The 144,179-nt window shown below is 37.3% G+C and overlaps 1 protein-coding gene across 3 annotated transcripts; it reads right to left on the bottom strand.

The window, feature by feature from the left end:
- Positions 1-49,869: 49,869 nt before the first annotated feature.
- GABRA4 (gamma-aminobutyric acid type A receptor alpha4 subunit) lies at positions 49,870-116,479 on the bottom strand. Of its 3 annotated transcripts, none has more exons than XM_029235403.1 (9): positions 115,406-116,479; positions 114,876-114,994; positions 100,229-100,296; positions 99,044-99,264; positions 98,789-98,871; positions 95,987-96,130; positions 94,158-94,310; positions 86,742-87,001; positions 49,870-52,356 (listed from the first exon to the last, which is right to left on the bottom strand). In XM_029235403.1, exons 1-9 carry the CDS (start codon positions 115,489-115,491, stop codon positions 51,823-51,825), a joined length of 1,668 nt encoding a protein of 555 aa, XP_029091236.1. In that variant the 5' UTR covers positions 115,492-116,479; the 3' UTR covers positions 49,870-51,822. The 3 variants fall into 3 exon arrangements, with proteins under 3 accessions (XP_029091236.1, XP_029091237.1, XP_029091238.1); XM_029235404.1 differs by having other exon boundaries at positions 51,823-52,356; positions 115,474-115,502; XM_029235405.1 differs by lacking the exon at positions 94,158-94,310 and having other exon boundaries at positions 51,823-52,356; positions 115,474-115,502.
- Positions 116,480-144,179: the final 27,700 nt, after the last annotated feature.

The following is a 144,179-nucleotide window of genomic DNA, read 5'->3' as shown; positions in this document are numbered from 1 at the left end:
TATTCATTTATTTCCTTACTCTTTCACCCTATTCAGTTAAATTTATTTTTAGCTATTGTTGGGCATCCTTTAGGAGAGGCAAATATTAAGGACTATTATCGAGTACAACTCAAAGGTTCCAAAGAACAGCCTACTTAATGCATCAATGGAAAGGGAAGAACTCCTTTCCTCCCAAGAGGGTCAAGTACTCCTTCTTGCTAACTCCAGTAGCCTGTGAGTCTTCCTGACTTTGATACTAACTGCAAGGACTACTGGTATTGAGATTATAATATACCCTAAAAGGAAAAGAAAAGCAGTATCACACATGGTATCAGACTTCACTGATACTTTTCATAATGTTAGTAGGACAAGTTTATCAGAAATGTCACATGAGTTAATATAGGCAAACAGCATAGGTGGGCATCTTTTAAGTCACTATCATGTACCTTTATTTCTATAATCCTTTATGGACTTTATGATACATCTTACAAGAGGTGTTTACTGGCTTGGCCATGGTTCAGGAACTGAAGCACACAAAGACATGCATTCCTTGCATAGGAGTTACTTTGGGGACTTGCCACCACTTTATATGAAAGGTAGAGCTTAGTGTACTTGAAGAGATGATTTGTTCAATGGTGCCTGACTCATCCCAAACTTTGCCCTTCTTACCCACATTAATTTCCATGATCAGAAAGAAAAATGACTCATTAGAAGGACAGAAAAATCAAAGTGGCCCCTACATCTTCAGAAAATGAGAATCAGAATAGGTCACTGTATCCCAAGACCACTAGTTATTTTGGTAAGGTATTCTTATTGTTGTGGAAAAATTTTTATGGACAAATATGGTTGGTGAATACCAAGTTAAATTTATTCTTCTGAATTTTGTTTTATTTGTCATTTTCAATGTGTAATTATAAATATTCACTTTCTTACCTAAATATATAGACACAGTTTTGAATTTTTCAAAAAAGAGCCCCCCAAATTGTATAAGCTCAAATTGCACTAAAACCTCATCTCCTTGAGGTAAAAAGTATTCATTAAAATCACATAGCTGGAAAATGATGAAAAGTGGACTTGAAGCTAGGGCTGTTTGGTCTCAAAGAGCCCCTATCATCATTTAAACCTCAGTGTTAATGCATTTCATCTCCTCTTGAGCATAAATAATCTTGGAGGGGAGAGAAAATTAATGAGTCTTCTGGAGAAGGAGATATTGCTAGGCACACAAAGACGAGTCTAAAGGCACCTAAACTATTCCTACTTCAAAATTTTGCCTATACTTGAGCCACTGGCCTCCTGTTACAGGGCTGGCTAAAAAGAATTATTTTGAGTGTATATGAGTATGAACTTTTATTTTGTCCTTTCCCATGCATTTCTATAAATTTGACTATGGTTTCACAATTGGCATGCCCATGAGATTGTCTGATGGCGGAAAAAGAAAAATCTGCAGTACGCCCTTTATTTATGGAAATCTTTCTCTCAGAGGTACCAACCTACTTTTATTTGTGGATGCCTTTTATTATTATGGTGGTTGTATTATTCGTAAACGTACCCAGTGGCAACCTCATGACTTGCATACCCAATAAATGCAATCACTAATTAAAGCTAGCATTAAGCATGCTAATAAATCTACAGAGCTGTTTCCTAAAATAATTACACCAGTAATGTCAAAAGGTTACAGCAAGCAGATAGGCAAGGCAATCTCAAATACTTGAGATTTGATATTTCTAGAAAATTCACAGTAGCTCTGCTCTTAAAGCTAGTGGGAAACACCTTCCTCTAGGGAGTACTTTCGTAGTTCATTTTGCACCATGCTAGCACTGACAAAAAAAAAAAAAAAGGACTAAAAGCACAAGGTTCCATAATAGGAGTAAACCGCAACACACCTAATACAGAGTTTTGGGCAACTGAATACTGTATATCTTGCCAATAGCAAGCAACAGTCCCCTTTTGCTTTTATTAATGCAGTTCAGCTGATATGAGCAGACAACTGAAAGAGAAGGAGAATGTGCTTTATCATCTGTTGCCGAATTTCAATTTTCTCCTTCAAGTACAGTTGAATGCATTTTCTTTGCAACCCAAAGACAGAAGATCTTGATTACTGTTGCAAGAATAATCTCAGCATTTGTGTGAAGAAGATAGGAAAAATAAATAGTCTCTCTGGATGATGTGTCAGCCTGTGAACTTACAAAACAAGATATATTCTTGGAGGTAGGGAAATTAAATTAAGGTGAAATGGTAGACATATTAAAATGACAATTGAAGGCTTATTTTGTGGGCCAAGGCTGGCTTCCCAATTGTCCTTTGTCCTTGGCCTCACCCCAGGGACACAGATAACAAAACCAGAAACAAACAGGGTCAAGACAGGGGCAACTGTCTGGAAATACAGGCCACTCAAGCTGTGGGCTCTGTCATGAACTGCTAGCTTTTTTGTAAAAATTAAGCTTCCAACTCCTTTGTCCCCTGCCTTCCCCTACCACAACTCCTGTTTTGGGTCTTTAAACAGAAGAGGAGGTGATATATCTTCATATTTCTTCTCATTTTTATCCATGTAAAAAAGCTAACAATTCAACATCAGCTCAGTTGGGATTCTTTCTCTCTATAACAGGAAAATGCTAAGGCAGAGAAATATCACTTGGACTTTTGTTAAGAAATAAAGTATTTACCCCCAGTAGTACTAGAAGACACTAGAAACCAGCCCATTACCATCCACTCTCAAGTGATGAGTGCAGGTCAGGCCACCCCAAAATATGCCCCTTTGGCATACTGATTATTTTGAATTAAAGTTACTTAAAAAATAGCTGGTTCAAGGACACTCTGACCCTCTGTCCCCCGAAAAGCAAGAAATAAATTTTCCATAAGAAAGGTATCCTCCCTGAACCAGGAGACAGACATTCTTATCACTAGAGATAGGGAATTCAGAGCCAAGAAGGCCACATAAACAAAACTTGTTTCTTCCTCACTAGTTTACTACCCTAAGCTCAGACTTCTTCACCTTGCCAATTCTTCACAAATCTGTTTTGTAAAGAAAAAAATGTTGCCTGCTGTTCCAGTTCTACGAAGATCAAGCCATTAGCCACCCCAGGTGCTCACTGACAGTACACCCTGAGGGAAATTCAGGATGGAGAAAAGCAGGCAGCAATCCGTGCTTTGGATATGTTGGCCCCTAGATACTCGAGATGCATATCTAAGGAAAAATTTCAATGACCCCATATTCTTGCAACTTCCCATATATATAAAAGCACTAAAATCATTAACTTGAGATGATTAGCAGTAATCTTTTTATGCTTGACTACATGATTTTCCCAGCAAAAAAGTTCATGTGGATCCTGGCTCCTCCCCTACCTCTTGGGGGCAGCTCCTCAGAGCTATCTATGAAGCTATCTTCTGGGCTACAGTCTTCAGTAAGGTCCCTGAATAAAACTTAATTCACAACTTTTATGTTGTATGTTTTTCAGTCAACAGTTTTGGTGACTGTGAAGGGACCCAGAACAGAATTCTCTCCTTTGCCTGAACTCCACCAGGATCTGGAGCCTTGGTACCAGAAAAGGTCACTTGTGCCAGTCCACCTCCTCAGTGAGCCTAGATGACTGGGCAAATATCTCCTAGGTCTTAGATCTCCTGCTATGGGCTGACGATCCCAAGTTTTTTTTTGGTGATGAATAAAAAGATACCTGACTCCTCAGCTGAGAGACACTGAGGAAGATTTACCCAACTGAAAGATACTGGGGGGGGGGGGAGGTGCCCCCCCAGCTGAAAGATACTGGGATTTGCTCAGTTAAAAAACACTAAGCCATCTGGACTGGGTTATTAGGTAGGAAGTTGGCCTAACATCTTTCCTAAATGGGGGGCATCAGAAAGCCAGCCTCCGACCTAACACCCCAGCCAGATTCATGTACAATACATACAAAACATATTTGCAAGTACTTACTTAATTGGGAACTAAGGAAATCTCACCTTAAAAATGGCCAAGATGGGACTCTTTTTGACATTCCTAAACTGGTTTTTGTGTACACAGTTAAAGAAAGCTAGCTTGATAAAACATTTTTCTAGAATTCATCTCAAAGGAAGAAAAACCTTTCTAGGAGGAACTTGCATTTTTCTCCCTATGCCTTTGAGATGCAAATGTTCTACCTGATCTTCTTAGGTGCCCTGTTCTGTGTTTTGAGAGCTTGATCTCTGCTATTTGGAAGGTATACCTAAGGTGAACATTTGGTAGCCAGTTGAATAGACTGGGATTTTGAGCAGTCTCTTTGTGCCAGCTCTCAGGGAAATTTGTCAAAAGGGGTCTCATCTCAACAAAGGCCTCATCCAACCTTTGTTGTATCCACCTGTGCGACAAAGGCCTTTACTTAGACTATTCGGGGGAGTAATCTTTCTGGAACTTGTGGAGGCTGCATCTTTTGCACTCTCTTGTGGGATGCCTCTTGTGCCTTATTGGTTTGAGTCACTATTAATACTACTTGCAAATGGCCAGAGGATGGATCCTTTAAATTGAAAAACACTTCTAAATTGGTAAATTTCTAGAGAGTTCTCATTATAAATAGCTATTTTATTGGTACCTATGAAAAAAGTAAATTAAAAGGTGGGTACAAAAAAATATAATTGGCTAACCTTAAAAACTCCCTTATTTTAAAACAAACTAACCAAAAAAAAAAAAAAAAAAGGTTTGGGAGCCTTTTTTGTGGTCTCAGCTTCCTTTTAATAAGTCTTACAGATGTTAATAAAAATATTAGGTTAATTAATGTTAATTAAGATGATTAACAAGGCAACAAGAAGAAGCTAAGGGGAAAGTCAAGCAATTTCTTCCCAACAAGGCGGAACTCTTAAAGGGACTCATCCCAACAGGATGGAAATCTTTAGATGATTATTTTAAATGAGATAAATAAAATGGACATTGATGGGATAAAAACAGAGGCTGTGGGGCTTCCCTGGTGGCGCAGTGGTTGAGAGTCCGCCTGCCGATGCAGGGGACACGGGTTCGTGCCCCGGTCCGGGAGGATCCCGCATGCCGCGGAGCGGCTGGGCCCATGAGCCATGGCCGCTGAGCCTGCGCGTCCGGAGCCTGTGCTCCGCAACGGGAGAAGCCACAGCAGTGGGAGGCCCGCGTACCGCAAAAAAAAAAAAAAAACAGAGGCTGTGATACAACACTACCTAAGGTTGAATGGTCCAAAGGGACCCCCTATTCATCCAACATTAAAGGGCCCCAAACAAGTCCGCTCTATTTAACCCCAGTTTAGAAAAAATTTAAAAGGCTGAAAGAAAAAATTACACCGAGATACCAGACCAGCAATTGCTTGGTACAACATTTAGACCAATTAATCAAGTTAAAGATTGACAAAAGGGCTTCTCTGGTGGCGCAGTGGTTGAGAGTCCGCCTGCCGATGCAGGGGACACGGGTTCGTGCCCCGGTCCGGGAAGATCCCACATGCCGCAGAGCGGCTGGGCCCGTCAGCCATGGCCTCTGAGCCTGAGCGTCCGGAGCCCTGAGCGTCCGGAGCCTGTGCTCCGCAACGGGAGAGGCCCGCGTACCGCAAAAAAAAAAAGATTGACAAAAGGGTCTGGGTCCCTTGGCTCGACCCCTCACTGAGGACCCCAATGCCTTTTATACAAAATTAGGTTAAATGGCCAGGGGATAAAAGGGAAAGTTTCTGGGACTCCTTGTAGGAATAATACTTGTTGGTGGGGTCCTAATGGAGGTTAAAATTAAGGTATAAGAGTTGAAAGAATTAGATGAAATTTTATAAAACTCAATGCATTTGAACGGGCTTTATATAAGATGGTTAAATCTCTAATAATATTGTGGGACAGACTATTAAGTCTCACTGGGGAATGCTCCCCTGCCTGGTATTATAAGACAGGGCATATAAACCTGCCCCTCTGGCAATATTAATTAAATATACTAAAAGAAACCAATAGGGTTACCTGAACCCATACAATACGAAGTAAAAACTGGGGACTAATATTCGGGGCTAATAAAGGCAATAATAGAGGGGTTTTTGTTGTTGATGTTTTTTGCCTCTGAGGTGAATTGCTCTGGGTTTAATTTGTGCACTCAGAAAGAGGGCCTTTGTTGAATGTCTTGTGCAAACTTTTGAAGGCTTGATAAAATGAACCCTAAAGTTCTAGAACATAGAACTCTTGATTTCCAGTTTAGTTGGAAATATTCTCACTGATATAAAAAAGCAAATTAAAGAAAATGTAGCTGGGCAAATCAATTTTTTGCTATCATTTAGGCGGCAGACCAGTTCTTTGGGGAATTAAAAGCAACTGTGTTTGTCTTGCAAATCTCTACAAATCAGAAATGTAAATACAGCCCACAATGACCTGAGACTGAGCCTAGTTAACTCAATCAGGTAAACCAAAGGAAAAAAAAAGAGGAAAAGAGGCCTTTTTAAAAGTACAAACTACTGGAAAGGCTTCCTTGCTCAAAATCTAATTCACAGCTTACTTAAGGATTTATCAAGGACAAATAAAAATCTTAAAAAGTCTTTTCCACAAATAGTAAAAAGCCTCAGTCATCTGAGCAAATAAATTTAACTTATTCCAACTGTTACTTATAAACTAGTAAGTTTATATTGTAATCCCTGATTCATGTTTAAGTTTTGAAATGAAGCTATGAGATCACTGGTTATGTCTGTTTATATGTCTGTGTGTATGTTATAAATTTGATATTTCTCTACCTTTGGATAACATTATCAGAATCAAAATTAATTTATAAAGAGCTCTATTTAACAGACTTAAGAGTAAGTGCTTATAAATTAAATACTTCTAAATGTAATAGAAACTAACCCAAATGAATTTCAAATTCATGTGATCTGAGAAATATTCAATATTAAATTAATACGTGGTATTAAAGTTTAAGTTTGTTGGTTTAGTTAATACAGACATGTCTTACTTTATTGTAACTATGTTCACTAAAAGTCAAATAAGGTCATATTATCTCTGTTATAAAATTTATCAGCAAAAAAAAAAATAGCTTGGCATGATGGCTGACTTGGTCTACTGTCTCATGAAATTTTCATGGCTAATCTAAACATAATTGCTGAGAACAACTGAATTAAATAGATATAAATGGGGTAAGAACTTTTAGGTGAACTTGTTAAGAATAATTATGTTTTAGGCTATGCCTACTAAAAAATAGTTTCTTCAGATTTTTGGTAAGTAGAGTTTTGCTAAGTTAAGTTAAATGATGGAAATTTATTAAATATCTAGATCATTCCAAAATAAAATATTGGGTTGGCCAAAAAGTTCTTTCAGGTTTTTCCATAACATCTTGCAGGAAAACCCAAGCAAACTTTTTGGCCAATCCAATAATATACCGAAACATTAATTACTGAACATAGGCTTCTGTTTGGAGAAAAACTAAAGATATTTAGGATTATTGATAAAAATATTTGGTGCCACACTGAAAATTTTTCCTTAAAAAAGTACATTTTAGAAATCATAAATATTTCTGTTTGCCAATCTACAGAATGCTACTGTAAAAAACAGTTCATAATTGTTTACTTCTTAGTTTTCACTAGAAATTAAGGTTTTTAAAAACTAAGAATTCTAATATATGTAATTAAAATACTAAAAGTAGTAATAAAAACATCTGTGTATGAAAGGAAAAAATATATAAGGAATGGAAATGCATGTCGTTAAGGGAAAAGAAAGTGATTTTGTCCTGGAGAGAGAAAAAGAAAGGGAAAATGTAGGACAAAATCTGAATGTAAATAAGAAAGTTATAGATGGTTTCTGGGAAAGGAACCCTGAAAAAAGAGTTTTGTGCATGGTCTTGATTGGCTAAGATTAGAAAAGAATTTGAGTAAATAAGTTTTAATAGTAAAAATAAGCTGGTACAAAACTAGAATTTGTTTCCCTCTCTGTGTTAAGAGAACAAAGTTTTCTTGGAATACTGATCTGCTTTTGATAACAAAAGTGTAAAGTTTCTGTACCTTTTAATTCACTGTAACTTTCTGTATTTGTCTTTCAAATCTTTTATTGTCCCTTTGGGTGAGTGAATAAGTACTGTTTCAAATGACCTATGATCCTAGTTGACCAAGTGTTTTTAAGCCTTTTGCTATCTTTGACAAACTTCCTCGAATCAAATTATAAATGTTCTTTTGACATCTAGCTAACTTTGGGATGCTTCAGAGGGCCCCTGATACATTCCAAAGAGAGATATTAAATTAATTAGGTCTATTTAGTATGTTCAATTACCTGGGAAACATCAAATAAACCTTCTTAGGTTATATTGCATGGGTAAATGCCATTAATATAGATATTCTAGAAATTACATGGGATTCCTAAAACTCTGGTATGTGCTGGTATAAAGTTATCAGTCATAATTGTAGTTATCTTAAAATGCTGTATGTCACAGAATTAACCAAATTTCTTTTTCAACTGCACTGTAATCAGATCTTTAACCACGCCATTTTAAGTCTTTCATCATTTATAGACAGTTATTATTTTACTCAGATGCTTTTATAAAAATGAAGATTTTCAAGAAAATTCATAAAAAGGATTTTTGACAAATACAGATTTCTGGTGATTTTTAGATCATACTGCTGAACTCGGTAAGAAATTACAAAACTCTAATGGAAAACCTGATGGCTTCATCCAGTGAAACAAAAATTAATTAAATTGGACTGCATGAGCTGATAAATACGATTTATAATTTTATGACTTTTTGTCTGAAATATTACAGGCTTTTAATCTTTGTTTTCCAGAAAACCCTTCTTTTTATGCTATGACCTACAGCAAGTTAATAAAGTATACCTTTATAAATGAAGATGAAACATTTATCTTTTTCTATGTGAGCCCTCCAGAGTTTGGCTTCTCCAGCTGGCTCCCCTCAGGACCTGATGGCTTACTGTGATCCAGACTGCAACTAGTCATACTAATCATTGTTTGAACTTGTTCACTCCTTGTTGTTTTAAAACTGTTTGTGCTTTTGTCTCACTCTGCTGTACTACGACCTTATTAATGTGTTACTAGCTATATTACTTATATCTTGTCTATTTTATTAGATTGTTGTCTCTTGCATTACTCATTGTGTAACCAGACCTTCAACAAAATTAATGATGGCTAAATGTCTTGAGGCAACTGATCACTTATTTAGCTCTACATAAAATTAATTATAATTATGCAACACTAGATATGGGAAGAAGCAACAAGGGAAAAGCAATTCATGGATCATAATAGACCAGTAAGACAGATGGTCCAGAGAATTTGTTTATTAACAGGGCCTAATCCAGATATAGCACATAAATGGCCTATCACCAAGATCCTCCCCTAACCTAGGAGTTAAGTTATTAGGGCCATGGGACAAATTAGTCATGAAATGCCTCCCAAACCTTGGTCAAATTTATGACCAACAGGGGCCACTGAACAGAAAAAATACTGCCTGCCGTTCCAGTTCTACAAGGACCAAGCCATTGCCACTGCGGTGCCCACTGACAGTGCACTCAGAAGAATTCAGGATGGAGAAAAACAGGAAGCATTCTGTGCTTTGGATATGCTGGTCCCTAGAGAGTTAAGACACACACCTAAGGAAAAATTTCAATGATCCCATATTTTCACATTTTCCCATACATAGAAAAGCACTAAAATCATTAACTTGAGATGTCTATTCCTTGTAATTAGCAGTAATCTATTTTATGCTTGACTACATGTTTTTCCCAGCAAAACAGTTCATATATATCCTGGCCCCTCCCTTACCTCTTCAGAGCTGTTCTTCACAGTTATCTGAGAGGCTGTCTTCCAGGCTATAGTCCTCAGTAAGGTCCCTGAATAAAACTTAACTCACCACTTTTACATTGTGTGTTTTTATTTCAGTCCATTTTCTTTGCCTGAAAGGTATAAAAGCTGCCAGCTTTGGTCACTTCTTTGGGTCTCATATCTTTAGGGCCCATGTATGTACAAAATTAAATTAAATTTGTTTTTCTCCTGTTAATCTCTCTTTTATTATAGAGGGTGTCTCAGCCAAGAACCTAGAAGGGTAAAGGAAATTATTTTTCCTCCGCTACACAAGTATTCTGTTTTCTCAAGCACCCCTCAGGATAACCCCTATGGCTGCCAACTCAGCACTGCCCTCCTATCACCACCCATACTGCTACCCCCAATCCCTCTCCACTGCTCAAACTAAATAGCTCATTCACAATTTATCTGACAAATCATTCTACAATAATGGGTGATGGTGTTTTAATGTGCAAATTTATATGGATATAAGAGTTCAGGCCTCCTCATTTCACACTCACCCCACCTTGGGTAATACTTTAAACTTGAAGATTAATTAGAATTTCTCAGATCTCATTTTCTTTTACTTCACAAGAAAATTTCATATAGCTCACCACTTGTAGTGTAAGCCCTGACAGTTGAGTTTTCTACTTTTTGTAATGCAAGTGCCTGACTTAAGCTTTGATTGCCCTGGCATCCACTTCAAAGGGCATCCCCTTCAAAGACGGCTATCTCAAACACATTGTCAGTCACATAGCTAGATAAAGACCAAGGCCTCACCCAGTCTCCTTTATTTTGAAGATCTTGGCTGATTTGGATAATTGCCCATTTGGGCCCATTGGTTTTTCTCTTCCTGCTAAATTCCTCCTTTTATATTTAAATTCACTAGTAAGGAGTGAGCCTGCAAAACCTTAGGCCCCCACCCTCAACCCCAGTAAAAGCAGAACCCCAAATCCATGCCCTTGAGCAAGCTCTCTCGCCCACCCCGTCTCCCTCTCTCATACTGCACGCTCACTGCATGGCCCCTGGTGTGCCATGTAATTTCCAAGACCAGTAAGTAATAAAGATTTTTTTTTTCAAAGTTTCCTGAGTTATTGCTGAGGACATCTTGCAATCTGAATAAGAACCACAAAGGCCGGTCCAGCCAAGTTAGTTATCAATAGGCTAAGGGCAGCACGTGACACATTAGCTTGACATCACAATTTTTTTCAGCTTCCCTAACTATACTGGCTATATTCTCTGACCTTCACCTCACTGTTTCTTCTAACCTTCTGTGAGCTATTCCTCTAAAATATACTCTTTAGCCTTATAACTTAGAAGGCTTACTCACTCTCATGACTGCTACCACCTTTAGGCTGGTGAATTCCAAACCTTCATCTCTTGCCTAGAATTCCAGTAACATATGTTCATTATTCACATAGAGATTTTTCGCCTGTATATAGCCACTGACCAACATCCACATGTGCATAAAGAAGAATGTGCCTCTTTCTCTTCCAAACTTATATACTTTTTTCCAAGTCTTGAAGCTCTGAATTACCTCTTCCCTTGCACTCATAAATTAAGTCTAAAAGAACTGTTGATTCTTCTTTGAAATTCTCTGTTCATAAAGTCAAAATTAAGTTAGGTGTTCTCATCATTTATTGTTTAGATTATTCAACTATTTCCCTAATTGGTGTTCCTGACTCAAGACTCTCTCCATTCAATTTATCAATGACCAAATTTCCTAAAGTACTGCTGCTCATTCTTTCACTTTCTGGTTTAAAATTTTTGTTGATCCTACATTATGTACACCAGCTATCGTAAATTTTTTGGTCTAACCTGACAGGTTCATTGCTGACAGCATATCTCCTTCTGTTCCCTAAACATAGAAGCAATCAATGAATCACAGTGTACTGTAAAATTACTATACTGTAAAATCATGAAAAAAAAAAGGGGGCTGTTCATCACTTCTTGTTTATCGCTGTGTTTCACTATTCTTAGAGAAAAAATTTACTGTGTGTTCAAGAAATGGCTTTAGTTCATATTATTTTCCATACCTGATATGCTGTCTTCTTTCTTTACTTCTTATAAAAAGCAAGGTCCAAATCCTATACCATCTCCTCCAATAAATATTATCAATCCTCCAACCTATATTGATCCTTCTCCTTTTCACGTTTTTTTAAGAATAATTTGTGTTAGGTTTTTAAAAAAATATTTACTTATTTTTGCCTGGACTGGGTCTTACGTGCAGCACACAGGATCTTTTGTTGTGGCATGTGGGCTTCTCTCTAGTTGTGGCGAGTGGGCTTAGTTGCCTCACAGCATGTGGGATCTTAGTTCCCTCACCAGGGATCGACCCCAAGTCCCCTGCATCGGAAGGTGGATCCTTAACCACTGGAGGACCAGGGAAGTCCCGATCCTTCTCCTTTTTCAACTACTATAGCTTTACAATACCCTATTTTCCACTTCACCAGAAGTAGCTTTGTCTTTCTAGCTAGATATTATTGTACCCTGTCTATTTCAAAAATTGTCACCATATTAAACAGGAAATAAAATGAATTTGAATCCTTATAACTAGAATCTAAAAGATGAGTTAAGAAAGGCAAGTGAATAAGAGATCATCTCCAAACTACTGGGTTTAGGAAATAGTAGGGAATAAGTCTCAATGCCTTAGAAGGCATAAAATCCAGTGTGATAAAGCTGTAGAGAGAAACCTAAGTGCACTTGAAGACACGCACATGTGTGTATGTGTGTATACATGACATCTGTACAGATATATATGTTTGTGGGGGTGGGAGGTACTCTTTCACCAAGGAGGGAGAAAAAGTAGTTGTGAACCAAACAGTGGTCTTCCATGAGAAAAACGTAGATACCTCTCTGAAAATTTCAACACTCAAGATAGACATCCCACCTAAATTTCAACCACAAATTCATTTTAAAAGTGAAATAAATGAACTTAAAAGTAATTTACGATCAGGAAACTTGCACAAGCCTCTTAGAGAGCCTCATCCACCAGAGGGCAGACAGCAGAAGCAAGAAGAACTACAATCCTGCAGCCTGTGGAATAAAACCCACATTCACAGAAAGACAGACAAGTTGAAAAGGCAGAGGGCTATGTACCAGATGAAGGAACAAGATAAAACCCCAGGAAAAAAACTAAATGAAGTGGAGATAGGCGACCTTCCTGAAAAGGAATTCAGAATAATGAGAGTGAAGATAATCCAGGACCTCAGAAAAAGAATGGAGGCAAAGATAGAGAAGATGCAAGAAATGTTTAAAAAAGACCTAGAAGAATTAAAGAACACAGAGATGAACAATACAATAGCTGAATTGAAAAATACACTACAAGGGGGCTTCCCTCGTGGCGCAGTGGTTGAGAGTCCACCTGCCGATGCAGGGGACATGGGTTCATGCGCCAGTCCGGGAAGATCCCACATGCAGCGGGGCGGCTGGGCCCGTGAGCCATGGCTGCTGAGCCTGCGCGTCCGCAGCCTGTGCTCCACAATGAGAGAGGCCACAACAGTGAGAAGCCCGCATACCACACACAAAAAAAATACTACAAGGAATCAATAGCAGAATAACTGAGGCAGAAGAACGGATAAGTGACCTGGAAGACAGAATGGTGGAATTCACTGCTGCAGAAAAGAATAAACAAAAGAATGAAAAAAAATGAAGACAGCCTAACAGACCACTGGGACAACATTAAACACACCAACATTCACATTATAGGGGTCCCAGAAGGAGAAGAGAGAGAGAAAGGACCAGAGAAAATATGTGAAGAGATTATAGTCGAAAACTTCCCTAACATGGGAAAGAAAATAGCCACCCAAGTCCAGGAAGCAAGAGGGTCCCACACAGGATACACCCAAGGAGAAACACGCCGAGACACATAGTAATCAAATTGACGAAAATTAAAGACAAAGAAAAATTATTGAAAGCAGCAAGGGAAAAACAACAAACAACATACAAGGGAACACCCATAAGGTTAACAGGTGATTTCTCAGCAGAAACTCTGCAAGCCAGAAGGGAGTGGCATGACATACTTAAAGTGATGAAAGGGAAGAACCTACAACCAAGATTACTCTACTCGGCAAGGATCTCATTCAGATTCCATGGAGAAATGAAAAGGTTTACAGACAAGCAAAAGCTAAGAGAATTCAGCACCACCAAACCAACTCTACAACAAATGTTAAAGGAACTTCTCTAAGTGGGAAACACAGAGAAGAAAAGGACCTACAAAAACAAACCCAAAACAAATAAGAAAATCGTAATAGGAACATACATATTGATAATTACCTTACACGTGAATGGATTAAATGCTCCAACCAAAAGACACAGGCTTGCTGAATGGATACAAAAACAAGACACGTATATATGCTATCTACAAGAGACCAACTTCAGACCTAGGGACACATTCAGACAGAAAGTGAGGGGATAGAAAAAGATATTCCATGCAAATGGAAATCAAAAGAAAGCTGGAGCAGCAATACTCATATCAGATAAAATAAACTTTAAAATAAAGAATGTTACAAGAGACAAGGAAGGACACTACACAGTGATCAAGGGATCAATCCAAGAGGAAGATATAACAATTATAAATATATATGCACCCAACATAGGAGCACCACAATACATAAGGCAACTGCTAACAGCTATAAAAGAGGAAATTGAGGACTTCCCTGGTGGCGCAGTGGTTGGGAGTCCACCTGCCGATGCGGGGGACACTGGTTCGTGCCCCGGTCCGGGAGGATCCCGCATGCTGCAGGGTGGCTGGGCCCGTGAGCCATGGCCTCTGAGCCTGCGCATCTGGAGCCTGTGCTCTGAAACGGGAGAGGCCACAGCAGTGAGAGGCCCACGTACCACAAAAAAAAAAAAAAAAAAAAAAAAGAGGAAATTGACAGTAACACAGTAATAGTAGGGGACTTCACCACCTCACTTACACCAATGGAAAGATCATCCAAACAGAAAATTAATACGGAAACACAAGCTTTAAATGACACAGTAGACCAGGTAGATTTAATTGATATTTATAGGACATTCCATCCAAAAAAAGCAGATTAAACTTTCTTCTGGAGTGGGCACAGAACATTCTCCAGGATACATCACATCTTGGGTCAGAAATCAAGCCTCAGTAAATTTAAGAAAACTGAAATCATATCAAGCATCTTTTCTGACCACAACACTATAAGATTAGAAATAAATTACAGGGAAAAAAACATAAAAAACACAAACACATGGAGGAGAAACAATACGTTACTAAATAACCAAGAGATCACTGAAGAAATCAAAGAGGAAATCAAAAAATACCTAGAGACAAATTACAATGAAAACACAACGGTCCAAAACCTATGGGATGCAGCACAAGCAGTTCTAAGAGAGAAGTTTATAGCAATACAAGCCTACCTCAAGAAACAAGAAAAATCTCAAATAAACAATCTAACCTTACACCTAAAGGAACTAGAGAAAGAAGAAAAAGCAAAACCCAAAGTTAGTAGAAGGAAAAAAACCATAAAGATCAGAGCAGAAATAAATGAAATAGAAACAAAGAAAACAACAGCAAAGATCAAAAAAACTAAAAACTGGTTCTTTGAGGAGATAAACAAAATTGACAAACCTTTAGCCAGACTCATCAAGAAAAAGAGGGAGAGGACTCAAATCAATAAAATTAGAAATGAAAAAGGAGAAATTACAATGGACACCACAGAAATACAAAGCATCATAAGAGACTACTATAAGCAACTCTATGCCAATAAAATGGACAACCTGGAAGAAATGGACAAATTCTTAGAAAGGTACAACCTTCCAAGACTGAACCAGGAAGAAATAAAAAATATAAACAGACCAATCACAAGTAATGAAATTGAAACTGTGATTAAAAATCTTCCAACAAACAAAAGTCCAGGACCAGATGGCTTCACAGGTGAATTCTATCAAACATTTAGGAAGAGCTTACACCCATCCTTCTCAAACTCTTCCAAAAAATTACAGAGGAAGGAACACTCCTAACTTCATTCTATGAGGCCACCATTACACTGATATCAAAACCAGACAAAGACGCTACAAAAAAAGAGTATTACAGACCAATATCACTGATGAATATAGATGCAAAAATCCTCAACAAACTACTAGCAAACAGAATGCAACAACACATTAAAAGAATCATACACTATGATCAAGTGGGATTTATCCCAGAGCTGCAAGGTTTCTTCAATATACGCAAATCAATCAATGTGATACACCATATTAACAAATTGAAGAATAAAAACCATATGATCATCTCAATAGATGCAGAAAAAGCTTTTGACAAAATTCAACACGCATTTATGATAAAAGTCTCCAGAAAGTGGGCATAGAGAGAATCTACCTTAACATAATAAAGGCCATATATGACAAACCCACAGCAAACATCATTCTCAATGGTGAAAAACTGAAACCATTTCCTCTAAGATCAGGAACAAGACAAGGATGTTCACTCTCACCACTATTATTCAACATACTTTTGGAAGTCCTAGCCACGGCAAACAGAGAAGAAAAAGAAATAAAAAGAATACAAATTGGAAAAGAAGAAGTGAAACTGTCACTGTTTACAGATGACATGATACTATACATAGAGAACCCTAAAGATGCCACGAGAAAGCTACTAGAGCTAATCAATGAATTTGGTAAAGCTGCAGGATACAAAATTAATGCACAGAAATCTCTTGCATTCCTATACACTAATGATGAAAAGTCTGAAAGAGAAATTAAGGAAACACTCCCATTTACCAATGAAACAAAAAGAATAAAAAACCTAGGGAGACAAAAGACCTGTATGCAGAAAACTATAAGACACTGATGAAAGAAATCAAGATGACACAAACAGATGGAGAGATAAACCACGTTCTGGGATTGGAAGAATCAATACTGTGAAAATGATTATACTACACAAAGCAATCTACAGATTCAATGCAATCCCTACCAAATTAGCAATGGCATTTTTTACAGAACTAGAACAAAAAAATCTTAAAATTTGTATGGAGACACAAAAGACCCCGGATAGCCAAAGTAGTCTTGAGGGAAAAAAATGGAGCTGGAGGAATCAGACTCCCTGACTTCAGACTATACTACAAAGCTACAGTAATCAAGACAATATGGTACTGGCACAAAAACAGAAATATAGATCAATGGAACAGGATAGAAAGCCCAGAGATAAACCCACGCACCTAGGGTCAACTAATCTATGACAAAGGAGGCAAGGATATACAGTGGAGAAAAGACAGTCTCTTCAATAAGTGGTGCTGGGAAATCTGGACATCTACATGTAACAGAATGAAATTAGAGCACTCCCTAACACCGTACACAAAAATAAACTCAAAATCGATTAGAGACCTAAATGTAAGACCGGACACTATAAAACTCTTAGAGGAAAATATAGGAGGAATACTCTTCGACATAAATCACAGCAACATCTTTTTTTATCCACCTCCTAGAGTAATGGAAATAAAAACAAAAGTAAAGAAATGGGACCTAATGAAACTTAAAAGCTTTTGCAAAGCAAAGGAAACTACAAACAAGATGAACAGACAGCCCTCACAATGGGAGAAAATATTTGCAAATGTATCAATGGACAAAGGATTAATCTCCAAAATATATAAACAGCTCATGCAGCTCAATATTAAAAAAAATAATAACCCAATCCAAAAATGGACAGAAGACCTAAACAGACATTTCTCCAAAGAAGACACAGAGATGGCCAAGAAGCACATGAAAAGCTGCTCAACGTCACTAATTATTAGAGAAATGCAAATCAAAACTACAATGAGGTTATCACCTCACACCAGTTAGAATGGGCATCATCAGAAAATCGATAAACAACAAATGCTGCAGAGGGTGTGGAGAAAAGGGAACCCTCTTGCACTGTTGGTGGGAATATAAATTGATACAGCTACTTTGGAGAACACTATGGAGGTTCCTTAAAAAACTAAAAATAGAATTACCATATGACCCAGCAATCCCACTACTGGGCATATACCCAGAGAAAACCATAATTCAAAAAGAGTCATGCACCACAATGTTCACTGCAGCACTGTTTACAATAGCCAGGTCATGGATGCAACCTAAATGCCCACCCACAGACGGATGGATAAGGAAGATGTGGTACATATACACAATGGAATATTCCTCAGCCATAAAAAGGAACGAAACTGGGTCATTTGTAGAGACGTGGATGAATCTAGAGACTGTCATACAGAGTGAAGTAAGTCAGAAAGAGAAAAACAAATATCCTATATTAACGCATATATGTGGAACCTAGAAAAATGGTACAGATGAACCGGTTTGCAGGGCAGAAATTGAGACACAGGTGTAGAGAAGAAACGTATGGACACCAAGGGGGGAAAGCGGCGGGGAGGGTGGTGGTGGTGGTGTGATGAACTGGGAGATTGGGATTGACATATATATACTAATATGTATAAAATGGATAACTAATAAGAACCTGCTATATAAAAAAATAAAATTCAAAAAAAGTAATTTAAATTTTAATGATTGTGCAACATGGATATAGGCATTTTTGAGATCTTAAAATAATAAGCATAATAATTATTATAATAGCTATCATTTGTGAATTATTTGCTATGTCCCAAGTATAGTATTAACATCTTTATCCAGCAGAAATGACAGAAAAATCATGTAAGGGATGTGTGGGAAATAAAAGATTTCCTATAAAAAGTCCAATCCTCCTGCCACATGAAAATGAATTCATTATAAAGTTAGGGAATCCTTTCTTTCATTTCTCCTAGAAACATTTTCATACATCATAGGATTAAATCTGTAGCCATTTGTTTCCCTAATGATGGTACTAAATGCTCTGATCCAGAAGGATAATAAAATTTATCTCCTCCAAAGCCAAAGGGTTACATTCTAGCATAGGTCTGTAAGTACTGGATGAAAGCACTGAGGGGAGTATTCCTAGGTATTTACATTTCAAGGAGGAATGAGATCCAGGACTTAGAGACATCTCTCAGTCTGAGACACACAAGGCTCTCTGGCTTCTGGGGAGACTTTACTTACATACAAAAGTATTATAATTATGAATCAGGCCCATCATGTTTCCAAGGAGACTCTTTCAGGAGGGGAGGAAGACAGCTACCTCTTTACCACTTAATAAGCGGAGAAAAAAATATGTTCTTTGCCTACAGACAGTTTGGCTACTTGAGTGGAACAACTGACTTGGCTCTCATTGTGTCACCAGAAGTGTAAGGCAAAGGGCAGAGGTGGGGATGTGCTTTTATTACTAATAAAAATCTGTCACTGATACAAAGTATCCAAGGGCTCATTCAGAATAAAATTAATAAAGATGAATATTAAAAACCCAAAACTCAACATGATGTGACTTTACAGTCTTGGCAGTTCTAAACACTCAGGTGTATAACTTACTTTATTTCTACGTCTCATTATTTCTGCTTCTAAAAACTTAGCCTAACACAAAACTTTTTAAATTTAGACTTTCCTGTAATTTCACACTTTGGTGTCAGAAAAGGTATATATAAAATTAAGGCATCAAGGGTGGTATGCATATGATCCTTGCTCATTTTTCTGGAGATATCTTGTGGAGATATAACTTGCATATATTCCCTCCACACAGCTATTAAACATAGATTGCTACTGAGCATGTATTGAGTGTACTGAATGGTGATGTCCTTGCTGACTTGATTCCCACCTCAGTTATGAGACACAATATAGCATCTGAAATTTCAGTTCAGTCACCCCATTGTCCTTATCATGGGCTTCCCACCTTGATGGAGTTGGAGGTGAGGAAGGTCAATAATTGGCATTCCTACTCAATTTGTGAAGAATTAAGAAATACAAATTAGTTGGCTTATTGGGAGATCCAAATATTACCTTTGTGTCTGATTAAAACAGATGGTGGAGAGTGTGGTTTATCCATTAACACGTTTTCTAGCAGTGAGTCCAAAATTATGCTGTTTCCCTTTTAGTCTCAGTAATACGATATGGAGACAGTCCTTCACCCACCCTTGTAAAATGGAAGAGCAGAGCAGCTTCCTGAGGACAGTTCAATCTCAAGAACAAGCGGAGATAAAGGGGCTCCCAGTTTCTTCTTCTCAATTCAACAATCAAATAACTCCCTGAACTACCTAGGAAGAAGTTAGGTTGAAAGGCCAGACATGTTATGACAATGGATCTTAAGGAAACATCAGAGGTAGGGAGGAAGCATTCTACAATCCCTCCCATACACCAATATTCTCTAGCATTCTGTTCTCTTAAACCACTGAGCTTTATCATTAAGCTTCAGCTCAGCTAGGGGAGTGGCTTCCCCCAAGAGAAAGGAATCAGCAGCCTATCAAGACATTCCTGCTCCCATCACTGAGTCACCCACCCCAACTATGATTCTGGGTATCCTTCTGGAACCACTGTTGGCAGTTTAGATTTTTGAGCCCAGAATACTCCAAAACAGGTCAAAAACCACATTAATTAAATTAAAGCTGTAGTCATTCTAAATCTAGAGCTGAAAATTTATTCCCAATTCTATTTCTTATTTCAAATTTTCACCCTTTCTATCAGAGGTCCTGCAATTATATCAAATGGCTTAAATTCTAAGAATAAAATTCTGACATTATAGACATATCCCAATTTGAAAGTAACCTCTTTAAATTATTAAATTCCCAAGGAGAAATTAAAGTCCAAACATTAGATCACCTTGAAAGTTCAAATACAAAAAACTTTAAGGTTCAAAGGAATTAACGTCTATGGTCAAATTCTCATGCCTTTGTGAGCTGCAGCTTGAAAATGTTAAAATCAGACTGTTAGGAGAAAGTCCAAAACTCATGTTGATGAATTTCTTTTTCTGCTTCCTCTCAGTCAGAGGCATTCCCAGTATCTGAAATGGGTATAGTTCCTTCAGGGATTCATAAATTGTATCATATCAAAGACAGGTTTTTACCAGCCACATTTTAAAGAGCCCAAAGGATAGTCATCTGGAAGAAAATAAAGTTGAATCTATATCATACTCCACGACCACTGATAAACTCAAAAAGAGTCAAAGATTTAAACATATAAAGGAAAAACAATGCAACCACGAAAGTACTAAAGCAGACAAATTCCTTTATAAACTTGGAGAAATACATTTCTAAATGTGACTCAAAACCCATAAAAGAAAATATTGATATATTTTACTATATTAAAAAAATAAGCAGGGTCAAAAGACAAATGACTGGCATGGGAAAAAACATTTGAAACTCACATCAGAGGCAAAAGGTCCATCTCTCTCATATAAAAAGAACAGCTAGATTTCAAACAGAAATAAAACACTAAAAGTTCCCTAGAAAAAGGGCAAATGACAGCCAGTTCACAGAAACAGAAATTCAAGTGACTCTTAAACAAACGGAAAGATATTTAACTCATTCGTATCTTATTATTAAATAATAAATACAAATTAAAACAACATTGAAGTAACACATTTCACCTATCGGATTGGCAAAAATCTCAACATTTCATAACACTCTGTTAATGAGGCTATGATGGAAGCATATTGTAAGCAGAATGCAAAATGGTAAAAGACTTATGGAATTTGGTAATATATAAACAATGCTACATATGCATTTGCCTTTTTTTTTTTTTTTTTGCAGTATGTGGGCCTCTCACTGTTGTGGCCTTTCCCATTGCGGAGCACAGGCTCCGGACGCGCAGGCTCAGCGACCATGGCTCACAGGCCCAGCCGCTCAGCAGCATGTGGGATCTTCCCGGACCAGGGCACAAACCCATGTCCCCTGCATCGGCAGGCGGACTCTCAACCACTGCGCCACCAGGAAAGCCCCACACTACTATTTTTAATTGTAAAAGAGTGGAAATCACCCAAGTGTCCATCCACAGGGGAATATTTAAATAAACTATGATACATTCACATAAAATATTAATACTACAGCTATATTAATATTTTATACAATGAAAAAGAATGAGAAGCTCTGTACATACCGATATGGAAATATTTCCAGAATTCGCAATTAAGAGAAAAAAACAAGGTACAGAACAGTGTATAAAATTTGATTTCCTTTGTAGAGAAAAGTAAAAATTAAGAATATATGTTCATATTTGCATGCATTTGCATTTAAAAAATGACACAGGAGACATACATAATATAGGACCTACTAAAGAGTTTACCTAACTAGTCTGACTCAAACCAGACTGCCTGGGTCTGTCCCCCTTACAAATTAATTAAACTCTTCGAACCTATCTATAAAATAGGAATTATAGGAATTCTTACTGCACAGGATTGATACATAAAATAAATGAGTTAACATTTGCAAAGGACATAGGACAGTATTGGGCATTTACTAAGTATTATAGAAATGTTTAAATAAGTAAAACTTACAGGGGATAAGTAAGAGCAAAAACGGAGAAGTGGGAGCAAAACGCACTTAGCATACCACTGCCTCTCTCAAAGAATGACATTTGAAACATTCCTGCCTTCCAGAAAAGTTTAAAAATTTGCACTCAATATCACCAGATTTTATTTGAAGTACAATTTTTCCCTCTGCGACATATTTTAAAAACCTCTTCATTTCTGTTCCCTCCTTTAACTCCCAGTTTCTGGCTCTCTGGTACTGCTGGAAGTGGAGATTCTAAACAAGCCCTACTATCTCCAGGAAGCAGATATTTTCAATCCTATACCACAGTGACTCTTTCCACTGCCTCTTGTTATAGAATTGCTAAGCTGGTGAAACCTGCCTCTCAGGGAGGGCTTCTTTCTTATCCCATTTGTTTTGGCTGGAAAATCACTCTCAACAGATTCTTGAACTGAAACTGCAATTGATGCTTCTGAAGCCGAGACCCTACCGGCCCAGAGAGAACTAATACCCCTTCCATATGCTCCTGTAGGCAGTGTCTTTCATCACTGAATTGTTCAGACCTTGAATAGCATTTTTTTCTGCTACATATTTTTCTGCAGCAATGAAATATGCCTCTAGTTTTTATTTTCTTCTCTCCTTCTCCTACACCTTTCATAAAGTTTTAATTTTTTAACCATTTAATCTGTTTAGGAAGTTGAGTTTCTAATGGCTTACCCTGCTTATTAATTTGTTCTCCTCTCCAAAATATAAAGGATTATTGCTGTTTGCTGGAAATGAATACTTCCCTTCCTTTTTATCTTTTCTAGACATCAGTTTTTTCCTAATTTTTTCCTCTGTTTCTTAAATTCCAGAATCATTTCTACCATCAATGATGAAATCACTAAATTCTGAGTTTACTGAAAGTATCCACTGTTTAAACAAATCTCTTTTCTTCCACTTCCCTGAGATGGATAATACCACAAAAAAAACTTTTCTCCCAACAGACTGATATCAAGCCCATTCAAGCTTAACCTTAACTCATGTTTTTGCCTTGCCCCTTTCAGTATGCCTTATCTTGCTGAGCTTTGTCTTGAGTCCTAATTCTCGGGCATGTTCCTTTGAGGCACAAACTATACCTCCCTGCAAACCTACAAAAACTATATTACCTGAAAATCACATAATCAAACTTGGTATATTCTACATATCTTCCTAGTTTTCTCACTGTTTACAATTCTGTTCTAATGCATTTTACATCATTTCTTATCTGTGACCTCTCAATGGTTTCCTGTTCCTTGACTCTCTTTGAAGGAGTCATAGCATTTGAGATCTTGCCTCTTTCTCTTTTTGATTAATTTGGGACCTGGGGACCCTATTTCAATCTAGTAACAACTAAACACCTCTCCCTTTTCCAATACTCTGTTGTACAGCATTTAGATCCTCTTGAATCTCCACTTCTCTCTTATAGATGTCTACTGGAACTTCAAAGTGTCATTTCCTATGTCACCTTTGTCAATTCACTCCTTAATTTCTCAGGTTTTCTTCTAAGAAAAGTTTTACTTTCCTCCACCCTATCTTCCTTTTTGTTTCCACTCTTCCATTGTTCTATATTAACTTGAAGCACAAATTTTAAATTACTCTAACATTGCAAACTCCTAAGCAAAATCCATTATTAGAACTAGAGCACCCCAAGAGCAAGCCTTTATGACTTGCTTTCTTAGCCACTGTTTTTGCAATAATTTCATTTAGTTGTTTCTCATTCTGAATTTAAGAAGAAATTATATGCTCTGTAGAGTAAAGGTCCCCATTTTTTTAAAATTTTGATGTCCATCAACCTCCTATGGGTAGAGTCACAGTTTGAATCTCAGCAGTGAAAAGTCATGGTCAGATTGTATAAAATTACCAAATTTAGAGCCACCTGAGATCAAGAGGTAGGAGCAACTTTAAAACTTACCAACAAGTCACATGATTCCTCCAACGTTCCCTCTCTTGACTCTGAAGGAGACTCAAAATAATATAAAACAGGGGGCCTCCCTGGTGGCGCAGTGGTTAAGAATCCACCTGCCAATGCAGGGGACATGGGTTCGAGCCCTGGTCCAGGAAGATCCCACATGCCACGGAGCAACTAAGCCCGTGTGCCACAACTACTGAGCCTGCGCTCTAGAGCCTGCGGGCCATGACAACTGAGCCCACGTGCCACAACTACTGAAGCCCGCACGCCTACAGCCCAAGCTCTGCAACAAGAGAAGTCACTGCAATGAGAAGTCTGTGCACCGCAATGAAGAGTAGCCCCCGCTCACCGCAACTAGAGAAAGCCGCACGCAGCAACAAAGACCCAATGCAGTCAAAAATAAATAAATAAATTTATTAAAAAAAAAAAAAAAAAAAAAGGACTTCCCCGGTGTTCCAGTGGTAAAGAATCCACCTTCCAATGCAGGGGACTTGGGTTTGATCCCTGGTCAGGGAATTAAGATTCCACATGCCACAGGGCAGCTAAGCCCCCGAGCCACAACTACAGAGCCTACGCACCCTGGAGCCAGCGCGCCGCGACTAGAGAAAGAGAAAATCCACACTCCACAACCAGAGAGAAGCCCATGCACAAAAGAGGCCGCGCACCACAGCGAAGATCCCGCATGCCTCAACTAAGACCCGACGTAGCCTAAATAAATAAATAATAAATCTTTAAAAATATATATATATATAAAAGATAATCAGAATTTCAGCAGACTTTCTCTGTCACCAACCTAAGCCTGGCACTAACCACGTCCTGCAGATACCGCTGGATATAGTAGAAACACTTTGAGACCTAAAAAAGGCCACTACATGAAAAGACTCTCTATAATTAAACCCTTGTCTCAGAAAAGGCTTCTTAGAAAAAATCAGGTATGCAGAATTTATGGTCAAGCAGCAGCAACTATTTGGCTAGAATGCATTTAATAAGGACATCTCAGAGGTACTGGTCAGATTTTGCTTGCTGAGCCTATCTAAGCTTACCTGCCTTTGCTTACAGCCCAGAGTCTGCAGACTTGCCTCTACAGAAATCGGTGTTTGCTTATATAAAACTGGCCACTCTCTTGTAAACAAAATCGCCACAAACTGCAACAACCCACTACAGCTGAAAATATGTGGTCAGCGCCTAGTCCAAAACTATCCAAGTTTAACACCTCCCACTCCAGCCATGCCATAAGCATGCCCAAAGTTTTACTCCATAAGCACTCTACAGCACAGAATTCCTCTTTTTTCGTTTTCTCTCTATTCCCACTTTATATCCTAGATGTTGGGGTGTGAAGAGGGTCATGCGAGTAACGTCTCTCTTTTACCCAGGAAGAAATGAAAAAAAAAAAAAGAAATAACGTAGCAGGAAAAGCAAACTATTTCCTTATAAATGCTAGCGAAGATGTTTAAGACTCTGGCTCATAACGGCAGGTTTGCTGATACTAAACTCCAGAATTAGACAGACTTACCAACTACGGCACAGACAGCAGCCAACGGCAAGATGGCGCACAGGCAAATTCCGCACTTGTCAACTTCACTGCCGGCCGGGGGGCGGAGTAAAGTGGGCACTTTATAGAGACCGCTCCTCCCTAAGACGAAAGGAAGGGGCGGGTCATACACGCAGACGTTCTCTTTCAAAACTGACCAATCAGATAGCTGACTGCCGGCTCCACGGGAAGAAGTAAAAAGACGGAGAAGCTTTAGGCGTGTTGTTCTCATATATGTCCCTCCATAGTAAAGGAAACAGCATTGGCAGAGGTGTTCCCGTTCCTCTACATAATGTATAGTCTCGCCGGTGGGAATCTTTTCCTTCCATATCACAGCAATCTTTTGGCAAACTCACTATTTCTTTCTTTCTGTTACATCTTAATGCCCCTGGGCCGCAAGGGAACTTTTCCTGTTACCAGAGAGTGAGCTACAAGTCTAGTAGTGTATCTGACCTCTCCTAAACATGCCAGGTTGTTAATTATGGTAACCATATAATGTTTTCCAACCGATGCCCCTTGAAAGTGAAAGGGGGCAATCAAATTAATTAAAATTATAAATTTTTGAGATTTTATATTGATGGATTTATACAGAGGGCAATTCAAAATTCATTTTGTAAAATAAAATTATTTCTAAAAATTAAAGCAGCTATATTTAAGCAAAACTTTTTTTTTTTTTTTTTTTTTCCGGTACGCGAGCCTCTCACTGCTGTGGCCTCTCCCGTTGCAGAGCACAGGCTCCGGACGCGCAGGCTCAGCGGCCATGGCTCACGGGCCCAGCCGTCCCGCGGCATGTAAGATCCTCCCGGACCGGGGCACGAACCCTTGTCCCCTGCCTCAGCAGGCGGACTCTCAACCACTGCGCCACCAGGGAAGCCCTTAAGCAAAACTTTAAAATGTCTTCATTATAATATGAACATTAAAAATAACAGAATTATAATTATTCGCACATATTAATGTATTTTAATTAGTGTTTCAGCCTTTATCGCCTGTAATAGTGAGTCACTAATATTTTTCTGAAGAATACATTTTTAATACGGTGTTATTGTTTTTAAATTTTTTAAACTGCCTACAGTCTTCTCAAATATGTATTTTATGGTTGATATATAGGAAATTTTGACATCTTTCCTCTTCACTGTGGATGATAATACTTTAAATTAAGAAAAACTCAAAAATTATGCTAAACAAAATCTCATTCCTATTTTTTCTTAAAATATGTAAATTTTTCAGTCCAAATATTTTCCCAAGTGCTGTCTTTCTGCCTCTACTCAAAGTAACAATCTTCAGCAAACATTCGTAGGACACAAGCTTCATAAAATAAGTTTTCCATTATTTATGATACTTTTGAAGGTTTTGCCAAATTTAGAGGCTGCAAATTGGAAAGCCTTTTTTTTTTTTTTTTTTGCCGTACGCGGGCCCCTCACCGCTGCAGCCTCTCCCGTCGCGGAGCGCAGGCTCCGGACGTGCAGGCCCAGCGGGCTCCGCGGCATGTGGGATCCCCCCAGACTGGGGCACAAACCCGTGACCCCTGCATCAGCAGACGCACTCCCAAGCACTGCGCCACCAGGGAAGCCCCTGGAAAGCCTTTTAAAGTTCATTTTATTTCTCTAAGAACGTGAATTTATCCTGTTATAATAGGAGCTCCATCAAAAGATTCTTCACATGGGTTGAAATTATCCCAAGGAACAATTAGAGAATTTCAAAATTAAATTTTATATTGTTAGGGGAACCACTGACTGAAACCGCCAAGCCCTGGCCAGGCACCACAGTAATCACGGCATGAGGTCCTGGTAAGGAATGCAGAACTAACAAGCTATCACCAACCAGAAGAATTCGGGAAAGGTCAAAAGGAGAGAGGAGATGCCAGTCCATATGTCCTACCAACCTCCCAGAATCCTTCTCGCTGGAATCTATCTTGACGGAGCGATGCGCGTGCCACCAGGAAGTACCCTGAGTCAGAAAGATTGAAAGTCAGAGATAACCGGAAACTAATACCATCACCATATAACGTGAGACTGCAAGCCATGTGACAGAGCCGTCGTCCTCCTCCTCCTTACGGTAAGAGAAGCCGACGGTTCTCTTACCGTCCTGCTCTCCGACCGGGTGACCCTTCCCAATAAAGTCTCTTGCTTTGTCAGCATGTGTGTCTCCTGGAACAATTCATTTCTGAGTGTTAGACAAGAGCCCACTCTCAGGCCCTGGAAGGGATTCCCCTTCCTGCAACAATATTATACAAAATTTAAAATCCACTTGAACTTGTTTAGGTTATTCCTTGATTTTGTAGAGGTAAATTTAAATGTCTTTCTTGTGTCACAAGGAAGTTATTTTTTTCAATAACTGCAGTCTACAAATCTTCAAAACCTGAATTTTATTAGCACAATTTTTAATTGTTTAATTAAAATTTCTAAATGATTTTAAAACAATGCAACAAAATTTTGTAAATTTTGTTTATAAAAAATTGAGTAGCTCTGTAGACCACTGAAATTTATTTACAAAATGTATTTGTAAAGAATTAAATATTCATAAAATCCTATTTAGAAGCAACCAAAGAGAAAAAACATATGCTGTTATGTTTGAGTCTTTTTTTTTTTCTTTTTTTTTGTACTCAATTCTGGTTTTATCACAAAGAGTTTTGTAGTTTGGTTCATCAAATCATTATATACAGTAGTACCTTGGTATCAACGGGGAATTGGTTCCAAGGACCCCTCCACCCCCAAAGAATACCAAAATTCATGGATGCTCTAGTTCCTTATATAAAATGCCATCGTATATGCATATAGCCTAACCTATGCACATTCTCCCATATACTTTAAATCATCTCTAGATTACTTATGATATCTAAAACAGTGTAAATGCTATTTAAATAGTTGCCCGTGCACTGCAAATTTAAGTTTTGCTTTTTGGAACTTTCTGGAATTTTTTTTTCAAATATTTTCAGTCTGTGTTTAGTTGAATCTGTGGATGTGGAACCCGCAGATACTGACGGCCAACTATATACAGGCATACCTCGGAGATATTGTGGGTTCAGTTCCAGACCACCGCGGTAAAGCAAATACTGAAATAAATCAAGTTGCACAAAATTTTTGGTTTCCCAGTGCATATAAAAGTTATGTTTACACTATACTGTAGTCTGTTAAAATATGATAGCATTATATTTTTAAAAAACAATGTGTATACCTTAATTTTAAAATATTTTATTGCTAAAAAATGCTAACCATCATCTGAGCCTTCAGCAAGTCATAGAAGTAACATCAAAGATCACTAATCCCAGATCACTATAACAAGTAAAATAAAATGAAAACTTTGAAATATTCCAAGAAGTACCAAAATGTGACAGAGACATGAAGTGATCAGATGCTCTTGGAAAAATGGCTCCACTAGACTTGCCCCAAAGAGAGTTGCCACAAACCTCCAATTTGCCACAAACCTCTACAAAACGCAATGGCGTGAAACACAATAAAACGAGGTATGTCCGTATGCATTATAACAATATTTGTGAAGTTTGACAATTACAGTTTATAAGTCAATTGCAGTTTGGATGCATTTATGAATTATGTACACACCACAGTCGATTTTGCAAATGTAGTCATTGCATACATTTCTCAACAAGAATTTTTATTTTTTACTATGACCTTATGCCCTGCCAAATTTAAATTCATATTACTGCAAGTAACTTTATTTTAAATATAATCCTTTTAACTTAATACAAAATAACATTCACAAAAATAGCAGACATTTTACTCCTGAGGAATGAATTTTCAAGTTGTAATGTGATTCCATGAGCTGAAAGGGGAAAAAAGAAAGCATGGGAAGTTATTTAACTTATTTTCTTCTTGAAGCATCTGATAGCAACAATATAAAACTGGCCTTATTTAACAGCCAATGTCTCAAACTACATGCACTAGAAAATTGGGGATTAAAAATAAGAAAAACTAACTAGATGAATAGGCATTTACTCTAAAGAAAAATGTCTATCTCACAATGTTATATGTAGATGTACCCTCTGCAACCATGTGTGTGTTAATTTCTTATCTTCCAGTACACTCTTCTTAAAATAACCACTAACCTTTGAAGTAGATGCTGAAGATTCTTCTGCAAGTCTATGTCTTCCGGTTTTCATAGTGATATCACTAATGTTCTCATGAGTCACATATTTTGTGTACTTATTATTTATCAACTCACTTAAAAACAGAAATTTAGTATCTAAAATCTCATTAAACATGAACTTTCCTTTTCTTCAATCTCATTGCTCATGAAAAGGCTTATTGCCAAATTTAAGTTTTACTGAACAATAAAATACTTATGTATTTATAGTATGTAGTAAATGACAGAAAAACTATAAGAAAATTCAGCCTACTATGTCTGAGCTCAAGAGTAGTATAAGTTAGCCTCAGCTGTGCAGGCATGTTTTGGGTACCCTTATCTGTAGTGTTTCACTGAGCCCACCTTTTGGTATCTTAGGGACGCCCCCAGCCTCTCAAAGGCCTGTGCATGAACCAGGCCACAGCTGGATGGTACCCCAACTGGACGGTAAGCAGGAGAGCATCAGATGGTTTGCTCACCACAACCAAGCTTTCCTAGCTGTCCTGAACTGCTAGTGTCCCAGACCAGATTGCTTTATTAGTGAATGTCTTCCATGATGTTCTTAAGAGAAAGATCCTGGTTATGTTGGGTCTGGAAAGATCAGAACCAGAGCCAATCTGCTGTTGGGTTGTCTTTGAGGTTTGACCATGTGTTAACATCAGAATTTTGTTTATTATACATGTTTCATACATTTCTAAATGAGATCATGGCAGAAGCCAAAAGAATAAGGTCAAGAGCTAACAAATCCACCCTGACTTATTTTAATGCAAAGGTAAATACTATTTTTCATCAAAAATTAAAAATCTGGGATAAATACTATATTTGACAAGATGCCAAGAAATAGGATATACATTCTTTGGTGTGGCATGCTTCTGTGAGCCTGACACCTTCAGAAGTCTCCAGATAAGGAGTGGAAGTGAGTCCCATTTGAGAAGATCTTCTCTAAACAAACTACATATATTTTGTTTACTTCCCTCCCTTGATAGTTATTTCTAACTACACAGATTTTGTTTTGTTCAGTCATAGAGCTGAATCTCAGAAGTGAGAAGTGGCACACTATGCTTGCCTCTCTTTTCCCATAACTCTCTCTCCTCTATCTCTGAATACCAACCGCCCCTCCCCACTTCTCAGTTTAGATCCCACTCAGAAATCCATGTTGGGGAGAAGGAGTGATTGGAAATCTCTAAGGAAAATCTTGTCAATTGCCAGATTGGTTCTTTTCTTCATAATGGAATATGAGGAAGAATTCAACTAGAGAGCTAGATGGAAAACAGTAAGGGTAAAACAGATGAGAAGTGCATGATATAGGTCTTGGGGAGGCATTTTTGGAGAGTTTTGGAGGCAGGGATAAGGGAATAACTGTGGAATATGGGAAAATGGATGGGACATAAAAGGGAATTTTAAGAAGTGTTCATTTCTATATATGCATACACTTCAAGGTGTTTAAGAAATCCAAGTGAATAAATTACTTGGAAATTGATTTTTAATTGCTGTGCTGTGATTCTACAACCATCATACTGCAATTGTATGATTTCAATAGGATAAAAAAGGAAACAAACAATGGAATTCAGGAGAAAATGTCATAAAATAATGTCTTGGTCAAGAAATGATTCAAGTTTAGAATAATTATCTAACTATATTAGCACTTGTAAGATGTGTTTAGTCTATGATACCAAGCTACACAGCCTTACAGCTTGACTATCCACACACAATTTCTTGAGACATTCTATGCTTCCTGGCAAGTTTTTGTTTTTATTTTCTTTATAACTAATACTTTGCAGGTTATCTGACAGAACTGACATCTCCATTTATCTAGATCATATGAAATGCTTGTCTAAATTTGTGATACTGCACTTCAAAAACTAATTTAAAAATTTCCTTGTTTCAAATTGCCACTTAACTGGCTCAACTGCCTGCTCACTAAGGTCTGGAGTCAATTAGCTAAATAAAGGGATGGTTAAGGGGAATGGTTTAATAGCAGTAGAAGGCTATATCTCCACGTCACAGTCCCAAAGCTTGGAGTCCCTTTCCTTAATTGTACTGCCATTTTTAGCTAAGGTTTAGGAAGAAGCCACTCAGAAGCCCTGGTAATTCTTTTCCCTGGAACCTGAATGACCTCGAATTTTTACACCCTGCTGAGAGAAACATGTATGATTCTCTTCACAAACTTGTTCCATGTGCTATAAGTGTAGAGACATGTATCCTCTATGGATTTTATTGAAGGACAAATGTTTCTTCCTCTATGTCCTGTCCTCTGGACTGATTTTTGGCTATTAGGTAATGGCAGTGCACACAACAGCACACCAGATAACACAGGTCAAAGGGGAATAAGGCTGGGGTTATTTTTTCATAGGCCGAAATTCTGTGCTGATTATAAATATAATTATCCAAATACTGTGTTTTTTAAAATATCTCAGTGTGGTGAATCTAGGGCAAATATACCTAAATTCCACAGAGGTTATCGACTGCCAAGAAGTAATGAAACATTGGTATTCATTAAATAGGCCACTGAATAATGTTAATATGCATGACAGACTAAAGTTGCCTGCAATTGTTTGACACTCCTCCCATTGAGAGGTAAGGTCTGAGTCCCCTCTTGTTGAATCTGAGAGGACTCTCTTTTGACCTACAGAGTATCGCACAAGTGCCATATTTGTGCCAGTTTGTAAGATGGACATTAATAGACTTGCTGCTTCCACTTCCTATCACTGAATGCTTGCTCTGGGGAAAGCTAGCTGCCCTGTATGAAATGTGACTTATGAGACTGCCATGCCATGGGAAGGCACAAGGTAGCCACATACAGAGAGAAATCCTCAAATAGCCACGACTGTAGGCCTCTCAGTCCATGCATCAGGCCTGTGAGTAAAAAAAAGTCCCTATGACTCCATCCTCACCTGCCATTTGACTGCAACTCCATGAGAGACTCCAAGTGAGAACCACTCAGTTGAGCCAAGAGAACAACAAAGAAAAATAACAGATTATGGTTTTAAGCCACCAAATGTGTTGGGGAAGTTCGTTAAGTCTCAATTGATAACTGGGAATAAAACCCATCATTTATTGAGCATTTAACTCTGAGCCAGGTACTTTTCGAAACATATTCATATCAATCAACTCATTTAAACATCAAAATCACTCTTGAGGTAATTATCCTTATTTGACTGACGAGAAAACTAAACAGCAGTGAGATTAAATAATATGCCTAACGTCACACACTACTAAGTGATATATGAACCTAGAGCCCCTAGACCAGCACTATGTTAACCTACCTGTAGGTAGTATATTGTCACCTTACATATCTCAGTTTGTTGTCTCTCATTTACAGTATTATGCGTTTGTGTATGTGTGTGTGCATGCCTGCCTAATAATTTATGCCAGCATGCACTGAACTCATCGAAAATACTTTCAGCTTCAACATATCAGATGGCAAGATGTATATAAACTATGAAGACACTATAAAGATTAAATTTAAAAGTAAAAGCATTACTATTAATACAAAAATATATCTATATCATATACATGTTTCCATTACTTACATAGTACCAGACATGGTTCTTCCCTCAAATGAGAAAAACAAGTGAATAAGAACCACTGCTATATAAGCTGTCATCCATATGTATATCATGTAGTCTTAAGAGCAATACTGAAACATTGAAAGGAAAATAAAATACTAGATCACATGTAGTCTGTTCTTGAAGCATTCATAGCCAGGGACAGTTAGAATTCCCAAAGATGAGGGCATGTTGACACAAGGAATACAACAGATCACTTTTTAAATTAAAAGTGTTAATTTTGCTTTTATGTACCTCATATCCTCAGAGTATTTCTTCCCTTTCTCTGTTTTTACTTCCACAGTTTCTTTTCTATCTTTACATTATTCTTACATAATAACATAAAGATCAATTTGTATTCTAAGAAAGTCATTTCTTGCCATCAGGTAGGAGAAATGACGGATTTATTTTTGCATTTATATCCACAAAACCAACCAACACTAGATCAGCAACAAAAATGGTATCCACAGCACTAAACACCTATGATTGTGTCCACACCACTAAACACCTATGTTTCTGCACAAACAATTCAGAAATAAGAACAGCAGCAAGCTTGAATATGTATCACATTACATTAATTGAAAAAGACTCATCTCATTCTGTCTTCTCCAACTTATTGTGTGGCACAAGGTTAACTTTTAATTGTATAAGATTTGAAAACTGATCTAAAAGTGGTAGAATGGCATCCCTTCTTTGGAAAATATTTCTTTTCACTCTACTCCTGGCCAACTTTAAAAACTATTGTGGAACTTCTTTCAAAATACTTCTTACCACTGTTTCTAATTTTTCTCACTCTCTTATCTCCTTGATACCATTTTTCTCTTCCTACTCTCACTATAGGAAGGAGTTTGGTGCACGCTATGAGCAATGCACTAAAGTAAGGTTTTCATAGAATGACAATGTAATGTCAATGTTCTACTTCTAAAACCAGTGGAATCGATTCTAACCTATAGTTACTTATCAGACAATTTATTGCAAAACAATTTGTATTGTCTGCGTAAGGCATGACTTTAACTCAAAGAATGATTATTGTCAAAGAATCACAAATGAACACTTAAATGGCAAACAAAAGTTCTCAGGGGATATAAAAAGTTTTCAACCATGATATGAGTGTAAAGCTTATCCTTTTTGTTTTCTATAAATATGCTCTTACCAAGTGGCAAGTGGGGAAAAGACAGTCAAGAACAGTAAAGCTATATTTATTATTTAGTAAAAATATACAACCCGACAACAACTTTGAAATACACAGGTCTGAGTCTCTGTCCAATTGCTACCAACTAAATGTCAGAATTATAATTATAGAATCAGGATAATACCTTTAGTTAAGAGCATTTTAAAATGGTTGTTTTGATCTTTTGCATGTAGCTGTCCAAACTGGACTACTCTCTCACATCATGCACAAAAATAAATTTAAACTGGATTAAAGACTTAACTGTAAGACCTGAAACCATAAAACTTGTAGAAGAAAACATAGGCAGTAAGCTCTTTGACATCAGTCTTAGTAATAGCTTTTTGGATTTGTCTCCTCAGGCAAGGGAAACAAAAACAAAAAGAAACAAATGGGACTAAATCAAATTAAAAAGTTTTAGCACAGTGAAAGAAACCACCAACAAAACAAAAAGGCCACCTACTGAATGGGAGAAAATATCTGCAAATACTATATCCAACAAAGGGTTAATCTCCAAAATATACAAAGAACTCATACAACTTAACATCAAAAAAACAACTGAATTAAAAACTGGACAAAGGATTTGAATAGACATTTTTCCAAACAAGACATGCAGATGGCCAACAGGCACATGAAAAGATGCTCAACATCACTAATCATCAGGGACATGCAAATCAAAACCACACTGAGATACCACCTCACACCTGTCAGTATGACTATTATCAAAAAGACAACAGATAATAAGTGTTGGCTAAGATGTGGAAAAAAGGGAACCTTCCTGCACTGTTAGATGGAATGTAAATTGGTACAGCTGCTATGGAAAACAGTATGGAGAGTCCTCAAAAAAATAAAAACAGAATGACCATATGATCCAGCAATTTCACTCCTGGGTATTTATCCAAAGACATGAAAATAATAATTAGAAAAGATATATACACTCCTACGTTCACTGCAGCACTATTTACAATAGCCAAGACATGGAAGCAATCTACATGCCCATCAATAAATAAATGGATTAAGAAGATAGATACACATACACACACACACACACACACACACACACACACACACAAATAGAATATTACTGAGTGATAAATCATAAAAAAGGATAAAATCTTGCCATTGGGGACAACATGGATGGACCTAGAAGGTATTATGCTAAGTGAAATAAGTCAGACAGAGAAAGACAAATACTATATGATTTCATTTATATGTAGATTCTGAATGACAAAACAAACAAACAAACATAACAAAACAGAAAGAGTTATAGATACAGAGAACAAATAGGTGGTTGTCAGAGGGGAGAGACATGTGGGGAGAAAAGAAATAAGTGAGGAACATTAAAAGGTACAAACTTTCCAGCTGCAAAATGAGTCATGGGTATGAAATGTACAGTATGAGAAATATAGTCAATAACTTTGTAATATCTTTGTATGGTGACATAACCAGACTTATCACAGTGACCATTTTGAAATGTATAGAAATATCGAATCACTATGTTGTATAACAGCAACTAACATACATTATAGGTCAATTATACTTCAAAACAAACAAACTCATAGAAAAAGAGATCAAATTTGTGGTTATCAGGAGTGGGGAGCGAGGTAGAGGGAGAACTGGATGAAAGCAGTCAAAAGGTGCAAACTAGGTATAAGATAAATAAGGTGAATAAGTACTGAGGATGTAATGTAGAACATAATAAATAGAATTAACACTGCTATATGTTATTGATGAAAGTTGTTCACAGAGTAAATCCTAAGAGTTTTCATCATAAGGAAAAATACTTTTTTTCTATTTCTTCAGTTTTATATCTATATGAGATGATGGATGTTCACTAAAATTATTGTGATAATGATTTCATGATGTATGTAAGTCATCATTCTGCTGTACACCTTAAACTTAAACAGTGCTGTATGTCAATTATATCTCAATAAAACTGCGGGGGGGGACCTTTCCACATTAAAAAATGGGTGTTTTAATCACAGTACGCAATCTTAAATTGGAATTGTATGAAGGAATTTGTTTATCCTACTTCTTTTAAATAATTATGTATTATTTTATCAAAATGTATAAATAAAGTGAAAGCTATTGTTGGCATACTGTCCTCTTTAGCAGTCAACTAAATTCAAATTATAAAATAAACTAAACCTATAAACAGCCAAGTACTATGCTATGATCCTCAGTTTGTTATAAGGCAATGGGCAAATTAATTTAATCTTGTTAAACTTATAAGATAAAACTGAACTTGTGATCAGGGAGCATAGTCCCTTTAATGATTATCCAAATATAGTCACTTCACAGATAAAAAACAAATGTTATCAAATAATTTCATATGAAAGTTACTACAAAAATAGATGTAGGAAACATGGGGAAATGCCATGAGTTAATTCTACTAATGAGAGTCAGAAATGCACTCAGTGAGTGGGGATATTAGTGCTGTGATTTATAGGAGTTCGTCAACAAGACAAGAGTAGAAGAAAGGCAATCACAGCAAAGGATATAGGTTGAAAAGACACCAATGTACAGTCATGCATATGTTCAGAGAATTTCATGTTGTCCTGGGTTGCTAGATGGTAGAAGAGGTGGAAGGAGGGGATGAAGGTGACGTCAGAGTTGGATTGTGTTCGGCCCTGACTGTAATGGTCAGGATTAATATTTTATTCCAAAGGTGATGGAGAACCAACCAACAGAGACTTAAAGGTAAGTGTTAAATGAACCGAAATATTCTGACATCAGTATGTAGAATGGGTGGGGCTGGAGATGCGAGATCAAGGAGCTTAAATAAGGCCACTACTTGAGCAGAAATGCAAGGAGTAATTGTGTAATGAAAAATGGATTACATATCACTCAACCTACCTTAAATGTGAATGGATTAAATGCTCCAACCTTTATGATGCATGCCAGCATTTTAGATCTGCTCTTTGAAAGATGTATTCGAATAATTCAGTTAGCACAGTCTCTACAGGGCATTTTCAATTCTATGGTTTATTATTAGAGTGGCCAGAAGGTATTATTCTATTCACAATGCTTCCTTTTCCTAAATAAAAAGCAATAGCTTTTCCCCTCACATTTGCTTTTCTGCTAAAAGAAACATTAGACAGAGCCTTACTTATGAGTCAGAGTGTACTGTTCTCATTTATGGGGGAGTATTATATATTATATGATGGATTGGTTAGAAAATTATGCACTTGAAAATACACAAAAATAGAATGATGACTTTACCCTTTCCATTTTGCATTCAGGAGAAGAGAGGATTTTTCATTACTTTCTCTCCATGACACTGGTAGGAACACCATAAACTATGAGGGAAGGAGTTTTGTCACCATAAGTTTACACTAGTGAGTGAGGAGGCAAAATGCAGGAGACTGAAGGAAGAAATGGAAATGTATCAGAGTGCTGGAATAAATGCCAACTGAGATATCTTCCTCTGTTAAGAGTACACATGTACCAGTCTGTTTAGTTTTCAACTGATAAATGCACATGGCACATCTTGACAGTAATATTCTACAAGCAGACATATGGGCCTTACTTAATAAAAGATACCACTGATTAGCATTTATCCTAATGGTAATGATACAGGTTCCTGAATTCGTTTGTCTAGAATACCAGGTTGATGCATGTTACTGTGAGAACACAATCCAAACATTGTTAAATGAATGACATTATTTATATCCTCCAGAATAAAATGAGAGGGATAACATTTAAGAATTCACATGACGGATGAATATTTGACATCAAGAAAACATACTGGAATATAATAGCAAGAATTTCATATAATTTACCTCAGGAGAGTGATTAATTTTCAAAATGCACAGAGGATGATAATACAGATTAGGTAACATTGTAAGCAAGTTCACAATTACTGAACCAGCCCAGGGTTTATTCTCATAACCAAGTGGCCAGCATTGAGCTTCTGCTACAAATTAGAAAGAAAATCAATGTTTAAATATGAGCTATGTAGAAATTATTCATAGAAGTTTAAAACAAATGAAACTAGGATAATTTCAATAATTGATATAATCCAATTTGAAAAGTCAAAATACCTCTATATGTTCCATTAACTTATTTTTCTTACCTCTCTATTCATGCTTGTGTTTGAGAATAGCTTTGTTTGATGTTGACTTCAACTTTCCTCTACTTTAGCTACACCTCTCTATTATCAATACTGACAATAAAAGGCAGGTACTTTCTAACTAGTATTCAGTTTAGTTGGAAATAGGATCTGGTGATCAGTGAGACTTTCAGAAATTAAAAAAAAAAAGCACAAATCACTTCACAATAAAGGGGCTATATACTTTAAATATTGAAAATTTAATAAAAATATTCTCATAAGAGTAGGGAATTGCCATACAATTCTGCAGCCTGTGGAAAGAAACCACATTCACAGAAAGATAGGCAAAATGAAAAGGCAGAGGACTTTGTACCAGATGAAGGAACAAGATAAAACCCCAGAAAAACAACTAAATGAAGTGGAGATAGGCAGCCTTCCAGAAAAAGAATTCAGAATAATGATACTGAAGATGATCCAGGACCTCAGAGAAAGAATGGAGGCAAAGATTGAGAAGATGCAAGAAATGCTTAACAAAGACCTAGAAGAATTAAAGAACAAACACCTAGAAGAATTTAAGAACAAACAAACAGAGATGAACAATATAATAACTGAAATGAAAAATACACTAGAAGGAATCAATAGCAGAATAACTGAGGCAGAAGAACGGATAAGTGACCTGGAAGACAGAATGGTGGAATTCACTGCTGTGGAACAGAATAAAGAAAAAAGAACGAAAAGAAATGAAGACAGCCTAAGAGACCTCTGGGACAACATTAAACGCAACAACTTTTGCACTATTTATAGGGGTCCAGAAGGAGAAGACAGACAGAAAGGACTCGAGAAAATATTTGAAGAGATTATAGCTGAAAAATTCTCTAACATGGGAAAGGAAATAGACACCTAAGTCCAGGAAGCACAGGGAGTCCCAGGCAGGATAAACCCAAGGAGAAACATGCCGAGACACATAGTAATCAAATTGACAAAAATTAAAGACAAAGAAAAATTACTGAAAGCAACAAGGGAAAACAAAAAATAACATACAAGGGAACTCCCATAAGGTTAACAGATGATTTCTCAGCAGAAACTCTACAAGCCAGAAGGAAGTGGCATGTTATACTTAAAGTGATGAAAGGGAAAAACCTACAACAAAGATTACTCTACCCGGCAAGGATCTCATTCAGATTCGACAGAGAAATCAAAAGCTTTACAGACAAGTAAAGCTAACAAAACTCAGCACCACCAAACGAGCTCTACAACAAATGCTAAAGGAACTTCTCTAAGTGGGAAACACAAGACAAGAGAAGGACTTACAAAAACAAACCCATAACAATTAGGAAAATGGTAATAGGAATATACATATCGGTAATTACCTTAAATGTGAATGGATTAAATGCTCCAACCAAAAGACACAGGCTCACTGAATGGATACAAAAACAAGACCCATACATATGCTGTCTACCAGAGACCAACTTCAGATCTAGGGATACATACAGACTGAAAGTGAGAGGATGGAACAAGATATTCCATGCAAATGGAAATCAAAAGAAAGCTGGAGAAGCAATACTCATATCAGATAAAATAGACATTAAAATAAAGAATGTTACAAGAGACAAGGAAGGACACTACATAATGATCAAGGGATCAATCCAAGAAAAAGACATAACAGCTATAAATATATATGCACCCAACATAGGAGCACCGCAATACAAAAGGCAACTGCTAACAGCTATGAAAGAGGAAATTGACAGTAACACAATAATAGTGGGGGACTTTAACACCTCACTTACACCAATGGACAGATCATCCAAAATGAAAACAAACAAGGAAACACAAGCTTTAAATGACACATTAGACCAGGTAGATTTAATTGATATTTATAGGACATTCCATCCATAAACAGCAGATTACACTTTCTTCTCAAGTGCACACAGAACATTCTCCAGGATAGACCACATCTTGGGTCACAAATCAAGGCTCGGTAAATTTAAGAAAATTGAAATTGTATCAAGCATCTTTTCTGACCATAACGCTATGAGATGAGATATCAATTACAGGAAAAAAACTGTAAAAAATACAAACACACTGAAGCTAAACAATACGTTACTAAACAGCTAAATAACCAAGGGATCACTGAAGAAATCAAAGAGGAAATCAAAAAATACCTAGAGACAAATTATAATGAAAACACCATGGTCCAAAACCTATGGGATGCAGCAAAAGCAGTTCTAAGATGGCAGTTTATAGCAATAGAAGCCTACTTCAAGAAACAAGAACAGTCTCAAATAAACACTCTAACCTTACACCTAAAGGAACTAGAGAAAGAAGAACAAACAAAACCCAAAGTTAGTAGAAGGAAAGAAACCATAAAGATCAGAGCAGAAATAAATGAAATAGAAACAAAGAAAACAATAGCAAAGTTCAATACAATAAAAAGCTGGTTCTTTAAGAAGATAAACAAAATTGATAAACCTTTAGCCAGACTCATCAAGAAGGAGAGGATTCAAATCAATACAATTAGAAATGAAAATGGAGAAGTTACAATGGACACCACAGAAATACAAAGCATCCTAAGAGACTACTACAAGCAACTCTATGCCAATAAAATGGACAACCTGGAAGAAATGGACAAATTCTTAGAAAGGTACAACCTTCCAAGACTGAACCAGGAAGAAACAGAAGATATGAACAGACCAATCACAAGCAACGAAATTGAAACTGTGATTAAAAATCTTCCAACAAACAAAAGTCCAGTGCCAGATGGCTTCACAGGTGACTTCTCTCAAACATTTAGAGAGCTCACACCCATCTTTCTCAAACTCTTCCAAAAAATTGCAGAGGAAGGAACATTCCAAGCTCATTCTATGAGGCCACCATCACCCTGATATGAAAACCAGATAGATATTACAAAAAAAGAAAATTACAAAAATACTAGCAAACAGAATGCAACAACACATTAAAAGCATCACAGAGTATGATCAAGTGGGATTTATCCCAGTGCTGCAAGGATTCTTCAATATATGCAAATCAATCAATGTGATACACCATATTAACAAACTGAAGAATAAAAACCATATGATCATCTCAATAGATGCAGAAAAAGCTTTTCACCCATTTATGATAAAAAAAACTCTCCAGAAAGTGAGCATAGAAGGAACGGACACCAACATAGTAAAGGCTGTATACAACAAACCCACAGGAAACATCATTCTCAATGGTGAAAAACTGAAAGCATTTCCTCTAAGATCAGGAACAAGACAAGGATGTCTCCTCTCACCACTATTATTCAACATAGTTTTGGAAGTTCTAGCCATGGCAATCAGAGAAGAAAAAGAAATAAAAAGAATACAAATTGGAAAAGAAGAAGTAAAACCATCGCTGTTTGCAGATGACATGATATTATACATAGAGAATCCTAAAGGTGCCATGAGAAAGCTACAAGAGCTAATCAATGAATTTGGTAAAGTTGCAGGATACAAAATTAATGCACAGAAATCTCTTGCATTCCTATACAATAACAAAGAAAGACCAGAAGGAGAAATTAAGGGAACAATCCCATTCACCACTGCAACAAAAAGAATAAAATACCTAGGAATATACCTACCTAAGGAGGTAAAATACCTGTATTCAGAAAACTATAAGACACTGATGAAAGAAACCAAAGATGACACAAACAGATGGAGAGATATACCATGTTCTTGGATTGGAAGAATCAATACTGTGAAAATGACTGTACTACCCAAAGCAATCTACAGATTCAGTGTAATCCCTATGAAATTATCAGTGGCATTTTTTTACAGAACTAGAAAAAAAAATCTTAAAATTTGTATGGAGATACAAAAGACCCCAAATAACCAAAGCAGTCTTGAGGGGAAAGAATGGAGCTGGAGGAATCAGACTCCCTGACTTCAGACTATACTACAAACCTGCAGTCATCGACAATATGGTACTGGCACAAAAACAGAAATATAGATCAATGGAACAGGATAGAAAGCCCAGAGATAAACCCATGCACCTAGGGTCAACTAATCTATGACAAAGGAGGCAAGGATATACAATGGAGAAAAGACAGTCTCTTCAATAAGTGGTGCTGGGAAAACTGGACAGCTACATGTAAAAGAATGAAATTAGAACACTCCCTAACATGATACACAAAAATAAACTCAAAATCGATTAGAGACCTAAATGTAAGACCAGACACTATAAAACTCTTAGGGGAAAACATAGGAAGAACACTCTTTGACATAAATCACAGCAAGATCTTTTTTGATTCACCTCCTAGAGTAATGGAAATAAAAACAAAACTAAACAAATGGGACCTAATGAAACTTAAAAGCTTTTGCAAAGCAAAGGAAACTACAAACAAGATGAACAGACAGCCCTCACAATGGGAGAAAATATTTGCAAATGTATCAATGGACAAAGGATTAATCTCCAAAATATATAAACAGCTCATGCAGCTCAATATTAAAAAAAAATAATAACCCAGTCCAAAAATGGGCAGAAGACCTAAACAGACATTTCTCCAAAGAAGACACAGAGATGGGCAAGAAGCACATGAAAAGCTGCTCAACATCACTAATTATTAGAGAAATGCAAATCAAAACTACAATGAGGTATCACCTCACACCAGTTAGAATGGGCATCATCAGAAAATCTACAAACAACAAATGCTGGAGAGGGTGTGGAGAAAAGGGAGCCCTCTTGCACTGTTGGTGAGAATGTAAATTGATACAGCCACTATGGAGAACAGTATGGAGGTTCCTTAAAAAACTAAAAATAGAATTACCATACGACCCAGCAATCCCACTACTGGGCATATACCCAGAGAAAACCATAATTCAAAAAGACAAATGCACCCCAATGTTCATTGCAGCACTATTTACAATAGCCAGGTCATGGATGCAACCTAAATGCCCATCGACAGATCAATGGATAAAGAAGATGTGCCACATATATACAATAGAATATTACTCAGCCATAAAAAGGAACGAAATTGGGTCATTTGTGAGACGTGGATGGACCTAGAGACTGTCATACAGAGTGAAGTAAGTCAGAAAGAGAAGAACAAATATCATATATTAACACATATATGTGGAACCTAGAAAAATGGTACAGATGAACCGGTTGGCAGGGCAGAAATAGAGACACAGATGTAGAAAACAAACATATGGACACCACGGGGGGAAAGTGGCAGGGGTGGTGGTGGTGGTGGTATGAATTGGGAGATTGGGATTGACATATATACACTAATATGTATAAAATAGAAGACTGATAAGAACCTGCTGTATAAATAATAAAATAAAATAAAATAATTTAAAAAAAAAAGAGTAGGGAATTACCTTAGTCAGTTCAGGCTGCCATAACAGAATACCATAGACTGGGTGCCTTAAAGGACAGAAATGTATTTCTCACAGTGTGTAGGCTGGAAGTGCATGATCAGGGTGCCAGCATGGTTAGGTTCTTTCAGGTTGCAGACTGCCAGCTTTTTATTGTATCTTTATGTAGCAGAGAGCACAGAGAAGCAAGCTCTCCTGACTCTTATAAGGGTACTAATCACATTCTTGAGGGCTCCACCCTTATGACCTCATCTAATCCTAATTATCTCCTCAAAGCCCCATGTCCTAATACCATCACATGGTGGGGTGGGGTTTCAACATATGCATGTTGGAGGGACACTAACATTCAGTCCATAACAAGAATCATGTTGAACTGAACAAATACAATTAAGTATGAAGGGGACTTAATTATCATAAAAGTGAACAACAAAAAAGGAAACTACTTACACTATGTAATTTATTGGTGTGCATCATACACAAACGTGTGTATGTTGTGGAAAATCTGTGGTCAACTTTTTTTCTCTCAGGTATGTTCTCTTTTTTAAAGATATAAATCAAAAAGCTGAATTTTTCTTCAGAAAACCATTGTTTTAGAACAAGAAAGGTTACATTAAAAATGTTTCATGGTACATTATAAAATATTTTTTAAAAAACACAAAATTTTCATTAAAGACCATCAGAAATGTTCAAAGTGCTTCATCTCATCAAAATAATTACACTAATATTCTGAGCTAGGTATTTTAAAACATAAGCTCACATATTTTTATAAGTTAGCGTTCTTCAGTTTTTCAGAACTTTGGTTTCACAAGTTAGGATTAAGTCATAGATAGCTATACTTTATTCATTTTGACTCATCAGAAAAGAAATTTTGTGTATATATGTATATACATATGTATGTGTATATATATATATATATATATATATATATGTAAAATACACAATTGATACCCTTTTAGTTAATCAAAACCACATAAAGGCTTTTGTTGTGTCACATTAGATCTCATGGGCCTTAGAAATTTTCTTCATCCACGTCACCCACAAAGAAATTTCCCAACCATGAGAATTTTGCAAAACTACAACCTAGATGATGGTATTGGTCATGCAGGGAATTAAAGGTAAGTAAAAACAGAGCTTCAAACGTGAAATATTATGTCAGAAACAATACTGCGACCAATTTAAAGGAAGGATATTTATATGCAGAAAAAAAAGTTCTTAAGCTCCCCAAATATTCCAAAGATATTTATGTTTATTGTTTTAAATAGAAATTGAAAAATTGCATTAGATAGATACAATGTTTGTATTTTAGTGATTCCAGAGTTTAGCTCCAATATATGTATCTTAAAATATAAGTATCTGTGGTAAAATTTTATGGAAATTTTATCCTTATTACCTTAAATACTCCTTCTCCAGCAGAAGTTGAAACCTGAATTATTTCCCATGCTATGCTCAGGTATAAATTTTGTTTCTAAGAAGCAAAGGAAGTTCATTACCACCAGTAATAAGTTTAACTTTGAGAAGCAAGGGAAGTTTGCTTAAAGAGATAGAATTTAAAAAATCACTTTCTGATGAATTATTTAAAAATACTAAACCAACATTTGATAATATCCCTATTTCCAAAATAAATCTGCCAAAACAAAATCATAATGACTATGTGCTCCTCTTTATAATTTACCTCATTATAATTTAAAATACTCTTACATAGAATAAAATCATCAATTTCAGGGAGGCAAACGTGATTGCTATAAGCCCCAGAAATGTGTAATTTGTAGGAAAACTGTATTCCCATGAAATCAAAACACCTGTATCTCTTACCAAATTTTGAACTGTTTAAATATCATACTTTATTATCTGCTTTCTGATTGAGCAAGAATAATGAAGCTCAAAGGATGACAAAATTAGGTTTTATGATATAATAAAATATGTATAATTATTATTCTTTACTTTCATGATAAGGAATATTTTCAATTGTACAATGAAGCAAACAACTTAAAATTATTCAGAGGTGAAGCAGATAAGCTTTTATTCCTTGGTTTGTGAAATATTCCACTTGAAAATCCAAACAGAATACTATATTTCTTCTTCAATTTTCAATATTTTTAGCAGAAAATTGTTAAGGTTTCATCATTAAGGATAAACCAGAGGAAAATTTAACCTCTTATTTACTATGGCCATTCAATGTCTTGTAACATAGAGCATGGCTTTGCATGAAAACTTTGGATTTTGATTCAATTTACAGTGAAACTTGGTAAAATCATAAAGCCTTACCTCATTAACCAACAATAATTTGTATGTATCTTGAAAAATGAAAGCCCTGATTTACTGTATGTTTGAACTAGGAAACAGTATACATAATAGTAAAATGACAACAAGTATGCTCCATTATATCAGCAAACATCTGCAAAGATGGAATGCAGACTACCATTCACAGATACAAATGGCTGAGAAAGAATGTCAGCCAATGGTTAACTGCAATAATATTAAATCTTTATTTTCTATTATTATAGTTTCTTTTCCTTCCCCAATGGGGAGTCCTTTCTATCAACTGTATTATCACAGATTTAATCCAGTTTTAATACCTGATTCCAATGACACCTGATAAGCAGAAGGGAAAAACCACATAGCTCTCGTTGTTAGTGAAAGATATCGGCAAAAGATAATCTGGTCAACCTTGATCTAATGGAAATAAAAATGACAGATGAATTCAATTTAGAAGGGTGAAATAAAAGCATTTATAATTCACTCCTCTGCTATGAAATCCCTCCAAAAATAGCATAATAATAAAAAATTGGGAAGAAAAATGAAAACCATATCTGTAATTACAAGTAATTGACTATAAACTATAATAAATAACTTTCAAATGAAGAGACATTTGCACTAACAGGAGAAAGAATATTGACTGGCATACATATCCTGATAGGATATAGATCTTACTGAGTGTTAGGGTCCTGAGATGTCCTCCAAAGACTGAAGCCACCATGACATGGAGTATGAAAAGGCAAGAGAAAAGCATAGGTTTCCAGTTATTTATTCCCAAATGGTAGAATATGGGGGTAAAGCCATGTGGTAGAGCCAGTGGACTCTACTTGATAGCTGTGAAACAGCCTGCTGGATGATATGGATTACTGGCATTACAGTGGGAAAGTTGGAAGAAGTGGCAATAACCATTAAAGCACTAACAACGCAGAGAAAGTAAAACCGAGAGTTCTACACCGTGAGCCAAATAGACCACCCAGATGTCAACAACAGAGAAATAATATGGTCCCTGGGCAGAAGATAAGACAGATTTGGGGAGGTGGGCTTGACACCTGAAAGTTAAATAACTGCTGTAGGCTGATCTGATTCACTCTCCCATCACTTCCCACACTATAGTTCAGTAAATAGCTGGCTTCATTCAGTGATTAATAGAAAGAAACCAGCCTGGAACATAGGCAAAGGACAAAAACACAATGGAAAAGCAGATGAAGTTCATACCAGGGAAAAAATTTTTTTCAGGAAACCGAGGAAAAATTTTTATAAATAGTTCTCTGTAGTCTCAAATAAATTATAGACATGATCTCATTAAAAGAGTGAGAAGATCATAGAAGAGATATTTGAATGAAGAGATTATAAAAACAAGCAGAAAGAAATGAAAAAATGAAGTGGCACAGACCAAGAAAGAAAGGGAAAAGAAGAAACCCATTATGAAGATGAAAATTATTTTAGAGGTTACAAAACAGAGTAAACACAACTGAAAACTCACTTGGGTTATGGCTGACAAAAGTTGACAACAAGTTTAAAAACATAAAAGTGATTGTAGAGAATACTATAAGGAGATATGGAAACAAAAGAACATTCTGAAAAAAATCATTTAGATACATAATAGGAAAAAAATAATTCCTGAAATAAAGACTGAAATCTGGGATGAAAAGACATGGTGTCCATCAAATCTTCTGCTTTGATTAAACACTATAAAAATTTCAATAATTTCTTAAGTTTTACCCTTATATTTTTATCTTAAATTTAGACAAAGGTAAATTTAATGCTTTAAAATTATTTAACAGCATTCATATATGGCATATTTGGCTCCTAAATTTACAAAATTCTGTCTTTTAATCAATCAGTCTGCTTTTCAAAACAAACATCTGTACAAAAGTATCTGGCATGATACTCACGAAATATTAACAATTTCTCCATGGTGGGATTTTGAGGCTCTTTTTAATTTTCTGCAATACCTATCTTTAACAATCTCATAGCATTTTTACAAATGACAATGAAGTCACTGGGATTAAAAAAAGAATTAGAAGGCAAAGATTAATTGAGAAGGAAAAGAAAAGTTAGACATCTCAATTTTTGTACTACCTCAAGATTCATGGCCCTCCATTCCATAGCTCATACAGCAATCAAATGATTTCTCTAAAACAGAAGCATAGCATGTTCATTTTCATCTTATTACCCTGCAAGATTTTTAATAAATTGCCACTAATCCAGGATCACGTCTAATCTCTTAGGTAATTTACACAAAACTCTCTCTAATCCACCCCAGCAGGTCTTTCCAACATCAGCAACTTCCCACGTTCACCTTCCCTCCCAATACCTTGAACTATTTGTAGTAAGAGTTCCCCTTGAAGTTCCAAATCTATATCTCTTTTCAAGCTTCAGATGGCAGTACAAATGTGCTTTTGTTGCTTGTGGGAGTAGGCAGAGGTGCAAGAACTCCCAGTCATTCTACAAAATTCAGTTAATATCTCTGTGGAGCCTTCCCTGCCATCACTCTTTTTGCTCCACATCAACAGTCATAAAATTACATGCATCCTTTTTTTCCACCATCTATACCAATGCCATGCCAAGTAATATTAGAGCCTGATGCAAAAGGAAAAATTATTAATACTGATCCCATATTTATTTAAAATTTGGGTATTTTGTTTCTCATCAATTTTTGCATAAATTTCGATTTTTTTAAATGATTGAAAAATGACCTTTCAAAGTTCATTCCAGCTCCATGCTTTTATCCTTGTCACTAACTTCTCTATGATTCATGTCCATCTGTGAAAAAGGGTGACTCTACTCTCTGCCGACTTGAATTCAAGATTTGTGAGGTCCAATTTAAAGTACACATTATTCAAATGCTCTGTATATACACAAATGCAAGTCATTTTCAACTGTGGATTAATCATGTAAATATATTATCATCCCTAGTCATGCCTGGAGGAAACTAGAAGTTATTATGTAGCAGTTAGTGGCCAACTTGGAATTGAAAGCTAGAATATAGATCCTGGTACTAAAGAAAACAATTCTGAATTTCATCTTTAAAAGACAGAGACATACATCGGCTTCCCTGGTGGCGCAGTGGTTGAGAGTCCGCCTGGTGATGCAGGGGACACGGGTTCGTGCCCTGTTCTGGGAAGATCCCACAAGCCGCGAAGCGGCCGGCCCGTGAGCCATGGCCGCTGAGCCTGCGCGTCCGGAGCCTGTGTTCCTCAACGGGAGAGGCCACAACAGTAAGAGGCCCGCGTACCGCAAAAAAAAAAAAAAGATAGAGACATACAAAGGTATCATTCTCAGCCATTTTTCTTCACAAATTGCCAGGATTTAGGCTCTAATAATGACCCTTGTGACATTTTCTCATAGTGAAAAGTGACTGGTTCTTCACAAAAGTGTTCCATTTAACGCAGCTCTGAGTTATTGAAAAGATAGAAATGGTGCCCAAAATAAAAAACTTAGTTTTGAATTCATTTGATGGAATTGAGTTAAGGAAAGCAAACTATGCGTTTTTATTACTAACGCTGTGTGCAATTGAAATAATTTCTTTTCATACGAATGAGTAAACATACTGGTCAACTTATTCTTCCAATTAAGAATCTCTGGTTAAGTTTTGTCCTTTCTCTTTGTTTGGCCACCTGATTTATTTTAAAATCTTTTTCTAATACAAAGGTAAGGAAAAAACTGTGAATCCACCTGTATCACTGATCTACAAATCTAAAATCATTTATTTTTATCCCTTTAAAAATCTGTAAAAATTTACAGGAAAAGAATTTCTTTTTAAAAAAGGAAGCCAATGAACTATTTCTTAAGAATAGGCTAACAGACAAGCAAGGAGTATATTCCTTACCAAAGAAATAAGGTCATTTTTTTGGAATAAAGACCAATCACAGCTTCCAACCACAATTTCAAACATTGCCCTCAAGGCTAGAAATCTACTCACATTCATGAAATAATTTATTATCAGCTTTTTTGTATAAGTACTTTTTATTAAATATATACATATATACAAATTTTACTGGGCTTCATATTACTGGCATCAATTTGTAAATGAGGGGTTTGGATTGGATGATTTCTAAAGTATTCTTCAGCCTTAAAATTATTGATGATTCTAAGAAATACCTAGAGACATAGCCAAGAAGGAATTCTCAGATATGACCCACAAGTAATATTTGGCGTTTGCACATTTTACAGGTCTCATATACAACCATTCCAAGGCAATGCAACAACTAAAAAACTAATGCCAATTAATTAATATCATTTCTTTTCTAAAAAATAAGAGATCCTGTTTGCAAGGTGGCCATTTCTACCAAAATGTTCCCCAAACACCCAGAACACATTCATTCACATACCCCAGATCAGGAAGAGAGAAGTACAGAAGAAAAATCTTGGAAGTAACACAGTAAAAAACTAGACCCAGATTTAGTGGCCTAGGACTGCTGCAAGAAATTCAGTTAAGTTGTTAAGCCTACCTAATGAAAAAGAAAAATCAGCTCATGAAAATCCTGATAAATTGCATAACAGAGTCAGCAGTATTCTACGCCCTGGCTATAATTTTTTTTCTTTACTCCAGGCCTTTGCTGTTCTTTTAAAAAACTCACCTTCATTATGAAACTATACAAAAACTCCCCCCTCCAAAATAAACACAGAACTGCCCAGAAATACAGAACTATGGACACAAAAGCTCCCTAGAAGCTTAGCATTTCACCAGTTGATATAGATCTATGTTGGGAAAAGCATCTAAAAAGCCTTGTACTGGATTCCTAATTCTGATGATTCTGTGATTCTGATCAAATTATATTCTGTGATTCTGATCAAATTTGAGACAGGTAATCTATAAGGTCTTACAGTGCCCAGATTTCTACTTTGAGGTACACAGTGCTTTTCACTTAGAGAACAATCTGTACCACATTTTCATTATACTCTGAAATCAACTGCTGAAGTTGTGCTAATGTGTACTAATCTCAGAAGTGGCTATATGAAGAATACACTTGTTATCCTCTATCAATATAGGAGAAACAAATATTTTGAATATGTCATCAGACTCTAAATAAATTTCCTCCATTAAAGAATGCAGTGTCTGCTGCTAGTTGATGGTTCATTAGCATGCATTGACTGTTCTACTATTTGAGTAACATTGCAGGTAAAGGTGAATAAGCTTATCTAGAGAGACAGTGTCTAGCATAGTGCCTGGAACGTGGTAGGCTCTGAATAACTATATGTTGAAAGAATACATAACTGAATGAACTATTATCAAAAGGAATTCATACAATAAGTTAAACTTTGGCTCAAAGCACAAATTTTCAAGTCAACTGTTAAGTCCTGTTTGGCCAACATGCAGGGAACACATTTTCCCTGGTCTCTGTCTTTGTTGCAGCAGAGGTTTCACTCTATTGGTCAGTATTTGTTGTGTTCCATTTTCCTTTTAAAAATGTTTCATTTAACAGGGAAAGTCCTTTTCTTGAAGATACTAAGAGGATCTCCAAAGGTCACCGCATATCATATCCAATAATTCTGATTAAGGGCAGTGCCACTGGGAAATTTAGGGTGGCTGGTTGATATTCATAGTGTGTATTAGAAAATGTCATAGTCTGTTTTCAAATTTCAATGCATAAATATGCACCATGGATCTCTAATAGCCCTATTTTTCTTGTCCCAACTTTCCAGGATGGTCTGTATCCTGTCTAATTTGAATGTTGAATTGATTCTATTTAAATCATCTTTCTGAAATGAAAGATGGCTCACTTTCCCTTCACTGAGGAATTAATTAACTCTCCCAATGACTGGCTTGAATTTTTTAAATGGAAAACTTACATGGAATTTTTATTTTAGTGAAGAGCAACTGTTTATCTTTAAAAACATTTAAAAAGACATTCTGCATGAAGTTCATCATCTTTTAGGAAATTATTATAGCAACAAAATTACATTAGACTTTCTGATTTCTCCATAGTGTCCTTAGATAAGTAAACAACCCAATAGACCATATTAAAAGCCCCAAATGTTACTGGAAAGAGAATGCGGGCATATTTGTCTATTTTACTTGTGCCAGATCCAGAAGGTGGTGGAGCCGAGGGAGCAGTAGTGGCTGACAACTTCCCAGAAGCCCCTATGCTATTAACTGTGGTCTTAATTCGCTCCAGTCTTGATCCAAACACATGCTGGGTAGAAGCAGATCCAACTGGAACTTTTCGGGGCACGTACCCAGTTCTACTAGGTGGAGAAGGAGAAGCAGGTGGAATTGCTCTTGCGGCGGATATAGTTTCAGCTGCATTTGCATGGCTGAATGGGTTTGGACTGGAAGCTAAGTAAGACTGTGGTGTGGCTTCAGAAGATCCTTGAACAACCGTGGAAGACTTGCTCGAATGGTTTCCCACCTCAGTTCTGTTGCCAACATCAGATTCAGAGTGAACCAAGGCATTGGCTCTTTTTCTCATGTTCAGATTGGCATTTGAGTTCTGAAAAGGTATATTAAAAATTATATTGGCTATGTAATTTTATGTAGAGTTATACAAAATTTAAATGGGTCAAAGAGTTACAAATTAGCTGTTTTCATAAAATAAACCTTTATTAATATGCTATAGTCACTCAACTTGATGTAAAAGCTTAAAAATACCTAACTAAAAAAGGACATATATATATATATATATATATGTGAAACTCTGAATCAAACATCTGCTATTTCAAAATATTATCCATTCTTATAAATTATTAGAATTTAAATCTATGGAAAGGTTAGGCTTTTAGGACTATAAGCTAGAGTTATACTTGATTTGACTTTAAGAATTCATGATGATAGCTGTACAACTTCTTTGTTGAGTTTTATTGTAAATAATATTCTCTGATATGCTGTATACATTTCAGTGAGTTTTGTACATGTTTGCTTTATAAACAGGAAGAACTATATCTACTTTGGGCACAGAATAAAAACAATAATAACCATCCACATGTGTATAACATTCCTTTAAAAACGACAGAAGCTCCAAAAGCTTTAATTTCCAAATCCCTGGGAATTATTTTCATAATCTTACATAGACATTATTATATAAAGTCTAGAAATCCTCATGCATTTTAGTTTTTCACCACAATTAGTAATGCAAATACAAAGGAAAATCATTTTTGGGACTTCCCTGGCGGTCCAGTGGTTAAGACCCCATGCTTCCAATGCAGGGGGCGTGGGTTCAATCCCTGGTCAGGAACTAAGACCCCACATGCCGCGTGGCACAGCCGAAAAAAAGGAAAATCATTTTTAAATAAAATGTTGTATCATACATATAAACAGCATCACCATATCATTGCATAAATATCTGAGTTCAAACTATTTACCAATAAAGAGTATTTAAATCAAAATGGAATTCACTATTTTCCATAAAATTATTTTATCTGTAGAACAAGACTGCATTTGAATACAGATGGTCAGTATTAAAATTAATTCTTATATTTTGACAGGCATGATAAATAACCATATACCCAACCATATAGACTGTCCATACTAATAAAGGAAAGTAATTGCTCAAATGATTCCCAAAATAATCATGTCTGTCTTTAGAAGACACTATGATTTTTTGCAACCATTTTTCCGCCTTAATTGTGTTTATTCTGAGTTATATTAAGGGTATATTGTAATTGCTTTTTCTACCCTCTTCCCCCACCATTTTATGAAATAAATGGGTGAGGAGATGGAGAAGTAGAGGAGAGAGAGAGGAAGAACAGCTCACAAGTGGGTGATTAAAAGGAGCTAGTCTGCAAGGAATTTTATGGATAATATTATATACAATTAACTGTAAACTCCCTTACAGAGAAGTGTTTATTCTACAAGTAGAAGCTCTTTTCAATACTACACTTATCAAGCAGGTTGAAAGTGTTCAATCCATATCTTATATACTCGTGAACTATGGCTTCAAGTTCCTTGAGTAGAGAAAGAAGAAAAAGCCTCACAACATGCAGAGCCAAAGCAGGTTCTGAAAGGTTTAGAACGTATTCTTCATGTCAGCCTGAAGTATTCATCTAAACAGTTTGCAGCTGAACTCATGAGAAACTGTAGTCTAAAATACGGCAGCCAATTTAGGTGGAGACAAGTGAAACCAAAATTGACATCCACCTAAAAGTTAAAGGTACCATTATTTACCCTGTACTTTTCCTCTACAAAGCACATTGTAAACACCACCTAATTAATCCTCAGATTTTGAGTCCCTCTTTACAGAAAGGGATAATCAATTAATTAGAATTAATTCTAAAATGTTATACACATGGTGAAAAATATAAAGAAGGATAAGGTATATCCACAACATTTAAAGAGTTTACAATATCACTAGGAAGATAAAATGCACACCCACACACAACACAATCAAAAATATACAAAAAGTAAAACAGAATGATGGGTCAAACTGTGGCAAAATGCTAAATATACCAAGAAGAGAAGGGAAGGGAGTAATAAAGGACCAACTGGATAAGCAGGAGAGAAATATATATTTTCAAATATAGTCTGATACTTGCATATTGCCCTCTTCCACCAAAAGTTGGGTTGCCCATAATCTTTAGAAACTCATATTTTCCCTCAGACTAAATTCTAAGAAGTGGAGATTTCTACTTCTGGCCAAAATGGAGTAACAGGGACTGAATTTACTCTCCTGCATGAAATAACAAAAAAACTAAAAACATTTGTAAAACAACTGTTTTTGAAGACATTGGACATTAGACAACATAGGACACAATCATTGAGAGAGAAGAAAAAAACTTGAGTTTGCATGCTGTAGAGCGGGAAAGGAGAATCCAGGAACAATCTGACAGACTACCTAAATTGAGGAGATGAAGCTGAGAAGGTGAGGAAATCAAGGTGGCTAGAGTTCACAGGAAAAGGTACCAGAGAAGGTGATGCCGAAAAGAAAAGTCCAAAAAATCTGAAGAGTCCCCACTGAGAATTTTGCTAAGCACAGATCCATTTTTGAGTGTAACTACCCAAGGCAAAAAGAACCACCTGAAAGGATTAGAAGAAACGGTACCTAGCACATACCAAGCCAGGAATAGTGCATTTTCCCACCAGACATAATGGAAAATCTCAACATTCATGTAGCATTTGGTAAAGTCCTCAGAAGGGCCTTGCCTCAGTAATATGGAATAATTACCCCCTAAGACTGCTCTAATCCTGCCTACTGAATTTTAAAAGTAAGACCTTAACAGATGAAACTAACTCTAAGTGACTTAACTGCACCCCAGAAGGAAGCACAAGAAGACTTATAGGACCCTGCCTTCCTTCCCTCCAGATCAGAATCCTTCTGGAACATCCTGAAATTCCAACTGTGAATGATGTTCTAATACGGCTGATTGAATACAAATATGGAACCAATTTGTCCTCCCTCTCCATATTAATGCCCCTTGTAAAATGAATTTCCCCTTCTCCTCCCATCAAGAAATGGACTCTATTTCCCCACAGACTTCCTATGACTTTCTTTGGCCAACTGGATGTGGTGGAAGTGGGGGTGAGTTATTTCTGAGTCTTAGCTTTATGAGTCCTTGCTTGCTTCCACTCTTTCTCAAAACACTGCCACCAACACCACAAGAACAAGCTTGGGCTAGCCTGCTGGAGAGATCCTTTGGAGCAGAACCGGTTATCCTAGTTGAGGCTATCCTACATCGCCCAATAGATAGCTGACCACTAGACACCTGTGTTTGTCCCAGCTCAGAAATGATGAACTGCTAAGCCAAGCCTAATTAAGATCAACAGAACTTCCCAGTTGACTCAGACTTGAAAACAAATGTTTTTTTTGTAGTTGTTTTGTTATGCAGCATTAGTGTGGCACTAGACAACGTATATAGACCAATTAAATCAAGGGCCTAACAGGAGCTATTGCCACACCTCTTGTCAGGGGAAGTTTCTCAGACATTCTAGGATAATTAGAGAGCTAGTCTGCCCAGAATTCATCAAAGACCATTAGGGGACCCTATTGTCTATTCCATGTTATTTTAAAGGACCAAGATATTCTGCCCTTTATAATTCCATTTTTAAAGAATAACCATACTGTAAAGCTAGGAGAGATTCTAGCGATCAACTTATTCCAGTTTCTCATTTTACAGTAGAGGAGAATAACAGCAGAAGTGTTATGGTAGATGAAAGTCACAGAGTGAGTGACCTACTGAGTGCTCTGCCATGTTGCACAGCCTTTGGATGCACAAGTGTGGACGAGGCATTAAGGAACTTGATAAACTACACCCTATATAGTTGAGTCAGTCAAGTATTTGTAATAGTCAAGTATAATGTTAAAAAATTATGCAAGACTTGGAAATCAGAAAGGAGTACAGCGTGTCCCTGCAATGTCAGTATGGAGTATTGTTTAAAAAGTCCACCCAAGGATTATTAAGTCTCTAGGGGAAGATACTTGAGTTTGAGTTTGCTGTTTAATATTGGATTTGACCCCAAACACTGTGAAGTTGCATATTAACTTATAGATTCCTGTTCAGTAGAAAAGAGCCCCAAAGGTTATGGTTTTGATGCCCTGAAGGATATTAACTACTTCTGTATCTAATCTGGTAATTGCATTCTAGTATCCTTTTTTGAAAAAAATTTAATGGCTACTTATAGGCATTTCTCAAAAAAGATTTTGAACCGTTTTACTGTTAAATAATTACTCCTTAATTAATGAGTTAGATAAAACTTTGATACAGGTTCATTCCATATTTGCATGACTCACGTTTTTGATGGTTTGAAAATTATATTCTGACAACATCCACTGCTACGCAAGTTACAAGTATCAAAGAAATGTACGCATAGACTTGAAGAATATGTCTGGAGAAAACAGTGATCCCAAGTCAAAGAGAGAGGATCAGTCTAAGGTGGCCAGAAAAAAGAATCCATGAAGCACCAGACTTTACGAAAATGGAGGGAGCAGTATGAAGTGTGCCACTAGGATTAACATCTGAAAACAAAGGTCAAATCTTTTTATTCCCAGTTTTAAAGTATTAGTGAACTTCTAGAGTGTAAAACTATCTTATTAATCATTGCAGGCTAATGCACACAGCAGGCACCTACTTCATTTTTTAATAAATTTCACTGAAATGGATATAATACAGAGTCAAGATTCTTTTTTCAAATTAAAGAGAAAGTGTCAGAAACTTTCTATCTGAACTTCAGATTACTATTTCTTTGTTTATGGGCATATTTCTAGAATATTGCAGGTAGTACCTAAATTATATAAGTTATCCTGACTCAATCCCAAGGCTGACTAAGAATGCCTAAGAAGTCTCAACACTCTAAATATCATAACCTATATATGGAAAAGAGAATTAGACTGATTTGAGGCTTAAATCTTTGTTCTCTGCCAGGCAGCCCAATGATACTCAAGTTATTTTACACTGATGTCTCAAGGTCTACTATGTAAAAAGTAGTTGTCATTTTCCATGATGACAAACTATGAAAGGATTGAAAAATCTGCTGAGCTACCTGGCACAGGACTCACTGGGAATAATATTCACACAGCCTTCAAGTTTTGGAACAACAAATGCGACAGTCAGAGTGATGTTATGTTTCACACAGAGTGTACAGTGGCTCCATCAGTATTCAGCAGACACACAGTGGTTCCAAACAAGAAAAGCACCTAAGCTTAATTTGAATTTTAAAAGATGATTTAGTTTGAAATCATTTTGTCATTAGTCACAATAGTCAGATGCAAGGGAAACTGGTGGGATAGAGATGCGAGGTGATAGATTCAAACATTAACAACAAATTAAAGCAGCAACAGGCAAACAGGAGCAAATCCAAGTAATTCGTCAATCGTGACTGTGATCTGACATGATTTCTAAAGAAGTCTTATCAACTGCAAAGAGAAAACTCAACTCAACTAATTACTCTAGCAGCAGTGAGATAAAGTGACTATGACGAGGTTTGCAGAACGCAAGCTACATTCATATTGCTTGCTTGAGAAGCTAATGAAGTTTAATAAAATGTAATTTCACCCTTCTAAATTAAAAACAAACAAGGCTAATAATGAACAGGTTTATCTTTTAGAATATCAATGATTTACATACCAAAAAAAAATCCAATAATGCAAAGACATTTATTCAAGGCTGTTCTGACAGGGCTTCAGGGGTTAGCCACACATCTTATTTAATAAGGAAATAAACAACTATGGTAGAGCAGCTGGAACTAAACCCCAAGGTAATGATTTACAGAGGACCATCAGTAGTGTTTTTAAAAGATGCTACCACATAGAAATGAAAAACATCCCCTACAAATAAACATGCTAAATATTTCATCAATTGTTACACACTGAACAACAAAGTGTAGAAATGAAAACGCCGAGTTCTCTATTTACTGTATTTCATTTCCTCCCAATGTTAGCTTTTAATTCAACATTTGGATTTCCATAAGCTATAGAAATATTACTTTCAATATCTGGCACTGGGATAAGAAATTTATGTCTTCAGTTTGGAATTACCAGAGAACAATGTCTTACAGAATGCATTCATTTTGTCTTTACATATTTAAAAGTTGAAAGTTTAAAATAGTAGGGTTTCTTGAAGATACGCGATTCTGTAGTTAGTTTTGCTTCATAGTGATTCCTAGGGCTTCTTTTTATTTGCCAAGGCTTTGTATAAATACATGGCTCTAGGAGAGGAAATTTTTTTGTCGGAGACTTCACCAGTCAGAGCAGAAGTTCTCAGCTTGATCAAGCAGACTTGGACTTGACCAGAATGCTACCTGGAAATGCTCTGGGAGCTATGTTCACCAAACGCTACCAACATAACACTGGAGAGGGTAGAGGGCAAAGCACGCTCCACTCACTTTCTCCAAATGCAAACACTGAGCTGGATGAATCTTCTCTCTCTCAAGTAGCATTACAGTCACACCAAGTGTTTATAAGAATAACCTGGAATCAGTCTCAGGGCCTTTTTGGAGGAAGTCTTAATTATTAGTTATGCTATTGTCAGTCATCAGGAATCAGAAGTTGGGAAACATTGGCTAAATAGTTAGGATTGTGGACCATCAAATCAGACAGACTTGGACTCGAATACTGAATTTGCCATTTACTAGTTGTGGGATATCTGACACGTTGGTTGACCTCTTGAAACCTCAAAGTCCTTGTTAAAACAGGAGTAGTAACGGTAGCTCCTCATAAGGAATAAATAAGATAACGCTTGTAAGGCATCAAAAGAACATTATATAGAAATAATCCAGACGGCAGATAACAAGATCCTTCCTCCAAAATAAAAAAGTATGTCACTCATGAACAAATCATTATAGACAAGATTTTAGAATATTTTTTCTATCTTTCTATAAAATAAGGCCACCGTTTTGAATAATCAGAAAGGTAGAGGACCACTGGAGCAAAGGACAGTCTGTGGTGAAGTCAGCCATGAAAAGAACGTTGCTGGCTAAAATAAGAATAAACACAAGGAAGTATAAAATTCAATTAACAAAATTAAAATACATTTTAGACATTGTAAAGGTAAGGATTAACACTAGAGTAAATCCTATAACTGATGGCGTGAGACAAACATAAAAAGCTCATCTAGGAAAAAAGCAACAGCAACAACAATGGTTAATTTTTACTGAGCGGTTCTTCTGCACCCGGCACCCAGCTCACATGCTTTTAACTACCCAGCTGCCACAACCATATGTCAAAGCTACACGGAGGAAATAACCTACAGCCACCGGTATTTCAATGTCCAGAAGAGATGTGGGTTGTCTAAAAAAGGCATCTCATTGTATTAACGTATCACATCACTGATCTCTTTCCGGAACTTTCCACCTATCAGTGAAGTCTAGAAACTGGCATCAGGGAAACAGCAAAGACCGGAGGAACTGTTGTAATCCAACCTACAGGATGATATTCACACCTCAAGATGCTATGAAAAGACATACACAGAACACTGGTTCACAATTAGAACTTCAGCAACTCAGTTTGGCTGGCCCACTTTCTAAATGGAATGGAATGTTAAAAAGAATTGTATCTGTGGATATATTGGTCTGGCATTATCGGTCTGGCACTCTTTTTACTTTATCTCTTAGTTCAATTACAGTAGCCAAAAGGACTTTCTTCCACATTTAAATTGGAAGTAGGAAATGGGACAATGAAGGACACCAGACTGGGGATAGTACAAGGCAACAAATGTCAAAGAAGGTTAAAAAAACATTAAGAGGTTTTCATTATTGCTATGGACTGAATTGTGTCCCCTTTTGAGGGAGGGTACTACACTGGAGATAAGATCTTTAAGGAAGTGTGATTAAATGAGGTCATAAGAACGGAGCCCTGATTAGATAGAACTAGTGTCCTTATAACAGAGGAAGAGACGCCAGAGAGTTTTTTCTCTGTGTCATATGAGGACACAGCAAGAAGGCAGCAGTCTGCAAGCCAGAAAGAGAGCTCTCACCAGAAACCAAACCTGCCAGAACCCTGATCTTGGATTTTCTAGCCCTTAGAACTATGAGAAAATACATTTCTGTTATTTAAGCCACCCAATCTATGTAATTTGACTACGGCAGCCTGAGGAGACTAAGACAATCATCTAACTTTAATAAATTTAAACTTAAGACACAATTATCTTAAGATTTTTAAATAGTGAATGTTAACCCTCTCATAGGAAAAAAATAAAACCTAAACAAACTTGCAGCTTTCTCTTCTCAGATATTTTCTTTGTTTCTAGTCTGTTCTCTCTTCTCCAGTATCCTCTTCTGATAACCCCAAATCCTAGGCAGAGTTAAGATACTAGACACGTAGAGAAATTGAGATGCTTTTGACAGGAATTAAGCATTGATTTCTTTGTAATATTTTTACTTGTCCTTGGTGAATGAAAACACTTCCATATATCCACCAGGGGGCATCTACATCATCTTTCTAAACTGTCCAAGTTGCCTGCATATAAGTTCTCCCAGGATACCTCTTGAGTTCCTTTCAGCTTTTCTTCACCCAAATCAGAGGACTTCAGTTAACTGGGATTTTCATTTAACCTTCTAATTTGGACTTAGCTCCAGATCCTTCTTTAACTACCCAATATTTTTTCCCTAAATATTTTTGCCTCCCTTGCAGATTATGACTTTTATGTCACAGTGTGTGTACATGTGTTGTGGATTTCAGAGCATGCGTTTGTTTAAATATTGGAAAAATGTCATTAATAACAATTTATAACTTCTGTTCACATTTTATATTAAGAATATTTTTTAAATCCTTAAAAGTAGGGGTAATATAAGTAGATATCTGATAAAATATTGCAAAAGAAATCTTACTACGTTTCTGAATTCCTAACTTGGGTGTCCAAATAAATTCATTTTTTAAAGCAATCATCCTATGGAAATGATTTGTTTCAGCCTTAAAATATTCACAAAATTATAGTTGAACTTAGAAAACATTTGGACAATGTTTTGTTTCTTAATATAGACTTGATATGACTTGATCATAATGAAACTGTGCTATAATAAATAGCCCTCCAGAAAAATTCAGATCCCTGCCAACCCTACAGGAGGCTGGCGTAGCAAGTAGTCTGAGTCATAATTTTATCTGCATCAGCAAAGGCAACAGGGGCAATGTCTAAAAAGGAATAATTTATCAAGGCCAAATCTTCATTATACCTCTGCTTGGGGGGAAAATTCCAATGCTCAAGAATTATCATCCAAGTCATTTTGTAAAATCATAGCTGTGCTGTGTAAGGAAGTCTCTGATGAACTACGAATCTTACCTAAAGGGGGCTGAATTTCTTTGAAATATTAGATAACGTTTACCTACTGAATCTAAACATTCGTGATAGCTTTAATAGATTTATTTTTAGGAAAAAAGGCTCAAGTCCCATGCTTCATCTCTTGCTGGAAGTGAGTAATAGAAGATCCACGTTTAAGCTCAAAAGCAATGAAGGACTTATGAAAGGTAATGATTTACCCAATTCATTCATTCAACAATATGTATTGAGTGTCCAATTTTTCAAATTACTTTGTTGAAACTGGGAATACAGAGGTGAAAAAGTATAGGCCTTGCAATTTCTTCCAGGAATTATTAAAAAGTTATAACAAGCGATAAATGCTATCAAGGCAACTTTTTTTAAATTAGGGAGTACGTGGCATAGCCTGATTGCTGGGAGAGCCTCTTTGTGAAAGTGACACATAAGCTGAAATTCAGGGATAAGTAAGGGGGAAGAGGGACTGTGGGGAAAGGGAACAAAGTGCCTGGTGGTAGGGGAACAATTTTCAAAGATTTCCCTCAGTGGTACAAGGATAAAGAAGACCAATTACTTTCCTTGTCAATTAAAATTTGAGATACCTTGAGGATGTTCTAAAATCTTCCTTTTCTTTTACATTTTTTTGAAATAGACTGTTAAGGCAATGCTTCCCATGCAGGGGCTACTCTAAATAATTAACGTCTGATATTAGCACTTGCCAGACAGAAATCTTGAATCTTTATCAATATCTCTACAATGCATTGAGCACTTACTATGGACCAAGCACTACACTACATGGTTTTCACAAATAACCTCACACACCATCTACAACCACCCAGGAAATAGTATTAATATTCTCATTTTTCCAATGAGGACACTGAAGCCTAAGAAAGTTGGGTACTTCTCCTAAGGTCAGACAGTTAAAATGGGTTCGAGTCATGATTTGCATCCCAAACTAACAATTTTAGCTACTCAGGAAGCTCCTTACGACAGCAAATATGTTAATTTGCTATGTTAAAAAGCTACACTAATGGGATTCAAAGAAAGCAAAAAAGAATTTACCTGAAAAATGTCCACACAACCCAAACCAGATTAAGTGACATTTATGAACAGCTTGGTTTTTCAGATTTGGATTTTAGTTACATTTATTTAGTTTCTATTATAAGGTAAATACTGTACTACTGTTTGATCCACGTTATCCCATGAAAAATCTTCCTCTGATTAATCCTTCCTTTCCAGTATCTGTAAAAATTGTAGAGTTTTTATGAATTGTTCTTGCACCTGTTTTTCTTGATATTCGTTCAATTTCTTTGGTGCTTAGCTGTCATAATGTGCTTATGGATATGACTTTGTATCCCATATAACTTCTACATTCAGGCCTAAATAAATATTTATAAATAGGTCCACATTTAGATGATTTATTTTACAGAAAATTTTATCTTAACCACAAATGGAATCTAGCTGTGCAAAGTTTCTTTTTTAATTGGAGAAAACTTCTCTTCAGGTTGTTTGAAAAATGAACCAGCATCACCACTCAAAGTATGCATCTTGGGCTTCCCTGGTAGCGCAGTGGTTGAGAGTCCGCCTGCCGATGCAGGGGACACGGGTTCGTGCCCCGGTCCGAGAAGATCCCACATGCCGCGGAGCGGCTGGGCCCGTGAGCCATGGCCACTGAGCCTGCGCGTCCGGAGCCTGTGCTCCGCAACGGGAGAGGCCACAACAGTGAGATAACCGCGTACCGCAATAAAAAAAAAAAAAGCATCTTCTATACGATAAACACATTTTTATGAAGTTTTTCTACAAGAGGGAAGCTGCGCCCCAACTTCCTTCCGCAGACTTCCCCTTAATTTTGAATATAGAATTTTCAAAAGATGTTTACAAAATTACTGCTCAAATATATGGAAAAACTAAAACACTCCCCCACCATGCATAGGAAACTGCAATTTCAACTTTAATTGTAACCCAGGGAAGATATCAACATAAGCACTAGCTCTAGTTTCTGACTTGAAAATGATTCTTCAAACATTTAAGTATCTACAAATAATTAAAGTTAATGAAGTTCAGCAACGCATGCGCCCAATTATGTATAAAGTTAATGTGTGTACACATGTGTATGTAGCAGAAAAGTACTCATTAAGCACCTATGTGCATGCTCTTATATTTTAAAAATCAATCCCGTTCCCTAGTCTTTACAAGTGGAAGCACAGTCAATTGGTCATAAAGCATATGTTGAATTATCCTGTTAACACAATTCATTACAAATCTCCATCCATAGTAAAACAACATATTAAGTCAGCAGAAGAAATTGATATTCTACCACACCAGTTGTCAAACAGACAACCCCCTAAACAGCTGAAGCCATTTTGATTTTCTCCAGGAAATAATTTGACTTGTCCTGAGGAGTAGGTGTCATGCTGTCAGCTGTAGTTTCCAACGAGGCATTAGCAAAACCATTCGACATTTAATAAGGCTCTCATGCTGAAACAGCTGTTCCTCCAAAGTGAAAATTTTAAAACTCTCTCTGAGCCTAGATAATTTTACTTGAGCTAGAAAATAAGGTATTAGACTCTTTTGCATGTTCTACCACTTTATGACAAGAAAGGAAATTTTGCACTTCAGTAAAGGCAGATTGCAAATTTAGCAGGAATTAAACCAGTAGCTGAGTTGCAATTTATGGCAAATGGCTCATCAGCACATTAATGTATATCACCAATGTAACCACTTCAGCCAAGCAGGCCAGAAACTAAGACACAAGTATCTGGTAGGCAGGAAGAGAAATGTGCCCTCTATAGACACCAATAAAATGAATCCTAAAACCAAAAGCTACCAAATATCTATCTTCATTTTCATCCTTATTGGCAGTATACTGATAGTTAAAAACCAATGTCAGAACCATAGGTTCTAAAATCAGGTAGATTCAAGCCTTGGCCTCTGCTAAATCCTAGCTGTGTGGTCTTGGGGAAGTTATTTAGCCTCTCTGTGCTATGTATTTCTCCTGGGTAAAACGAGGATAATAATGATAACTACTGAGTTATTGATGAATTAGTATTCATAAAGTGCTTAACACCCTACCTGAAGCACAGTAAGTGATCAATACTTGTTCAATATTATTTTGATATTGTTATCCATAGTCTAAGACAAAAATGTAGATAGTCACTGTGAAATAAAATATTATAATAGTTTCCATTATTCCTATACTCAGATATTCATTGTATTTTTTCAACAGAACTAAGTGTTAAATTAATACTGTAACTATATCCACCTCAGAAAATGCTGGGAATGTGTGGGAACCTTACATTTTGTGCTCTCTTCAAAATTCATCTTACTTTCTATTCCTAGGTGAAAATAATTAGCTCCACTCCTTGCAGCAATGCTAAGGACTAGCTAAAACCCAACTTGCCCAAATCTGCCAACTGTAGGAAGAGATAATTGAGGATTCCCATTTAAGAGGCTTCCTTCTAGGCTGATGGATATTTGAAGAGAGCATAAAATCAACAATCCTGTGGATATTGTTCTACTTAATCATATCAGCAATTTAAAAAATATTTGCACTTTCTCCACATATAACATACCAAAACTTTTCTCATATTACAAAGAAGGAAATGAAAATATCAAGTCCCACAACTCCTTAACCTTTGACCCCTTCCAGCTACCACTCTTTCTATCACTGCCAGTTTAGGGGAAAACTGTCTACACTTAATGTTTCCACTTCTTCACCTGTCGTTTACTTTTCAACCCATTGTTATTTTATTTCCCTTCCCATCTTTCCCTTGGAACTCTTTGTGGATTAATCCAGTAGACACTTTTTAAAATCTGCGTCTTATATACTGTCTTGGTAGCATCTAACACTGCTTATCACTTCTTCCTTCTTTAAATTGGTCCTATAAATTCCATAATCTAGGTATGTTCCCCTTACCCTTCTCAGTCTCCAGTATGGAATGCTCTTCCTCTACCCAATCCTAAATTGTCACCTTTCCACAGGGTTCAACTCTCAGACATCTCAGTTTTTTCAGTCTTCAGGTAAATAAATAAACCTGTCCAGTGGCTTAGATTACCATCTTTATATCAATATCATAAAATCAATGTCTGCTTCCCAAATTTTTCTCCAACCTGAAGACCCATCTCTCCAGCAGGACATGTACTAGGGGCATAACAAACTTTTAATTCATTCATTCATTCATTCATTCAATTAGTCAACAAATATTTATTGAGTGCCTATTTGTATGTCAGGCACTGTTCTTGGCTCTGGGGATACAAAAGTAGGGGAAGGCTTCCCTGGTGGCACAGTGGTTAAGAATCCACCTGCCATTGGAGGGGACACGGGTTTGATCCCTGGTCCGGGACGATCCCACATGCTGCAGAGCAACTAAGCCCGTGAGCCACCACCACTTAACCCCATGCGCCTAGAGCCCATGCTCCGCAACAAGAGAAGCCACCGCAATGAGAAGCCTGCACACCGCAAGGCAGAGTAGCCCCTGCTCGCCACAGCTAGAGAAAGCCCTCGTGCAGCAACAAAGACCCAACGCGGCCAAAAATAAATAAATAAATAGATTAATTTTAAAAAAAGGTGGAGGGAAAGCCCCAAATTCTTAACCTTAAGGAACCCTTTTGACCAAAGTCAAATCTACGTACAAATTTATTCATATCCAGTGAACCCAGTACATTTATCCAAACAAACATGCTAGATCTTAGAGACTAGCACATGCTCCAGTTAGCTTTGCAAGCCACAAAACTTCAATGATTCTTGCCTCCTTCTGCCTTATTCTTTTCCATCCAGCTTCGTATTTTTCCAATCTTCCTATTTTTCTTCAAAGCCATGGAAAGGCATTCAACATATCTCACTTAGCTACTCAGAGGCTATTGAAGTTCTCAGACCTCATATCCTTATGAACATTCCCTCTCTCTACTCTCTCTTCTATTATGTGTAAAATAATATTTATACAATGTAACATCAATAATGCCACTTCCTTGTTTAAAGTCTTTCAGCTGGCATGCTACTGTTTTTCTAAACACACACACACCTACATGACGTAACATTCTGCATGACTTGGATCCTGCCTTCCAGTCCAGCTACATCTCCCCTTTACTCCCGAACCCTCCTCTTAACCACTCTGGGTACCCTAGTGTAGCATATGCTATGAGTGTCTGGTCTGTATTCATTTGGTTTACCCAGACATCACTCCAGACAGGCTGTGTCTTACCAGCTTTTTCTCCCCTAAGAGGAGTTCTGTCTACAGGAGCTTGACTGGAATGGGAGAGAGGGTTTGACCAGAAGTAGAAGAAAGTTAACATCTCCTGAATAAACATAATCAACAAGAGATAAGAGTTGATAAATAAGTACCTCAACTTCTCTGCCACCCAACGGGACAATTCTGAGGTGGGTTCCACACGTATTCTGAGAGAGCCTCTGGCGCGATGAGCACACAGTGGTAAATCTGCTCATTAGTAACACTTTTTTGGATTGTCTTCCTTGCCATCTCACCTTCCTCACAGTGATCTTGGGATCAGTTCAAATATAAATTGCTTGCACACAAATCCTTGCAACAAAGTCTGCTTTGGGGGAAACCCAATTAAAACACCTGGGTTCTAGCCAGGATGTCTTCATTTAGTTCTACAAGGATGAGCTGTATTGTCTTGCTTCAGGGTCTTGTCACATCCTCTTCTCACTCACTCCCTTTCCTCTATCACCTTTGCCTCCCTTTTGCGTTTTCTGAGATAGTACTTAGCCATCGCTTCCTCTGAGAAGTTTAACCTGACAGCCCCTCCACCCTCATCAGAATCTCCCACCACAGAGATGCTAATCTGGACTGTGACATCTTCACACAGTATCCTATGCTTCTTCCTAGCCTAGCATCCAGCACGCTGCGTGAGTGCCCCTCCCAACTGTGAGTTTCTTTAGGGCTGCAACACTGCCTTACCAGTTTCCTCTCCCCACTGACCAGCACAGTACCACAAACTAAGAAGCATACAATCAAAGTAAGTCCAATGACTAAATAATATTTAAATAAGTGATGAGTAAACTGTATTGAAATAAATCAACAACAAAATCATTCACTCCTATACACTCAAAACAGCAAAAATGAGTCTCACACAATGTGTCCCTAGAGATAAGTAGTTGGCAAAGCTATAGAGCTAAAAGCAGCCCATTTAAATCCACTTGAAAACCAGATGACAGTCATTTATTCTATCCAGATTATACTTCCTGGGCCACTACAGTAGTTAATGGACTGTTTAATGAGTCAATCCTGGAATATTAACTGATAACCAGAATTAAATGTCTTTCCTCTCCCATTTCATGCATTTGCCTGTTTAAAAGTATGGCTGAGTGATCATTATGGAGCAAAAGAGAGTCACCTCCCGGATCTAGCCCCACCTTATTCGTGCCCTGTTGCCACACAGGAAATGCATGAGGCCCATGGGCACCAACCTGCCTCTCTGGGAGCAAAGTGATGAGGTTGTAAGCCACTCTTCCTTCAAACTGCTTGAAACACGGAGCCAGTGGCTGAAATAGCTTGTTTAACAAGGACTGGATTTTTCCTCTCAATCACAGTTCTAAAGCTATCAGTTATTGAAAAGCTGATTTTCAAAGCACACACTAGAACAGCTTTTCTGTACAGCTGCAATGCTATTTAAATCTTCCATGAATATATCCACAAACCCAAGAAAATTCTAAGCTAAAATATTGCTCTTAGAGAGGACATAGTAAAATAAGACCCTAGGGAGGAAAAATCCAGGAAATGAAATCTGATCGTTAATTTTAATACTGAAATTATAAAAATCAGCCATATGGCTTCGACTCCTCAGAGCTAGAACACCTGAAATCACTATTTAGAATAGTCAGTCTAGAAGGCTTTTTTGTGAGGCTCTTTGGTGGACATTAACTGTCTATTTCACAGTCATTCTTTTGCAGGTCTCAGAAACGTGGATAAATGCCTCAGCTTCTGCTGTGATGAGGTTGGGAGTGGATGTAGGATAAGCAAGAAAGGCCATGCATTGGAGACACTAAACAGATTAATGAAAGGCAAGATCATCCTTGGAAAGAACTGACTCTTGAATCCAGGCTTCTATTCCACAGTGAATCTCAAGTCCTTATCTCCAGCACTACTGTGGAAGAATTCCCAGGAGCCCATTGGTAACACTGGCAACACTGAGGTCATGCTTTAATCTCACCTCACCAGCTGTTTCATTCTCCCACTGTGATCAAGTGGTCCCACCGCAACCATGTGGGCTGCCTTTGTAGCATCCGATAATGTCGATACTTCTTTGAATTTCATCAAGGTGGAAACTTTTAGACTCTAGCCAGCTATATTGCAGTCTGAATTTCCTTCATTTAAGACATTCATTTTCATCAAATTACCTACCAAATGAAATTATATTGAGCATGAGTCGTTATCATAAATGTTTTGGAGCCATTCACTTGGAAGCTGGCGATGAAAACAAGCTGACTGTACCTAGGAAAATTCACCAAAATCACTGACCAAAGAAAAGCCATGATGAGAACTGTTCTATGCCCCATCAAATATCACGCAGCCATGTGGTTCATTTCTGCTATCCCTTGGCTCCAATATAATAGGCTCTCCAGGCCGGGGCTAAATGAATGTTTTCTAAATTATTGATTCACTTCAAATAAAGAACTACCACAATATCCCATGGATGTGACAAGATGATGGTAAGACATAAGGCAAAGGGTCTATGTAGCCTCAATAACCCAGCACAATGTCTGGCACAAATTAGACACTAGACAAATATTTGTTGAATGAGTAAACAAATGAACGTGCATAAGCTGACGTCGTAATGTTTCTGAAAGACCTACTACACCCCAGGGCATTGAAAGTTCCACACAAAATGTCTGGAGTCATCATTTGACCACAAAGCATGAATAAAAAGCTCAGCAGGGCCAAAGCAAATTTGGATCTCATCCATATTCTAAAGCACTGTGGAATTAATAAATGAAAATTTAATACCATTTTGAGTTTTGGTTCTGTTGTGAAAGGCTGCTGGCCCCTCGGTTTTAAAATACTTTCTCAGCATACTAAAATCAGAACTCTTTTTCTCATGTTGTTCTTTCCTTTGTTTCCATAGGAAACAGTGACTTCCAGGCATCCAAGATGACACAACATCGATTGCCAAATTGCATGCCACCCTGCAGTTGCCAAGGAGATAATGTATGTCATTCCTACAAATAACATGTTGCTCATGCCTTCATTTCCTTTATCTAGCTTTTTAAGATATTCTTCGCCTGAACTGAATTCAGATAATGTTCACTGTGAACTGATGGAAACATTTCCTTTTTTAAAAATGTATTTACCCCACTCCCCCAAGGCACTTGATCACACCACACACACTGTCTGTGGAAGGTCTGAGCATACTTTATGGCGATTTTGGAACAAGTGATTCAGCAGTTTTCACCAAAAAAAAAAAATGCCTCCTGAATTCTGTCTGCTTGCATTCTAAGTAAAGGTCCAATTAAATCCACACCTGGTACTAACATATTCCGGTTTAAAATGGCCTACCACAAAAGCAGCTGCACTCCATTGAATTTACATGGGAAGGAAGGGGAGGAAAGGAGTAAGCAAGCAAAAAAGGAAAAGATGGAAGGAAGGAAGGAAGGAAGGAAGGAAGGAAGGAAGGAGGGAGGGAGGGAGGGAGGGAGGAGACTGGGGAAACTCATAGTTGATTGAGCACCTGCAGTATACCAGATTAAACATCTGTAAGATGAACAAAGAGAATTAGAGAAATTTGAGATCTTGGCTGACATCATCTCATTAGCAGCAGGAAGAGTCAGTATTTGACTTGAGTATGTCTGACTTAAAAGATGTGTTTTCCAGCCATCTAGTGATGCATAACAAATCACCCCAAATGATCATGGCCTTAAACAACGGCGATCATTTTAACACCATCTTTCGTGGGTTTGGAGGTTGGCTGGACTCAGCTAGGCAGTTCTCGTTCATTCCGTGTCTCTCATGTGGTTTCAGTCAAAGCAGCTGGTACCGGAGTCACCTCCCTCATACGCCTGGCCATTGATGCTGGGACTGTCAGCCGGAATACCCTACCTGTGGTCTCTGTATGTGGCCTGGGCTTCCTTACAGCATGGTGACTGGATCCAAGAAAGCAGTCCTGAGTCGCCAGCCTCACAGTCATAAAGCACTACTTCTACTGTGGTCATAGGTCCACGCAGGTTCAAGGGTGAGGGAACAAAGAGTCTGCCATACATTGTAAGAAATGCATGTGGGATGGATAGCCTGTGGCAGGGGTGGGGTGGGGGTGGGGTTTCTCATTGAAGCCGTCTTGAAAAATGATTTCTGGCACAACACAATTTTTGCAATATTCATTAATTTCTTAAAAAGCCTGGGAGCCAGGCTTCACAGGCTCTTTCTCTCTGCTTGGTGGAGTAATTAGGGAGGGAACAGTTAAAATGATCAGTCTAAAAAGAGGACTGGAGCAACTTTTAATGTCAGCTTGCTGAATTACTGAAAAAAAAACCCAAAACTGAACACTGAAATTAAACTTTGGAATGAGTTTCTGATTAAATTTTTGTCCTTAACAGAGAGTCCCTTTTTACTCATGCATTGTCAGCTTTCGAAGCATTCGGGTATCATAAAAACTAGCTTTGCACTGAAACTAAATATATTGTGGCATATTCAGGTTGGCACTATACAGTATACCAAAAAGTGCTTTTACCTAATTTAGCTTTTTGGTTCTTTTTGGTACCTGGATAACTGGGATTTTCCGACCTGAATTACAGGTATATCTGCTCAGCATGGGGAGTGCATATGTGGAAATGGTAGCACCGAATGAATTGTTACAAGGGGTAACACGGTACACTTGGACATATGTTCTTGTTATCTTAATCTATCATCTACCATCAGTATATCAGGAGGCTTCTCGCTAATGTCTTTATCATCTCAGCACCCTTTAAAATTGTTCTAGTAGTGAACCTAGCTGGGGCCTAGGCCATGAACACAGCTGGCTGATCTGAAACAGCCATAAGACCGCCACTCAACTTCCAAATTGTACTTGAACCATTAAAAGAATCACACTTGTTTATCCTTTGGAAACCTATCAAACTATTATCATAAATAAAGAGAACCTCAGCCAGAAAAGAGGATATTAATGACATGAAGAAAGAACACCACGGAGTAAACACGATAATCAGACTGCAGAAAGCATTCAAACTGGCGAAGCACATTATGGCGAGCTAGTGAGAAAACAACAACAAATTCTGTCTCATTGCTTGCCTTGCTGAGAGTGTATGATTGTGCTAGCTCTACTGTGCTGGCAGATTGGCCTGGAATAAACATATACAATGTTCATATTTAATGCAGCTATTGCTGAGATGAACAGCTCTATAACGAGTCAGGTTCTACTACTCAGTGCAAAACCAGGTCTATCCGGCAGAATCCCAGAATCCCAAATAACAGCAGTGTTCTATCCAGAATGTGACAATTGGATTTGTACCCTCTCTTTCCAGTACAAGTCCAGCATGTATTCTCATTCAGGCCAACATATATGCTGAAACTTTAGGATTTCCTCGATTAGTGCTTCACAGAAAAAAAATCCTAAAAATTGAAGTGCTTAGGTAATACACAAAACAGAGCCCACCAAGTAACACAGAAGAGATATCTTATTCAGTATTTCTCTTCTAACTTTGATACTTCTGACTTCACCCTACATATTTCTGCCCCAAATTTTACATCTTTCTGTATCTTTTTTTTTTCCAAAATGAGGAAGACACTCCAATAATAAAATCTCTGAGAATAAAACAACAGTATCTAACTGTTTTACATTATAGAATAATTCGCCCCTACTTTGCACAAACAATGAAGATTTGAGATCCTTATTACTTCTCTGTTTTCTTCAAGTTTACGAGTCTTGGAAGTTAGACACTAAGATTTTACATAACTTAGATGCTCTAATTTCTAATACTGTGAGTGGCTAGTTCCACTTAATGGTTACAGAATGACTAGATAGTAACCAGGAAGTTAATTGTAGCAAATAATTATCTCAGATTGCCTCATGAGGTTCTGAAATTCCCTATGGATTGTAATTTTAACCTTTGACTCCATTTTAGCATGCATATTACAGTCATATACATTCAGATTGTTATCTGGAAAACATTTAACTGAAATACTTTAGCAAATTTTCAGTGCTAGAAGAAGACTTCGGCTCCATCATTAGGGTAACCATACACTCCATTGGTCAAGCCAGGATATTTTGTCCAGAACGAATGTTCACTGGTAGGTCAACAGGCAGAAACTTGCGTAGTTACAGGCAAAGAGAGCGTCAACCTATCCATCATACATTAATTGAAAAAAATAACAAAAATTTCCTATTTGCTAGGAACTTGAAGATCACATAGAAAATAATTGCATGTTCCATTTAAAAAATTATTTTTAAATCATCCCAAATTCTACCGCATTTGATGCTTCCATACATGTCTTTAAAGTATATGCAGTAATGAGTTTGATAAAATAAATTTGGCTATGGTACAAACCCGTTGCAAATGTGCAAAAATGAGTGATTTATGGAGTTTTGAAAGATGAATGCAATTCAACAAATAAACACTGTGGAAAAATAAGAGAAAAAGAGCTTAAATATTGAAAGCTACTAAAGGAGAGAGTTTTTTTTAATAAAAAAAAAACAGGATTCACCACATAAAATCTCCTCTTTTTATGAATTGCTTAGGGATACTAATATAACTTTCTGTCAGCAGATCAAGCCTCCATTGACCATAATCTATTTCTGTCCTGAAATGTATTCTTGTTCTGTGGATAATAGGTAACCTCCTTGGTGCCCTTTTTAGATCAGCCCGATGGCAAACATTAAGCAGAAAGCATGTTAACATTTTTCAGGATCAGCTAAGGCTTTAGCAAAGCGGGTTTCTTGCTTGCAGAAGCAGCAAGAATGAGCTCAGCACAGGAGAAAGTGCCTGTTGAAGCTCCTCTGGCTTCAAGTCAAAATTAAATAAACAAACCAACAAAACAATCCTACTGAGAGCATTAAGATGCCCACAGAGGATGTGCCCCCATCAGGCACCAGGAGTACAGCTCCAAAGTTTTGACATTCTCAGCTCCAAAATCAATCTTTGTCTTGAAAACAGATAAACTAACTAATAAAGTCTAAAATGCTAATCACTATAATCACTAGCACAATTTCTTACTAATTACCTGTTTTGCTGTCAAAAAGAGGCAGCTGATAAAGGAAATCACAAGTCAGATCTTGGCCTCATCTTCATTTCAAAAGACCAGTTTTGACTTTCTAAAAATTGTTTTTAACCAGCAAAAATGGTGTTTTTACATGGTTCAACCAAATAAAACCTGGCTTTTCTCAAAACAAATCACAGGCTCATTGCTTCATGGAAGGGGTAGCCAGGGAAGGTCAAGTGCCCAGCTGTCCACTCATGGCTGCTGTCGACATTTCTTCAGTTAAGGATCTGCTCTGACAGTCTAACTAGCAAGTTACTAAATGGTTATCCAGCTCTCTCTCACTTTCCAGGGAAGCACCTTTCAAGCTCCACAGAGGCTTCCTTTTTTTCACCTTCCAAGCAGGATGCCCCTCCCAGAGCGTCTCCATTCAAACCAGTTTTGAGAAGACTATCGATTAGATCCTTTTTCCACATGCAACCAGAGAACATTTTCTTGTTTTCTAGATATAGCCTCAACAGCAGAGTTGAGCATGACTCTCATCTCCCATCTAGTAGCTCATCTATATTAAGACACAGAGATAACCCAAACAACAAAACTAAGAGTCAAATGCACAGACAATGAAAAGGCAGGGATAAGCAGTTCCTTCCTAGGGAAGAGTTCCAAAGAAATCAGGTGGGTTCAGGTTAATAAAAGAGTTATCTAGATTTCCTTCAGTAATCCCACAGCTCTGTGTGGGCCTCAAAAATAAAAACGCAGTGCTGGAATGGGTTTATGGGAGTTTTCTCTGTTACTGTCGTCATCTAGGACTTCTCTTTCCGGTCATTATTATTAGTAGTAATATTTTACAGAGACCACATTGCATTCATTCTTTTATTCATTGACTCAGTCAACAAATATTGGAAGGGCATTTATTGGGTGGCAGGCTCTGTGTTAAGTATTGGTCTCATAGTTTGTATTCTTCAAATTGCTTTCTTTTAAAATAAAAATCTGTTCAACAGACTAATAATCCCAGATATACACAAGTGTTCACAGTTGGATAAGCTGGAGACAATAATACACTCATTTTGTACATGAAAAGTTGACTTTCTGCTCTTTGGATACAGAGTTCTCACCACCTTTTGCCAAGAAATGTTGGAAATGTTAATCCTCAAATGCCAACAACCTGGCCAAAGAAAAAGTGCAGATGTGCTAAATGGTGGGCGTCCTTCTTATTCCCTACCTCCCTCCCTTTATCTAAAATTTTCATGGTACATTTTTTTACTTTCAAGTGACCCCTCGATATCTACATTAAACTGATTGGACTTAGTAAAAACTTTTTAAGGAAGCAAAAAATAGAAAGCATTCACAGGGAAACTAACCCCCAACCTCATCTTCACACCCCCATTGTCCTCTTTGAATTCCCTAAAGACAGACTTTTCTCTGACTATGGAACCTACAATTGTTTTCAATTAGCCAAACAAAAAGTAAGTAAAAGTAAGTAAAAAAGTCTGCTTTAGCCAAACTACTCCCAAAAGACAGAGAGTTTGAGAGAGAAGCTAAATTCACTGGACTACATCATTAGGGAGTCATGACTCTGGAGAGACTAAAGAAATGCCCATGCTAGTTGTCTATATGAAGACAGTAGATTTTAAAAATTAAAGTTCAAGAAAGAGCTAATGAAGGAGAAAGAATAGAATCCTACAGAATAGCTAAGCAAGAGGAATGTGAAAATTCAGGCTCACAAATAAAAGCCGCAAAAGAGACATTGTGAAAGAATATGATGTATTATTCAGAGTTAGGCAGGGTAAGAATCTCCTGGAAGGTGAGATACTAGAAAATATTAAGAAAAACACACCATGCCATACAATCTGAGTAGAAAATGCCCTCTCCTTAAATTGACCAAAACACATAATAATCTCCTTCTGCCAAAGACATTTTTATGCATAATAACCTCTGATTTTATTTAAATTAAATGAAATAAGTAATACCCGAACTGATGCATCTTGAAACTTCTAAATTATCTGAGGCTGAGAGAAAAGCTGGAGATTTAGCGATGTATATTATGTTGTGGGAAAATTAGCCCCTCAAAATAGCAAAAGGGAAATTGGCAGCTTAGCCAAATAAACCAGAAGGAATGAATAATCTTACTCAGTAGCTTAGGGAAGAGAACTTGCTGGAAAATATAGCTAAACATTGAGGGGATTTGTTTCAAGTGTCTGTATATTTTTGAAGCTGACTGAATTTTTTTCCCCTCTAAAAAGGAGTGCTGGCCCACTCACATTGCTAACACAGAAAAAGATCACCAAATTAATAATAATTCGAAACACCATTAAGAAAAAATTTTCATAACAAAAATTTCACCTGGGGAAACGTACAGTTCCTTCATATATTGCTATCCCTGACAACTGAGCATCTATCTCAGTTATAGGAAGAATGAAACCAATCAGCAGGTGTTTCTTGAGCAACTGCTAGATTCTTAGCAAATTTGTGCCAGGTGTGCTGGAGAAGGAACAGAGTAAATGGAGAATAAAAATTCCAACAATGCGGTAAAAGTTTATGAATTGTATAGCAATTCTAGAGTGATCCTCAAGCTAGCCCATAAAAATCACAAACCAAACTAATGATATTTATAGTAATGAGTTGGCTTATTTCCTTGCTACTCTCCTTTGTCTGCTGACCATCAATAAAATACACCTCACTGCCAGACTGAGTTCTCCTACCAGCTCCTCCCAAAGTTCAGCACATTTTTTACATCTCTTGGTCCCTACAGAATACCTATTCCTCTTGATTATTTACATCAATATACTGTCACCTGACACAGTATAAATTCATTTAGGGCAAAAACTATCTTTTGAAATTCTTTAAAATTTTTCTCACCACCTTGACAACAGAATTCTTTTGAACATATGTTGTAAATAAATATTGTTGATTGAATATATTAATGCATGTCAGATCAGTTATTTCAAGACAAAAATAAAAGAAATTCTTTTTAACATTTTTAGATGTTTAAAATGTCAAAAAATTGGGAAAACTATGGATTGGTCTACAGTCAAAATGACCTCAATCAATTGGTGATTTTTAGCCTTGAGAAAATCCACATATATTTTATGCAAAACTAGAAATTTGGAGAGTGTGGCTAATTTTTTGAGATTTTGGCTTCTATGTAAGCTGAACCACCAGCTAAGGGATAGGGCTTGTTTATGAATGGGGTAGAGTTTTATAGTACGTCTTACACTTTCCACAATGTGAACATTAAGACAACCTCCAGAAAAATGATGAATGGGCTGGGGAGTGAGTGTGTGAGGGTAGGCACAGCAGAGGGTCAGCAGTGTAGGATGAGGTTACAATGGAGGGGTGGCAATTTCTAGGGGCTGTAAACCTAGACTTTGGAGCCAGACCATCTGGGTTTAAATCTTGGTTCAGTTACTTAGGAGGTGTGTGATTGGACAAATCACTTAGGCCACTCTGTGCCTCAATTAGTCATCTATAAAACAGGATGAAAATGGGACAGGATTGCTATGCCAATTATATAAGTGAATATATGTAAAATATTTAAAATACTCTCTGGTGCATACTAAACACAGGATCAGTTGATGCTCTTATTGCTGTTGGAACAGTATGGATTTTTGCTGTGTAAGTGAGCATAAAATAATCTGAATATTTAATTTGACCTGTCTCAGTGAACCCCAAAAGAACCATCCTCACTAGAATCCATTCTTATGAAAGTAAGCATATGTTAAAAGAGTATAAAGCAAGATGGCATTAGTTATAGATAATGGATGAGCTTGTAGTAACAGGTTTTTAAATTAGAAGGGAATTTGGATATAATCTTGCTTAACTTTGTCATCTAACAGAGAAATTCAAACTCAAATATTGGGTTGTGTGATCAAAGCTACACTGGAAAACTGAGAGTAGAGACAAAATCCCTCGATGCCTGCCTGTTTTCTCTAGGTGAGAGACAGCACAGTGCATCTGAAAGTGTCCAAAACACTTCACCAAGGCTCAGTGTTCTCAACCATAAAACTATGTGTATAACAACACAACAACTCAGCTCAGGGTGTATTGTGGAGATTAGAGATAACACATGTAAAGCAACTAGCACCATATATATATATATATATATGGCACATAGAAGACGATAAATAAATAACAATGATGGTGATGACAATGATGGTGACAAGCTACCTCCCCCAATCTATGTACTATGTAAATACGCTTCACAGCTTCTTCCTTTGTCATATTTGTAAACACAGAATACATGAAAATAAATGGACAAGTTTACTATTAATCTATATCTATATCACACACCCACACACTCTTAAACTGTGTTATACTAGGTTTACAAGATGCCTTACTACTTCCTTGAACACTAGCAATATATCAAGCCTTCCTGATGCAGCATTGAAATTATGGCATTTCCCCTTCTGGAGGAGAAAATAGCCATTCAATTATGATGCTAATGTTGGCATTTTTCTTCCCGTGTGATGTTATTACCAACAATTACCAAGATATGCACAATATTGCTTCAATAAGCTACTAAAATTGATCGTTTCTCCTCCCTTTGTCATTTTGAATGACATCCCTTACCTTGTCACTTTTTGCATTTCAAAGGCTGATTTGAAGTCTCAAATTAACTCTCTGATATAATTTATCGTGACCCTCTCTACCTCTCCTTCATAGCATTTTTCACATTTATCATTATTTAACTATTTGAAGTTAATTGTTGAATGTCAACTTCCCCACTACCCTCAGAGTATTCCCAGCCTACTGTCACTTGATAGGTATTCCATAAAAGTAGCCATAAATAAAATAGGTTCCCAGTATGTAATTGGATATATAGATCTGTATTTCAGCACATAGGTCTAAGGTAGCAGTGAATATTTGAGAGTAAGATTATACTGCTATAAGCATGCCTGAAGTATTCTAAAACCAATTTTCAGACCATACTTCTATATACTACATATAGTCACTTGCAAGATTAATAACCTGTCTCCTTCACTAGACTAAGTGCCCAGGTTTTGTCTTCTTTGAATCCTCAGTGCCTTGCATGGTGACTAGTACATAGTAGTTGCTCAGTAAACACCTGTTAAATTAACTACCTGAGATTTGCTCTCTTGCCTTAGCAAAATGACGACTTCTCACGAATCAGCATATGACACATAACAAAACTACCATATGAAAAATATGGTTGGAAGTGAAACATAATTCTGAGATTCTTGACACTTAAATCACCCAGTTTAATAATTGTGCAATTAAACAATTACTCATTGCCTAAAGAGCATTACTAACTACAGAACATTCTGTACTGAAAAAGGTATGGCTTCCGGGAGGTACAATTTATATGGTTCAAAGAACGTCATTAAACTTCTGTCACCAGCACACCGAAATGTCAAGTGAACTGACAATACTTCATCATGTCCTTGTTCAAACTGCCAAGGAAAGAGATTTTAAACAAAGTTAAGAAATGAGAGAAATAAGGATAAATGGAAAAATGAAAGTTTTTTGCATGTTAGCTTAAACTATTTAAAGCACAACATTTCTAAGAGGAGTTTTGAGAATGATTGAAATGAAAATCTGAAACTGACCTAGTTTGTAGAGCCTGTTAGAATGGAATGAAGCTTGTGTATTACCATTTACTGGGATATCACTGTATTTAACACTGGTGTCAAAGGCACTGATACCTGTGTAAGTGAGGTGACTAAAATGACCCAAGGACAACAAACTATGCTTTTCTCATAATGCATAGCTGCACTTGTAGATTTACAGAGGCTTTTTGTTTTGCTTTCTTTTGTTTTTCAAAGTGTCGTCCTCTGTTCCGTGTTGTTGTCCACTAGCAAAGTCCAACCACTGACAAGTGTGTCTCAGAATGAGTAGCTGCTGTTCACAATCCTCACAGTGACCCAGCTCTAGCTCACTACTTAACATCCACCTAATGTTCACATTTACAGAAGAATTTTACGTAAAATACAAATGTTTTTGGAAATTGTTGATAAATATATTGGTTTTTAGAGGCCCCACATTTCCTATTGTTCAATTCCTATAGTTGGCCCATTATAATAAACAACTGTGACTATTAAACACTGTGCTATGGGCTGTATGGGAAGACAGAATGAAGCCATAACCAGTTTTATTAAGAAGCTCACCATCTAGGTAGGTAAATAGAGCAATCACATATGAAACAATTTATGCAAAATACTTCAGGTTATTATAAGTGATAAATTATGTGATGCAAACTTTAAATGTTGAAGATGCTTAAGGAAATAAAGGATAATAATAATCACAGCTACAGTAATCATCACGGAAATGCAAATCAAAACCACAATGAGATATCACCTCACACTTGTCAGATGGCTATCATCAAAAAGACCACAAAGGGCTTTCCTGGTGGCGCAGTGGTTGAGAGTCCGCCTGCCAATGTGGGGGACACGGGTTCGTGCCCCAGTCCGGGAGGATCCCACATGCAGCGGAGCGGCTGGGCCCGTGAGCCATGGCCGCTGGGCCTGCGCGTCTGGAGCCTGTGCTCCGCAACGGGAGAGGCCACAACAGTGAGAGGCCTGCATACCGCAAAAAAAAAAAAAGACCACAAATAACAAATGCTGAAGAGGGTGTGGAGGAAAGGGAACCCTGTACACTGTTGGTGGGAATATAAATTGGTGCAGCCAGTATGGAGGTTCCTCAAAAAACTAAAAACAGTTACCATATGATCCAGCAATTCCGCTCCTGAGTATATTTCCAAAGAAAACAAAAACACTAATTTGAAAAGATACACGCACCCCAACATTCATAGCAGCTCTATTTACAGTTGCCACAATAGGGAAGCAACCTATGTGTCCATCAATAGATGAATGGATTAAAAAGATGTGGCATACATATACAATGAAATACTACTTACCCATAGAAAGAATGTTGCCATTTGCAGCAACACGGATGGATCTGGAGGGTATTATGCTTAGTGAAATAAGTCATACAGAGAAAGACAAAGCTTTATGTTATCACTTATATGTGGAATCTAAAATATAAAAAAAATGAATGAGGGACTTCCCTGGTGGTCCAGTGGTAAAGAATCCACCTTCCAATGCAGGGGACGCGGATTCGATCACTGGTCAGGGAACTAAGATCCCACATGCTACGGGGCAACTAAGCCCATGTGCGCCAAAACTATTGAGCTCACACGCCTCAATAAGAGAGCCAGCATGCCGCAAACTACAGAACCCATGCGCCCTGGAGCGTGTGCGCCACAGCTAGAGAGAAACCCGAGCAGACCGTGCGCCTTAATGAAAAGATCCTGCATGCCTCAACAAAGATCCCATGTGCCACAACTAAGACCCAATGCAGCCAAAAAAAATAAGGAAAATAAATAAATAAAATAAATATTAAAAATAAAAACAAATGAATGAATAGAACAAAATAGAAACAGACTCACAGGTATAGAGAACAAACTAGTGGTTACCAGTAGGGAGAGGGAAGCAGCGAGGGGCAAGATGAGGGTAGGGGATTAAGAGATACAAACTACTATGTATAAAATAAGTAAGCTACAAGGATATATTGTACAAAACAGGGAACATAGCCATTATATTATAATAACTTTAAATGGAGTATAATCTATAAAAATATTCAATCACTTTGTTTGTACAAATGAAGCTAATATAATATAGTAAATCAGCTGTACTTTGATAAAATAATAATCACAGCTATTATTTACTGGGTCCTAAGCACTGTACCATGTACTTTACATGCAGGATGTAATTTAATCTTCATTATCAGTCTTTCTGGCAGATTCTATTATTATTTTGTAGATGTGGATATTTGACACCATATCCTTGGCATCCTTAAGTTCTATCAAAATGATCCTCATCTGGGAAATAGGGCTAGAGTTTGACTTTGAAGAATGGATAGTAAAGAAGGAGATTCTCATGAGTACAGTTGAATTACTGAATCCAAGGTGTATCTTGAATTATTTATATATTCTTTTTTGTATCATCTTTTTCTTAAAGACTCTAAGCAGAGCAAATAGCTCCTTAATTTTACAAATACCCTTGTAAGAATCTATGAACGCTTTAATATTGAGAAGTCTATGAAGAATAGTTCAGTAAAATGGAAATAGACAAAGAAATTAGGTAGATGGGAAAGGAAAGGTGCACAGTGGAGAAATACGCACTTGTAGTTCGAAAAAAGTATGTCATCGTTATCATGGGATAGAAGAAAATGTCCCACTCTGGAAATTTCCACGTGTCTAAATGCGAACTAATTAGCTTCTTCATTAAACGTGCTTCACTGCTCTTCTCTATTCTATTTGGTCTACCATTTCTAGTTGTGTTACCTTGATTACATCACTTAACAACTTCAAGACTTAGAGGGGAGGGTGGGAGGGAGACGCAAGAGGGAGGAGATATGGAGATATATGTATATGTATAGCTGATTCACTTTGTTATAAAGCAGAAACTAACACACCATTGTAAAGCAATTATACTCCAATAAAGATATTAAAGAAAAGACTCAGTTTCTTCATCTATAAAATAGTTATTGTGAGCTTGAAATTAAGTAGCACATGTGAAGCATATCACATAGTACCTGACACAATTTAAAAGTCCAAGTAATTTTAGTCATTATATCATTGGATTTTTTCACAACGTACAACATACATACATTAATGTATACTTTCTGACTGAACAAGGGCTACAGAATATATTTTCAAGTAAGTTTTAAGTATGATTTTATTAAGAAATCTCCATGTTTTATTTTATAGTTATTTATTTTCCAAATCATCCCATTAATCCAAATCACCTGAGTCAGTGAGCAAGCAGGTACTCTAAGAAGTAGTAAGGGTTTGGAAGGATAGAACCACGAGAATAGAGCTCAACTTCAATATTGGAAGGACAGAGTCAAAGGCAGAATTATGGTGATGTTGAGCAGAAGCAAAACAGCTGCTTTGCCTCCTGAGATGCCTAAAGACATACCCAAGCTGCCCATAGCTGCTCTTAGAGTCTTCCAGTTGGCCTATTTCTCCTTCCTTCATGAATATTCCATGAACCATAAGCTTTCCAATTCCCAAGAAATAAAAATGGTCACCATGAACCTCTGCCAGGCCATTAACAGTCCATAGGTCACATATGGTGACAATGAATCAAACCACTAGCGAGCTAACCCAAAGGACTATTGAATTATCAAGTATTGTGTAGACTGAAGGCAATTTCAAATGAGGAGTTTAAACACAGTTTAAACAAAGCAGCATCATTCAAATCAGCAAATAGCCATACACGTTGGAACACATATTAGAATAAGCAAATCTTAGCTGTTTGATTAGAATCTCTACTGAAACTCCAAACTTCGTAAGATTACTAGAATATTTCCTTCCAGTAACATGTTTTAAAATTTTGCTCTTAACACACTGTTTCCCGATCTTGATTTCCTTCTCCCTATTTATCTATATATATATATTTTTTTCTCTCTTTCTCTCTCCCTTCCTCAATTTTAATGTGTTCTCAACCTTCAAAGTTGAACTATTCAATGACAACTGACGCTCCAAAGCCAGCTGTGCTCTGGCAGCAAGATGTACTCTGGAGGATTTGTGGGCCAACCCATTAATCACTGTCCTTAGAACATAGATATTCTTCAGGAAGCTGCTGTGGCAATCTGTTATGATACATATATGGTTACATACCACACAGGACATGAAACATATGATGAATATTTTGATGAGATTTATTATAAACTTCTCAACCCTTAAATACTATGACTCTATGCCCTTCACAAACAAATTTCATCTTCTTAATCTTGATTATGCCATTTGCACCCAGCATGTGGCCCATGCTGCCAAGAGTGGACTTAGCCAACTGGATGTACTCAACCTACCACTCACCAGTGATGCTGTAGTAGTCAAGAGATATGTTTCAAGGAACTATTAGTTCTCGTCCCATCTTTGGAAATTCTGCAGAATGGTCTTTCGCTGATTAAGGGGTACTTTCAAGTATTTATACTATTATAACACTAGCGCAAGGAGCCTCATCACCTTGCAAAAATGAAAAGCGAACTACATCAACTCATTATAAACAGAAAAAAAATTTATATATAAAATATTTCCAAATGCAGACTCTTTAGACTTGAGCAATCCTGGGGTTGGAGGGAGTTAACAGCTACATGGAAGAGTCAGTATATGTTATAATTTCAACACTATTAGAAAATCATAAGTTACAATATGTCATTTTAAAGCTTAAAGATAACCACTGGTTATATAATAATATGGTATATAGCCTCCAAAGTACATGAGAAAAGAAAAAATAGGAAAATTTAGCAATAAAAATATACTACAAAAGTTAATATTAAGAAAGAATAAAAAAATAATAATAAAATCAGATCAAATAGAATTCAAGAGGCATTATATGGAACCTCCCCAAAAAGGTTATTTTATGATTAAATTAATAGAGTGATATGAAAATAGAGCTGTTATAAATCTTTACATGTTGAATATCGAAGCATCAAAACACATAAAACAAAAATAGTTAAAACGCACTAACACAATCTCATAATATTTGTGGGAGAATTTTTCATAACTTTCTTGGTATTTGAAAGATCAAGAAGTGACTTATTAAGAGGGTGAAATAAAAATGTTTTAGGTAAAATTAATTTAATAACTAACAGTCAACTCCTTTAAATTTCCATCAAACATTTATAAGCTTTTAGCATAACTCAGGGCACAATGAAAATATCAACAACATTCAAATCTGTACAAGTAACGTTTCTGAACATAAAGTGATACAACGAAAAATACAATGGAGACAAATAAACAAAATCCCATTTGGAAACTTTAACATTATCTTCCAAGTAATTCTGAGCTTGTAGAGAAAAACAGCAGCATAACTGCAGAATACTTAGCAAATAATTACAATAATATAACGTATCAAAAGTCATGAATTGGCTAACGCTATATGCAAAGCAAATCTCATTGCAATAAAGGAAACTTTATTATTATAAGGAACAGTGAAAATAAATTAATAAGAATTAAACTCAAGAAGCTAAAAAAGAGTAACAACATTAACTTGCAGAAAGATGAAATTAAAATAAATCTTGTCAGTAATTAGAAAAAAAAGTAAAGTAAACAAGTAAATACAAGATAATTTTTTTAAAGGGAGAGTAAATAGAATTCTTCTACCAAGGCCTCAACACAACAAAGCAAAGCAAATGAAACAACAGTAAAAGGCAGAAAGGGCATAAAATTACCTATGGGGAACTGGAAAGGGGATAAAACTGTAGATAATCAGGGGGTTTTTTTTGACTGAAAATAGTATACAAAATTCATTCTAATAATTTTGAAAATCTTGTTGAAACTGATTCCTTTAGAGGAAAATGTAAGCTATCCAAACTTACTTAATGGAAGGACAATAATCTTCCCATCTGCTCACATGCCATTCTTAGAGAACCAGTGTCCAGAGCCCTGTGGGAGGAGAGCTATAAACTGTAGGAGCCTTAACAGTTAATCCTTGCCAGGTTAAATCCCTAACCTAATTGTTCTACTGTCATCTTCTATGGCAGGATTTCCCTGCCTGCCTGGTCTCTGAACTGAATCCCACCCCTATCACAAGGCCCCAGCACTTTCTTCCCACTTTGGTGCTTCAGCACTGTCATAGCACTATCACCATCTAACACACCTAAGTGTTTTACTATATATGTTTTTAAATTGTCTGTCTCCCTACACACTGAAAGATAAGTTATATAGAGTAAGATATTTGTCAGGGGGCTTTGTATACCCTTGCTTTTCAGACCAGAAACAGTGTCTGGCTCATAGTTGGTACTAAATGTATGCTTGTTAAATGAGTGAAGAAAAAGAATGAATGCATGTATGAATAATTAAGGGAATGAGTCATCACCTATAGAGAATAAAGTTGATGATTTACATATATTTTGATTTGGGCACATGTAGACAAAAGGAGCTTTAGACTACCATTTGTGGTAACCGCAATAAGGTTGTGCATGTGACCACTGACATTTTGTTGATTCAAGGAGGAAGCCAAGTAGAGTGAGAAAAAGAGACAGAGAGAGAGCAGAGTATCAGAGGAAGAGGAGGAGAGGGAGGAGGGGATGGCTGTTAGCTTTCTCATTTTCATGAGGATCTTGCTAGTTTTGTACAACTGGCCTCCTTGAGGAAAAAGTCACTTTAATTTTTTTAATCACAGAATCACTTATGTGTCCAATGTAAATTACAGTAGCTCTTATTAGGCTTTCATATCCTTTTAGATATGTCTCTTTAGGACAAGAATTCTCAGTCTTGGATGTGCATAACCTACAATTATGTGTGTTTTTTTTTTTTTTTTTTTTTTGTGGTACGCGGGCCTCTCACTGTTGCGGCCTCTCCCGTTGTAGAGCACAGGCTCCGGACGCGCAGGCTCAGCGGCCATGGCTCACGGGCCCAACCGCTCCGTGGCATGCGTGATCCTCCCGGACCGGGGCACGAACCCATGTCCCCTGCATCGGCAGGCGGACTCTCAACCACTGTGCCACCAGGGAAGCCCGGGTGTTTTTATTTATTGGTTTTGTTTTCTTCTTCCATACAAGGGCACAGCCCCATGGGATCGTTCTCATGTGGAGCTATGTTAAGAACTGCTGCTTTACTTTGTTCAATGAACTCTACTGAGATGCCTTTCCAACCCACTTAAGGGTATCCACAGGTTTCTTTTAAGCGCATACATAAGATTTTGCCCCTCTCTATAAAAATTTTTTAATCCTGAAAAGAACTTTCAAACAACTAGCTGTGTACCTCAAGCTCATCCAGAGCTGTTTAACTTTTTTTTTTTCGGTACGCGGGCCTCTCACTGTTGCGGCCTCTCCCGTTGCGGAGCACAGGCTCCGGACGCGCAGGCCCAGTGGCCATGGCTCACGGGCCCAGCCACTCCGCAGAGCTGTTTAACTTTTAAGCCACTAATCACAATTTTAAAGTATAAATGCATGATTATCCTTTAATATTTTTCTGGATTTTTAAATGACTTACAGATTGTCATTGGGATCTTCAACTTCTTAGCTTTTCCCCGGCAATGCAAGTTTGACCGAGATGCTGAAATCTTAAAGCATATTAAGTCAAATACCTGCAGAGGTGCTTCAGGATGCTTTTCTCTCAGCACTGGAGCAGCTGGAATTTCCTGGGGGGCTTTTGATGTCTTCCTTTTGGCTTTTGCCATTTGAACATTGGTAAAGTAGTTGACAGCAGCAAACTCAATAAGGGCCGAAAACACAAAAGCAAAGCAGACAGCTATGAACCAATCCATGGCAGTCGCATAGGACACTTTGGGCAAAGAATGCCGTGCACTGATGCTCAGTGTGGTCATGGTGAGCACGGTGGTTATTCCTTCAAAGCAAAAGAGCAAAGAGACAAAATACTTTATGGTTACTTCAATGCATAAAGACAAACAAAAAGACCTGGAAATTTGGTGGGGTGAGGGTAACAAAGTTTACAATAACTCAAACCAAACCATCTTTGATGTAAGATTCCAGTCATAGTGGTTCAGTGAAATTAGCACAGGCTTTGGAGTGAGAGACAGAGATGGTTCAAATCCTGGCTCTTCTAATCACTGGCTCAGTGTGAGTTGGATTAAGTTAGGAAAACTCACTGGTTTCATTTGATACCCACTTATTGGGTTTACAATGAAGATTAAAAGTATGTAAGGCACCTAACATATACTGGGTTCATGTTAGTACCTGGGCCAATGTACCTGAGAAACTCAACACACCCCTAACAGAAAGTGTGACTCATTGAAGCACTGACTCTCAACCAGGAGTGGGAAGATGGTAGCAATGAAAATTGAAGCATCAGAATTCCTGGGGTAGGCATGGCCCACTGCTGTTGAGAATCTCTATCAGAAAAAGCACAAGTTATATGTATTTATAGTCTTTACCTGAATATTACTTATTGAATTAAAATAATAAATTTACTAGTTGTAAAATAGCTTAATTTATATAAAACAACATAGGTATACTCCTGAGAAATAGACTTCTAGAATAATTTGGCTTTAAAAATATTGGGCATCTACTGCCCATCAGTTTGTGGTTGGCAGGAAAATATTGGCAACAAGAATAGAGGTACTTCTCACGCATCAATAGGCTTCTGAAGCATATCATCTCCAGAAAAGGCTTCTCCTCAGCCTGGGGAAAAAGTCAGTCCCCATTCTCAATGGAAGAATTCCTCTTGCCACTGAAACTGTAGAGAAATGCATTACGTAGGGATGCTAATATTTGCACAATTGTCCCTTTCTGAATCTTTGCCTCTCTGTGTATCTAATCCATGTTATGCAGTTAAGCTTGGAAATTTACACGGAGATTTACCATATCCATTTAAACTCATTCTATGTAATGCCTAGGAAATCTCTTGAATTGACACACCCAGGTGTTTGGGGATGGTGATGATGACAACAATAACAATGATGAAGGCATAAACTATATCCAGTCCATGCCAATCCATAGCTGAAAGCCAAATAACACATGTTAAACTGAAAAAATAGTGAGTCCCATGCAATAATAAAAGAATAATAATATTCTGATGTAGGGAGAAATAATATTGTCCTCTCAACTCAGCACTTAATTATGTTCTGCCTTGTATTGCTCCCTAATTGTTCCATTTGAGTGAGCTTTGTTTCCGCTACTTGATTGAGCATAGACTTCTTAAGGGCAGAATGTCTAACACTGCTTCAGGATTTACCTTATTTCACGTAGTGCCAAGCACATGATAAATGCACTGTAAATAAAAATACATTTTTCAGCTCTTCATCAATCTATTTTCTTTCTAGTCCCTTCTGAATTGTCAATGTTTAGAACATGAAAAACTAGAGAAACTGTGTAGCTTCTGAGCTATGGATCTTTCAAAAACATTCCATAAACTATACAGAGGAAGAAAGTTGAGAATTTGGTTGTATTCCCTTTAAAAAATTTTTCATGCTATTTTTAGCATTTCATTAGTCAAAAACAGATTTTAAAATGTGTTTTTTCAGTCAAATATATAAATACCTAAATGCCTATGAAAATGCAATCTTGTGAATTTAGTAGACTTTGTTTCGAAAAGAGACCTCAGGACTTTTAGGTCTCTACTTTAAATCTCAGGAAAATGGCACCATTCCCATGCTCATTGTGAGATATGTGAATAAACCCTAAATTAATTCTGAAAAATTTTAGCTACAAAATTTAAAGATATATCAAGGTTTTTCTTCTTATTCATAACAACTTAAGTTTAATGGCCTATTAAGAATTCAAAAATGTTCTACAACTTTATTAAGCATGTTTCCTCTAATAGCATAGAAATTGTGCTGAAAGCACTTGAAAATAAAAAATGAACAGTGCAGTGTAAATAAGAATACTGCTCAGAAATCAGAAAATTTCACAGTGACCATACTGTGATAATCAAAAAGGAAACTGAAACTCAAATATAAGCAACTTAAGATTCTCCATGTTGCTGTGAATATTTTTTTGGTAATAGAATGATTTCTCCTGAGGACCAGAAGTAGTGGTCTTCGTCTTCTCCTGCAGTATGAGAAGAAATTCCATTATTAATGCCAAGTAAGCAGAGTATTAATTCAATTATTGAGCCATGAATCCAAAAATTACTTTCTGAATGTTAATGAGGGTGGATCACCAGGTTTATGAATATGTTAAATAACGTATGGACATCTACACAAAAACATTGGATATGTGGCCGCTTTCCATCTCTCTTTCATTGTCTAGGGTAAACTTGATTCTAAAGTTTGTAGAAAGACCCTTCAGATATTATGGCTCCTATTTTATGACTGTTGGCAAAATTAGGAAAGTAACTGGCATAAACAATTGGCTGAGTGTTTGAAGTTGCCATCCCTTTAGACATTAAAATGTTTCTCTGCCTGGAGTTCAAATTTAAGAAAGCACTAGCACAACAGGAATGGGCTTATTACACCTGTTTTTAGGTGGAACATTTGGTTAAATAAACACCAACACAATAGCAAACAGATGCCAACTTTTCAGATAAGAAGCCATGCTTCCTCTGCATCGAGGAAGATAGTACATCCGTTACCACATCTACCGTGAAAGCACTTTAATAACCATGGAATTTTTTTGACACGTTCAAGTATTGACGCCAGTTCCTGTTTTTAGAGTGCTGAATATGCACCATATTGGTTGGCCCAGAAGCTGGAAGAGGACATGTACGAGTAGGCTAAGACTGTACACAAGAGTGCATTTTTGGCTATAGCCACTCCTAGAGAATGAACTAGTAATGATGTACACATGCCAGCTGGCATTTACTCAGATTTCATGTTTTACTATACTGGAATAATCAGAAAACTTAGAGGCACACAACTTTAGAGATAGAAGCCCTTGCCAGAGAATTCAGCACACTCTACTCCTCATATTTACACTGATTTTTTTTTTTGGTTTTGTTTTTGCATGATCTTGAAAGACACCCCTGATCCAGAAAATTCTCTCCTTGGGTGAAGAGGAAAATGAGAATTTGGAAAGATAAATACTAGACCAGAATTAACTTTTTTACCTGAATCTCAAATGAAAGAGTGCTTACGTGCCCGCAAATACTTAAAACTTAACTTCCTTAAAAAATACCATCGAAGGCATCAATAAACAATTTAATAACTACCATTCTGACACATCTTAGGACTTAGAAGACTTAATTATTGGGCATAATTTCCCTGGTCAATCAAAACCAGTATCTTGGTACATGAGCACAATCAGAAAGAAACCAATGGAAAAAGCTACCCACAAAGTATCCTCAGCACACAGCCATACAATTTCACTCAGCTGCTCTGGAATTCTCCACAAGCCCCCATGTCCCCAGACCCCCTGTAAAGAAAGAAAGGCAGAGTAGAAATGGGAGAGTTCTCAAAGTTAGGCAGAAATTGTCTTGGGTCTATCGCTTAAATATATGACTTTATACAAGTTTCTTAATCTCTTTGAGTCTATATCCTTAGCCATATGAAATTAATAATGCCTACCTTGCTGAGTTATCGTGAAGATTAAATGAGATGACCCCTATCAGTACATGGCAAATCTTATCATCATTATTATTAGTGTTACCGGTATCCTTACCACATGCTACTTAATTTCCTTACAGTATCTTATCTGGATAGGAAATGTTGGGTGGGCAATATAATATATAATCAATGCTATCTCTCCCCATACCACTGGAAATTTCTATTATTTGCGGACAAATGGGACAAAACAATGGCTATGAGTTTATAATGAACCAAGAAAGCATTCAAAGCTTATCAACCAACCACAATAACTAGAAAATATGGAGAACATTCACATTATAGTATCAAGTAGTGATTCTCAAATGAGGGAGATGGCAGCGTGAGCTGTCATAGTAATCAATGACACTAAAAATAGTATTTACTGTGTGGTAGGCATTGTTCCAAGGGCTTTATCCAAATTTACTCATTGAGGGCTTCCCTGGTGGCACAGTGGTTAAGAATCCGCCTGCCAATGCAGGGGACACGGATTCAATCCCTGGTCCGGGAAGATCCCACACGCCATGGAGCAACTAAGCCCGTGTGCCACAACTACTGAGCCTGTGCTCTAGAGCCTGCGAGCCACAGCTACTGAAGTCCGCATGCATTAGAGCCCACACGCCACAACTACTGAGCCCATGCACCGCAACTACTGAAGCCCGGGCGCCTAGAGCTCGTGCTCCACAACAAGAGAAGCCAACACATTGAGAAGCCTGAGCACCACAACGAAGAGTAGCCCCAGCTCACCACAACTAGAGAAAGCCCGTGCGCAGCAACAAAGACCCAACACAGCCAAAAATAAATAAAAATTTTTAAAAAAGCAAAAATCCCAAAATAAACAAAAAAAACAAAAACAAATTAATTAATTGAATCCTCCTAGCAACCCTATGTAGTAGCAACAATGTATCCTGTTGTAACACATGAGGAAACAGGCAGAAATAACTCACTGAAGGTTCACAGCTAATAAGTGGTAGACTTTGGGGTTACAACTTTTGTCTCGCTCCAGAGTCTGCATTTTTGACATGACTACCTCTTAATCAAAGGCATCATTAATGGGTCAATATTATCTGTTCTAGAAATTATTTAGGAACATAGAAAAAAGATGGTATATGTGTAAAAGTAATTTTATTTTTATTTTCAATGATGACAGTTCCTGAAATATTACTATTTTTTGTACGAGGAAAAGTTAAGGGACTTTGATCTGGTTCTCAGCCTCAGCAGATACCTCCTGCCCAGTCAGGCTGCCTCTGGACATGATGTGTAGACCCAAGGTTAATCATTCTCTCACTGCACTCAATGAGAGAATGGACATCAAACATTTAGCTGATTAATCCCTTGTCGGCAACATGGATGGACCTAGAGATTATCATACTCAGTGAAGTAAGCCAGACAGAGAAAGAAAAATATCATTGGATATCAGTTACATGTGGAGTAAGCAATGACACAAATGAACTTATTTACAAAACAGAAACAGACTCACAGATATAGAAAAGAAACTTATGGTTACCAAAGAGGAAAGTGGGGGGAGGAATAAATTAGGAGTTTGGGATTAATATATACACGCTACTATATATAAAATAAAAAACAAGGTCCTACTTATAGCACAAGGAACAATACTCAATATTTTGTAATAACCTCGGAGGGAAAAGAATATGAAAAAGAATATACATATATGTGTATATATATATATGACTGAGTCACTTTGCTGTACACCTGAAACTAACACTGCAAATAAACTGTATTTCATTTTAAAAAAAAAGAATTTAGCAGAGTGTCTGGCATTACATAATAATGCATATTTTCTTTTAAAAACAGTTAATAATCAAGGAAATCAGGTCATAACAAAATAAATCTCCCCTACGCAATAGAGCATATGGTAAAGAGTAACTAATATGTGCTAAGTGCTCCATATACCCTGTAATGAGTACTGCACATAATTCTAAATCTTTACTAGTCTGTGAAGGAGAGATGTGTTATCACAGTTTTATGGATGGAGAAAATAAGTGGCAGATGTGGGTTTTAAAACCTGACCTATTGGAGTCCAAAGCTTAGATGTGTTTTTTCCTCTTTCATTTTCACACCTAGCTAAAATTTACTCAACACTTGCAATGAACCCTCGCAACTCTACAAAGTAGGTAGTACCATAACACCTGTTCACTGCCTTCGTGAGGTCACACCCTACCCTCAGCACTGACCCTCCTCTAAGAGTATCCTTGGTAGGATTCCAAAACCTTCTTGAGTGAACCTAAAGGGGTGGGGGAGGGTGTCCATGGCCAACACCCCACATTCAGGTCCACTGGGAACACTAAGATGCCCTTATATCAGAAGTTCTCTAAATGGATCAGGGGTGGGATGAGAAGTTCCCATTCTCTCCAGTTCCTTCTCACCAGCATCCCTTCAGCTATTGTGTGATGAGGGATATTATACCATGGCTTCTATCTGGCTTTCTACCAAGTAGAAAAAGCAAAGGGAAATTGGCATCTCTTGTGAGGATTATACCTCCATTCCAGAGCAATTCTGATCATTTTCATCCCATAACTGAATGCTTTTGCCACTCACAATCAATAGAAAAAGAATAGAGAGATATGTTAAATTAAATAAATATCATTATAACTAATTTTAATATTTAAAAGCAAGCCTGATAAGCAAAAGGCTTATTTTCAGCTACAAAAATTGAAAACTCAGGTGTTCTGGACCTCATATGGTTAAGAATATGATATATAGGAAGCCACTGTAAAAACAAAAAGAATAAAATGTGTAGTATTCTGAAAAAAAAGATGTAGGTAGAATATAACAATAAGCTAATAAACTAAGCATATAATACTTCCAATTCCATGCATTTAAACCATTTGTCTTTTGTTCCTCTTCATTAAAAGGCAAATTATTCTAAGGTTTTCATATTCATTCATCCATGACTTTTGTTTTATTTTAAGCTCCCAATGCATTTCATTTCAACACATAGATATGATTTTTAATTCAATCACACAGTATTAAGCTAGGAACCCAAGAACATCACCCAAAGTGAAATTATATTCAGATTCACACTTGGTCTTCACCTGCCAGTTCTCAATAAAGGAAATCTGGTGGAGCCCCAAAGGAAGGGATGGACTGCCCATATCCTCTCAAGCTTTATTACTTTGTATTGGCTGATAAAAATGAAACCTTAGGGGCTTCCCTGGTGGTGCAGTGGTTGGGAGTCTGCCTGCCGATGCAGGGGACAAGGGTTCATGCCCCGTTCCGGGAGGATCCCACATGCCGTGGAGCGGCTGGGCCCGTGAGCCATGGCCGCTGAGCCTGAGTGTCCGGAGCCTGCACGTCTGGAGCCTGTGCTCCGCAGCGGGAGAGGCCACAGCAGTGAGAGGCCCGCGTACCGCAAAAAAAAAAAAAAGAAACCTTATGTGAGTCTTTACTTAGCACAGCCAGATATATTACTGTTTAATATTTTGTTAGAGATGATATCTAAAGGTTATTCCCATGATCAAAATGTAAGGTGGACAAAAATACCCAAGAAATGATTATAATTACCGAATACAGTCCTAGCTGGAACTGATTCCTTATTTATCCAGAATGAAACTTGAGAAAGAATTACTGTCATAATACATGGAATGTACGTCTGAATCATAAAATAACCCATCTTCCGTCTGAGGTGAAAGTAAACCGTCATAACGATATATTCACCTGCGAATGAAACATGAGGAAAATACGTTATAGGTTCTGCGGGCAATTATTCAATGGCTTTATAATCATATTTCAGACTAACAAACAGTATTCTAGGCAAAGAAAGTATCGGATTGCGTAGCAACACAAGCACTGAGAAATATGTAGTTCCCAACTAGGGGGGGAATGATACTGCCCATCATTACACAGAAAAACATTTCTGTTGCATGTAGTAATTAAGCAATTTAATAAGTTGGGCTATAACTTTATAAAAATTCTTTGCAGTGCTTTCTATTTTAAAGCGATTGGCCTTCATTTTCAGCATTTTCTAGAGCAGAATTTAGACCTAACCTTTATGGAAAATCACTAGAAAAAAATGAAAATACACATACACATGAAAATATAAAGCTTAATTTTAGAAAGAATTGGAATACAAAGGCATACATTATATATACATATATGCTTAGGGAAAGGTTACCTTACTGTCTTAGTTTTAGGAAAGAGCTTTATTTCTAAATGTGGCATATGTGAAGAAAAATACAAAGAAACACATATAACATACAGCCATATGTAACATCCCTGAGTTCAGGCATGTTTTATTGGCATTTTGACAAAAACCTAAAAAAGCTAATAAGTAAATATACCATAAGATTTCTGGTAGCTCTTGATAATATTTTTAATGTTACATCTGAAAGTAACGTATTGAGAAAGTTACTTAGGAAGCAGTAGCTTTATTCTCAGACTGTGAAGCCCAAGATTCAGAAGCCTCAAATCCTCCCAAAATGTATTTTTAATCTCACTTACAGGCTGGAAAAGAAATGTCTTAAAAAAAAATAGTTTTTCCTGGTGATATGTGTATGTAAGGAATAGTTTTAGAACAAGCAATAATTAGCTGTTTTTCCCCATTGAATATGACAAAAACTAAATCCTATGCTTCTTACCATTCACATCCCCAAAGCAAGTACAGACCAAGAATCATCAATAATAATCATCCATCTACTAATGTGACAGCTTTAATATACACCCTTAACATATTTTATAATTAAGCTTTATATTTTGCTTTTACTTTTGAAAAGAGGGTAGCGTAGCACCACAAAAATTGGGCGAGATTTAAAAAAAAAAGATTTGGGGAAATCACCAAAAACAGGGAAATCCAGTGCTCAAAAATCAATGGTCAGGGCTTCCCTGGTGGCGCAGTGGTTGAGAGTCCGCCTGCCGATGCAGGGGACGCGGGTTCGTGCCCCGGTCTGGGAAGATCCCACATGCCGCGGAGCGGCTAGGCCCGTGAGCCATGGCCGCCGAGCCTGCGCGTCCGGAGCCTGTGCTCCGCAATGGGAGAGGCCACAACAGTGAGAGGCCCGCGTACCGCAAAAAAAAAAAAAAAAAAAAAAAATCAATGGTTAGATTTCCTGCCTCAGAATTCTGTTGAAAACAGTTTTGATAGATTTGATTATTGGCTTTTGTTTCTGAATAAGAAAACCAGCTCACTTCTCACATGTCACCAACTCAGAATTTATTTTAAACTAAAACAAGATTTAAATACAAATAAAGTCTGAACTGTGATTTATGCATCAACTCTATTTCTGGAAACTTTTAGTTGTCCCCTGAAAACACGAGATATTTCAATGAAGAAGCCAGGACAAAACTCCATTGCCAATGCTAGGTAGCATATTGACTCAAATTGTTAAACATCTCACCCGTGATGGATTTGATAGTTTCACTTGATACAGTTTGCCCAATCAAGTCATACTGAACTAAGCTGGAAGACTCCTTTGGAACTTCTACTGATTTCTCAGGACCTTTTGTCCACGTATAAATCATCTCACTTTTCGGATAGGCATCTGGATGAGAGCACAGAATGTGGTTAGATTCAGAGCTCCTTTTCCATCAGCATTGATGGTCAACGATTAAGAATATTACACATGTTCAGGAAAGATGTAATAAATGAAAAAAAAGAATCATTATGATTTATTCAAACACGTTTAAGATTGAGAAGACTGTAGAGATTAAATAAACAGCCTTGCAACTGGGCATATTTCTTATTTTTATGCCAAAGGTTTGGAGGGGAGACTACAACTAAGGCAACTAAAATGCTATGTATGCATCAGTGCACTTGGTATGTTTCCATACTAATAGGATAAACAGTTGAAAAGCAGAAATAATAAACCCCCCAAAAGTACTGTCCAACTGCTACTCCCTTTCTAACTCACTGCCAGTATTTGACCAATATCGACTTCTTCCATCCTAATGCAGCTCTGCCAATTAGAAATGTACCAGATGCTGCGTATAATAATACAACAACAAAAACAAAAAGAGCAAATCCTACTGTTGGGAGAGCTCTCCAGGGGTCACCTATTCCAGACTCTGCCTCTGGGCAATACCCATGCTTTTTGGGAACCACTCTGCGGTAACAACTGGCTATGCTGTTTATAAAGCTCTCCAAGGAACGTACTTACACAACCAGTTCCACTACCTTTAAACTCTCACAATCAGAACATTTTCCCTTCTATCTTCAACAAATCCCTCCCAGCGGCAATTCAAGCCCATTTTCTATTATTTGGTGTTCAGTACAAATGGAGACCAGCTGCTTGCTTACCAGTCTACCCAGAACAGATAGCTTGGCTCACACACAAATGAGTTCAGAAGAACAAAGATGAATTGTATGCTACCCTCTGCAAACCTTCCTAAAAGGCCTAGAGCACAGTAGGTCCTCAGTGAAAGTGTTTAATTCTACAAAAGGAATTGATACCTAGGGAGACTATCTTTATAAATGACTTTGCAAAACAAACTATAAGGCTTGTGTTGTCATTTAGCACTACACAATTGTGTGTCAAGGTTTATCTTCTGAAGTATATTTATGCTTAATCATACAGTTAAAGTCCCAGAATGCTATGATCCTGCATGATATTTTAAATCAGGTATCCTACTCTTGGCTATCTTATAACCATTTTTCCCCCTGTTTTTTCTCATGCCTATGAATTGTAAACATAGTTAAATGTTATTTTTCTCCTTCCAAAGTAATTAAGTATCTTTATTTGATAAGTATGATGGGCCTCTCTTTTCAGTTCTCAACCCCAAATCATCAGCTTCCAAGGAATAATTTCTTTATTTTATACAAACCCTGATGGAGGACCAACTATGTTTAAGTCACTCTGAAGAGTGTTCCATGAGATCTGGGGGCGGGGGGCGGGTGGGTGGGTGGGAAAGAACTTTCCCTAGATTAGAGCTATCTTGGGTGAAATTTAAATTATAGCACAAATAGTTTTAAATTCTGGCCCCAGTAAGATCGACCTTTCTGTTCACATATTTTTTTCTGTTTTTATCTTCTCTCATTAAATCACTGGTCAGGGAGCAAAGGACGCTCTCTAGATTCAAGTTAGGCCAACGGAATATTGTGATTACTGGGGGTTATAAAAAGAATGGTGACTGCCGAGTCTCATTAAGTTAAGCAATGAGCAATGATAACAGCAGGCAACAGTTTCACAATCAGTGAGACTAAGAATGTGAAGCAATAGTAAAAGTCAGCATCTATTTTTGGTAGATTCTGATTGAGTCAAATATTTGAGGCAGACGTTAGAAGAGACGATCACATTTTGCTGCCATCTCTGAGAAGGCAGCTTGGGGGAAAGGAATTCCATATTCTGTCCTACCCATTCATTTTATCCTCCTGCCTTCCTGTCCACAAAATATCCCAAATCCATCTGTCTCACATCTCCTCTGGTACCATGCTAGTCTAAGCCACCACCATCTTTGTATCAATATTAACACATACAGCCTCCAACTCTTCTCTGCTTCTCTCTAGCATCTCTATAATCCTTTCTAGGTAGAAAAGCTGAAATGAAATTGTGAAATGTCAATCAAAGAGTGCCACACCCCTTAGTAAATCCTTCCAAAGGTGTTCTAAAGCACTTAGAATAATATCCACACTCCTTAATGTGGTCTGTAAGGCACTATACTGTCTTGCTCTGTCTACATATCAGACCACACCTCCTACTCTGTTTTGGTCATGCTTCGGCTGCTTTTATACTAACAGTGCTGCTTATGCTATTCTAACCTATGTCATGTCAGGAAGCCCCGAACCTTCTTCTGCTTTTTTCAAGTCTGCCATAAAGGATTCTGCTTGTAACAAAAACTATTAAATTACAAAAACAAAAAGATCATTTATACTTTCTATGTTACACCACCATCACATGGAGTTCAGAGGCCCCTAAATTTCACCACGGATCACCAACCTATTAATTATGAGTCAATCTACCTAGGCTATCTAGGTAGGCTAGGTAAGTAGAAATATGTTTTTGCTTTTTGGGGGAAAAGGGGTTGTTTTTACTTCTTTATTTAAATATATTAGATAATAAGCAGTCTCCTGTAAGTCAAACCTTGGACAGTTGTTGTCAGGGACAGTGATTTAAATGTTGGACTATGGAAAATCATGCACATATAAAAATATCAGCTTGCGTGAGATAATCATAAATTCTAACAACATTTTTATTGTAACTTACAACTCCCAAATTTCAAAGGGCATGCATGACCATCCATGGGGAAATCCACCAATCTCATGGGACACTCTGCACTTATGGTGAGTCTATGATGGAAAAAGGCAATTAAACAAAATCAACACTTTCTTTAAAAGTAATTTAAAGATCCCTCAATGAGGAAGCAGGAAGGAAGGAAAAAAAGAAAGACAGGAAGGAAGGAAGGGAAGAAAGGAAAAAAGAGAGTTAAAATGATAAAAAGCAAAAAAGAAAAATGACTACCTCATTGTGTATAAAATAGTGCCATTTCTCATAATTCTAAAAAGCTTATTTGGAGCTGTCATATTATGTGAGACAGATTTCTTTCCATTCCTGAAGAAAGTATCAGGAGTCCATACTTTTGTTACCATCATATTGTTCAATCTCAGAATTTCAATGGGGCCATCATATTTTAGTCTTTTGTCAATCCATGTCTGTCTGAAGAACACATCCATTGTGTATTCCTAGGGAAATTAGTTTGTGACATATTCAATCACAGATGACTACACATAAATATGCAGAAAAATGTATTAAATTCTAGCCTCTTTCCCACTCCAAAAAGACTACCCCAAATAAAAACAAATAGGAGCAACATTTTTTTAAAAAATCAGTGGAGCAAAAAAAAGTGTCAGCAATTAAAGCATGTTATGTCCATCTTTATACCTTAATCTTCTACATTTGTTAGATAATCATACATATTAATCATTCAAGAATAATTACTATAATTTAATAAAACCACCAGCACCAGGTAATTACGGTTGTACTTTGTTTTAAATCAAGTGGCAAAATTAATGTGTAACAAATATCACTGCATAATTCATCATAAAATTGTAGGGATCTCTTTAAGGCAAATTAAAATATGTAAGAGAAATTTTATGACCACAGAATTTATTAACATTTGCCTAGAGTCAAGGAGAAAAGTAAAGTAGTTTCTTTGACCTGGAAACTGAAAATCTTTAATATTAGAGAACAGAACTGAATGGACAAATTTATCTTGACCAGTGCTTGATAGTCTAAGCTCTTTATGCCTGAGAGATGGAAGTGGGGGGAGGGGTAGTGAGCAATTGGGCCAACAAGGAATTCTCAATGCAGTTAGGATTACAATATAGTTTCATACCAAAACTAATTACACTCTCTAATTTTCTCCTCTTCAATAATTTTCTACGGGAAAAAAATACTACATACATGTTGTACTATGGGGACTAGTAATAGAACGTTCTTTTCTGTGTTGAGAATTATTCCGAACCAAAAAATACTCAAATGTTAGAGCTGAAATGCAAGTTCCACGTCTTACTTTTGTAAACTTTTTAGGCTGTTCTTTGACTTTCTAGCTCTGTGTGATCGATTACAAAATAAATGCTAATTGCCCTCTTTTCTGCATGTTTTTTTCAAACCTCAAAAAGTACATTTAATTTCCCAAATACCTACCATTTCAACATCAGAAACAGGTCCAAAGCTAGTGACATATATGTCAGTTTTCACTTCTGTAACAGGACCTAGTAAGTATGAAGTAAATAAGTGTGAAAAAATAATTACCAATCTTATAGGCAAGGTGGGTTTGATAATTAAAAAGTAAAGACAGGTTATATATCATGTTTTCATGAGCATCTTAAATTTTCAATGAGACAATGCAGCTCTACAAAAAATGAAGACAAAAGAACAACAAAACCAGAAAGCAATGTTTACTCACGGTCAAAAAGAAACCCCAATTACTTACGAGGAACCTTATTTCTTCAAGATACATCACCCCTGCGCACTGCTACAACAGGCAGTGCAGGGAACAAAAGCTTTTAGCCTTTGTGATTTTTTTTAGTCCATCATCTGATTGGCCTTTAGTAAAGAAGTGAGCTGTTAAAAAGAGGGAACTTAACCACAAGATTGAGGAGGAGAAAAACCAAAATGGCTGTAAGGAATGCATCTTTGGCAAGTTAAGGATATTGGTAAAAACTTAAACACAAAGATGAGTCATGTCACCTTTAACAATAGGTAAACCATCCACTGGTAATTAGGACCAAAGTCAAGCTCTCCTAAACGTTAGACCTATTTATGCTCTACCACCTACTTGCTGTGTGATTTGGGGCAAGTTACTTAACTCCTCAACAGCAGCAACCATAACTATCAGGCAAGACTGTTGACAGAGATCAAATGAAATTGCTCCTATGAGACCCTGAACACAGTTACTCTCTCATGAAAGTACTTAACAGGTATTAGTTTCTCTTTTCTTCCAATAATGGCCACTACTGAGATTCTTTCCTACGTCTAAATAAAACTGGTTCAGGAACAAGTATATGGGTGTGTCTGGCAGAAGGGAAACGTGGGAGCATCATGACAATGGGCTGACACAGATTTTAGACAAAGGAAAGTTGCTGCAATCTGGGTTTAGCACGATGCTTAAAATCAGAAATTCTGGAGTTCAATTTTGGCTCTAACACTTTCTAATTGTATGATCTTGGTCAAGTCACATATCATCAGAGGTAAAGGTTTTAATGACTATTAACTGAAATAATACATGTAAATCTCCTGTCCCAGTCTCCAGAACATAATGTGCTCAATAATGATAGCAATTGTTATTATACATATCAATTTTAATTACTAATAAAAATTTTTAATTGTTGCAATCTTGAACATCATTTCTTTCTTTTTTTTTTTTTTGCGGTATGTGGGCCTCTCACTGTTGTGGCCTCTCCCGTTGCGGAGCACAGGCTCCGGACACGCAGGCTCAACGGCCATGGCTCAGGGGCCCAGCCGCTCCGCGGCATGTGGGATCTTCCCGGAGCGGGGCACAAACCCGTGTGCCCTGCATCGGCGGCGGACTCTCAACCACTGCGCCACCAGGGAAGCCCTGATTTCTTAAATGATGGTTTATAACACTGTACGTCCAGGGGCTACCTATTCCATACTGGAAAGAATAACATCTGCTATCAAGATGGACTATTTCCCTTGAATAATGGTTGGGCAATCGGACTTAACGCCAAAAAAGACAAAGAACAATTGGGATAGCTTAATGCCCTAGGTCTAAAGTTACCCTCATAAAACAAATGAGAATATCTCTCCCCCTATATGGTGAAGATTGAGCCACAGAAAGAAAAATAGTTTGAAGGAGAAAGAAAATTCTTTTTTTGAATAAGTATGCTAGGAAAAATATATCCTTTGGAAGTATAGTGAGAGAAAATGTAGAGATCAGGCTGATCTGCCATGAGTTTTCATTTTTAAAAAATAACACCTTTGGAAAACAGAGAGAATTGAATTTTTATTTGAATGAGAAATTGAAAACAACAACAACAAAAATATGATAGTAAAGCCAAAGTGTTTCAGGAATAGATAGGTAATCCAGGAAGCAAGTAATGTGTGTTGAACCCTAGCAGATGGAGATTTCATTCAAAAAGATTCAAAAGTGGGAAAAATCACTCTGCTTGTTTCTTAAGGACAACTGCTAAAGTGTTAAAAACACTACTTCAGTGCAAGTCAGGACAAGGAGAGATAAGTTACTCAGAACAAATAAGGTTGAGTAGGTCCTGACAACAGGACTGTTTGATGAGAATCTTGAGAAATCCAGTTACTTTGAAGATCAATTTAGGATACTGGTTCTCAAACTTTAACTGGATCAGAATCACCTGGTAGGTTTGTTAAAGTACAGATTGCTGGACTCCACCCCAGACTTGCTGTTAGATTAGGTCTAAGGTGGGGCCTGACAATTCGCATTTCTAACAAGTTCCTAGGTGATGCTGTTCACTTCAGTTCACAGAAAGCATTTATCTGTTTTCTAGAACAGTATTTATTTACCAAACCATGTCCTGTAAAATATTAATACCATAGGTGTTCTATTGAAGTGGGGGAAGGGTAGGAGAGGGAGGATTTAGGCCAATCATATTTTTCCTTATACATTTATTTTAAGGTGTGTGGGTTTATGCTAATTCTTAAGGTTATAATGATTCCATGATAATAATGAATCTTTTCAAATTCTTACATAACATACTACTTTTTCAATGATTCTTGAAAACTGCTTGGTATTTGTGACATTATTCAGTATTTGCTTTATAAGATCACAAAGGTCTTTGAGATTGAATGAGATCCTAAAAACGTATAATTGGTAGAGAAATTTCATTCGGATACCCATTCAGTCAGCATTTATTGAGTGACCACCTGCTGTATGCCAGGTTCCATGCTAGGCCCTGGTGATACAATGGTAAACCAGACTCGCAAGTTCCCTGCCTCAGGGAGTTAACATGCTACTGGGGGAGTGAAAGTATAAATAATAAGGAAATGAATTAAATGGAAGAATGCTGTCATTCATAAGAGAAACAAAAGAGGCCAGTAACTGAGTGAGAGTCTGGGAAAGCCACTCTAGATTATTTAGCCAATCTTCAAAGCAGTGACTTAAACTGAGATCTGGATGATGATCACGAGACTTTGGAAGAGCTGAGAGAATGCATTTCAGGTGAGGACAGCTTCAAGGCGAAAGGCTCGGACAGAGCACCTACTTCTCTAGCCATATTCTGAAAGTGGTATGTTTTAAGCAACATATTTATAATATATGTTATTGTCACTGTTTTAAACTTGTATAAATCTTCATGAGAGAGGTTGTTATGGGCTGAATTATGTTCCTCCTAAACTCATATGTTGAAGTAGCACCTAGTACATCAGAATGAGATTATATTTTGAGATAGGGTCCTTACAATGGGAATAAACTTAAATGAGGTCACTAGGATGGGCCCTAATGTAATAAGACTGGTGCCCTTATATGAAGAGGAGATTAGGACACAGGAACATACAGAAGAAAAACCATGTGAAGACACAGAGGGAAGATGGCCATCTACAAGCCAAGAAGAGAGAGCTCAGAAGAAACCAACCCTGCTGACATCTTGATCTTGGACTTCTAGCCTCCGGAATTGTGAAAAAATAAACTTGCTGTTATTTAAGCCACCCAGTCCGTGGTGCTTTGTTACGGCAGCTGAAGCAAATGAACCCAGAGGTTACTCATCTGTCCTGTGTTCTTTCCCCAAGTGTTCTCCCTCTGATATGCAGTCCAGCTCTGCCTCTGTTTATAGGCTGTGGTAAGAAGTTTGACTTGTATCCCGTAATCATTGGGAGACCATCAAAGGTTTGATGTAAGGAAAATATATGATCTAAATATATGATCTGAATCGCTCTGGCAGTTGTATGGACAGCGAATTATAGGGAGGCAAGAGTAGAAGAAGGCTTTTCTAAGAGGCTGCTGTACTAGGCCAGGTGAGAGATGACGGCGTCCTGGACTAAGGATGTGGCAGTCGGGATGGAGAGTGGACAGATCAAGGGGCACGTATGTGTGGAACTGCTCTCAAGAAATGGGGTTCTTCCCAAAGAACAATAAGCAGAGATACTATTACTATTTATTTAAGGCCTACTATGTGCCAAGCAGGATACTAGGCTCTTCCTATATGCTATTTCATTCAATCCTCACAACACCCTCCAGATATATTTCATGAGAATTTTACGGACATGGAAACTGAGCTCACAGAGGTTAAATATTATATTCCAGAGCCAGAATTATAAGCCCCTGGATTGATCTACAAAGTATGTTCTAGTTTTAATGATGCTAATTATATCATTAAATAATAAATCAACCATTAATTACCTACATATAATTTTCTATCTAGTACATACCATGCCATACCTACCTCTCCCATTTTGTTTCATGAGTAGTTTCTGAACTACGTTACTACTGCAGCTCTTCCTATGCATTGCTCTTATTATTATGGCTTGCTTGAGTCTTTCTCTCCTTAACAGCAAAGACCAATCTTAATCCTCTTGGAAATCCCAAATGAGTATAGTGCTTTACACATACTAGGTAGTGAAAACTATGTATTTGATTGTGTTCCTAATATCATTCCAGCAGTGATTTTAAAATCTCCCCAAAGGAAAAAGTACTGGAATTCATTTGTTACATCAGTTAAGCTAAAAATATTTCCTGATTAAAGTAGAATTCGTGTTTTATTTATATTTATATCCTTTCCCTGAACAAATCCCAGGCCTTACATGTAATAGGTTTCCAATAAATCAGTTTTCAATGAATCACGGTCGCTATGCAATTAAGAATAATTCTTAGAGACGCTTCCTCTAACACTGCTGTTTAGGATGTTCAAATCAACCCTCCTAAGAGCATAATTACATAGAAACCAGATAATTTTCAGCTTGGAAGGACTTCTCATAATTTTCTATGCATTTGTGTAACATAAAAGACATCTTTTATTTTAAAACCTTACTACTTTGCTAATAGGGAAATAGTTTTTAATCCCCCAAATATAGTGGACAGTTCCTAAGGCAAAGTGATCTTCAACAGTCTTTGAAAGAAGGAGCCAACACCACCAGGATCAAATTCAGAGGAATACTCCCATCTTATTAATGAATCTAATAACTTTATTATTTGCTTGAAAAGTGGGAAGGCAATTAACATTTCAGAAAATTTCCCACTGTTTACTTCAGCTGTAGAGACCTGGACAAAAATATCACTTTTTAATTTCTTCTCCAGTAATAGGATCCAATTTGCTATCACACCCAGGAAAGAGACTTAACCAGTTCCGCAGATGCTGAAACGACTCATTCCCTGCTCTCCACATTGCCTCCCCAGCCACGCGCTTGAGGAAAGATTTCTGGGTTTTCAGCCACCTAAATCCATGCCTCCAGCTACGTCTTACAAAACACTATTAATGTGTCTTCCCAAATCGAGAGACTTAAGAGGTCCAACAACAGCAAGGAATCTTAGTGAAATATTTAAATAAGGCTCTAATGCTCTTTGTCACTTACAAAATATAGAAAAACTAGCATTCCTGCATATTAAACAAGGAACAGATGTCTATTGATATTGTTGAGAAAGCAAATAACTATAGAGCTTTATTTAGATGACCTTAAAGATTAGTGCTTCCTTTATGGTATGATCCTATCAATCCAGCTCTACTTTTTAAATATTAAAGGCATCAAATAAATGAATAAATAAAGTACTAAAAACAACAATAAAATGTGAGCAAAAGATGAAAATGCAATTCACAGAAGGAAAATTCTTGTAGGCAACGAAGATTTGAAAAGATGTTCAACCACATTAGAAATCAGAAAAATACAAATCATTTCACATTAAAATACCATTTCAAGTATATATATATACATATATATGTATATACACATATATATGTGTGTGTATATATACATATATATGTATATATACACACACATATATATATGTATATATACACATATATATATTCTTTTCCAAAGTGTTCAAGGGTTTGTGGATCCTGAATCTCATATTCACTGTAAATGGGAGTTTGAATTTGTAAAACTACCACAGAAAACAGTTTGGCATTATCTCATCAAGTTGAACTCCCACTTACACTAAGATCCAGAAAAATCCATTCTTGGATATATATGCAAAAGAAACTCTTGCACATTTACAGCAGGAAATTTGGGCCAGAATATTCACAGCAACACAATCCTGGAAACAAGCAAAATGCCTATTGCCAACAGAGCAGATGAATCAGCTGGTTCCTGTGCAATGAGTGTATCACACAGCAGTCAAAATGAATGATCTATAGCAATACACAACAATAAGAATGAGTCTTAGGAATACACAATTCAGTGAGAAAAGCATCCAAAGATTGTAAATAGCATGTTCAAAACAATTAAATTTTTAAAATTTCAATTTATTAAAGAGTAAAGTTGAGCTAAAATGATATTCAAATAAAGCTATGCAATAATTTATTTTTTTTAAGTTTTTTTTGATGTGGACCATTTTTAAAGTCTTCATTGAATTTGTTACAATATTGCTTCTGTTTTATGTTTTGGTTTTTTGGCCACGAGGCATGTGGGATCTTAGCTCCCCAACCAGGGATCGAACCCGCACCCCCTGCATTGGACAGCGAAGTCTTAACCACTGGACCTCCAGGGAAGTCCCATGCTATGCAATAATTTTAAAAGGACTCAGAATGGTGGTTACTTTGAGTGGGGAAGACAGGCAAATAGGATGAGGGAGACCATATAGCAGAGTAAGTTGTCAAGGTTTAATTATTTACGTGGGTTCTATTTTATTAGAGTAAATAAACGAATAGATGGATAGATAAAAAGAAGGTCCACCGATATGGGGACCAATCATGGGAGTGTGTCATGAACCATGGATTATTAATTCAGAATCCAGTTCTATGCAGCAGAAGCTTTTTTAAAATAAATACATAAAAAAGGCCTAGACAATAAAGCAGCTATTTGTTTAATGATATACGAAATGCAAGTTGATGTATTTTTTCATCTAAAAGAAAGCTAACATCCCAGTGAAATATCATCTAAATGTTCACTAAGTTATCGATAACCTATATCTAGATTTTTAGTGCTTATTTTAGGAAACAACAAATGCATTTTGCATATTCTTGCCCTAAAGAACCTGTAAATATATATTAGCACCAGTATATCTTTTTTTATTAAACTAAGAGCAAAAGAAAGTAAACTTGTGTTCTGGATTCTACAGTCTCTTCTTGTCACACAGGCATCTTTCTTTCAGTTATCCCCTCCCTCCACTCTAATATTATTCTCTACTTGTCTATTTCCAGTGGTACACCAACAGCTTTAAAAAAGGCAACCTTCCCTCTTTCTCTTCTCTTTCGTATTTAAACATCTGGGGGGAGAAAAATACCTATGCCTAGTGCCTGGAATTCTCCCCTTTCTATTCACTCCATCATCTATTATAATCTAGCTTTCACGCTTAGGAGCCACTAAAATTCCTTTTGTCAATATCACCAGTTTTTCCCTATCTACAGCACTTTTCCCACAAACTTTTAAAAACATCTTATTTCTCTCATTTTTAAAAAAGCTCTCTTGATGTTACTTTCTCCTTCCATTTACCAGCCCATTTCTCTGCTCCTCTGTACAAATGCCCAGAAAGAAACTCCTCCCATTCTTTCTTGAACCCACACAATCAGACTTCCACCTTCATCATGCCGCCAAAGCTGCCCTTGTCAAACTCACTGAAAATGTAGATATTGCTAAATCTGGTGGTCCATTTTATGTTCTTATCTTTCTTTGTCTGCCAGGAGCATTAGACATAATCGACCAGTCCTGCTCCACACTGAAATACTGTTTTCTTTCTTTATTTAACATCTGGTATGTACATTCTCTTTGAGGTTTTCCTCCTACCTCAAAGGTCACTACTTCTCAGTCTTCCTGGGACAGAGATTCCTCCACCTCTTTCCCCACCTCTTAACACTGGGGACTTCGGAGCTCAATATTTGTACCCTTTCCCCATCACCATTAATTCCTTGGTGATCTCTTTAGTTTTATGGCTTTAAATACCATACATTATTGACATACCCAGTATCCCTGAATTCCAAGCCTATCTCCACTTTACATCTAATGAGCATCTCAAATGTAACATATACAAATTGTTCAGCCACATCCATAAGCTGCTTCTGCCACAGTCTTGGCAGCTCCATTTTTCTAGATGTTCAAGTCCCAAACTCTGGAGTGACACCTGACACCTCCCTTTTTCTCCCATCCCATATTCTAGCTGTCACCAGTAGACCAGAACTTTGAAAAATAGCCAGAAGCCAACCATTTCTTACAATTTTACAAACTTCTCTGCCACCAACTTGGTCAAAATGTCCATCATCTCTTGCCTGGTTGATCCTAAAATCCTTTCTGCAGTTGCCCTTGACCCTGACTCACTGTTCCCAATCCAGCAACCAAGGTGAGCCCTTTGAAAATTAACCAGTTCAGGTCTCGCCCCTAACGGAATCCCTCCATTTACTTCTGATATGATTCAGAGTAAAAGCAAAGTTCTCACCAGCCTGCAAAGCTTTATACTACCTCATCCTTATATCACACTGACCCCTTCTTACTCCTCAGCCCTGTTACCTTCACTGCAGTAACAATTCCATGCTTACCATGTCTGCACGTAGAGTTACTTCTAACCAGAAGACCCCACCCAAATGCAGCTTATGCTCTTCCCTACTTTGAATCATAGTTCAAATATCACTTCAGGGACTTCCCTGGTTAAGAATTCGCCTGCCAATGAAGGGGACACGGGTTTGAGCCCTGGTCCAGGAAGAGCCCACATGCCACGGAGCAACTAGGCCCGTGCACCACAACTGCTGAGCCTGCGCTCTGGAGCCCACAAGCCACAACCACTAAGCCCGCGTGCCACAACTACTGAAGCCCACGCACCTAGAGCCTGTGTCCACAGCAAGAGAAGCCACTGCAATGAGAAGCCCACGCACCACAACAGAGTAGCCCCTGCTCGCTGCAACTAGAGAAACCCTGGACGCCCCAAGGAAAACCCAAAGCAGCCAAAAATAAATTAATTAATTAATTTAAAAAAAAAACAAATATCACTTCATTCAAGTCTCTCCCTCCTAACTACTCTAGTTAAAATTGCAACCTCCTCCCCTGCTTTGTATTACTCGATAGGAGTTATCAACATCTGGCATACTCTATATTTGGCTTATTTCTGTTGCTCCTTTTCTGTCTCTTTCACTAGAGTATCAGCTCAGGAGGGCAGAAAACAGCGTCTCCTTTGTCCACCAGTGTATCCCCAGTGCCATCCTAGAACAGTGCCTGGCGTATATTATATGATCAATGAATTTTTGATGAAAGGGAATAAAATGAAATATCTCCGTGTGGCCAGTTCTTACCTTACTTAATATCTTAGAAGAACTTTGAGAGGTGTCTCATACCTCCTTCCTAAGATATTCCATTCTCTTGACTGTAACTCACACTCTCCTAGTGCCCACATATATCACAGCCTACTCCTTTTCATTCTCCTTTGACAACTCCACGTTTTCTGCCCTTATTTCAGTTGTCAATATTCCTTGAGGCTTGGCTGTGGGCTCTTTTCTCTGCTCTTTCTATACTCTTCTCTAGACATCTATTCTCACAGCATTACATACTGATGACCCCAGACAAAACTCTCCTCTGATATCCAGACAAGGACAATCACTAGGATGCCACACATGTATCCTAAGATTAACATATCCAGGGATGTCTTGATTTCACCCTCCCTCCCATTACTGTTCCTCCTCCAATCCTCTCCAATTCAAATAACACTATTCTCTGTCCATTTTCTTAAAAAAATCCACGAGTCATTTTTGATTTCTCCCTTTCCTTTACCACCTATATGGAATCCATCACCAATTCTTTGCTGAATTATACCTTCAAAATATATCTCACTTTTATCCGTTTATATTCATCTTTGCTACATCTACCGTCTTATTCCAAGCTACCATTAACTTAACGGAAAGAACCAAGGAAAAAAGTTTTTTCATTGGTCTCCTTGCTTCTAGTATTGTTCCAACTTTTATATCTAAGCCTTTCTTTTTCTTATGTGGCAGCCAGAGGGATCATGTTACAATCTAAGTCATACCATGTCATTCCCTCCACCTAAAAATCTCCAGTGATGTCCAGGTTCATAAAAGGAAACTCCTTTACCAAAGGTTTTGTATGATCTGGCCTCTGCTAACAACTCCAAGCTAGTCCCGTGAGATTCTTCCTCTTGCTTTTCGATTCCAGGCACACTGGACACCCTTCACTGTCTAAATCTCACTAATTTATTATCTACCTTAGGATCTTGGCACTTGCTTTTTTTGCTGCCTGAGAACAACTTTTGCTTACTCTTTCCATGTCTGTCACCTTTAGGTCTTAGCTTAAAAGACTTCCTTGTCCACTGTATCTGAAATAGATCTCTCACCCGATTTATTCTAGCATACTATTGGATTGTTCCATAGCATTGTCTTTATTTACTTTATTATTTGTGTCCTTGTTATTTTTATCTCTCTACACTGCTTAGCCTGTATCTGATTCAGAATTATATCTTCACAACTTAACATTGTTTTTGGCACATAACAGTCTCTCACTATCTATTAGCTCAACAAATGAATGAATGAATGTGACAAGTCAGAAGAGAATGAAGCTTTATTTTTCTGTTGCCCTGGGCATTTCAAGTGTTCATTTCATCTATATACTTTAAAAAATATATTCGCTGTCAATGTTCAATTAATAAAGCTACCACATGGCACATCAACTTAATTTTTAGGTTGAGATATAGATCATTTGAAAACATTGCAAAGAAGTTATTTCTGTGGGAAAATTCTTCCAAATTTACCTAAGTGTATACACTCCCCCAGTGTTTGCTTTTCCATTTAAAAATGTTATTAGAGCTTTAAAATAAAAGTTCTCATTTCACTCCTCTGGGGGAAATGTAGTTTTACTTATTTTAATGACCTGCTTAGTAACAAGAAGGTCTGTTAATGAAAATTTGACTCTTTTTCAACAGAAGGGTGCAAAAAAGTCTTACAAGTGGCTGTAGCAGAAGACCAGCTGCCTGTGATTGTAGCAGAAGACCAGCTGCTAAGGGTTTAAAGAGTGAGAAGTGAGTTCTGGCCTTGTCAATTGCTTGTCAATTGCTTGTCAATTACAGGGTTATTGGGTAATTCATTGCAACTTTTCTCAGCCTCCTCTCTGACAGAAGGATGATGCCTGCCCTGCTTATCTTTTTGCCTAGTTGTGATAATCTTATTAGACACTATGTGAAAATGTTTTCAAAATTGTAGAAAACCCTACTCATCTGAAGTCCTACTGTGTTGGTGAACAACCTTGCAAAACTGACCCTAGTGCTCCATTGCCATTTCAGAGAGATTGTAGAAGATGATCTAAGGCAATCATCTCTGTTTATATGTATCTGGAAGCATTTATTATTCCAGATCATTTGCCTCAAAAGACTGACATGCACAAAAGGTTGTATAATCCTTCAATAAATGGAAGTGGGTAAGGGCTGGCTTCCTAAGCTATTTCCTGGTGGTTAGTACCTTAGCTATGCATTTTTAAGACGGTGTGTAACAGTGTTGAAAGTGGATACGAGCCAAGGGGATGATTTTCTAGCTCCTTTGTGGAATGGTTTACTGTGTGCTGCTTCTAAGCAGGTGCAAGCTACTTCTGGATGGTAGCAGACTGATTTGTCAACGGCTGGAAGAACTCTACCCCTTCAGATGTCCCAATCTAGTTTCTCTCACTCTGCCTCCTTCCTTCCCTTCTCACCTTTCCCCTTTCCTTCTCTAATGGAGAATGTGGGAGACAAGGGAAAGGAGATCTTGGAGGGATGAAAAGCAAGAACCATTTCAGTTCCTTTTACTTCCCCATTGCAATCTGTGCTGCTGAGTTAAAAATATATAATTTCATTTCCAAATCTATTTCAACCCTTGCCTGGCCTACTGAGCAATCACAAACCTTCCAATTTCAATTCAGATCTTTGCTTTTAGCTTTATTTTATATGGAACACTGCTAAGCTGTATAAACAGATATAAAGTAAATGCTTTACAGAGAGCAGAAGTAGGATTAAAGGAACCAGGGAATAAATCTGTATTTATAGCACACTGGTCAAAATCTGAATTGTTTTCATTTCATTTATAAAATGCCAAACTTTCCACAAAGTTTAAAATGTCAAAGAAGGGATCATACCTGTGGCATCCAAGAGTCTCTGCTAGCAATGATTTTTCTTATTATTTTCAGTGGTGCTCATTTATAACATCTTGTAAACAGATTACACATTTTCTGCAGGTGAGAATTACTATTCCTCTGTCACATTTGGAATACTACGTATTTACAGAGAATGACCCACTTCTAAAAAATGAATTACATTTACCACAAATATTTATGAGCAACAACCCCAAAAATTGTGCTACATGGTAAGTTATTAATAATTAATCAACTGCTAACACTTAAAGTAACGTGAATTCAACCCCTTCCCATAAAGCTATAAAAGGATCGCCAGGTGAGCAATGAAGGTCACTTGGCAGAGACAAATAAGATGACTAATATTGCCCTTGATACATTTTAGCAGTACTGCAGCTAACCAAAATCCAGCAATGTCTTATATAGGTTGATTTCATTCATTTTATTGTCCATATATTATCATGGGAGAGGGTAGTTGGTAAAAAAGATGCAACTCCAATGGATCCCTTCTTCTTTTTGAATTATAACTTGCATTATAACCAACGGCATAGATATGATTTTAATTTTCAACATTAAATAATAAAACCATATGATTTCAATAACTTTTCACTTTAATTTAGGTTCAGGGACATCAATTCACTAATGAATATTTAAACTACATGTGATTGCATACTTCCATCATTTTTTTCTTTACTTGAAATGTCAAGCTTAAAAACTTTATGGGCAGATAAATCGTCTTTTATTGATATAATATAGCCTTAAATGGTATCACATCATCTGAAACCTTCTCTACAAAATTATTTTTAATCTAAAGTGATAATTTCCTAGTCACTTATGAAAGATCGTGCATTGACAAATGATTCACTTCTGTAAGGAAGCCTCTTTTCAGATTTGCATGAAGCCAAATGTGGTGCTGAGCATCCTACCCCTGGAGAGGCAACGTGAAAAGAACCAAGAGAATCTTTCATCCTTCTCATCCATCTTTATCACTGTCAACATGCAAAACCTGAATTAAAACCTTCAATGGCTCCCTGTAACCTTCTCAATAAAATCCAGAAAAAAATGGCTCCTGATTCCAGAAGACCGGATTCCAGCCTATCATTAATATGCTATGTTTCCTGTATAAATCACTTTCTCGTTTGAATCTTCAGTGTTCTTCTCCTTTGTTAAATGAGGAGAACAAGACTAGACAGACTCTAAAGACTCATCCAGCTCTAATCTATCCACTTCTCTTTTATTTCCAACAATTCTTTCTAGGCTGGGACCAAACAACTTTGAAATAATGTCTAATTCTGTCCTCTTTCCCAGGAACATGCTGCTTCCTTTTACCTTCTACACTCCCCATCTTCTTATCTCTTAAACACCCTCCATAGGAAGCTTAAATGAAATGCTTCAGTGCTTCTAATATTATGATACTCATCACAGAATGTCTGATAGCATCCCAGTCTTCATGGGTTTGTCTTTTAAATACACAACCTGATCTGGGTTCACATCCTGCCCACGCCACTTATTAACTGTGAACTTGGACCAGTCGCTTATCTTTCCAAGCCTCAATTTCTTCCTCTGTAAAATAGGAATAGTAATAGCTTTCTCTTGAGGTTGCTGTGAGGGTTAAACAGTAAAGTGTCTATATCCTTTAAGATAGAGCCTATGTCTTATTCAACTCATTTCCCAAGAGGGTAACTAGCTCAGAGTACTGGAAAGAACAGGAACTTGGTGGTCAGAAGCCATGGGCCAACACTTTGGGTGAAGACACATGTTCTCTCTCTGAACTGGACTGAGACGGTGTTTGAGGTTAAGAATAATATCTTGAGATGTCTGTGAACCTGGTGCCTAGCACAATGCTTGCCACATAGATTCTCATTACATAAGCAAAGGGACTATGAATATGGAAAAGAACAACAGTGCTGTTAATGGATGTGCCTCTATTAGACCCTTTATACACATTTACTGAAGGAAGAAATAAAGCAGAAATACCCGACTCCAAAGTCTTAGGAGGGTAGTAAATGCCACCTCTGCAAATAAAGTAAACTTTCATCCCAAGGTAGAAAAGAATAGGAAAGGACTGGGTTCTCTAGGAGAGCAGGCATCTTGCGCCCCTGATTCTTGTCCTAGGCAGAACAGGGTCGAGGTTTTGGCAGAGGGACTGATTCCACGTGGGAGGACAGGGAACTTCGTATCAGCTGTGTCAAGTGCAACCCGCTCTGAGCAGTGGCCAGGTTAGGGGGGCGTACATTCTCGGGGCACAGCGCAGCAGGGCAGCTGAGCCTCGAGTTCCCATTTTGGACACTTCCCCTTCAACCTCGCCCACCCGGTAGTCAGGTCCCGGAAGGTAATTGGTGTTCCGGAGAGGCCAAGCTTCTGAGGGGGCAGGGAGATGGGAAAGTACGGGTGGGGGCGGGTTTCTGGTCAGAGGTCTCATCAAAAGAGGGGAGAGAGAGAGAAAAGAGACATTGGGAGAGGGAAAGGGAAAGAGGGAGGGAGGGAGAGATTGAGAGAGATTGAGAGATTTTTCATTTTTGCACGCGACGCATACCTCATGATATTCCCACAGACAGACAGACAGACGCAGAGAGAGACACACAGGACACACTTGCGCGTTCGAAATCGTTCATACCCCCAAATCCAGGACGCAGCCTGTTGTCATAACCATCGAGTAAACTGTCCAGGATGCGGGTAAAATTTTCCGGGCATAATTTCTCCTCCTTTTGGTTCTGTCCTGGGGATTCGTTTAAACTGCAAACGCACACACACACACACACACAAAAAAAAACAGGGGCGGATGGGGTTATTTTAAGAATTGATCAGCGAACAGGTGGAAACATTTATCTTCTAGGAAAAGAGTCTCTTGCACCAAACTAAAGGAGGCAGGGCGGAGGGATGGGGGACAGAGAGAAATGGTCAGGAAAGGCGCACCCCGCGCACACGGACCCCAATATCCACACTCTTCTTGCACCCCGCGCCCCTTCTGCTCTCGGCGTCTACGTGGTCAGAGCAAAGCCCGGTTCCGGGCCGCTGACCTTACAGCGGAGACCAGAGGGTCTAATTCGCCCTTGCGGGGGGCGGGGGGAGGCTGGCAGCCAGAGGGGACCCAGAGCTGGCTCCTTCTCCACCTTCCCCAGGCCCTCAGTACCTCGGGGAACTCACCAAGCCGCCAGGCACAGGAAGTGCAGGAGGGCGAAACTGGCCCCGAAGGACGTCGCGATCGCGGGTACCTTCTTGGCAGAAACCATCTTTGCAACATGCCATACTTTAAGCCTGTTCAGGTTTCCAGGCTCTCCAGATGCCCTGAGCAGGGTGCGAGGCGAGGGCAGAGGCTCTCCGCGGTTGTGCGCACACTCGCGCTCACACTCGCCCGCGCTCACACTCGCCTGCGCTCAGCCAGCCCCAGCCGCGGTGGGCGCGTGTGTGCACGCGGGCCGGGGAGGCGGTTCCTGCCTTGCCTCGCCCCCTCCTTTCCTTGCCGAGCTCTCCAGTGTATGGAGAGCTGTGTATCTCCTTCACACCCTTTCGTGCCCGCACCCCGAACCTGCTGGGGTTAACCCTGGGGCGCTGGCACGGAAGGGCTGAGCCAAGTTCTTTCCGACCTTTAACCCCGGGGAGCAGAACCAGGGGCTTCCGCCCCTCCTCGCGCTCGCAACGCCCCACCACGGGTGTGTTCCCGCCCACAGCAAAGCTTAGCCTCCACTTCTCCCTCCCGCTGGGATGTAGATTGAACCCCTGAAGCTCCTCTCTCTTTAGGTTGTTTGAGGACCTGTTTGTACCCATTTTCAAGGCTGGAGGTGGAGAAAGGGCGACATGGCAGGGCTTGCTGGGCCTGGGGAGTGGGAGACCAGGATAGGGAGAGGGGATCAAATCTGGACGGACACAACCTCTGGGACTCTCCCCTTCAGGTGTTGGGGGGCGCCGAAGGAAAGAAGATTCTTCCTGGTAAAAGGGGTTGCAACTCACTGGGCAGACTCTCGCCAAACTGTTAGGAAGTGGACTTGAGCCTCATTCTGTAGTCAACTCCTTTGCCAAGCTGTTGCTGCAAAGATACCAAATTCCTTTATGATACCTGTAGCCGCCTGGCACGCACAGGCCCTCTGCTTTGTTGCTCCATCCTTTTTCTGGAGGGCAGAAAAGAGGTGGAGAAAAGGGACATCTGATCAAAATCACTTTCACTTCTTGAGACAGTTGACGCTCTTTTTCTTTCACAACGGAGCTGACTCGACTTCCAGAATGCTTCAGGGAGGGGTAAAGGATGGCTGGGGAGAGGGAGAGGAGAGAGCAGGAAAAGAGAAAGTGTGTGTGTGTGTGTGTGTGTGTGTGTGTGAGAGAGAGAGAGAGATTAAAATAGAAGGGAAGCCTCAGTTCACTAATGACTTGCAAAGGAACACTAAGCACCATAACTTTAGTGTTTTATTGAACACAGATAAGCGCTTCCAATAGAACTTTCGAAAATGTTAATTACTGGTTCCAAGGGGAAAAGGTGTCTTTCACCTTAATAGTGATGCATATGAAAATGTTTATATGATGGATCAATGACCTAAGTAATTTCTGTAAAGTTAAGTCCCTGGAACCAGTCACTACCAATAATTATGTTCTGTTTAGGACTTTGATGGTTTGTTCAAAGTTTGATGACTGGTGGACTGATTTGATATGGAAACAATCAAGCCAAGGGAGTATGGGGGTTTTGTTTGCTTATTTTTGTTTGTTTGTTTCAATCTCCTGGTTAAAGTTTTTCTTGCAAAGACGAAGCCTTTTCTGATTGCCAAAAGTGCATAATACCCAGAGGTATGTACTCTCATGATATTGTATATTGCTTCCTTCATGGCATTTATTATGCTTCATCCTAATTCTATCTGTATCATTCTTCTCTTAAAGGCTGTAATCTCCTTGAGGGTCTGGGCTGGGTGATTTTTGTTTATCTGAGTTTATTTCTTCTCTTATTACAGTGCATGGCACCTAGTACAAGGACAATAAATATTTATTGAATGAACAATTAAACGAATTATTGAATTGCTTGTTTCCAGATCCATCTTAATTAATTTGGATGAAATTCAAGCTCACTCTCATGGAGAAAAAATGGAAATACTAGTGTATTCCCCAAATATGCCGTGAAAGCATTTTTCTCCTCAGATTATCCACATAAAAGCTGCTAATACATTATAGTATTATTATATCGTACTATATTATTTCTCCAATCTTAGTGCTTTCCTATACTTTCTAAAACCTAATTCACTATTTTCTACTTTTCCTTACAATTCCACTTAAATATATATATATATATATATATATAAAGAATAGAAAACAATGGCCTTAGGAAAAAAAGTTCCACATAGTTAAAGACAAATTATCTTTAAAATTCCAATTTTAAGTATGTGAAACTAAAACCTTCAAAGGGATAAAAAGAAGGTTCCTCCTTTTATATAGCTACTTCCAATTATATTTTTCTTAACTGGTATATAGTACTTAAGATCAGCTGAAGATAACAGTAGAGACATTTATATCTAATTTTATTTTATAACATAGCCTTTCATTTATGCTACCTTTGTATTATTAAAGTTACATGTTGGGTTTTACTGTCTAAAATCTTTAAAATATATATATACATATATATATGTCTTGTCTCTATGAGTTTTAAAATAAATCCAGTATTCAAAAAACTTACAATTTACTTTCACCTACAAATATCATTAAATATTCTATTATTTTCCATATAAACTCCTATCCATTATGGCCTAGATTGTGAGTGAACTTTTCCTGTATATAGCTGTGTAGAAGTATGAAGGTATTAAAATTGTACCTATAACTTCCTTCTTTAAAGTTGACATAAGTCTTTTTTTTTAAATTATTATTATTTTTTATTTTATTTATTTTTATTTTATTTTATTTTTTACATCTTTATTGGAGTATAATTGCTTTACAATGGTGTGTTAGTTTCTGCTTTATAACAAAGTGAATCAGTTATACATATACATATGTTCCCATATCTCTTCCCTCTTGTATCTCCCCCCCTCTCACCCTCCCTATCCCACCCCTCCAAGCGGTCACAAAGCACCGAGCTGATCTCCCTGTGCTATGCAGCTGCTTCCCACTAGCTATCTACCTGACGTTTGGTAGTGTATATATGTCCATGCCTCTCTCTCGCTTTGTCACAGCTTACCCTTCCCCCTCCCCATATCCTCAAGTCCATTCTCTAGTAGGTCTGTGTCTTTATTCCCGTCTTACCCCTAGGTTCTTCATGACATTTTTTTTCTTAAATTCCATATATATGTGTTAGCATACGGTATTTGTCTTTGTCTTTCTGACTTACTTCACTCTGTATGACAGACTCTAGGTCTATCCACCTCATTACAAATAGCTCAATTTCGTTTCTTTTTATGGCTGAGTAATATTCCATTGTATATATGTGCCACATCTTCTTTATCCATTCATCCGATGATGGGCACTTAGGTTGTTTCCATCTCCGGGCTATTGTAAATAGAGCTGCAATGAACATTTTGGTACATGACTCTTTTTGAATTATGGTTTTCTCAGGGTATATGCCCAGTAGTGGGATTGCTGGGTCATATGGTAGTTCTATTTGTAGTTTTTTAAGGAACCTCCATACTGACATAAGTCTTTGATTGCTATATTCAAGTGCACTACCACCAAACATTATTATGTTAAGTCAGCAACATATTATAAATGTATCATAAAGCTCTACATTTGATATGGTGGGATGCAAGTAATACAGATCACCTTCCTGCTAAAGTCTTAGGATGGACACTTTGTCCACAATGCCTATGAAATGTCCTGAAAATTAATACAAAACTTTGTATTCATGTAAGCATGTGCATTTTTTCTGTGTGACTCTTCAAAACTGTTATCAGATTCTCAGAGGCTATGAACACCCATAGTATGGACTAATGTTTTAATGTAAAAGATGACATATATAATAGAACAGTCAACCAAACAGGCAAACAAACATTTGTAACTAATATGTGACAAACATCTCTATCCCATTTGATAAAGTTATCTATTGCCAGTTTCTATAGACTATTAATTATGTAGATCTTGAGTCTCCTTTGAAAGTACTCAGCCTGATTTTTATCAATTTATTAAATGGCAACTAGATTGGTACACAAAAATTTGGGGTGGTAATAAAATGAATAATTTGTAAGAGTTCAACCTGTTTCTCTTTCTTTAATTATTTTTGGTAAGAGATTGAACCAATTTTAACTATTGGAAGAGGGTAATGATGTGAATTACTGCTTTAAATTCTGAAGGCTTGTGGATATACATCTAGTTGAAATAGTTCAATTCTGAGACTATAGAAGCTATTGATTATCTTTGCATTAATGCATTTCTCTGTCCTATATATTTAGGATAGGTGAGAAGAATTGATTTGATGCTCTCTAATCATGCCTTTCCTCATTTGTATTAAAACAACACTTCTATGAAAATTTACCTGTTTGCTAATCTGTTATTATTGTCTAGTTGTAGATTTTTATCTCTATTATTAAGACATCTATTGTTTTAATGGTTACTACATTAAAAATGACATAAGCTGGGGTACCTTAACAGAATCTATTTGAATAAATATTTCATAATTGATTACTACTTTCAGAATAGTGTTTATTTTTCTTGGCCATATAGTTAATGCAGATTTAGTTGTTCCAATGTGATTACTTGAAAGAAAATAACATTTAAGCAACATGTGTATCTTATATGAATAATTTCTATACATGAAATTGGAAAGTCAGCTATTATAGTAAATATTTTTAATTATTAATTGAATATTTTTGTGATTGTCCATGACCAAGTTGGACATTGAAGAAAGTAGATCCACACTTAAGAGCCTCCAAGATCCCACATTAATTTAAACTATAATAGGAAATACTAGCTCTCCAATATCAGCTTTTGCGTCATTTGAAAGTCCAATAGTTTATAATAAGTAGAAAGAATACATTTTAAGGGCTTGGAATCCAAGTAATGAATTTAATAAATACTTTTAGGCTTATTTGCAAATAACTAATGATGCATGAAGCACTCTTTTATTTGTTAGACCTTGAATTCTGGAGCGAGTTCTCAGAGTAATTACAGAGGTACTATTTTATACCAGACTCCAAAAAGCCAAGATTGTTTTTTGTGTGTGAATATTCTATAAACTTTATACAAAGTACTAAGTATTAGAAGGAAGATTCCCTTGATTGCATTCATGTACATGTGTGTATTTTCAAAGTTTCTGAAAAAAAATACTGAGTGATAGTTTTTTTTTCAGCATCTAATAGTAATGATTAGCAAGGGCCATTTATGCATAACCAATAGGGCTCAAAATTAAACATATCGTTACACTTGCTGCCAAGTGCCTATCGTATGATAAGTATATTGTCTTGATTATTTTTTTCTTTTTTTTTTTTAGCTAAATTAACAGAAGTTAACTTTCTCTCAGTTCTGGAGGCCAGAAGTCTGAGATCTTGATGTCAGCTTGGTTATTTCTTCTGAGGCCTCTCTCTGCAGCTTATTGGTGGTCGTCTTCTCACTGTGTCACATGGACTTTTCTCTGTATGCGTGTGCATCTGAGTCCAAATTTCCTCTTTTGTAAGGACACCAGACCTTACAAGGTCCACCCTAAAGACCTCATTTTAACTGAATTACCTTTTTAAAATGTCTATTTCCAAGTAGAGTCACATTCTGAGGCATTGGGACTAAGACTTCAATGTATGAATTTGGCGGGAACACAATTCAGCACATAACAGTGGTGATCTGCCTTCAACTATATATAGTAAACAAAATGAAGGTAATGTGCATGTAATGATTTTTTTTAATTCATTAAAAATTCACAGAGACATATGTGATTTTTTATGTCAATAGTAATAATGATGATAATAATCTTTATTATAATAATAGCAATTATCCTTTATTAATAGTTAATCTCATTTAAATCTTCAGAAAAATATGTTTACAGTTAGGTATTATTTCGCTCATTTTATAGATAAGGAAACTGAGACTTAAAAATGTTAAATAATTTTCTCGTGGTTACATGACCAGAAAATGGAAGGGTCAAGATTTTATTCCATTTCCTTGAAGAACCACTTGATAAAATTTCTTTTCGTTGTTTTATTTTGATATATGTGTATATTGTAAAATGATTACCACAATAATGTTAGTTAACACATCCATCACCTCACAGAGTTACCTTGCATGTGTGTGTGTGTGTGTGTGTGTGTGTGCGTGTGTGTGTGTGTGCGCGGTGAGAGCATTTAAGAACTACTCTTGGCAAATTTCATGTGTACAGTATGGTACTGTTAATTATAGTCTTCATGCTATACTTTAGATCCTTAAAAATTATTCTTCTTTTAATGGAAAGTTTGAAATCCCGTTGATCAACACCTCCCCATTTCCCTCACCCCCAGCCCCTGACAACCACCAATCTACTCTGTTTCTATGAGTTCAGTTTTTAAATTCTACATATAAATGAGATCATACAGTATCTGTCTTTCTCTGTCTGCGTTGTCTTGTTTCAAGAGTAAGACGGGATTACAACCAATTTGGAAAGCTGTTTGACAATACGTGTACATAAGTTGAACATGATCATAACCTATGATGAGGCCATCCCATGCCTCTTTTATAGCCCATAGAAGCTCTCATACATATTCACAACAAGGGACCTACACAATAGTATATTGTTTGTCATAGTGGGGAAATAGCCACAGATTAAATATCCTTTAACAGGGAAATGGATACATTATACTGTGGTGTAAATGAAGCACTATAAAGCAATTAAAATTAAGGAAATCAGGTATATATCAATATAGATATATGCCAGGAATATAATGTAAGCAAAATAAACAAGTGGCAGAATAATACCTTCAATGAATTATCATTTATACAACATTTAAAACATGAAAAATAATGTTTTACATTATTTATGGGTATACACGTAGTGATAAACCTGCATGAAAAAATAAACACCAAATTAGAGATAATGGCTATCTGAAGAAAGGAATAGAATAGGAAGAGGAACATTGGCTACTTCAATTATTTATCTAATGAGGCAAATTCGGCAAAATGTTAAATATTGATAAATCTGGTTGTAAGGACTTGAGTCTTCATTATATTACTTTTTGGTATTGTTCTGACCATCTATTGCTGTATAATAAACCACTACAAAACTCGCTGGCTTGAAACAACAATTTATGATGATCTCTCAGTGTTCATGGTTTGACCAGGCTCATCTGGTGGCTCTCCATGGAGGTGCCTCACCCTGTTGCAGTTAGATGGCAACTGGGACTGTGGTCCTCTGAAGGTTTGACCGAGCTGTCTATGAAGATAGCTTAATGCTTCACGTGACTGACACAACAGCTAGGATATCTGGAACAGTTGGAGGGTTGACTAGATCTCTCTCAATCTCTGTCTTTTGCCTCCTTACTTAGTTAGCTTGGATTTTCTCACAACAGGATGGTCTCAGGATAGTCAGACTTAGCTGCAAAACTTCTTAAGAACAAGCCTTAGAAGTTAGAGTGTCACCACTATTGCATTCTATTGGTCAAATCAATTTATAGGACCAAACCACATCCATAAAAAGAGGATACACATGGGAGGCATGGTTCATTGGGTGGCTATCTTTGAAGGCTAGTTATCACATATACTTTTCTCTGTGCCTGAAATATTTCATAGAAAAATTGAATAGCATTTTATAGGAGTGGTGTGAATGTTAATTTTATGTGTTAACTTGGCTTGGCTATGGTATCTAGATATGTGGTCAAAAATTATTCTATATGTTTCTGTTAAAGTACTTGTTAGATGAAGTTAACATTTAAATCAGAAGTCTTTAAGTAAAGATTACTTTCCCTAATGTGGGTGGGCCTCATCCAATCAGTTGAAGGCCTTAAGGAAAAAGACTGACCTACCCAGAGGAAGAGGGAATTCTACCAGCAGACCTTCAGATTTAACCTGTAACTCTTCCCTGGGTTGCCAGCTTGCCAACCTATTCTATAGATTTTGAATTTGCCAGCCTCCATTATTGTGTGAGCCAATTTCTTAAAATCTCTTTCTCTCTCTCTCTCTCTCTCTCTCTCTCTCTCTCTCAATCCCTATTGGTTCTGTTTATCTGCAGAGCCCTAATCTGACACAAGTGGTATGGGGATATAAGACTAAATGTTTATTGAATCTTTTGGGTATGAGAAAAAATTAATGCTGTGTCCATTCAACAAGCAATTATTTTCTTACCTTTCAAATGCCATTAAATCCTTCCCCAAATAAGTGGTATGAAATTATTATAAAATCCTGAATGTTATCTTGTAATAACTTATTGCCATTGTTGTTCTTAGGATGGGCAGCTTTTTGTGACACAGGTAAGGACTCACTTATGATATGTGAGCATGTATAAATGTTAAACATACATGAGCCATAATTGAGGTTCTAAATGAATCACTATATTTTAATTTTGTCTTTTTGATTTTTAAAAAATTTTTATTGGAGTATAGTTGATTTACAATGTTGTGTTTGTCTTTTTGATTTTTTAATCAGCCAAATAATATATGTTCATTATAGAAATTTCGGAGAATATATAACACTAGCAAAAGAAGATATGTACAGTACAATTATTCAAATAAAACACTTTTTAACTTTCTTTAAGGAGAAAAGGGCTTAAGCCTTTGAAGAAATATCTCTATTTGCTTTGCAAACTTTAAGAAAAACAGTATGTAGTGAAAATATTTGGCAATTAAATAAGCCCAGGTAGTAAAGGTGTGGAATACATTGTGTATTTTATGCAATTTTATTGTATGTATTTGCATTATTTTTATCATTTTTTTACTTATGATATGAAGAGACTCCTACTTCAAATATATTCCTAACCAGGAGAAAAATTAAATTAGCCTAAAGATGTATTTATTTTCACTAATCATTATAGACACAAATATTTTGCCCTTTCAAATTGTTTAAATAACAAAAACTTTTGAAGAAAAACATAATGTCAGGTAGTTGTATGTCTTTTTCAGTATTTTTTTCAATCCTCAATACGGAATCAGGTTCACACAAAGTAAATAATCGAAGTATCACAGGTATATACTGGCTGACCATCAAACCAACACAGCATTTGGAACTAAATTTTCCAAACAAGCACAGGAACACGTAACATGACACAGTGGTAATATATTTGGTCCTCAGAAGACTACGAAGCTACACTGCTCTTCATTACCATCTGGTGGCTACTGCATGGAGTGGCATTAACCATAATTTTAAAAGAAAGTTAGAGGAACTGAATATAGTACTTAAGAATAGAGAGAACCTCAGTATTATTGACAAGTATTAAAAATCCACGAGGATAAAGGCCAAAGAAGGATTTGGAACTTTCCTTACAATAAAAAAAATATACCATAAAAAGTTATTTATTGGAAACAATCTACAATGGACAAAAGTTGAACATTTGACAAATATGATTTACGAGTAGCCTAAGATCTCCAAATCACATATTTGTTTTACAACAGAAAAAGACAATGCAATTTTTTTTTCTTTTAGTGATAAATTAGATGGAGTTATTTTTCCAGATTTACTAAATATTTTGGTCATCCATGTATCTTCACATGCCATTTGCCAAAGAAATACGCTTTTCCATTTTATCTGCCTGGTAAATACTTATATATCTTTAAAAATTTAACTTAAATGGCACCTCACTTGTGAAGTCTACCTGTGCCATCCCAGCTGAAGATTCACTTATCCATCCCTACAGACTGTTGCTCATCTGCTAATCATTTGCATAATGGTTTTTATTCATGACTGCTTGAGTTTCTCAAGAGAGGGGATGGTACCCTACTTATCATTGTAAGACTCAAGTTCTAAGCATTTAATATGTATTTATGTAAGGAATGAGTCCAGGGAATTCATTGTTCTTTAGCAAATTTAAACCAAAGAAAACCTCTCACATTTCAGGCTTACCAGACAGTTGCAACAAGGACAGAGGGAGATTTTGGAGACTGTAAATGCCCACACTGACATTTTACATTTCCCACTTCCATCACAGAATCACAAAGCCAAACTAGAACCAGAAAATCACCTAGTTGTGCCACAAAATTTTAAGTATGAGACTTAGGCTCAGAGAGAATATTTGACTTTCCCAAGTTTCTACAACTAATAACTACTAGAATAAGTATTTGAACCCCTATCATCTGACACTCTTCAGTGAGTTTTTTATTCTACTAGTCTAATCCCTGACTTCTGTTAGGAGAATTCTTAGTTCTAGAGAACTGGACTTTAAAAATTAAATGCCCCTTTAGGGATCTGAATTCTGTACTTGGCCCATGACCTAGACTACACATATTTATAGGCAATTTAGGAAATCATTAATTATGTTATAGGACAATATGATAATTCAGTTGAACCTTGAACAACATAGTGTGAACTGCACAGATCCACTTATATGCACGGTTTTTTTCAGTAAATACGTTCTGTAGTACAACAAGATCCACCTTTGGTTGAACCTGCAGTTATGGAACTGCCATATACGAGGGCTGACTGTAAAGTGATAAATAAATTTCCCACTGCATGGGGGGAGTCCATGCCCCTAAACCTCTCCACCCAGTCCCGTTGTTCAAGGGTCAACTGTATATTTAAATTTTTTAAAGTGCTTGATTTTGTGCCAACAGTTCTGGGAATTTACCCTAAGAAAATAGTAAGGTATGTATGTCAAGATTATGAGTATAATGAGCTCATAATTTCTGGCATCTTTGACTATTAAGGGGTATATACTTTAGGGCTGAGTAGGAGGTTTTTGAGATGCTCCAAGCATACCTTGTTTTTTAATCAAAACCATGTAATACCACTATAAAAATACATGACACAGTCTCTTGGAATGTTTTTTTTTTTTTTTTACCTTTCATTGCTGTGGTCGCTCCCGTTGCGGAGCACAGGCTCCGGACGCGCAGGTTCAGCGGCCATGGCTCACGGGCCCAGCCGCTCCGCGGCATGTGGGATCTTCTGGGACCGGGGCACGAACCCGTGTCCCCTGCATCAGCAGGCGGACTCTCAACCACTGCGCCAGCAGGGAAGCCCTGGAATGTGTTTTTAATAAGATATGCTGCTTAAAATCCAGAACTAGTTTTCTTCTGTGAATATGTATTTGATGCCATATCATCCAGTTTTTTTCAGCTTTAGAAATTATACTTCTAGGGAAAAAAAGTTTTTGGCATTTTCAGGCTTAACATTTATAGTTTCCATAATTTTGCATTTCCCACGGAGTCTGGCATGTAGTTATTTGTAATTTCTGCTAAGGCATAAATATAAATAGTGGATGCTGAGAGGCCAGGAAGCAGGTAGAGCCAGTCACTTGGCTAGTCTAAGCCAAGGGCAGTGCTGGGCTGAGGCCAAACACCACCTGGCTTCTTGGTTCCAGAGGTTAATGTCCCATAGCCAGAAACTCTCCCCAAGTGATTAAAAGAAAAAAAAAAAAAAAAAAGTGGTTCTTGGTGAAGAATAACCATCCAGTAAAATTTTGAATCTGGTGAATGCTGAAAACATAGCAAATATGATTTGAGCACAGTCTCTGGAAAGGAACCCTTTGATACTAAAAGAAATAGGAATTCAAGTGAAAGCAGTGAAGCAGTGCAAACATTCAGTGCTCATAAAGTAGAGACTATCAGTGATCTATCTTAACTTATAGTCAGCTTTTTAAAAGGCTTTCTGAAGATACAAGGACTAAAAATGCCTTTTTTTTTCTGTCACAGAGAACATTTCTTCTCCCTCTGCAAATTCTCTAAAATTAGGAACCAATGACTCTGAGATGCCTATCAAATCTCCTTACCTAAATCTTAAGGTAGGCGAGCTGCAGCATATGGAGCTCAGTTAAGCAATGTCTTCATTTAATTTGCCTCTACTCAACTTATTTACAGCCAACTCTCAGCATTTTAGCCCTTTCTAAGAGTATAAAGATTCTCTTCTTTCCTTTCTTCTTGCTCTTTTTTAAAAAATTTATTTGAAACTTTTAAGTATCTGATTTGGGGAAATTTTGATACATTTTTTCAAGTCATCTAATGAAGAAGCAATGATTTCTTTTTGTTTTCTCCTTGCTTGCTATAATCAAACTATTTTTCTTTGAAATGGAATCCTTTCAACTGAGTTGTTTACAACAAAATTATAATAAAAGGTGTGTTATTGCTGTTCCCTTCCATATCAAATAATGACAATACATTTTGATTTTAGGTTAGGATTGGCTTCCAGAAATTTCATAAGGCTTGCTAACCCTCACAAACAGCCCCCTCATTATATTATACTGAAAGAGTCTGGTTCTTGGAAAAGATATTTAACATAGTATAATTTATTTCATTATTCCAGAGTGTATAACCCCCCAAAGTTTGCAGTAAAAAATGTATAAAAATTACCTTGTAATAATCATAAAGATAGAACTCTGTACTTTTATGGGTCTGGTACATCTACCACGTCTATACTTTGTCTTACATCGTGAATACAAAATCACTCCAAAATCAAATTGCTTCACTTGGTTTTGATTACAATGACTTTATGATAAAGAATGTGTCCTGTAGGCAAACTGCTTCTAAAATAAGGCATTGTAAAGGCTAAGCATTGAAAAGTAGTATATCTGTGTTTGGCATAAGGTTCTATAATTAACATGCTGTTTTCAACATATTTGACTTTGCTTGTAACACAAAATATTGCAATATGTGAATCCAAGCAGAAACACAGAATAAGTGGGACAACTAGAAAAGGTAGTAAGATGATGGATTTAAACCCAATATTCCAATATTTACATTAAATTTAAAAGTAAATATTGCAATTAAAAGACAAAGGTTGCCAGACTGAATAGCAAAAATAAAGCTTAAGTGTATGTCACTTAAAAAAGACTAACTTTAAAAGTAAGAACACAGGGCTTCCCTGGTGGTGCGGTGGTTAAGAATCCGCCTGCCAGTGCAGGGGACATGGGTTTGAGCCCTGGTCCAGGAAGATCCCACATGCCGTGGAGCAACTAAGCCCGTGTGCCACAACCACTGAGCCTGCGCTCTAGAGCCCGCTGAGGCACAACTACTGAGCCCACACGCCACAACTACTGAAGTCTGCATGCCTATAGCCTGCGCTCTGCAACAAGAGGAGACAGTGCAATGAGAAGCCCGTGCACCGCAATGAAGAGTAGCCCCTGCTCACGGCAGCTAGAGAAGGCCTGTGCACGGCAATGAAGACCCAACACAGCCAAAAATAAATAAATAAAATAAATTAATTAAAAAAAATTTTTTTTAAAAAGAACACAAATAATTTTTAGGTAAAGTATACCCCCATATTTTCACATGTCATAGTATCAGATAAAGGAAACAATCTCCAAGGATCATCATTAGAGAAAAAGGTGGATGCTTCATATTGAAAAAGACATATATACACCAGAATGATATAATAATTCTGAATTTGTTTGCACTTCAATTTATAGCCTTAAAAAACACTATAGGATTGACGAAACTAAGATCCAATTATAGTGGGAGTTTTTAACATACTTCTCTTGAAAAATAATGGAACAAACAGACAACATACGTAGTAAACATATAGATGATTTTAACAGCACAGTTAACAAACTGGACCTTATAAACATAGGGAACTGCTCCACCTAACAACTGCAAAGTATGTATTCTTTTCAAATGACATGGGACATTGCCCCAAGTGACCACATGCTGGGGTTTAAAGCAAATCAAAACAAATGTCAAGGGACTGAAATCATACCAACTGTACTCTTTGACTGTTGTGAAGTTACGCTAGAAGTTAATAACGAATAGATAACAAGAAACTCCTTCTAGAGAAAGGAGAAAAATTGAGGGAGATGGAACAAGAAGCCAGAGAGATGGGCAGGATCCAGGTCATGGGAAGACTTAAGCTGTCCATATCCTAACAGCGTTGGGAAAGCATTAAAGGAATTTATCTCGGGATTGATATAATCAAATTTGCGTTTTGAAAAGGTCATTCTGGTTGTGACTATGGTGATGGGAGGTGAGGAGAGTTAGCCTGGGTGAAGAATGGTGTGGAGCAAGGAAGCTCTAGAGGCAAGGAGGCCAATTAGGGGGTGCTTGCAATATTATAGATGAGGCTTGTTTTCTGAACTAGAACAGTGGCATGGGAATTGAGGCTGGAAATAAGTGGAAAGATTAGAGAAATATTAGGTGGCAGGGTAGGCACTGTTAGCATTTGTTGGTGACAAGAAATGACTCCCAGATTCTTGTCTTGGTTAATGCTGGGGTGTGCTCCTTAATACAGAACACGGGAGGTGGGAGGGCAGGAAACTGGAGATAACAACTACAAGACATCCAAGGGGATCCCATCGTCACTTAAGTTCAGAACAGTGTTCTGAACCTAAAATATACGTTGGAGATTTTAAGTGGTAAATAAAGCCATGTGAGTAGATGAGATTGTACAAAGAGGTGAGTAGAAAGCTTATGTTAGAACAAAAAGAATGGAAACTTTTAAACTTCTGATATGGACTATCATTTGGGAAAAAATAAAATATTTTTCCTTACAGCTAGACTTTAAAAAATACCATTAACATAATGTACTTACTCTACGGTTTATTTATATAATTTTAAGGAATAACACCTAAAGCTAATGTACTCAACACTATTAATCAACACCATCTACTAAGATTAACAAGAGACATACATAATGAGTGGCCCTGATGGTCCAGACTATGTCAGAGGTCATATGTCAGTAAGCATACCAATCCACATAATTATGGATTGTCACTAATTGTGCTCTGTAATTTGACTGTAGAAATGGAAGTTAATTAGTTGAGGTGATTTAAGTTAGAGGGTTTCAGGGTTGGTTCGCTGGATAAGAACAAGTGAATTAAAAACATCATGTATTGACAGAGACAGGTTGATATAAGAGAGGATGGGTGGTCTCCAGGATGGACCAGAAAGAAAGTAAAACCGAAGTTGTTAAGATACTGTAGGTTTCATCCAAATTCAGTATATTTTTTTAAAAATAGATGTGTGTCCTTTAAAAGCTTTTTTAAAAAATAATTTGCCTAGTAGCTCTTAAAACAAGACATTTGGATGGGCTGCCCAAGCCCTTGCAGGTAAAGCAAGAATTATGTGGCTGCTACGGCTGACACTTTAACCAGGCTTCTGCTTACCTCTGGATAAATGTGGCTGTTCGGTTCCAAATTTTTAGTGTGAGATTTGGTGCATACTCAAGGAAGCTTTCTCAATGAATGGTACACTCTGTCTCAACCTCCCTTTCATTAAGTAGCAAGGCAATGTAGCAGGAAGTGCATTGGCATTTCTCGTCCATAAACCTTGCAAGCATCAGGTTCACATTCCTTCCTCTGACATAATGGCTGCAACAAAAATAAACTCTTGCTGGGCTCTCACATGAGGAACTAGAAGAAAAAGGAGTGCTTAGGTCTGAAAGTACTGATGAGGTTGAAAATCTCTCCTTTGAAAGAATATCTGAGGCAAGGTTCATGTAAGGAGCTCCATCAGAACACTCTGGGACCAGGCTTCAACTAACCATGCAGTTTATATGATTCTGAACTTACTCCCAAGTTCTGCCTTATTCTCTGAGCCTCAATCTCTCACTAGTAGCGTAGACTTGAACCTGAGTTCTGTTCTTATTCTCCTTGTCCAGGGAGTAGAATCCCCCCATGCATAATTCCCAGATTCCTGGGCTGGAGTCCCCCTATTTGTAGATTTCCCTGGTACAACTCTCAGCATGTCAACTTGGACATTTGATGCTGCTTCTCTTTCAGCCTAACAAGGACGTGCCCTGATCGTTTGTGTGAACACACTCTTCTTGATGTTAGGTTTCACTACGACGCTTGTTATTAGTCTTCACTGAGACCCATTTGTTGTTTACACTTCCTGATGTTCATGTCCTCCTCCTGCTCTCTGGGTTTTTCTTTCCATCTCTGTCCCAAGCCTATTTCCACTTCCCAGTGTCTTCTAAGCTTTGCCACCTCACTGCTGCCAAGTGGGCTATTCTTAGCCCTTTCCACTGGACCCCAGATGCCTCTCCTCTGAATACACACTATCATTTCCAGAGCTGAATCAGCACTGGAGTCCCTGTCTGAAGTGGAATGACTGTTCAACAGGTATCTAGACTCATGAGTCAGCTCACAATCAGCTGAATAATAGGGCTTAAAACTAAGACACTGAACAGTAGACATTAGGGGCAAAGGCTTTCTTTGTTTTAAATGCGTAAGATGTGATCAGCTGATTATGTTATCAGAGCAACAAACTATAATAAAATATAGCCAAAAAACTAACAGGACCCTTTCACAGACTATTAGAGCAGAAAGAACTTTTAAAATTAACTAGATCAATTCCCTGTCTCCTACTCCAGTGTTCCTTTAGTGATTACACAGCAATCATTGTTTTGCATACTAACAAAGGAGATATGATAAGCAATGAAGAAATTATTTTGTTAGTATAAGTTAACTAATCAATTGAAATATTGGCTTATTTCCCTCACACCACTTATTGTGGTGAAATTATCATGCATCACCATGTTATATTTTTATGTAGCAAAGTTCCTGTTTCTTCTTCCCCAAAGCTGGAATATTAATATCTGATCTTTTCTAATCCTGCCTCCCCCATTGCTTAACTGTTTGACCTTGGGAACGTTGCTCCACTACTCTGGGCTTCTGTACTCATCATTTGCAAGATAAGGATAACGATAGGGCCATTTTATAGAATTGCTGACAAGGATTAAATGTGTTAATACATGTTAAAACGTTTCAAAGAGTGCCTGGAACATAGTGAGCACTAACAAAGTGTCAGCTAATTAATAACTAACATATTCAATCTTTATATTAATAACTAACATAGTCAATTTTTGAAACTGACACTTTTTTTTTAACTCATTGTCACTGATGGAGAGAAAGTCTTTCTACAGCTAGAGGTCAAAAGTTTAAAAGTGTTAAAACATTAGGGAGTTAACATATTGGCGTGAATAAGTTTTAGTCAAAGTGAAAATGAGGGCTTTAGACAATTTGCAGTTTCAGTGGTGAATGGAGTTCAAAGGTGGCTGAGGCACCTAAAAAAATGAAAGGAAATGTAAAAGAGTGGGGTAAGCTTCCAAAAGAAGATGCAGGAGGCTTGGGCAAACTTCAAAGACTTTCCAGTTTGTTGGAGGAGGTCATGGAGAGGACAGGACTGCCAGTTGACCCGGGCTTCTCCCCGCTTCCCTGTCCTTGAAATGTACATTCTGCCCACTGTGCGCACACTGGGAGCTGTTTCAGTGACATAGGCTTGAGAGAGTAAGGGGTTGTTGAGACCGTTTGGATGGAATATGTGACTGAACCCTGTTAAGACCTCTGTAAAAATCTTTTAAGATTCTGGGGGTCATGTGCAGAGATCTACTCATCTTGCAGCACCCAAGACAAGCCTCGCATGTAAGTTCCCTTGCTTATTAGCACTGCCACCTACCAATCTGGAGCACTCTGCCTTTTTCTTGAGCCTCTCCTTGCCCTCCTTGTAAGGGGGCCAGTTTGTGAACCAACACAGTTTTATCCATTGCTGCTGCAGGAATAAACCCAGAGATGTGATCGAGGTCCTCTTTTCCTGCTTGTTTGTGCAAACACACACCAAGCCTGCAACTGTGGTCCTGCCCTGGACTGAGGGGGCTGCAATAGGCACTCAGCCCAGCTGTGAACTGCCTGGGCAGCAAATACTAAGAAAACTGGCAGCAAGACGGATGTGGGGCTGAGCCAAGGACATCTGCATTGTGTGCAGCTTGCCTGGGGCTAAAAACTAGGTGCAGGAATGGTGAGAGTAGGTCGTAGATGGGGCCAAATGATCATGCTTGACTGGAAAGCAGAGATGTCCCAGACGCCAGGGCCAGACTGTTCCCAGGGAGATCTGTTCGGGGCATGCATACCTCTTCTCTGTGGTGAGTGTGTTCCAACTTGTGCTGGGATTTCTGAATTTGACTAATCCCTGCTTCACTTTGTATCTTTAAACTGTTCCAACTCTGGGACAGCTCGTACGTTTATACTTTCTAAGTAAAATATATTTCTCCATTAAGAGAAAAGACATCCTTTTTTTCAAGTTTTATGATTTGTGCTTAAATCTAATTTTATATGCTTGATGAATATGTACAAATTTTCTCCCCAGCTCTTCATGATTTATAGACTTCTCGCTGAACTCCTCCCAATCATTAAAAGTAGATTTTTGGATATTTCAAAATACAGGAAAAAAATCATCAAAAAATCATATAACAAACATCCACCGCTTCACACTCAGCTCTATTAAATTCTAACATTTTGTCAAAATTGATTCAGATCTTGTTTAATAAAATCAAAACATTACAGAAACAGTTGAAACTTCCTGAGTACGCCACTACAACTGTTCTTCCATCTTAAATGTAGTTCTCGTTCCATGCATACTTGTGTATTACTATTGCATATGTATACAAAATAACATTATTTATCATGCTTTTAATATTTTTATATATAGTATGCAATTTGCTTTTTTTTTTTTTTTGCGGTACGCGGGCCTCTCACTGTTGCGGCCTCTCCTGTGGCGGAGCACAGGCTCCGGATGCGCAGGCTCAGCGGCCATGGCTCACGGGCCCAGCCGCTCCGCGGCATGTGGGATCTTCCCGGACCGGGGCACGAACCCGTGTCCCCTGCATCGGCAGGCGGACTCTCAACCACTGCGCCACCAGGGAAGCCCCTGCAATTTGCTTTTTATACTAACATTATGTTTTTGAGATTACTCATTTTTATACATTGTCATGGTAATTAACCCTAGCTTCTATAACAAACAATACACAGCATGATAAGCTAAAAGTTTACTTCTCACTCATGTAAGGTCCAATGTTGTTTACTCATTCAAATTCTGAGTAGATTTCCTCCAGGTACTGACTCAGGGATCTGAGCCTCTTCCATCCTGTGGCTCCTCTATCTTAGACTTCTGTTTTTCTAGCTTCTTTGAAGCGGGAGGAAGAGGAAAAGAAAGGAAAGCACACTAGATATTTAATCATCTTGGCCAAAAAGTAACCCATAACATTCTTCTTGACATTGTGTTGCTTGGGACATGTCACAGTCACTCCTGAGTTACGAAAAACAACAACAAACGGTTTCAGAGCATTAGTTAGAAAGTGTTGCCATTAATTGTCTGCTTTAATTTGTGGAGATTTGTCTGCTGTTTATCAGTGTACTATACAAGCCAGGAATAGGCATCGGTTAGTTTTGCAATATGTTTACTCTCTCTGATTAACAAGACAATTCATTAAGATTTTTCTATTCATTCATATGGCCCTTTCTTATCTTTTTTATTCATTCCATTCTTCATTTATTTGACATATTTTTGATCTCCTACAATGTATCAATACCAGGATTTCTTGCTATATACTATCACAATATTTTTCCTAGAGGACACAACCTAGCAGGGAAAAAAATATATCCAGCTAACTATAGAGCTATGGCAAAAATATTCAAATAGAGGTTTTAACCAAATACTACAGCAGCTGGAGGAGTACTAGGGAGAATTACATCTTGATATTCTCCAGGATGAGATGGGCAGAAAAGTACTGCAGTGATAGAATCCAGCATGTAAAAGTCTTGCTGCTGTTTATACAGAAAATGGGAACTGTTCATCATTAATCAAATATCAAGTACATGGTAATGGAGGAGGAGTTCAATGAAGGAAAAAACAATATAAATAATATAGGCAAAAGATAGGGTCGTGATTCCCTATGTCCCCAAATGTAGCATGTTGCCTTCCATAAAATATGAACCAGGCTGAAAAAGCCAAGATTCTTTTAAAATGCTTCATATTTTGCCCTATAAAAAGTCATACTATTGGGTGTTGAGTGAAAATCCAAGTCTATTATTTCTATTATATTTCCCACATCATTACAAATGTTCAAGCTCTTTTAATAATGACTTAATAGCGATTTCTGGAAAACCATGATCATTTGAATTGATCGTTAAAATGACATAGTGACACATAGTGAATTACAAAATTGCTTAACAATTTTCTGAAAAAAAGGAAAATCAAATCCAAAAATGTTCTTTACCATCCCCTAGGTGACAAAATTTCTATTATGCAGACAATTTAATGAACAAAATGATGTTCCTTGGTCGATATGATGTGAGAGTAGAATCAGTTTTTAAACTAGGTGCTAAAATATCCAACTTGCTATTATTAGAAAATTTAATTCTTAGTAAATAGCATAGACTGTTTTAAAAGCAGGTTGAGTAGCACCAAAATTAGTACTATTTTTTAACTGAAGAAAGGATAATGAGATGTTTGGAAAGAGTGATGATTGGAGTTAAATGACCTGGAATGGAATTCTAGGTCTGTAAGTTACTAGATGCCTTCTGCATATCACATAGTTGCTATATATCTCACTATTTCTCAACTTAAAAACAGAGTTTTGGGTCAGATTGTTAAACTCCCTGCTGGTGTTAGCATCCAACGAGTCTAAAGGAGTATTTGACATCATGCTCTAAATATGACATAACTGTCAGAGAAAAGTTTCATGACTCTGGCACACCATAATATTATGCACACCTTCCATAATACTTTCATAAGTATGATGCTTTGCTGATGGTTGCATTATTCATGCATTTACTCAAACTCTTGGGAAAATAAAAAATGAACATTTTCTTAAGTGAATACTGCAGACAGTATTACTTCAGGGAAATATTGAGGAAATATGAGATAGCCTTTTAGGAGAATTGTACTTTGAAAACCACTGTAGGAAACCACATAAGGGCTAAATACAAAGAAATAAATAAGAAACAACTGGAAGCAAAAAGGAATATGAATAAATAAAATAGGAAAGAGTATCTATAAATAGCAAAAATAAAAACCTTTAAAATCTAATAATGTATGCCTTACACATACACAGACACACACACGTGCACACACATACACACTGACTTCTGTTTGGCTATTAACTCTGTGGAATATTGGCAAGATACTTAACTTCTTGATGACTTAATACCTTTGTGATTATTTCATGCATAGCACCCGACTAAACTCTAAATCAAACTTTTGCACACTGCTATATTAACACTGCTTTAGGGCCTTGTGTATATTCATCATAGATTGCTAAAGAGTGGTTAAAATAAGGTTGGAATAACTACTTATTCTCTCTCAGAACTGAAATAATTGATTTGTTGTTAAGTTCAGATTTTAATTATTGACTTTTTCAAAATGGAATCTCTTACCACTTTCCCTATTTTTTACCCATACTTTTATTTTTCCTGTTATAAATATAAGTTGCCTTTTCCTCTTTAACAAAGAACCACTTTTCATGTAATCAATTATTGATTTTTTTTTTTTTTTTTGCGGTACGTGGGCCTCTCACTGTTGTGGCGTCTCCCCTTGCGGAGCACAGGCTCCGGACACTCAGGCTCAGCAGCCATGGCTCACGGGCCCAGCCGCTCCGCGGCATGTGGGATCTTCCCGGACCGGGGCACGAACCCGTGTCCCCTGCATCGGCAGGAGGACTCTCAACCACTGCGCCATCAGGGAAGTCCAATTATTGAATTTTTATTGTTTCTAGTTTTCAGCAATAAAACAAATGCCACAACAAAATAATGTGCTAATACTGGATATTTACAATTTTAGAATATGAATTTTCTTCATCTTTTGGCTCTTTACTGTCAATTTATAAAATTTATATATATCACTAACTTTTAAAAAGGAAAATTTATTTTCTCTGACAAGAAAATTTTAAGACTTTCCATTCTGATATTGGTTTAGCTTTAAAATATTAATTAGATTGAATCAAAATAATTTGAAACAGACCTCAAAATTCACTAATTTTGGGAAAAAAATGCATTTCTCATCTGACTAATGAAAGATTGGTTGTGGCCTCATGTTGGTTAGCAGTAACTGATACTGTTAATCATTTCTTTTTCCTTGACATACTTTCCTACCTTGGCTCTCAGGACACCAAATTCTTCTGGTTTTCTTCCTACCTGCTGTTCCTTCTTAGTCTCTTTTTCTAGTTCCTTTCCATCTACCTCAAACTCAAAAGTTTGAAAAGCCCCAGGGACCTTGAATTTCTTCCTTTTCTACTATACTCACAATGTTGGTGAAATTATGCAATCCACGGCATTAAATGTCATCTTAGTTTGCTAAGATTGCCGTAACAAAATATCACAGACTGCGTGACTTAAACAACAGACATTTATTTTTTCATGGTTATGGACCTGGAAGTTCCAGATCAAGGTGTTTGCAAGTTCAGTTTCTCCTGAAGCCCCTCTCCTTGGCTTGCAGATGGCTGACTCCTTGCTGTGTCCTCACCTGGCCTTTGTGTGTGAACTCCTGGTGTCTCTTCCTCTTCTTATAAGGACACCAGTCCTATTAGGTTAGGGCCCCACTTTTATAAACTCATTTTATAAACTCATTTATAAACTCATTTAACTTAATTTACTCTTTAAAGTACTGGGCCTATCTCCAAATACAGTCCCATTGAGGGTAGGGCCACAATATAAAAATGTCGGGGGAGCACACAATTAAGTCCGTAACAACTATTGTCTACATGTTGATGGCTTTCAACTTTATACATCCAGCCAAGACTTCTTCCTTGACATGAAGTCATCCAAATAGATGAAAGTTAGCCTGTCCCAAACTGACTTAGGACACAAGTCCCCATTCCCAAACTGTCCCCCAACACAGTCCCTGTCTCGGACAATGAGAACTCTTCTATCCGCTCAGCTCACAGACTTTGGAGTCATCCTTAATTCCTCTCTTTCCCTCACACACCATATCCAGTCAGCAAGTTCTGTTAACTCTAGCTTCAAAATGTATCTAGAATATAACCACTTCTCATCACCACCACCCCTATCGTAATTTTTTCACCTGGATTAGTGACATAACTCCTTCCCCCCTACTCTCCAGAAGCCTGCATTCCAGAGTAGCTAGAGTGATTTTGTTAAAAAGCAAGTCAGACTGTGTTATTCCCCACATCATATTCTTCCACAGGCTTTCCATCTGACTCAGAATATATCCTGTAACTAACCCACCTCGGGCTGCTTTTCCTGCCTCTCACTGTGCTCTAGCAACACTGGCCTCCTGAAACACACCAGACACGCTTCCACTTCAGGATCTTTACACTTTCTGTTCTCTGTTGGAAAGGGTTGTCCTCACTAGATCTACATGGCTCACTCTGTCTCTATCTGTAGCTCTTTACTCAAATGTCATCTTTTCAATGCGGTCTGCCTGCCGACCATTTCTAACATTTCAGCAAACACATCCCTTCTCAGGTTTTCATTCCCTGGTTTACAATTTTTTTCTCCTGTAACTGTCTAAATATACAGTGTACTTTACATATTTGCTTACGGTCCATTTCCCTCACCAGAATATAAACTCCATGATGGCAAGGGTGTATTTTTATCTGTTTTGTTCAGAGCTGTATACTCAGTATTTAGAATAGTACTTGGATCATATTAGACATTAGATAAATATTGTTGAATTTATTTATCCATTCATTCAGCAAATATTTATTGTATATATATTTTGTGTCAGACAAAATTCTAGATAAGGGATATGCATTGGTGAATTAAAGAAAAAGCTTCTTTTCCTCATAGAGCTTTGATTGAGTGGCTTTATTGTAAGAATGGATATCATAGTGATGAACACAGAAATCCCAGCCACAATACTGGGTCATGTGGGCACGCAGGAAATGCTGAAACCACTAGAGATAGCAGATATCATGATGAACTTGGAAGTGGAAGGCATTCATGGCAGCCCACAGTATGGTTGTATTTTTAGCTTCTCTGCAGGTGCGTAGATCTTCAATCATATGTGGTCTTATCTCAGGTGTCCTACCCTCATTATTACTCAACTACTACCTTAGTTACTGCTTGTCTTCTGGGGAAATTCTTCATTATCTGTTCACCAACTTTTGGATATTTCACTGTCTATGCTCCACCTTTTCTCCATCAGAAGCACTGTAGCATAGTAGTTGATAATACTGGCTTTAGATTTTGTTGTGAGCTTGAACCCTGGCTCTGTCATACCTAAGCTGTGTGACCAACAGCAAGTTGCTTTTCGCATCTGTTCTTCCTTTAAAGAAATCTGAAATGAAGACAATGTTGCCAGAGTTTAAAGATGTTAGGTATAAATGACTTAATAAAAGACTTACAGCAGTGATAGACATGTAGTAAGCGTTAAATAAATTGTAGCTTGTTTTAATTCATAATTTTTTTTTTTTTTTTTTTTTTGCGGTATGCGGGCTTCCCACTGCCGCGGCCCCTCCCGCCGTGCAGCACAGGCTCCGGACGCGCAGGCCCAGCGGCCATGACTCACAGGCCCAGCCGCTCCGCGGCATGCGGGATTCCCCCCCCGACCGGGGCACAAACCCGCGTCCCCTGCACCGGCAGGCGGACTCCCAACCACTGTGCCACCAGGGAAGACCAATTCATAATTTTTAAAAGAAGTATGGCTTATTCAAAATATCTGTTCCTTCTTATTTCATCACAACCAGTCAACGTCATGGCACCTCCTCTAACTCATAAATGTTTAATTTCTGTACTTTTTGCCTATAGCTTCAGAATAATTGCTTAACAATTGCTTTCAATTTCACTGCATTTAACTGAAAAATTAAGGAATAACTTAGTTTATTGGTTTATTTGCATATCACTTAATTTTGTCTTAATTTCTTCTTTTTTGTATTGATGTTTTGTTTTGCTGTAGTATTCCTTAGGTAATGCTTGCCAAAAGGATCTGTAGGGGGCAAACTTTTCTCAGTCCTTTTATGTCTAAAAATGGCTTTATATTGTCAACACAACTGAACGCCAGTTTGTGAGAGTACAGAATTAGCACTTGAAAATCATTTTCACTCAGAATTTTAAAAACATTGCTTCATTGATTTCTGGTACTAAAATTGTTGATAATAATTTCAGATGTACAGGTTAATAAACTTTGTTTTTCTCTTGTTAAATAAAGAATTTCTGGTACTAGATATGCTGATAAGAATGACAAATTATTTTCTTTTCCATGAAAATAATATGGTTTTTCTTAAGACAATCTTGAATTTATCCAAGATGCTCTGAAAATATACCAGAATATACTGATTAATGCTGTTTAACATTTAATGAGCTTGTTCAATTATAAAACTAGTAACTTTTGTCACTTCTGGGACATTGTTATTTCTTTTACTATTTGTTCTTCTTTTCCTCTATTCTTTCCTTATGTAACTTCTGAATCTCTTTTCAATGACTCTTTGTCTTTTTGCAATGCAATCTTGATAATTACTTGATTCTATTATCTGACTCACTAATAAAATCTTCAGTTGTGTCATTCATCTATCAGATTTTCTTTTAAAATTTGCAATTACATTTCAAATGCCTAGAGCCCCAGTTTTTTATTTTTGTTGTTATTATGGACCTTTGTTTTTGCCTAACAGTTTATTCATTTTATTGGGTATTCTGTCTATACTTAAATCTTTTTCAAGCTATTATATTTGCTTTAAAGTAGTTTTACTTTCCATTAGGATTTAGTTTTCTGCTTGTGGAATTTATTCCTTTTACTTCATGATGTTGCTTTCCTTAAAGATCGGCTGACCTTTGATTATCTATCCACAGTTATATGTGAGGGTCCATATTAAATAGTATTTCATTTCTTAAACCTACATTAGAACCATTCCATGTCTATGGTTAATACATTTCTGATTATAGGAAGTGAAGGAGCCCTGCAACTTCCAGATATTCCACCCCATATTTATTCAGCTTTAGCAGAGAGTAGAAGTGACTTTTGACTGAAGAAAACATTTTGTTGCTTAAAATGTTGGATGATTTAGATTTTATCTCCAAGAGGGAGAGTGGTTTTGTAAATTTGGCTTCTTCACTCAGAAAATGATTAATTCTTTAATTAACAAATTACACTGTCTCTGTATCATTCTAAGATCAGTCCAAATGTCTAGGTTTTCCCAATTTTCCTTCAAATTCCTCTTAAAATAATTGGAAGAATTTTGATAAGAACAAAATAAAAATATGTTAGTAATATTTTGATCTCCATTTAGTAATGGTGAGTGTATTTAATATGGGGCAGAAAAATACAGTTTTATTTCCCAACCATATCTCCTTTCCTTTTCTGGTCTCATTCCTGTTCTTCCTCCCCTTCCTCCCTTCATTCTTCCTCCCGTTACTCCACTCATCTCACCACAATGTTCAGTTCTCCCCGAAATACCACCAGTTCCCTTATTGCCATAAACTGTGTAACCTGAAGCCTTTGCTTGTGTTTTCCACCTGCCCCAACTTCTCCCAAGCGCTTAACTCAGTGAATTCAAGGTCTAGCAGAAAGTTTCAATTCTCTAACACTACAGGGTAGTATGGAATGCTCTTTTCTCATTTATAGTAATTCACATGGGAAGCTTTGTTTACCTTGTTAGTTTTTATCTTTTATTGTTTTATAATTTTTTTAAATTTTATTTATTTTTGGCTATGTTGGGTCTTCGTTGCTGCACATGGGCTTTCTCTAGTTGCAGCGAGCAGGGGTTGCTCTTCATTGCGGTGCGCAAGCTTCTCATTGTGGTGGCTTGTCTTGTTGCGGATCACCGGCTGTAGGCATGGAGGCTTCAGTAGCTGTGGCGTACGGGCTCAGTAGTTGTGGCTTGCGGGCTCTAGAGCGCAGGTTCAGTAGTTGTGGCACACGGGCTTAGTTGATCTGCAGCATGTGGGATCTTCCTGGACCAGGAATCGAACCCATGTCCCCTGCATTGGCAAGCGGATTCTTAACCACTGCGCCACCAGGGAAGCCCTTGTTTTATATTTCTAAAAATATTTTTGAGTAAATGAATGAGCCCTAAGGCTATATGTTTAGATAGAAAACTGTTCACCTGGGTAATAGCCTGGCTTTTGTCCTTCAGTTAATTCCAGGTACTAAAAATTTAGTCTATGAAATAAGTAAGATGAAAAGTATAAATAGTTCCTACTAAAAAAATAACAGAATCTCTACATATTAACAGAGTTATGAATGGCAACATTTTAAATGACTGTCTAAAGCAGTATCTCCTTGGTAGCAACCTGAATAGTCATTCTGTTTGATTTTCTTCTACCCAGAGGTCCACATTGGTCAGCCAGATGTCACAACATGCCAAGCACTTCCAGTTTTTAGAGTGACTCTTTACAACATTCCACTTGGGCAGCATAGGTCTGTTGTGCTTAAAGAAAAAAATATCTCTAATTCTGGCTTGTTCTAAAAATGTAAATCACTCATGTCATAGGATAAACCCTAAATGCACTTAATTACATACGAGAATTTGCAAAAATCATGTAATTATATCAATAGAGGTTAAAAAAGTATTTTATAGTGGTAATTTTTTTTATAATTAATAGTGTACTGGTAAAGAGTATAGATTGTCTTTAGACTACATAAATTTGAATTCTGTCTTTAATATTTCATTGTTTGATCTTGGATGTATTAATGAACTTTCTGTGTCTCAGTGACTTCATCTGCAAAACAGAACTAATTATAGTATCACTACCTTATAAGGTATTATAAACACTAAAAATGTCAAGTGTTTAAAATAGGATTGGTAAGTAATAAGCCTATAGAAATGTTAACTCTTCTTACTAAAACATATAAAAGTAGTATTTTTAATAAAAGCAATAACTTGGAACAACTTTATTAGTAAGATTGTATATCTTTTCTTTTTTTTTTCTTTTTTTGCGGTACGCAGGCCTCTCTCTGTTGTGGCCTACCCCCTTGCGGAGCACAGGCTCCGGACACGCAGGCTCAGCGGCCATGGCTCACGGGCCCAGCCGCTCCACGGCATGTGGGATCTTCCCGGACCGGGGCACAAACCCACGTCCCCTGTATCGGCAGGCGGACTCTCAACCACTGCGCCGCCAGGGAAGCACAGATTGTTTTTTTAGTTTAGTTTTTTTTTTTTTGCGGTACGCGGGCCTCTCACTGTTGTGGCCTCTCCCGTCGCGGAGCACAGGCTCCGGACGCGCAGGCTCAGCAGCCATGGCTCACGGGCCCAGCCGCTCCGTGGCATGTGGGATCTTCCCGGACCGGGGCGCAAACCCGCATCCCCTGCATCGGCAGGTGGACTCTCAACCACCGCGCCACCAGGGAAGCCTCAGATTGTATATTTTTAAACAAGAAATCTAATATTTATCTGGGAGGAATTCTGTTTAAAACAAGAAGAGAATACCCTTGTAGTCACTCAAAATACTGGAAATAGAAGAAATATTGGAAATAGTAGAAATATTGAAAATAGTAACTTGAGAAGAAATTAAAAAGAAGTATAAATATAAGAAAAGAATAAAACATGAATTTATTTTCGATAAAATAATTTTAAAATTGTTATAGCATGATGATTAAAAGTAAAATGAAAAAGAGATAAAAATGTACCTGGCTGTATTACATGATATCGATTTTAATCTCAGAAGTCCACATTATGATATATGAATAAGAAGGGTGAAAAATACAAAGTAAAAAAAAAAGACATTTTTCATATTATCAGCTAAAGGTCTGTTAAATAACTGGCTATTAATATAGCCTGAAACAGAAGACCTTTTAATAAGAAAATAATAAACTTTTAGAGAATAAATACATATACAAAAAAAATGAAATGAAACTATTTCCATTAGCACAGATAAAAATACTAAAGTTAATTAGTAGAGTTACTGTAATAACAAAGTTACACAGGTTTTATACTCTTAATAAACTAATACAGTACTTAATCTGCAAAATAAAGTGTGAAAGCATAACAAAGGATATGTATTTCAAAATTAGTGTGGCTACCTTACCAAAATTCAAACCTTACTAATAGTGATTGTAATAAAAATATATCGTGAATGAAAGTTTGTACCCTTTCACCAGTTGTAAGATGAGCAAGATCTGGGAATCTAATGTATATCATGGTGATTATAGTTAATAATTATTGTATTGTATATTTGAAATCTGCTAAGAGAGTAGATCTTAAGTGTTCTTAAGTGATCTTCAGTGCTTTACAAAGTATTCAGATCCATTTATATGCCTCCTGAAAG

Source organism: Monodon monoceros, unplaced genomic scaffold (assembly GCF_005190385.1).
Source record: "Monodon monoceros isolate NGI ecotype Baffin Bay Population unplaced genomic scaffold, NGI_Narwhal_1 Super_Scaffold_20, whole genome shotgun sequence".
NCBI lineage: Eukaryota > Metazoa > Chordata > Mammalia > Artiodactyla > Monodontidae > Monodon > Monodon monoceros.
This window is presented reverse-complemented; position numbering and strand designations above follow the sequence as displayed.

Coding starts and splice junctions, on each gene's coding strand:
- GABRA4 (XM_029235403.1), bottom strand. CDS start 115,491: ATGGTTTCTGCCAAGAAGGTACCCGCGATCGCGACGTCCTTCGGGGCC. Junction 114,995..115,405: donor TTCCTGTGCCTGGCGGCTTG/GTGAGTTCCCCG, acceptor GTGCGTTTGCAG/TTTAAACGAATCCCCAGGAC. Junction 94,311..95,986: donor AACTATCAAATCCATCACGG/GTGAGATGTTTA, acceptor TTTCATTCGCAG/GTGAATATATCGTTATGACG.